Genomic DNA, 124,051 nt, shown 5'->3' on the forward strand with positions numbered 1-124,051 from the left:
AATGATAGTATTCCTGAATATTTTGCAAGGATCAAGAATCTTTGGGATCAATTTGATGATGTTTGTCCACTACCTATATGTACCTGTACTGGATGCAATTGTAATCTGACTGCTAAGTATCTCAAGATTCAGCAGGATTAGAGGTTATTACAATTCTTAATGAGACTAAAGTCTTCTTATCAACAAGTCAGAAGTAATGTTCTAATGATGGTGCCTCTTCCACCTCTAAATCAAGCTTACAATCTATTGCTTCAAGAAGAAAGGCACAAACAGCTAAGTGAGCTAAACAACAGTAATGAGGTGTTAGCTTTTGCTGCTGAAAGAAAGAGGTTCTATAAGCCACCACATCAGCAAACTTTCAATCACCAGAATTCTTACAGCAATCAAAACAACAATCAAGGAAGCAAGCCTTTACATGGAGATTTCAATAATTCTTCTACTAGACAGAACACTGGTTTCAAAAGGAGAGAACTCTTTTGTGAATACTGCAAGATGACAAATCACACTGTTGATAAATGCTTTAAGCTGCATGGTTTTCCATCAGATAAACCTGGTCAGTCCAAGAGGTTTGCTCATTGTGCTCAGGGAGATGAGGATATTCCTGATGCTGATGCTCCATTTACTAAGGCACAACTCAATGCCATTATGAGTTACATTTCTCAGCAAATTGATCACAAGACTGAGAATGTTGTATCAGAAGTTCCATCCAGCTCTTCTACTGCTGCAATGTTTGCAGGTAAACTCTGTCTCTTAGCTCAGAATCTTAATTTTGGCTGGATCATAGATAGTGGAGCAACTGGCCATATATGTTATGACTTAAGTTTGTTTGAGTCCTATACTTCTCTTCACAGTAAAGATAACACCATCACCATTCCTGATGGAAGGAAAATTCTGGTTACACATATAGGCACTGTGAAAATTAGTGCTCACATAACCCTGAGAGATGTCCTTTATGTTCCAGATTTCCATTTCAACCTTATTTCTGTGCATAAATTGTGTTTGGACAATTCTTGCTCAGTTGTATTTTCTGGTGATATTTGTTCTATACAAGGGTCTTCCCAGACCAAAGAGACTGTTCTTGGTAGGTTGTGCTCAGGTCTGTATTTTGCTGAACATGCTTCCATTCCTTTGAGGAACACTATGACAGATCTCAGTCAAAACAAGCATGTTGCTTCTGTTGTATCTCATGAGACATCTTCTCCTAAAGTTGTCAATGATGCTAAGTTGTGGCATCTTAGATTTGGGCATATACCCTTTAATAAACTTCAAATAATTTTTTCCTGATCTTAAGATCAAATCCTGTGATGATGTAGTTTGTCAGATTTGCCCCAAATCTAGACAACATAGGCTGTCTTTCTCAAGTAGTGTCATAAAGTCTGATGTACCCTTCCAATTACTTCATGTTGATATTTGGGGCCCCTTTGTACATCAAACTAATTCTGGTTGTCATATGTTTGTCACTATTGTTGATGATTATACCAGAATGACTTGGATCAAATTGATTAAGTTCAAGTCTGATGTAGTTCAAATTTTAAAGAACTTTGTTGTTTTTGTCAAGAATCAGTTTGGTTATGCTGTAAAATGCATTAGAATTGACAATGCAAAGGAACTTTGTGAAGGAGCTATTCTTGATCTGTATAATTCTTTTGGGATTGATCATTATAGGAGTTGTAGTGATACTCCACAACAAAATGGTGTTGTGGAAAGGAAACATAAACACTTACTAGAAACTGCTAGAGCTTTATTTTTCCAATCAAATTTGCCTATTAGGTTTTGGGGTGAATGTGTTCTATGTGCTGCTCACTTGATTAATAGATTACCTCTTTATGTCCTCAATAATGTTTCTCCTTATGAAAAGCTTTTCAATTCTCCTCCTGAGTTATCCTATTTGAGAGCTTTTGGATGTCTTTGTTATGCATCCACACTTAAGGTTCATAGGTCCAAGTTTGACCCAAGGGCAGATGCTTATGTTCTAATTGGTTATCCTGCAGGACAGAAAGGGTATAAGGTCTTGCATCTTGAGTCTCTAAAGGTTACTGTTACTAGAGATGTCATATTTCATGAGAAATTCTTTCCCTTTCACTTTCACAATTCTAAAAACACAAGTTCTGCTCCATTTCAGTTTTTTATGCCATCTCATTCTACTGTTTCTCATTTTTTTGAGGATCCTTTCTCATTTTTGCAACACCACATACTACCCCAGCCTCATCTCCACAATCTACTACACCTATTTCATCTCCACACACTCATTCTCATTCCCTAGAGTCCCCTCCTTCTGATGACATACCAGCACAAACACCTGTCCTGTTCCCACCTTTACCACAAACATAAACACAAACACAATCTGAACCTTCTCTCAGAATTTCTTCTAGACCTAAGAAGTTACCCAAACACTTTGATAACTATGTTCTTTGTTCTCACAATACTCACTGGTGTAACTTAGTTTGTTACACTTCAATTCCTCCTGAGCATAGAGCTTTCACTGCTACTTCCACCAGTTTCACTGAACCTAAAACATATAAGCAAGCTTGCAAGGTTCCTGAGTGGGTAGATGCTATGAGAAAAGAGTTACAAGCTTTGGAATCTAACAATACATGGGATATTGTTGATCTTCCTGCTGATAAGAAACCAATTGGGTGCAAATGGGTATTTAGAATCAAGTTAAAGGCAGATGGTTCTATTGAAAGATTCAAGGCTAGATTGGTGGCCAAGGGTTACACACAACAACATGACATAGATTATGATGAGACTTTTTCTCCTGTTGTCAAGATGTCCACTGTTAGAACATTGATTGCTTTGGCAGCTTGTAAAGGTTGGGATTTGTTCCAATTGGATGTCAACAATGCTTTTCTTCATGGTGACTTGCATGAAGAGGTTTACATGGTTCTTCCTGAGGGTTTTTCTTCTACTACTGATGGCTCTAAGGTCTGCAAATTAAAGAAATCTTTATATGGCCTAAAACAAGCATCTAGGCAATGGTTTGCCAAGCTTCACACTGAGTTACTATTACAAGGTTTCACTCAGTGCAAGAGTGATTATTCTTTGTTCATTAAGACTAATGGCTCTCTCATGACTGTGGCTACTATCTATGTTGATGATATCATTCTCACTGGCAATGATGTTGTTACTATTGCTTCTGCGAGGTCTCATCTAGACAGGGTGTTTAGTATCAAGGATTTGGGCAAACTCAATTATTTTCTTGGGTTGGAAATCAACTATGTTCCAGATGGTGTTGTTTTTATCTCAGCACAAGTTTACCAAAGAACTTCTTTCTGATTGTGGTTTTGATACTTCTAAATCTGTGGTCACTCCTTTGCCTCTCAACCTCAAACTTAGTCAAGATGAAGGCACTCTCCTTTCTAATCCTACAACTTACAGAAGCCTTGTTGGTAAGATGAACTATTTGACCCACACCAGGCCTGACCTTGTTCAAAATCTAAGCCAATTTATGCAAGCTCCTAGAAATTCACATTGGCAAGCCTTGGTTCATGCTGTGAGATATGTTAATGGTACTGCTGGTCAAGGTATCTTGCTCAGGGCTACTGATCAGATTACTCTACAGGCCTTCTCTGATTCAGACTGGGGTTCCTGCCCTAATTCAAGAAGGTCAGACACTGGTTATGTTCTACAACTAGGCCACTCTCCTATTAGCTGGAAGTCGAAGAAACAAGCTACTATTTCTACCTCCTCTTCAGAGGCAGAATACAGGGCCATGGCAAAGGCTTCTTCTGAGGTTGTTTGGGTTGTGCAACTGCTGGGTGAATTAGGTGTTACTAATTTACCACCTGTTGTTCTTCATTGTGATAATCAATCTGCCTTACATATTGCCAAGAATCCAGTTTTCCACGAACATACAAAGCATATCGAAATTGACTGCCATTTCACACATGAGAAAGTCATGGAAGGTCTTATTCAACTAAGCTATTTGCCTACTTCTTCTCAGTTAGCTGATGTTCATACCAAGATTCTACCTTCAGAGCAGTAGAACAAGCTTTTATCCAAACTTGGTCTGATCAATTCTCAGCCAAGTTTGAGGGGGGATGTTGAGACTAGTGGATCAGTCCAATAGCCAAGTCAAGCCCAGCCCAATTTCTAAGCTCAAAAGATCGAATAACAACTTGAGGTTGTTATATTTCAGCTGAGTCAGCATAAGTTGTTATAACAATTTTTCTCCAGTCAGCATTTATTTTTTCTATTTTTCCTTTATCTTTCTTCTACAATAAATAGGTAGTTGGATAGCTTTAATTGTTCATTCAATTCATTCTCCAGAAAATACTCTCTCTGTAATAATGGATACTCTCAATTTAGTCTTTCATTTTTCAAGCCAAGAGCTCGAATTCTACGGATAGAGCAATGAAGGCAACAAATCTCTGTGTTCTTTTGCTTTAATCTTCAATTTCTGACAAACTACAGGGGACCTTTATAAGCACCGAATAAAAAGTTCCTTTTTAAAATTAGGCACAAACTAATCTATATTCATCTTGACCATTACAAACAAGAATAATACAGCAAGATGAATAATGTAAAGTGCCATGGAGCATTATGACCTTAAACTAGTCACTAGTGTATATTAAGCCAAATATCTGTACTAATATATTAAAAGTTGTTTCTAAAAACTTCTATGTATGACGTAGACTCCTCATTGCGCCACATCATATACTCAATTCCTCAATACGCCATGTCACCCATGCAACTAATTATAACACTATATGTGGATGAAGAGGTTTGAACACTCAACCTCTAAGAAGAAATGTCATTGTTTAACCATCTAAACAATTGTCACTTATGTTCTAATCTTGCACACAAATTTATGTTATACCACAAAAGTATTGAAAACACTTACAAATTATTAAATATCTTTTAAAAAATTAATAGTTGCATAGCTAAAAAAAAGTAGCAATCCGGAGCAACACCCGAGCTATACACTAGTTAAACAAATTAAAAAGGGGAAAAAAAAAAGGTAATTAAGAACTAACCATTAGGATCTGCAATCAATCCAGCCCAAAATCATATCCAATTTCAGCGTCAATTCCAGAATATTCCAGCAACCAAAAAAAAAAATAAAAAAAACACAACCATTAGCTGTTGATAAACTTGAATTAGATAACTAATCGAATACATTAGAGACGAATTAAGAGTTAATAAGAGAGAGAAAAATAGCATACCATTCATCCAAAATTGGGGTGGCTGAAAGTGAAAAGCAGTTCTATATGGATCATCATTTTCACGATTAATCATCTGATCATCAACAATAAGCATATCATCATAATTATTATGGACCGTCTGATCTTCTGCTATGGTGGACAACCCATGGCTGAGTAGCACCAGAAAAATACTCAGCAAAAACCAATGACTTCCATTGTTAGGATTAGGAATAACCATTTTAGTGAGAAAGTTTGATTTAGAATTTTTGATTAAGATTTGATGAATAATTAGTAGCTAAGTGCTGGGGTTCGATTTATGTATTGGATGTATATTATCAAACTATTGTTTGTTATTAGTATAATCATTTACTTAACATATGATATACAATTATACGAAGTATATAATAATTTTGACTTAAAGAAGCAGTCTTTGTTATATTATAATTGGATTATAAAATAAGATTTTGCAATTGTCTTTTTCATATCATCTGCAATTCTTAGTTGTACATTCTAATAAACATCCATCGTGCTCCGCAAGATGGGATCTTTGTAAAGTTTCATTATCTTACCTGTTTAATTTTTTTTAAGATTGGTTTTTCTAAGACAACTTGGGTCTATTGTGTTTAATATACATATACATACATACATTGGGTTGTATACTTGTATTAGTAAAACAGGATTCATTTTGGCCATTTTGAAATATTTTGATTAATTGTATTGAAATTTGCATAACCAAGATAACATCCCTTCAATATTGTTTTATTTCTTCTAGAGAACCTCATCTGTTGCCAATCCATCATGACAATTGGCATGATTTGTGGATTTTTGAATGATAGAGGATATACAAGTACAATACTTGTTAACCATTAATCCTTTATTATGCATATACTTCCCCCAAGTCATCATGTAACCCGTACTTTTCTTCTTGCTTGACATTTTTTAGGTTGGAGTACAATTGTGACACTTCAAGTTTGTGTAGTCTTCTTGATGGATTATATATTACATGTATTATATTATAAAAAAAAGGGTTTTTCTAAGCTATACCCCTAAGGTAGTTGAGTTTCTAAGGTGTACCCATACTTTTTCAAGTTTCTGAGTCGTGCCCTTCAACTTCTTATCAATACTAAAATGTACCCTTATTAGTTATTTAAAAGTCAAATGAGAGTGTGATTTCGTGGCTTTAGTTTTTGTTATTAGGGTTGTTGTGGTTAAGATTTCTTTCTCGTATCATTTCCTTACCTTTTATCATCTTTTTATTAAATTTATAATTATCTTTAGGTGACGTGGAAGTCCCAAAGAAGGTACCATTCATTAATGGTAATGAGTTGAGGGACATAACTTGGAAATTTTAAAAAGTATGGGTACATCTTAAAAACTCGACTTACTTAGGGGTATAGCTTAGAAAAACCAAAAAAAAAAAAATTAAGCATGTCCAATCCAAATTTCAAGGGACTACGGGGGTGAGGGTGGAGGGGGAGTCAGGTGGGAATATGGTGGGAGTGGGGCTGGGAAAAAAGAAATGGAAAAGGGTGGATAGGAGTGGTGGAGTTGGGGTTGACTTAATGGACACTTCTGAGGTGAGTAGTATGGAATTTAGGGGGAAGAAGAGAAATGTGGATGAGGTTGTAGTGGGCATGGAGCTTACTGAAGGACACAAAGGTGAAAAAAGGGGGAAAATAACAGGCATTGGTAGTACTACACCAATTTTTGATCAAGTAGAGGGACTTGGGGATTTCCAAGCCTCGAAAAGCAATGAAAATATTAAGTTGGAACTGCCACGGGCTTGGCAACCCGAGGCGAGTTCGAGCCCTTCAGGATCGTTGCTGGAGGAAAAGGCCAAATTTAGTTTTTGTTATGGAGTTGATGATGGATGCTAGTTTATTAGAAAAAATAAAAAATAGGTGTGGTTTTTCGGATGGTTTATGCATTAGTAGTGTAGGGTGATCGGGTGGTTTAGGTTTTTGGTGGAAGGATTGTAAGGTGGAGGTGGTTTAGTACTCAATTCATCATGTTGAAGCAAATGTCCTTGATGAGTCGAATGCTCCTATCCGGCGTGCAATCGGGGTGTATGGTTGGGCGGACCAAACTCAAAAGCATCATACATGGGATCTCATGAATACACTCAAGGCTAAGAGCCCTCTTCCGTGTGTCATGTTCGGTGATTTTAATGAAATTACGAGTTTATCCGAAAAGGAAGGTGGAGCTCCAAGAAGTGAGAGGTTAATGGATGTTTTCCGTAGTGCTATCGACACTTGTAGATTCCGTGATTTGGGATTAAAAGGAAGTGTGTTTACATGGGAAAGGGGCTACTCGATGTCAACTTATGTCCGCGAACGTCTTGATCGCTTCTTGGCTGATGACGTGTGGGTTGCTTTATTCCCAGAGTTGAAGTGAGAAACTTTCCTATTTTTAGCTCGGATCATGCCCCTATTATGTTGTCGCTGTGCAAAAAAAATGAGAGTGGGCAACATAAGTAGCCTTTTCGTTTTGAGCCCCTGTGGCTCTCGAATGAACAGTGTGGTCAGGTTGTTGGAGATAGCTGGGCTGCTGGTACGGGTCTCAATATTCACCAAAAAATCGCACAATGTGGGGAATACCTTGGGACTTGGGCTAGTAAAACTTTTGGTGTTATCAAGAAGAAAATCAAGAAAGCTGAAGTAAGGTTACGTGAGCTAAAGGAAAGTCCAATGGATGGACCGAAATTGGAGCTGTGCAAAAAAAAATATCAGAAGATTTGGAGTCGTTGCACCTTCAAGAAGAGTCGTTTTGGTTCATTCGTGCCCGTGCAAATGAGCTTAGGGATGGAGATAAAAATACAAAGTATTTCCATCACAAAGCTAGTCAAAGAAAGGCCAATAATCATATCCGGGGACTAACCGATTCGAATGGGAATTGGATGGAGCAACATGTTGATCTTGAACGTCTCATTTCAGCATACTTTGAGGATTTGTTTGCTATGAGCTCTCCAACGGGTTTTCGGGATGCACTTGAGGGGATCGAAAGGGTTGTTACGGAGGATGCGAATGCGATTCTTGATAGGGAACCGACGGGTGAGGAGATCAAAGAAGCCTTGTTTCAAATGCACCCGAATAAAGCACCGGGTCCGGACGGTATGCATGCTTTATTTTTTCAGAAATTTTGGCATATTGTTGGCCCCGATATTATTGCTTTTGTGAAGGATTGGTGGAGGGGGGAGAAAGATTTGAAGGATGTTAATAATACTTGCATTGTTCTCATCCCGAAAGTTCAGGACCCGAAGTTTATTTCTGAGTTTAGGCCTATTAGTTGTTGCAATGTTATTTATAAAATCCTGTCGAAAACTATGGCCAATAAATTGAAGGGTTTTTTGGGTGATATGGTGTCACAAAATCAGAGTGCTTTTGTTCCTAAGCGTTTAATTACTGATAACGCTATTGTTGCTTTTGAGATATTTCATGCGATGAAGAGGGGTGGTGAAGGGAAAGTGGGTAGTAATGCAATGAAGCTTGATATGAGTAAGGCATATGACAGAGTTAAATGGGTTTTCCTCATGAAGGTGATGGAGAAAATGGGGTTTTCGTCGGATTGGATTAACCGAATTATGAATTGCTTAGAAAGTGTCAATTTTGCTTTCAAGATCAATGGGCAAATTTCGGGTTCGGTGACTCCTACGAGGGGCTTGAGACAAGGTGACCCTATCTCTCCGTATCTTTTTCTGTTATGTGCGGATGCTTTTAAATAAGGCGGCGGAAAATAATCTCATTCATGGGGCTAGGATTTGTAGGGGAGCCCCGAGGGTGTCTCACTTATTTTTTGCCGATGACAATATTCTTTTTGCTAGAGAAAATGTGCAAGAGTGCTCCGTTATAGCTGACATTATCAGCAAATATGAGAGGGCATCGGGTTAGACAGTCAATCTTAGCAAGACAGAAGTTACTTTTAGCAAAAAGGTTAATATTGTTCGGAAGGAAGAAATTATTGGAATTTTGGGTGTTAGAGAAGTGGAGAGACATGAAAAATATCTAGGCCTTCCGAGCATAATTGGGAGATCTAAGAAGGTGATTTTTGCAGAATTGAAGGAGAGGCTCTGGAAGAAACTTCAAGGTTGGAAGGAGAAGTTGCTCTCGAGACCGGGGAAGGAGGTTTTGATTAAAGCTGTAGCTCAAGCCATCCCGACCTATATGATGAGTGTTTTCAAGATCTCGGATACTTTCATTGATGAGATTCATGCTCTATTGGCACGCTTTTGGTGGGGGTTGACGGATACGACTAGGAAAATGCATTGGCAACGGTGGGATTTATTATGCCAACCAAAGAGTAGGGGTGGTTTGGGTTTTCGAGACCAAAAATGTTTTAATCAAGCTCTTCTTGCCAAGCAGGTATGGCGCCTTCATCATAACACAAATTCCTTGTTGCATTCCGTACTTAAGCCTAAATATTACAAAAATTTCGATGTATTGAAAGCTAGTGTGGGGTTTGATCCTAGTTTTGTGTGGAGGAGTATGTGGGGAGCTCGGTCTCTGGTCCTTGAGGGGCTTAAGTGGAGGGTGGAAAATGGCAGTGCGATTGGGGTTTGGGATGAAGCGTGGCTGCCAGGTGATACCTCAAGCCTCGTGCCTACTCCATCAGTAGATAGTGATCTGAATTTAAGGGTGAGTGACTTGATTGACCACAACAACAATTCCTGGGATATTGATATGATTAATACTACATTTGTTGAGGATGAAAGGCCGTTAGTTCTCGCTATACCGCTGTCGTACCGTTGCCCAAATGATGTTATGTTTTGGTGGCCAAATAAGAATGGTGAGTATAGCGTGAAATCCGGGTATTGGAGGAGTAAGAGAAGAATTGAATCGAGTCATGACACTACGTGGGATGAGGCGTGGAAGGTTGTTTGGAGGATGAAAGCCCCTCCCAAGCTTTGCCATTTCCTTTGGAGAGCGTGTAAGGGATTTTTGGCGGTTCGAGAAAGACTATTTTACCGGCATTTGCTCCCTGATAAGACTTGTTCAATTTGTGGGTGTGGGGATGAGTTGATTGTATATGCTACTTTCGAGTGCGCTGATGCTAAGGTGATATGGGTTGCTAGTAGCTTTGCGGGGATTATTGACCAAGCTCCATCCACAACCTTTGCTGCGAGAATGCTCTGGCTGCATGATAAGGTGCAGGGGAAGGACTTTTTTGCTATTGCTTCTCTGATGTGGGCTTCATGGTGCTGCAGAAATAAGAAGATTTTCGATGGTGAGCCTTATGACCCCATTGCCGTAGCTGCTGGTATGTCTAGGTGGGTGGAAGATCACAATGAGTACACGACCAAAGTGCTTCCCTCTGCTGCTCATAAGCCGTGCCTTGGTGCTAGTTCGTGGCAGTGCCCTCCTATTGGTGTGATTAAAGTAAATTGTGATGCCCAAGTTGGGGTGGAAACGAGTTTGGGTACTGTCCTTAGGGATTATAAGGGGGTTGTGGTGGCTGCTGCAGTGAGAAGAGGAATGAATGGGTGGTCTGTTGATGTGGCTGAAGCGGCATCAGTCTGCTTTGGGCTAAGGGTGGCAGCAAGATTGGGATACTCGAAGGTTCAAGTTGAAAGTGACTCGGCTAGTGTCATTTTGGGTTTTAAGCAAAGATCAAATGGATGCTCTCCCTTATATCTAATGCTAGATGATATTTGTTTGCTCTCTAAGTCTTTTTCTTTATGTTCTTTCTCTCATGTGAAAAGGGTGGGGAATACCTTAGCCCACTTGGTGGCAAGGTGGGATACTAGAGGTTGTGTTGAATTTGTTTGTTGTGGACCTTTTCCGCAAAGTCTAATGACTTTGGCGGACCTCGATTTAATATAATGAATTCCCCGTCGTTTTTCAAAAAAAAAAATCACATTAACACAAGACAGATTTTATAAGAAACTTTTAAAAAATTAAAATAACCAAACAACTGCTCCTCCACTATAGGAATAAGAATCATAAAATAAAATGAACGTATCATCTATCATAAAATTCATAATTCATCTTTATGCTCCTCATTGTGATATTCCATGTTCTTAGAGAGATTAATTTGGGCCTTCTTCATACTCCAAGCATTTAATTTAGTAATATTAACATCCACTGTTCCATAATTGAAGGCATACAACTTTGTTTTGTGATTAATTGCCAATGTGGGATAAACTCTTGTTGTGATGCAACTTTTTCCATTGGCCCCAAAGCTCTCAACAATAGAATGATCAATCTGCCAAATATTAGGGGAAAAATTTCACTACAAAATAATTAAAAGTGTAAATATAAAAATTAATTTCTGAAAGAAAATTTCAATTTCTGAAGGCTAGTTCAAGCTCACCAAAGTCCTTAAAGAAAGATCATCATAAATAGGATCCACATCCACAAAAGTCCCGAAACTTAGTTTATCGGTTGTTGGGTTCAAAGTAGACCTGTAAAATCATTAATATATGTGACTATTTTATTTTTATGGCATGGAAAGAGTAGTATATATTTACCTAGTGCTTCAAAGGACCTAAAATACTAACCTACTTGGATCGCTGCACATTAAGACAACATATTTATTTGGGCCTTTGAAAATTCTGAAGAAGATCGCAGTGTATTCTTCTAAGCCCGTAGAAGCAAGTGTTAGCAGCCCTAATGGCCCAAGTCTTCCTTCAATGGATGTACCCTTTTGGCTGCACAATATTTGTGGGTTGGTCCATGTTTGGTCCAATTCCTCAACGTAACTTAAATCTGGTACTTTGAATGAAATTTCTACATCCGCCTTCAACAATATAATAAAATAATAAAGAAAATTGATTAGCTTCTTCTAATTAGTGCACTCAATTGGCATGAAAAAGAGCTTGGGACAGAGGTTAGGTATGTATATAGTGGATTAGGTGGTAATTATGTGCTTTATATATACAAGGTCTTTGTTGTAACGTTTTTAGCATTATTATTGGAATGAATGTTAGTGGTTCGTGGAGGCGGATGTACCATACACATGGTGTATCCGTTCCAAGAAAAAAGCAGAAAGAACATTGTATAGAGATATAAAAAACATTTAACTAAAATGAAAAGAACATTTAGTTAAAGTGAAAATAACATGTTATAGAATTATAAAAATTAAAGAACATTTATCTAAAGTGAAAAGAACCTATTGTTAAAATGCAATAAAAGTGATAATTTCTAAGTGTCTATTTTAAAGAACATGAAAAATATAATAAAAGAACATATGAGATATAAAAAAAGAACATAGAGCTATTAATAACAATGAACATAACACTATCTTATAAAGAACATATCTTCAATCTTTGTCACATTATTCTCAAATTCAACATCCAAATTCATCAAATTTCGAAAAGGAAAATAAACAACGAATTTTATGATTACAAAATATTCTAGTTCAAATCTAAAATAACAAAAATAATGAAAAATAAATACAAAATTTCATTCAAAATTACCTTTGATATTTGATTAACAAATCCACATATTCACCTTCATTAACAATCACTCCATTAACAAAACAATGATCAAAAGCACCACAAACCCGATCTAAATGAGCATCCATAGTCTATTATTAGTAGAATTTCTATTTCTCTATAAGGCCCTGTTTGATTCACCTTAATTTTGTTGAACTGAAATTATTTTTATTGAACTGAACTTATTTTTACTGAACTGAACTTATTTTACTGAACTGAAATTATTTTTACTGAAATTAAATTATTTTTACTGAACTGAAATTATTTTTGCTGATTTTCTATTATAATTCTTCTTTAAGAAAATTGAATTTTACTGAACTGAACTTATTTTTACTAAACTGAAATTATTTTTACTGAACTGAAATTATTTTTACTTAATATTATTTTTTTAAGGTGAAAAGAACAGGGCCTAAATTTTCTATTTCTCTCGATCTCTAAGATTTTTATTCCTCTCTAAAGAATTCAAACAAGTGAAATCAATATATGAAGAAATATACAAATTTCTAAATTGAGATTAGGAAATAATTACCAAAACTCAATGGAGCAAATAATTCATTTAAAGATTGAAAAGCTATATGTTCTTTAAAACATACCTCTTTTTTTTTTTTTTTTTTTTTTGAATAAAAATAATATTTATTACATTATATTATCATGTTCTTTATTAATATTACGGAGGTTCTTTAAATATATATAAAGAACATAAAGTTGGATGTGTTTTTTATAAAACAACCATATGTTCTTTATAAAACAACTATATGTTCATTATAAAACAACCAAATGTGATGTTCTTTATAAAATAGCTATATGTTCAAAACAACTATATGTGTTTTTACTGAACAACTATATGTTGATTATGCGTTTTTTTTTTTTTTTAGAAAATCGGATGCACAGAGCATGGTGCATCCGCCTCCACATAAAAAATTTCATGAATATACTATTTTTATACTAAGTTAATTACTTCAGTTAGTTGTATATACAAATTCATTTTCATTTTCATTTTCTTAAAAAAAAATAAAAAAAATTCATTTTTCATCACCATTTTCTTAAACTAGTTTTGTACTTTTCTATACAACACACTGTAAAAATAAGGCGTGAATTAACCTGAGAACTTGTGATGCCAGATATTTCAATAAGTGATCCTCCTTTGATTACTTGAGATAACCATTCCACATGATTACTTTCTCGTAGCGTTTCAACCTCTTTCACTGGCCATTGCACCAATTGCTTCCCAGATTGATCCAGCACAATTGTTCTTGGAATTGCCTTATACATATAAGAACAAGATTTCACTAATCGAATTCATGCACATATATAAGAACAAGATTTCACTAATAAAAAATGGTTGTATTGTGCAATTAAATTACCTGAATTCCGAACCATCCCTTTTTCATAAATTCAGTTTGCGTTAAAGATTCATTAACCCATCCGAATACTATCCTACGATCAGTCATACTATCAAAAAAAGACTTTGACGCATAAAATTTACCATAATCATATCTCAAACCCAAATCACTTTCAATTGATCCCTCATTAGGCACGTAAATATCCTTATCAGTGTCATACGTTCCAATAGTATAGTACTCATATTGAGTATCAAATAAACTTACTTTGAAGACATGTTTGACATCCTTACCAATAGCAGATATATCAGCACCTAATGACTTGCCAACATAAACAGGGAAAAAATCAGGGCATTCCCACATTCCATTATCTTCAGCTGAATGAAAAAAACGTTCAACATAGTTCCAAGTTGCAAAGTCCTTGCTAGTGTAAAGAACCGCGATTCCACGCTTTCCTTGATGAGTACCAATGATCAATCTCCATTTACCATCCGGTAACCGCCAGGCCGTGGTTGGATCTCTAATAGATGAAGCATTGAAGCTGTTGTTGTTATCAGGTGTGACAACCATTAGTGGATTTGGGGGTACCTTAACCCATTTTTCAAGGTAAGGGTCAGATAGATTTTTAGGTAAGGCTAGATTTTGAACTTCATATTTTTGGTTGCTAAATCCTGTGTATAAGATTGCTGGTGTATCTCCAGGAAGTATAGTTGTAGACCCTGACCAACAACCATTGATATCGTAAGGTTCCGAAGGCGTAAGGGCAATTGGTTGTGGTGTCCAGTTGATTAAATCAGTCGATGTAGAGTGTGCCCATACTATATCAGGTTGCCAAAATGCACCATTGGGATTATACTGATAAAATAAGTGATATATTCCCTTGTAAACCAGGGGTCCTATGATAAAATATGAATACTTGTCTAGTTTAGTGTATTATGATAATAATATACACGAAATTTGAGTTTTAACCAGTTTAAAATAGACCAAAAATAGGGAAAAGAGCTAGTTAAGAAACTAACCATTGGGATCTGCACAAAATCAAACCAAATCCATATCCATATCCAATTTTTAGCACCATTTCCCCATATTTCAGCAGCAAATACATTAAAAAAAGTTGACATAAAAAAGTAAATTAAATAGTAACTTGAAAGAAAAATGATGAATAGTTAAGATAGTAGCTATATCAAAAAAAAAAATTAACATACATACCATTCATCCAATTTTGAGGTGGTTGAAAGTGATAAGCAGTCCTATGTGGATCATTAGTATCATAATTAACCTATTGATCATCAATAATAATACACTTAATTATATTACAGTACAATCAAATCAGATAAAAATACTAAAATATAATAATGAAATTCGGACCTCTTGATGTTGAGCTATGATGATCATTCCATGGCTTGATAGCATAAGAGCAATACTCAACACTAACCAACCCCCATTGATGGGTATGACCATTGCTGATGAGAGAGATTCAATAATGCTGATTTGGATTAGATTGAACTTCAAAGGGTAGGTAGGACGTAGGTGTTGCGTTTACTTTTTTTGTATTGAACAGATAATGATTTTGGATACTCCGTATAATAATATGACTTGATTATATTGCATTTTTATAAATTACCCATTTAAAAAAAAATTAAAAAAAAATAAATAAAAAAATATTAACTAATCATTATACTTAGATTAAATTTTATACTTGTTGATTAATTGTCAATCATCTTGTTTAGATCGGAGAGAGCTTTTGGTAGGTTGCAGACTTGCAGTTGATGGTCGTACAATAATGTTTAATACGTAGTATTAAACTCCTAAGTTTGTCAAAAAAAAATCTAAAAAAGAAAAGTTTAATGTGTGAGAGTTGGTATCCAAAATATCACTCTATAAATTGGATCACACTTTGTCTACATCATTTGTCCATTGCAAATCCCTACAAAAATTTCCTGTCCGGTGGAACTTCGAATTTAAAATAAGGTCCCGTTCTCTTCACCTTATTTTTGCCAAACTAAAATTTTCTTTACTGAAACAAAAATATATTTGCTGAACTTAAATTATTTTTACTGAACTTAAATTAATTTTACAGAACTGAAATTATTTTTGCTGAATTTAAATTATTTTTTTATTGATTTTCTATTATAATTCTTCTTTATGAAAACTGAATTTTACTGAACTGAACATATTTTTACTGAACTGAAACTATTTGTACTGAACTAAAATTAATTTTACTGAATTGAAATTATTTTTACTTAATATTATTTTGAGAACAGGGCCTTAGCTAGAATATCTCAATCTATTTTTGCCTTAGAAGTTAAAGTGCTCCGTAATATTCTTTAATTTTCTTTTGCATCATTTTTACCTTAATTGCTTTATGGATATTGTTGAAAATTATTTATTTTCTAATTGTTAACACGGACTTCATTAGCCACATGATCTGATAAAATGCACATCAAAATTATATACCGGGTGATCATGAAACAAATTTAACCGGCCCTTTTGTAAATTGAAGAATATAGTAATAAGTAATTTTAGGGATTTGTAAGTCAAATTTAATGAGAAGGCAAGAAACTATATTCAACCATATATTCGATCACTTAAAACGTAAATTACGTACTTCATAGAGAATTTGATGAGAAACCAAAAACTTCTCAATTAGTGTACTATCTCTTAAACCTGTATACAATTCCAACATACAAAGACAATACTACATAGAGAATTTATTAATGAGCTAAAATAACCCAATATTATTATATTTAAATTAATAGATTGAAAATAAATTTAGTTACATGTAAAACCCTCACTTTAAAGTAAAGTAAAACCAACTCCCTTACAAAATACAATAAAAGGATAAATAGATAGCATGGTATCGGCCACTATCTTGTAGGAAAATAGAATTCACATATTCTTCCAAATTATCAGACAAATTGAATATAAACTAAAAGAAATTATGAGTAATCATTAATTAGTTTTCCTTGTTATTACCAATTGGAAGATTAACTTCAGCCCTCCTCATACTCCAAGCACTCAATTTAGTAATATAAACATCTTCGGTTCCATAGTTGAACAAATATAACTTTGCTTTGTCATTAATTGCTAGTGTGGGATAAACTCTTGCAGTTATGCAACTCTTCCCTTTAGCACCAAAGCTCTCCACTATGGAGTGATCAATCTGTCCCATAAAATAAATTAATAAATATAATTAATAATGTCAAACTTTTACAAATTCTTGTAATTGTGTTAATACGTATTCAATCTTCAATTTGAGGCGAGTGCACCTAGAATTATGTGCATAAAAAATAATTGATTGCTCACTTGATAATTATTGCTCATTTTAAAATAATTTTAAAAAAAAATTCATCAAATGAGTAAAAAGTCAAACTTTATTGCACATATTATTTATAAAAACTTTATTTGAACTTACCAAAGTCCTTAAGGATAGCTCATCTTTGGTAGGATCCACATCCATAAACGTTCCATAACTAGGTTTTTCAGTATTTGGATTTAAAGAAGACCTGCAACCAGAAAAACAAAGGTATAATCAGTATAAAACATATAGTACATCCGTCTCTGAAAGAACGATCCATTTGACCTAATTTTAGCATCAAAAAGAATAACTCATTTGTTTTTTCCAACATCTATAAAATCACAAAATTACCAGTATATCCTCAAATATTTTTGTCATATAGGTCCTTCTCCCTATTTTACTCTTGTATTTTTTCAGATCTTGCCATCTCCTCTCTAAATTTTTAAACTTTTTTTCTCTCTCCTGCCACCATTAATTTTTATAGTGTTTTCCCCATACATTTATACTTGCAAATTATTGATGACTTGTATTTCCCATACATTTGTACTTGCAAATTAAGTTTCTTAATACCCGCGAAATCAATCCAAATGGGTCGTTCTTTCGGGGACGGATAGAAATTAATGATTAATGCTGATTTGCAAACACAAGCTTAGAATTGATTAAGTTTACTAATGTTTCTAACTTTCAATTAACCATTTATTATTATTATTATTATTATTATTATTATTATTATTATTATTATAATTATTTATTAGTGAGGAAACTACACTTTTACAAAGTACAAACAAAATGTCGATTAAAATAGAACACTTAAAAAAAAAAAAAAAAAAAAAAAAAAACTTGGTGGGTAACCTGCTTTTGTCATTGCACATTAAGACCACATATTTGTTTGGGGTATTTGCGTCCTTGAAAACTCTGAAGAAAACTGCAGTGTATTCTTCTAAGCCATTAGAAGCAAGTGTTAGCAGCCCAAATGGCCCAATTCGTCCTTCAACAGATACTCCCTTTTCGTGACACAATGTCTCTGGGTTGGTCCATGTTGGGTCCATTTCTTCAGCATCCTTTAATTCTGGTATTTTGAATGAAACTTCCACATCCGCCTTTAACAATAATAACCATTCGCATATTAAAATGATCAAAAGACACCCGAAATAAATAAATAATCCGTAAATTATATCAAACAAAAGACTAAAAATACTTGCGATAAATCAAACCATAATTGTAGGACAATGCATATATATATATTAACCTGAGAGCTAGTGATTCCTGTTATTTCAATGATGACTCCTCCTCTAATTACTTGACAAGGTAAGTCTACTTGACCATGTCGTAGTGTTTCAACTTCCGTGACTGGCCATTGCACCAATTGTTTGCCAGATTCATCCAGCACAATTGTTCTTGGGATTCCCTTGAGTACAAAAACAAGATATACAAAGTATAATATTTGTGTGCTAGACATTGAAGGACAAACAAAAGGTTAGTAGGGTGATTATATTAATTATATACCTGCAGTCCAGCCCATTCCCTCTTAATGTTATCTTCTGTGGTTGAATATTCATTAACCCACCCGAATAGTATTCTTCGATTATTCTTACTATCAAAGAATGTCTTTGCCGCAAAAAATCTACCATAATCACACATCAAACCCGAAACACTTTCAATCGACCCCTCATCCGGTATATAGAAGTCGTTAACAATGTCGTACCTTCCAATAGTGTAGAGTTCTTTTTGACCGTCAACCAAACTTACCTTAAGAATATGTTTAACGTCGTCACCAATAACAGATGTATCAGCACCTATTGACTTTCCAACATAGACCGGGAAAAAATCAGGACATTCCCACATTCCTGAATCTACAACTGAACGTAAAGGATGATCGACGATGCTCCAATTTACGAAGTCCTCACTTGTGTAAAGAGCTGCTGATCCGTTCCTCCCTTGTTGCGTACCGATAATGGTTCGCCACTTACCGTCAGGTAATAGCCAAGCAGTGGTTGGATCTCTAAGATTAAAGGGATCAACGTTGGGTGTGCCAACTATTATTGGATTTTGAGGCACCTTAACCCACTCCTTAAGGTAAGGGTCAGACAAATCTTTGGGTAAGGCTAGGTTTTGAACTTGGTAATTTTGACTGTCGATACCGGTGTATAGGATGGCCGGTTTTTCTCCGGGGAGTATGGTTACGGAACCCGACCAACATCCACGAATATCGTATGGCTCAGATGGAATAAGGGCATTTGGTTGTGTTGTCCAGTTGATTAGATCAGTAGATGTAGAGTGTCCCCAAACTAATTCTGGTTTCCAAAATGTACCTTCAGGATTATATTGGTAAAAGAAGTGATATATTCCTTTGTAAATCATGGGTCCTATAACATGTAAACAAAAGAGTAAGCTAAAACATGCATATTATAACGATTTACTGTATAATAATTGAAAAAAATTACTGTTGTGTAAAATCGTCTCAAAACTACAATGATTTAATCCGTAAATGATTCAAACCTAACCTATGGACCTAACCAACTTGTTTGACATATATATATATATATATATATATATATATATATATATATATATATATATATATATAGTTCGGATCATTAGTTCGGATCATGTAATTGCATGAAGAAACTAATATAAAACAAAAAGAGATGAAGCTAGAGAGATAAAGTAAAAACTAACCATTTGGATCTGCACAAAGTCAAACCAAAGACCAATCCAACATTCAGCACCAATTTCAATTCAGCAACGAACAACCCAATCACATCCATTAAGGGCATTAACAAGCAATTAATTAACACAAATTAGTTAACTCATTAAATAGAATAATTATGCTAATAATAAGAGAAATAATAATACATACCGTTCATCCAATATCGTGTTGGTTGAAAGTGAAAAGCAGTCCTAAATGGATCATCGTGATTAAACTGAGCATCAACATTATGATCCGCTTGATTATCTTCTGCTAAGTTGGTCAACTGTTTGTTGTCATTGTTGTTAATCGGAATAGCCATTAATGAGAAATTAATTAAGAGAAATTGACTTAGATTAGATGGAAATTAAATCTCAAAAAAAGATTAGATGGAAATTAAGGTGTTGCGTTCTTGGGTTGCTTTATGTATACTCCAATTTGTACTATTCTAAAAGGATAAAATAAAATGTATTTATGCACGACTTTCATGCTGGGTCAACTTAATAATTAGAGGGAAGTGGAGAGGATGTAAGGAGAGAAAAGAGAGGAATAAAAAATTAAACTGTGCCAGTTTTGGTAGAATGTAATTATTTTTTAAAAGGTACGAAAAAATAAATATTATGAAGCCTTACTCACGAGGGTGTATTTGGTAGAATGTAATTATTTAGGGTCCTTTGATATTAATGTAGGTACCCCGTACCCATCTAAGTAACAATATACTACAGAGTACACATTGCTTTACTTGCGTAGCTGTGTAAGTTGGAAACATATGCCGCAACTAATCAATCACAAACAACGGGAGACGTGTATGTAATCCTCTTAATTGATAGTTTAAAGCTAAGGCATAGTGAATAGTTAGCTAAGGCATAGTGAATAGTTAGCTAAGGCAAAATGAATAGTTTTAACTATCCAAAAGGTCTTCCAAAGTCTCTTAAGGTCCATGGATTTTAAATTAGCTTTTCTTTTCCGACTCAAAAAAGTATGAAAATATCCAAAAGTAAAGGTTATAATCCATGCCTTCAAACCAATTTTGAAAAATCTATCTAAAATTCAAGTTAGTTTATTTTTAGATTAAATTAGTTTAAAGCTAAGGCATAGTGAATAGTTAGCTAAGGCATAGTGAATAGTTAGCTAAGGCAAAATGAATAGTTTTAACTATCCAAAAGGTCTTCCAAAGTCTCTTAAGGTCCATGGATTTTAAATTAGCTTTTCTTTTCCGACTCAAAAAAGTATGAAAATATCCAAAAGTAAAGGTTATAATCCATGCCTTCAAACCAATTTTGAAAAATCTATCTAAAATTCAAGTTAGTTTATTTTTAGATTAAATTGATTCCTTCAATGTTCAGATTAAACGTTGTCACTCGAAAAACACCATTGTATCTTGTTGCTAAATAGGATGCTAAATTGCCAATAGTGACTCGGTAACTCCAAATTAATTTGCATGATTTTGTTCTTCCGAAGTAGTGAACCGTTTATTATGATGATGATGATATGGTGATCGATGATTTGTGGACACTGGGTTTATTTGTTTGTAAGATAAAAATCCATTTGTTAATCATATAAGATAACAAATGCGGATTTTTGATATCCTAGCTAAATTGGCTGGATGATATCCTCTACTGGCTGGATGGTATCCTTTATTGGCTATATGATATTTCCACTGGTTGGATGATATCCTCTATTGGCTATATGATGTCATGACTGGATGATATCCACTATTGGCTATATGATATCATTTATGTGTCTATAATACCCTTTATTGGCTATATGATATCATGGCTGGATGATATCCTCTATTGGATATATGATATAATTTGGCTATAATATCATATAGCCAATAGAGGATACCATCCAAGCTAATATAGAATATCATCTAGCTAATAGAGGGTATCATTCAGCCAATATATGATATAGATATCATCTAGCTAATAGAGGATATCGTTCAGCCAATATAGGATATTAAAAATCAGCTGGACTGATGAAACATTCCGTCAGTGCAGACTGATGCAATACTTTCTCAATCTAAAATTATTACTTTCCTTTTTTTTTCCATTTGGAATTTTAATTAGACAAATCTTATATATACATACAAAAATTTTCAACACATAAGATATACTCTTATTCGTGTGAGGTCTTGCATGCTTTGTCTTGATGAATTTTCTAAGATATAAATGATAGATGTAATGTATGTTAGTGAATATGCTAAAACAAATTAGAAAGATCAGTGTTTGTTTGGCATCGTTTTTTGTTTTCAGTTTTAAGTTTTTTTGAAAACAAAAACCAAAAACAGGAAACAAGAAAAATGTGTTTCAACTTTTCTGTTGTCAGTTTTCAAAATTATCATGATCTTAATAAGTTTGACTAATTTTTGATTCATTATATAACATATATCATATGATTTAAAAGACAAAAAACTACAGTGATGCCAAACGAATCCTTAACTTTTAAAAACGGAGGGATTACATTGATTTTTACTCAACTACACCTATTATTATGTTCCTTAGCTATATCCCTATTTTTTTTGCTCAATTTAGCTTTTTATAGGCTCCAATATGTGTTTTAAAACGTTTATATCTTTATTTTCATACACGTAAAAATTATAAAAACGTGATATTAATAAAATATAAAATGAGACGAATCTCATGATTACATTATCTCTTATAGATTAACGATAATTTATGATCAAAGTTGACCAAAAAAAATGGCAATGAGACAAAAATATAGGGATGGAGGGAGTATATGATTAAGAGCTTGTTCACATTTACTTAATTTCAGTTTAGCTCCAATCAATTCAATTCAGTCCAGTTCAGCTCCAATCAGTTCAGTTCAGTTCAGCTCCTAATTTCCCTCTCTCATAAAATATTCATTTCAGCTCAGTTCAGTTCAACTCCAATCAGTTCAATTCACTTCAGTTTAACTCCAATCAGTTTAGTACAGTTCAACTCAGTTTAGTAAATGTGAACAAACTCTAAAATTAACAAATAAAAGAATTGTTTATTGACCAAATACAAATATATGAACACTTATATATCGTACCATACCATTAATATACCAATCAGTACCAACGATAAGGGATTAGGTCAAAAATAAGAATTGAGAATCAATTTCATACGTTAAAAGTTAAACAGGTAACACCATAACATTATTATTAATGTAAACTAGTGTGTGGCCCGGGCGTTGCACCGGGTTACCACTTTGATTAAATTGTTTATTTATGAAATATATTATCATCCATTATGTATGTTATGCATAAATGTTAAACATTAACTAATTAACAAAGAGTAAAGAAAAAACAATTTTTAATACTTATTGTTTGAGAAATGTTGATTTTATTCCTCTTAATTTTTTTCTTCAAACTGCTTATCCCGTTCTCTTTTTAATTGGTGCGTGTCATTTATAGTTATATTTATTTGTATTGATGACATGAATTGTATCCTCAAGGTATAGTGTTCGAAACCCATCAAATGCTTTTTAATATTAATAAATCAATAATAGTTGGAATGATTTGTTAATTGGTAATGACATGTCATTAAGTGATGATGTGGCACAATACTATGAGAGGGGAATGACGTGGCACATAAACGATTTTAGGAACGCTTTTTAATATATAAGTATAAATGGTATATGAGTAAATTCAAAATAGATAACTAATTAAGTACACAACTCTTAACACTAGATCTATATAACTTATATTAAAGCAAACACATAAATTATTAACATCATTGATCAAGCAATTTGAGCCTTGTTCATGCTCCAAGCACTCAATCTAGAGAGTTGAATGCTATTAGTCCCGTTGTTGAAGACATATAAATGGGCATTCTCGTCAATTGCTATCGTGGGATATACCCTTGTTGTGATTACCGCCTTTCCCTTTCCTCCATAGCTTTCAACCACAGAGTGATCAATCTGTCACAAAGAAAAATGTCAACAACACCTTATTTTATTATGGGTTGACAGAAAATGGCAACAAAGAAAATTAGTTACCAAAACCCTTAAGGCCAGCCCTTCACTAGTTGGATCTACATCCATAAAAGCTCCATACAATGTTTTCTCAGGATTCGTATTTAGAGAAGATCTGCATAACAACAAAACATCGGTGAAGATCACCGATCCTCAAGACATTACTAGTGCAACATTTATGATTACAATATGTTAGGAAATAAGGGTGTAATTGTGTTTGATTAATGCGGAACAAATCAATGATAAGAATTGAGAAAAGCAATAAACAAGATAAACAAACAACAGAAGGATTTACGTGGTTTTGTCAAAATAGACCTACATCACGGGTGGGGGATTCGAGAGCTTCTTCACTATAATGGAGAAAGAACGAGAGAATAATACAAGGAAACCCTAATAAAACCCTAAGATTGTTCCCCAAGTATACTCAAATAGCCGTCATAGAAAAGATATAATTTTAGGAAATATTCCATCAATTATCCTAGAATAACCTAACTACAAAGCTATAGCTCGGCAACTAGCTCATGCCTGCCGCAAGTCCTCATAGGGCCGAGCTGTAGCTCACTCGCATAAAGCTATAGCTCGGAGCCTCGTTGCAAATTTCCAGCTTCGTCAGGTTTTCGTAAAACGGTCATAACTTTCTCGTTTTTTATCGGAATTGGGCATATGACTTATCGTTGGAAAGCTCTTGAACCAAGCTATCACCTCCAACTTGAATCACCTCAAACTCGCTTGTAGTTTGAGAGATATAAGCGTTCAAAGGTAGCCTTCTAGATTTCGAGTCACAATTTAACACAATAATATTTACTACATTTACAGATTTACTACTACGAGTATATATATACTACTTTCATACTGTATTTCAATGCTTATATCAGGAAAAGTAGAACATTTTACCTTGTTTGGTTACTGCACATAAGAACCACATGCTTGCTTATTATCATAATAAGCAATATGTGAAGTATAAGTTAAATTCAAATGTTTTTAAAATGATTACATAAGCTACCAACTTTTCTTTTTTTTTTTTTCAAACTATACATTCTACCAAAGTATATTTGTTACAAAGTTTCAATACAACTCATATTCTATGATAATGAGTATATTACTATATTAATATATAAACAATTGTTTTTTAAGGTAAACGTACACAATAAGAGTTAGATAGTAATTTATATTGAGGATCGAGAAGAGCGCAGTGGTTTGATTTGCAAGTTGTTCTAGTTAAGCAATATTAGCTTTTCTCATAGACCAAGCAGTCAACCAAGTGATATCAACGCTGCCATTGCCATAGTTGAAGGCATACAAATGCGCCTTATCATATATTGCCAATGTGGGATACACCCTTGCCGTTATCACATTTTTCCCTTTGCTCGCAAAGCTCTCCACAATAGAGTGATCAATCTGCCACACAAACACGAAATCTTGTTAAGCTCGTAATGACTAATTGGTAATGTTATTATGCAAATTTGTAAAGCTTTCTTACCAAAGTCCTTAAATATAACCCATCAAAAGTGGGATCGACATTCACAAAAGTTCCATATGTTGTTTTATCTGGTGTTGGATTTAAAGAAGATCTGCAAATTTATAATAAGATATACGAGTATATGTTAACTACAAAAAAAAAAAAAAAAAAAAAAAAAAAAAAAAAACTATTTATCCATGAGTTTACTCCTACATAATCAACGTTGGATAACAAAATTTTGTTAAAAAAATTATAATTAAATCCACAAATCACCTGCTTTGGTCACTGCACATTAGAACAACAAATTTACTACTGTCATAATCTTTGAAAATCCTGAAGAAAACAGCAGTATACTCTTCGAGGCCCTTGGAAGCCAAAGTGAGTAGCCCAAATGGGCCAAGCCCACCACTTACTGAGGCACCCTTTTGGCTACAAAGTAATTGTGGGTTGGTCCAACTTGCATCAAACCTCTCAACGATTGACACGCCTCTAATTTGAAACAATAGCTCTACATCTGCCTGTAAATGTCCATAAACATTAGTCCAATTACACATTTACCACAATAATATGTAGTAAATTACTTAATTATTATACAACTAATAAGTTAAAATCAATAATAATAATAGATTGTAAAGCCTGTTTGATTATTAAAATAAGTTGTCATTTGAAAAATTAATTTTAATCGATAAAAATAATTTCATTTCCTGTACTAGACCATGTTAAGAAAAGATGCTTCAAAATGTTAATAGTTATTTATTAAATTAGTCAATTGTTAATGGCTAGTTATTATCCTAAATAATAGTAGCAGTTTGGTAGTATTGTAGTTAGAACTAGTAAGTTTGTAAAGTGTAGTGGAAGCAAATCGTGGTACATGATTGCCCACTAACTTATTCATGTTTCTAATATTTTTGGCACTAGTTAGGAAGTTGTTAGCTTAATATTAGGCTTATTAGTATTAGTTTTCTGCCTATATAAAGGCTATTATTATCTGTTTTATTTGAATGAGAAAGTAGTTTTATTTTTCCTACGTTTTTATCCTTGGGTTTTGCTTTCTTATTTCCAACAGATCACAGGTGAAGAGAATAAATAAAGTTGCACGAATATTTATGGATGCGCAAATGTAACATATTTACTTGTGCAGCAGTGATCCCAGGAATTTCTATGGTTGATCCTCCTTTAAGCACTTGGGTGGGTAATATGACAGGGTTAATTCTCAAGAGTTCAATTTCTGAAATTGGCCATTGAATCAATTGCTTTCTTGATGTGTCAAGCCAAACTCTTCTAGGAGTAGCCTGCATTATAATTGAATTTTTTATAAAAACATAACACCATTTTTATAATATCATATTTTATCTAGAAAGCACAATAATCTTACATGAATTCCAGACCATCCCTTTTTAATGTCATCTTCCAAGCTCGATGACTCGTTAACCCAACTGAGCAGTATCCTCTGCATCTTAGAACTATCATAAAATGTTTTGGCAGCGTAATATTTACCATAATCATACCTTAAACTCGAATCGTTTTCAAAACCCACGTCAGGAACATATGCATCCTTCATAGTATCATACGTACCAATTGTGTATATATCATGCTTAGTATCATCTAAACTAATCTTAAGCACATGTTTAACAACAGGACCAATAGCCGAAGTATCAACACCAATTGGTAACCCACTTCTATAAACAGGAAAAAAATCAGGACATTCCCACATACCAGTTTGATCATATGAATATAAAGGGTGGTCGACTTGTACCCAATTAATAAAATCCCTACTTTTAAATAATAAAGCTAAACCAAGACGGTCTATTTTACTCCCAATAACCACTCTCCAATTTCCATCTGGCAACATCCAAGCAGTTGTCGGGTCCCTAAATGAACTGGCATTTATATTATTTTCTAGGGTAGGATACATTAATGGATTTTCAGGCACCAAAACCCATTCTTTAAGAAATGGGTCGGATAAATCTTTGGGTAAGGCTAAATCTTGGACTTGTTCATTTTTAGGCGTGATTCCGGTAAAGAGAATGGCTGGTTTATATCCTTGAAGTATAGTGATCGACCCAGTGTAACTCCCATTCATATTCGATACCATTTGTGGTTGCAAGGTTAGGGGTTGTGGAGTCCAATTGACCATATCCAATGATGTTGAGTGGCCCCATACACGAGGACCATCGGGTGATCCATCACCAATTGGATTGTATTGGTAAAATAGGTGATAAATTCCTCTGTATATCATCGGTCCTGCAAGAAATTTTTTGTTTTTATTATGCACTAACTAATTTCTTATCAAGTACTCGTAGTTTGCATGTGAATAATTATGTGATATAAGTTGTTATTATCAACTGCTTGCTAGTGATGAAGTTAGGACAATTTAACAATAATTATATACTCTTGAAGGGTAAAGAAAACTAACCACACGGATCTACATCATTTCCAAATTGCATGGATTAGCACATTTAATTTCATCATCACGTAACCAAAGAGAAGAACAAATTAACAAAAGTTCTAGTCAGTTTTTTCACAAAATTAGCTTCATAATATACCAAAGTACGTATAATATATGCAAAGCATAATATAGTTTTAGTAAAACGTACCATTCATCCAATTCTTAAGGGGTTGAAAATGGTAGGCAGTTCGGTATGGTTGATCGTCAGATAAAAGAGATTGATTATAAGTTGCAACATTTTGTACATGGCGGGAGGCTTGGAGCTCGATTACACCATAGCCAAGAAGGAGAGAAGCAAGCAGAAGGGAACACACTAGCTTTGTTGAGTAAAACAAAGCCATATGTGTAGGAAATTAAGGAGATGAATAATTATGGTTTAGGGTTGCAAAATTGAATTAATTTGCTAGGGTATATATAGAGGAAAAGAGATGATGACTCATATTTCATTAATTAATTAATTGTTGGGATTTTTCATTTTTGAAATCCCATACTTGTATAAATACTACTTCCAATAATATAAGTTCAAAGTCAAAATACATTATTGCATGCGTGTGCATGTATGGTATCGCCCTTCTTTTAATTTGGAGGGGTACATGAAATATGGAATTGAATGGAAAATCAACTGGCTTGATTTGATTGTACAATTTAACAAGCTAGTGCATGTAGTCCATTCTTGTGATCAACTAGTTTTAAAATAATACACAAGAGTTGTAATTAATTATATGGTTGGAATTTGATGACAAGCTAGAACATGTATATTGGGCTTCTTTGTAATTGGCAAGCTAGTGTATATGATCGCAATACGACATATAATAAATATTATAACAAGTTAGTAGATCCATTAATTAGTTAAATCTACCACCACCAATTGTTCAAAGATTATTTTTGGATTAGGCAATATGGGCTAGTATATCTATCTAATTCGCTGTCACAACATGTACAAATTAAATGTAATTCAAATAATAATCTACTTCATAACAAATTCGATAATAATAAGCTTAAACAAATAAAATTCATTTATCAATGCTCCAATCATTGTATATCTATCTTTTGACCATTTTTCACATCAACTTTCATGTATATAGTTGATTTTATACCCTATTTTAACAAATAGTTCTATCGATTAATTGTAGTCATCGTAAAAATAATTATTGTATAACAATTCATATGATCATAACTCATAAGAGATAAAGGTTTGGCAAAATAGCCACATTATACAAGTTATTGTGGACCTTAGAGAGTTAAGGAAGATAGAAGGGAGGGAGTGGCGGCTCGATCTATAGTTAGTGCATGATCAATTATACACGGTACATGCAAATTCAATAAAAATAACAATGAAAACTCCATTCCTTTACGTTTGCCAATAGTTGTTACTTGTTACATTATTATTTTATTTTAATAAATAGTTCCTTTTGTGGAACATTTTTGTCAATGGAAAAGTGACGACCAAAATGATAATCAATTAAAAATTTAAAATTTGATAAAATATGGGAGAATTATTAATGGATAAGTTTTTGTGATTCGTGGACTATAACTCAATAACACGTTAAACACCAATTATCTTTATAATATTTTATTCTTTAGCCAATTGCGTAAGGTTTAAATACAGATTATATGTCATATGACAGAATATAATCGCTTGTATAGTACTTGTTTTACATATTTCTTTTGTATATACTACGCATATGAATTTTTGTACATTAGGAAGTTGGAATATTTTCCTTAGTTAGCTAACATTATGTGAGTAAATATTCAGTCAACTATTCTATCTCCTAGACACGGAGTATATATTATTCTCCTAGATAATATGTTAGGCTAACTACATATATGATGCTTTGTGATGGCTTTGTACATTGTATAGATTACTATACTAATCTCAGAAGGAATGAAGGGGAATTGAGGGAAGGTTCAACTAGAATATTTTACCTTTCATACGAATGTCCTTACAAGTTAGGGAGAATACTAGAGAAGAATTCAAAGATATTCTTATTGAATTGCATTTAGAACGGTTTTGACTTATTATCTATATTTTATAATAAATAGAAACAATTAAATATATATTGTGAAAATACACTATGAAACAAATCAAATAAATTCTCAATATTTGGAGTGTAATAATTAAAATATAAGATAAATCGTTTATACATTGTGCTCCAACGGTTATCAAGAGTATTTCAACTTCAACTTCTCCATTTGCAAGTCACTCACACAGTCACACATGTAGCTTAGCTTGAATGATCAAACGAACATTCAAGTATTTGGGTAATTGAAAACGCTAAGCAATTTTAGCTTTCTTCATAGACCAAGCAGTCAACGAAGTAATTCTAACACTCTCCGATCCATAGTTGAAGGCATACAAATAGGCAGAATGATGTATAGCCAAAGTTGGATACACCCTCGATGTAATAACATTCTTTCCGTTTCCTCCAAAGCTTTCCACTACAGAGTGATCAATCTATCACCAACAACAAAAAAAAATTACCTTAAAGGCACGAATATAACAAGTAGCCCATTATAGATAAAAGCAGAATACGCTAGCTTTACCAAAATTCTCAAGGACAATCCTTCGTGGATAGGATCTATATCCATAAAAGTTCCATAAGTCGTTTTATCTGGAGTTGGATTCAAAGAAGACCTACAAAATTGCAATTAATAAACAAACAATAATTAATCTTTAGCCAATTATAGTGATTAAACCCTAAATATAACATCAATGCATATAAAAGTTAATCAATGAATTAAATTAGTGGATAGTAACCTGCTTTGATCACTACACATAAGGACTACAAATTTATTGTCATGGGCTTTGAAAATTCTGAAAAAGACAGCAGTATACTCTTCCAGGCCCTTTGAAGCCAAAGTCAGTAACCCAAATGGGCCAAGCTCACCACTAACCGAGGCCCCTTTTTTACTACAAAGCAATTGTGGGTCGGTCCAACTTGCATCAAATTTCTCTATATTCTTCAACTCCTGAATTCCAAATGATATTTCTACGTCTGCCTACATATATGAACACACAAAAATCAACCAAATATGTTATAAATGGCCTGGTCACTAAGAAATTAGCAATCTATTTTCTTTTTTTTTTACTATTAATTGAATGCGAATAATAAATATGAAGTACGGAGTATATAATTACTTGAGCAGCAGCAACACCAGAAATTTCTAAGAGTGCTCCTCCTTTAATCACTTGGGCAGGTTTACGGGTTGGTTTTCCTCTCAAGGCTTCAATTTCGGAAATTGGCCATTGGATCAACTGCTTCCCGTGTTTATCTAGCCAAATTCTTCTAGGAATTGTCTGCATTAATACTTAAATTGAATTATTTTACATAATCATAATATATAGAGAACAAAAAGAAAAACGAATATAAACTTACATGACTACCGGACCATCCTTTTTTCATGTCATCTGCCACGCTCGAGGACTCATTTGCCCAACCAAGTAAAATCCTCCTCTCAGTTGTGTCATCGAAAAATGTCTTGGAAGCGTAATATTTACCATAATCATACCTTAAACTAATCGTTCATAAAACCAACATCGGGAACATAAGCATCCTTGTTATGCTCAAGTTCCAATTGTATAAATGTCATGTTTGGTATCATCTAAACTATTTTTAAGTACGTGCTTGACATGATGACCAATTACAGAAGTATCGACACCTGTTTTTTTATCATTTATATAAACTGGGAAAAAATCAGGACATTCCCACATGCCACTAAGTTTATAAGAATATAGTGGGCTTTTAGTTTGAACCCAATGAACAAAATCCCTACTTTTAAATAGTAAGGAGGTTCCAGTTGTCCCAGTCTTGCTTCCAACAAGCACTCTCCATATTCCATCCGATAGTATCCAAGCCGTTGTTGGGTCCCGAAATGAGCTAGCATTAATATTATTTTCAGGTGAAGGGAACATTACGGGGTTTTGGGCTACCAAAGCCCATTCTTTGAGATATGGGTCTGATAAATCTTTAGGGAAGGCCAAATCTTGAACTTGTTCATATTTAGAGTTAAGCCCAGTGAAAAGCATTGCAGGTCTATTTCCTGGGAGTATTGTGGCTGACCCTGACCAACTTCCATTGATGTTGGCTTCCATTTGGGGTTCAATGGCTACAGGTTGTGGGGTCCAGTTCACTAGATCGGTCGATGTTGAGTGCGCCCATACTGGTGGAGCCCATACCACACCATTAGGGTTGTATTGGTAAAATAGATGATAAATTCCTTTGTATATCATTGGTCCTGTAAAATAAAGGTTTAAGTTATATGGGAAAAAATATACTAGTAAATGATTTTAAACTATATTCTTTAGTCCCATACAAATCTAGTCTTTACTTTATAATTGGTTTTACTTTTTTCTACGAGTAGATATATAATTTTAAGGTTTTTGGATCTGGTATGATCCAAGTTTCTTTAAAGTTAGTATATTGGATTAAACTATATTTGCATGAATATTTTTAAATGATTAATTTTCTCATCAATATGTTGGAAAAATTATCATGGTTTTGATCCTTGCATAAATGGTAGGTCCAATCATTTAGGTCAAAATTTTGTATTTTTGATTTTTTGGTCTTTGGTTTGGCCTAGTTCGGTCCAGTCCATTTTGGTTTTGGACAATGAACAACCCTAGAGCTATCTGATAAGAAATGAAAAATTAAGGGCTTGTTTGGCATCATTTTTGGTTTTCAGTTTGATGTTTTTTTAAAAATAAAAAACAGAAAAACAAGATAAAGGTGTTTTTACTTTTTTGTTGTCAGTTTTAAAAATTATCATGATTTTAATGAGTTTAATTAATTTTTGCTCCATTATGAGAAATATATCATATACTTTTAAAAACCAAAAAATAGGATACCACAGCAATGCCAAACGAACCCTAAGGAACAAGATTTTTTTAAAAATTTATTTATTATTATTATTATTTGTTTTTTTTGTAAAAAAAAAAATTACTCATTAATAGACTAATAGTTGTGCTAAATGTATTCATCCAACATCTTTTCCATAAGTAAGGTTGTAAGGGCATATAAGAAAATTAAAACTTGAGCTTTATTATAGTACTAGTACAAATCCCGTGCAATGCACGGTTTTTACAAAAATTTATTACGAATTACAACGTTTAGTTATTACTGTAGAAAATATTAATTCATTATATACAATACATTATAACAATAAAATCAAGGTCAATAATCATGCGACTTTTAGTCCCACACATTGATAGACACATGAGTAATTTAATTAATTACTTATTTCATTTTTAGTGAATGGTGGAGAATTTAATTTTTGTTCTATTATATTGCTATGATTATATTCAATGGGTAATTGTATCTAATATTCTTACAACTTTATTTATTTTATTTTTCATAGAAAATTATTGATGGTTTTATTCTTGAAAATAAAATACAAAGTACAACATATGCATATAATTAGACCAATAAATAAATAAAATAAAATAATAATAATTCAAAGTCTTATAGAAAATTGTGTCAAAAAAAAAAAGTCTTACAGAAAATTACTACTTTAATACCCAATAAAAATGGTAAGAGAGATGTGAAAATATATATTAGTAGAACATATATGGAAGAAGTTTGATGTCAAATACATACTTGGAAGTTATTATTTGGCAATAAATAAATAAATAAATCACATTTAGGCGGAAAAATTTTAAATTAGAAGATGACACATGTCATCTCAAAGTTCGCCGTTAATATGACAAATTAAGCTATTTTTGAAACTATGACAAATTTTCAAGACTTCGAGCCTGTTCTCATAGACTGAACTCAGCTGAACTGAGCTGAACTGAAATGAACTGAAATGAATATTTTATAAGAGAAGGAAATTAGGAACTGAACTGAACTGAAAATAAATGTATGAGAACAGGCCTTTCGTATATAACTTCGTAGTATTAATAAAAAAGGAAAATGTTATACATAGCCCTTAGGGCTAAATTTACACTTGAAAATCGTAAAAAGTTAAGAAATCATCAAAATATAAACATTGATAACACTGATTTACGCGTGTTTTTGTCATGAATTCCTAATTTTATACAATTTCCAAGTATATATTTAATGCTTATATATAACCCTTAGAGATACATATAACATTACCCTAATAAAAAATTAAAGATGGATGAATCGATCGAACACAATAGAGCTGAGTATTTATTTGTTGCATCAACCCGAATTATACTTTAATGTTCATTTAAATTATACACGTCTCATCATTCTTTCAATCATTATATGGATGCAATACCAATAATATACTAATTGACGTACTATATACTTCAAATTAATTAATTAAAAATAGTAATACTTGTATAAGTAAATTGGGCATATATTAGAGTTGACTTTAGCTTGGGAATATATTTGAGAAAGAAACACTAACCATTGGGATCTTGAATATACAATTAGCGCCATCCACCATCACATAACCAAGGGTGAAAAGTTGCATTAGATCAAGATACATCACAAATTCACTGTGATAAACGATTGACGACTTGACGTCCATGCGACCATGCACATTCATACGATGCAAAGAAGCAAGGGTAGCTTACCCAACAACATGGGGATGAGACTCGAAATAGAGTCTAAATAACTAGGAATGTGTTAAATTCAACACAGTATTAGGAGTAAATGACGGGAGATTAAATTTATTTAAGATGATGAGTTAATAAACTACATGCAAGATAGGTGATTGAGTTAATCTAGCCCAAGCTAGTATACATATAGCTGGTCACATGTTAAAGTCAACACAATAATAATTAGGAATAAACGGCATAATAACCTTGTATCATATCAACAAAGCATTTGTCTCATTAACTTAATCAACTTAATTAACAATTAGCATCACACACTTATTAAAAAGGCATATAATGATCTAATACGAACTATATATATTAACATTTCAGATTAAAAATAAATTATATCGATGAATTAAAACGTACCATTAATCCAATTCTTAAGAGGTTGGAAATGGTAAGCGGTTCTATAAGGATCATCGGAATGAAGGGAGGCATGGAGTTCATAAACATCACCATAACCAAAGAAGAAAGAAATAAGCAACAAAATCGATTTCATGCTTATCACGGTGATCGATTTTGAGCAATGTACATGTTTGAATAATATAGCTTAGGGTTACTTATAGTGTATATTAGAGGAAAGAGATGAGAAGAACTGGTCAATTAATTGTTTAAATTATGGATTAGGGACCCATACACCTAACCAGAAAATCAAAATTGAAGTTGAACGTGTCCTTTAACAACTAAATAAAATAAGATGTAGAAGATGAACAGCTCTTAGCTTCCTACAAATTGCAAATTTTGGATTAATGATATTTGGTGAAAGGGAGAGGAGATTTGTTGATTAGAATAATGTAGCGAGTCATGCATGCATGATTTTAAATTTGCCTTTGTCGGATGATTACTTCTTTAGATGATAAGCCAAACCCATGTACAACACACGACTAACTATATATTAACACATTCGTCAACGCAATTGATATTCAATCTCTCCATCTCTTAAAATATGAAATTAAATTTAGAAAAACTGTTAGAGATGGAGGAAGTATTGTTATTGATAAACGGGTCTGGGGCACACCCGTAACAATTGTCAACTTTACACGGTCAAGGAAGTTCCACCTCAAAATCATGTGGCAATGAGAGGAGTAGTCCCTTAGTCTTATAAAGTGGAAACAACTTTCTTATTTCTTCAATGTGAGATACACATCCTAATACAAATTTTCACTTATAAACTCAACCAATATGAGACAACACACCACTCACATGTGGGTTTTTCTCATGGACTCAACAGTTATAAAGATGTAGATCAGATGAGCCGTAAAGTATTAAAGTGAGTGACTACTTTGCTCTCTATGAGCATGACTCCACATAAAAAGGAATCAAATCTATTTTATAATTTAAGAGTCATTTAACTAAAACACTCCATAACTCCAACTCTCTATTATCATGCACTCTTTTTTTTTTCCTTTTTTTTTAGCCTTCAAATAACTTCATCAATACCTCTCTAAAAATTAACTTTCAAATAACTTCCACTATTATTTATCCTAATAACACACATGCTAATCCAAAAAACTACTTGCAAAAGAACAAAGCTACCCCTATAACACTGAGAAATATTTTTAAAAATCATTCAAATTCAATAATCATCAACAACAAAAAAAAATTTAAGGCACGTTTTCTGTGCGACAAGCCACCAATGTAACTGCTTGCATAAGAATAAAGTAACCCCTATTACACTCACAGGGTAGCCCCCTATAACTCTGACTGGGTAACCCTTATAACATTGACGGTGTAACCTCTATAACATTGAATGAATAACCCCTACAACACTAACAAAATAACTTCCATGTTTACCACACGATGTGGTAATATATTAAAATATAAAGGGATTTTCTATTTGGTATGATTGTAGTTTTGGTTTCTCCATTTGGCACCCAATTTTTAGTTTTAATCCACATAGTACCATTGTAATTTTATCTTATTCCTTAGGGCCTATTCACATTTACTTAATTTCAGTTCATTGCAGTTCAGTTCAGCTTCAATCAGTTCAGTTTAGTTCAGCTCCTAATTTTCCTCTCTCATAAAATATTCATTTCAGCTCAGTTTAGTTCAGTTCAGCTTCAATCAATTCAGTTCAGTTCTGTTCAGCTCCAATCAGTTCTGTTCAGTAAATGTGAACAGGCCCTTACTATAGCATTTCGTTAAATGTAACATTAGTTTGGGGCAATTGTGGTCTTTTAATTCTAATTGTGATTGCAAATTCTTATCCTTTAAGGTCAAAATGACTTCCAAAATTTTGACCGAACATTTTGCATGAAACAAATCGAAATATACAAATTGGGATATTTTTCTTGCACATATGCGAGACATTTCTGAGCGTTTTTTTTTATTATTATTATTATTTTTTTGCTAATTTTGACCTTAAACTTGAACCTTAAGCCACTAAAGGCTAAAACATCCTCTTGAAACTTTAACCGGTCAATTTTAATGACACCCAAATTGAAAAATACCTAATATATTTGATGGAATGCTATAGTAGAGAATAAATTATTAAAAGTATAATGGTACTATTTGGAATAAAATTAAAAATTGGATATCATTTGTAAAAGTCAAAACTACAATAGTACCAAATGGACAATCCAAAAAATTAAGGTTAATACTCTTAGCTTATATATTTACGAATGAAATATACTAACTGTAGACACCCATTTGTGTCTCCCCAAAACCAAACCCAGTGATGAATACCTGTCACGTCAAACCATAAACGAATGAGGTGAAAGTGTGAAAAGTCAAGTGTTGCGGTTAGTTTTTATTAAAATCCTTCTTTCTGTTTTCGAAAACCCACTCTATTTTATTAAAACGTCCAATTCAGTTTATTTTGGTCCATGATAAGGGTCCAATAATAGTGTAGTTGGATGGGGCTTTAAAAGACCTTTCCAACGATATATTATAAGCCCAATTCTGATGAATAATAAGGAAGTTATGGCCAAAATACTAAACTGGGCCCAAACTGGATTTTACCTACGACCCAATGATCATGAGGAGGGTCCAAAGGTTTAATCCTATTCCTAAACTAATTAGGATTGATTAGAATCTTCTATAAGTTTCTAAAATATCTTAATTATCCTTTTTTGAAAAGATAAGATCATGGAATTTGATTTGAATATAAAACTTTCCTTTTTTAAAACTTTCCTAATTCTATTCGGATTTAAAGATGTTCAAAGATAGTCAGATATTATTTTCGTGCCTCATATTTTTTATCCAAATTTTATATGGTTGGATAGATCTTGAAATTATCTTTCCAATGATATATTATAATATTAAATCCAAGCTATAACGAAAAAGATATTAAAGATATACGAAACTCTATCCAAAACTGACACCGTCCTACTATTTCGGCCATATCTTTTTATCTACAAAAGATTTTAATCTGATTCTAATTGCATTAGAAAGTAGACTTCAAGAGCTTTCCAACGACATATTATATGACTTATTTGGACTTCTAGATCAAAAGATATGATAAAAACAAAATCCACAAAAACTGTCTCTGTCGCCAAACGACAGGCTTGTCGCCTCGCGACAGACTCTGTCGCCTGGCGACAGGATAAATTTCTGGCGACAAGGTCGGTTTGTTAGCGACAGCGTGTAGTTTTATTCCTTATCAAATTCTATGATTTTCCGGACTATTTTCTTATAAATAGGGTCCGAATTCCTGTTTTCAGATTCATCAACTTTCATCATCTTTCATCATCATCTCTCATCAATTCTCACTATTAATTCTCTCTATTCTCCCTCTAAGCAATATATCTTATTCTTCCTCTCTATTTCTAAACCAACCTTTTATTAAATACAATATTCCGCATTCACAAGACTTAGAGTCTCTTAGCCAAGTTCGAAGCTGCCTTCGCCCTAGACGTGCAAGGTTTGATAATTTCTGAGGGTTTGGTCCAAATCTAGTCAAAACTTTATTTAATTTGATTTCAATTTAATTCTTTAATTATTTTTTATTATTTTCATTGAAGTTACTAACTTGTGTATTTTGTTATTAGAAAGAGGTACGAGGCTTCAAAGTATGTAATCTTATTACTCTCTTTCAATGTAGAAAGCATGCCTATTATTGTTTTATGATTCCTAGTATCATGTTAGGATGCTTTTAATGCTTTCTAGTATCATGTTAGGATGTTATTTAATGCTTTCTAGTATCATGTTTAGGTTGCCTCTTATTATTTCTAATATTATGTTATCATGTTAGTGCCATGTTAGGTTTAAAGCTTTGATCTTTATTGTTTAGTGACATGCTAGGATTTGTTATTAACCTTCTAGTATCATGCCTAGGATCTTGCTATTATTATTGAGCTTTATTATGCCTTATCATGCTATTATCATTATTGTTATTGATTTATTTATTATGTTGCTTGATATATTTTATTGTTATTGCTTGATCACACCTTTTATGCTTGTTTAAAGGGAATTGGTACTTGAAATCACGCTTAATAAGATAATTATTAATTTGGTTTAGGCTAATGTGATTTTAATTCAAGTGATCGCCAATAATAGTTTTATTTGTGCATTAATATTCAACCAACGTAGATAAGCAGGGTAGGTTCAATATAATGTTTGTATGTTATTCGAAAAGCGCACATGAATACGAGCAGAACAAAGTAGAGGCCTATTTTATAGGGCGGGTCCTTTCTTTTGTAGATTGGATTCGTACCTTCATCCCCGGACCCTATTTGGTTCAAGACCTTATGGAGTAGTTGATGGTCCTTTTGGATTGTCTTTTGGGTTTACAAGTTCCTAAAACTTGTTGGCGACTCTTTTTGCTCTTTTTCTTTCCCTTTGGAACGCCACCGTACTTTAGTGTATGATCACAGTGGGGTTCAAGTTTGGGGTTATCATAATGCTTGAAATATTCCCTACACTAACAAAATAGAATGGAATCAATTGGGGTATCCTTAATTCCTTATAGTTTCTAAAATTCATTAGGTATTCTGGGGATTATTTGAATAGATCGATTATTCATATACTCTCGAATTGAATACTATGTTTGATACAAGGCTAAGGCCACGCCACAAGTGTTCACTTTATAAATTCAAGGAGTTTAGGTAGGTTCCATCTCAGTCCATATAAAGCAATAGGAGAAGTAGCCTTTTAATCTTATAAAGTGTTTAATTCTCTCATCTTTTAATCAATAATACGGGACACTTACATACGTTGTTTGAAAATGTTTGTTGTGCCTTAACAGTTGGCTTTCACAAGCCAAAGCACTACAACCTTCATTCTAGGTGTACGGCTGTAGGGAATATTTCAAGCATTATGATCCCAAACTTGAACCCCACTGTGATCATACACTAAAGTATGGTGGCGTTCCAAAGGGAAAGAAAAGAGAGCAAAAGAGTCGCCAACAAGTTTTAGGAACTTGTAAACCCAAAAGACAATCCAAAAGGACCATCAACTCCATAAGGTCTTGAACCAAACAGGGTTCGGGGATGAGGGTACGAATCCAATCTACAAAAGAAAGGACCCGCCCTATAAAATAGGCCTCTACTTTGTTCTGCTCGTATTCATGTGCGCTTTTCGAATAACATACAAACATTATATTAAACCTACCCTGTTTATCTATGTTGGTTGAATATTAATGCACAAATAATTCTATTATTGGCGATCACTTGAATTAAAATCACATTAGCCTAAACCAAATTAATAATTATCTTATTAAGCGTGATTTCAAGTACAATTTCCCTTTAAACATGCATAAAAGGTGTGATCAAACAATAACAATAAAATAAAACAAGCAACATAATAAATCAATAAAACAATAATAATGACAATAATAACATGGTATAATAAAGCTTAAATATAATAGCAAGATCCTAGGCATGATACTAACAAGATTAATAACAACTCCTAGCATGTCACTAAACAATAAAGATCAAAGCTTTAAACCTAACATGGTACTAACATACTAACATGATATTAGAAATAAGTAAAGACACCCTAAACATGATTCTAGAAAGCATAAAATAACATCCTAACATGATACTAGGAATCATAAAACAATAATAAGCATGCTTTCTACATTGTTAATAAAATAGGGAGTAAGCTAATCTACTTACTTTGAAGCCTCGTACCTCTTTCTAATAACAAAATACACAAGTTAGTAAACTTCAATGAAAATAATAAAGAACAATTAAATAATTAAATTGAAATCAAATTAAATAAAGTTTTGACTAGATTTGGACCAAACCCTCAGAAATTAACAACCTTTCACGTCTAGTGTAATACCCCTAATTTTTAAACCAATTTAATTATTATTAATTATAATTATTAAGCATAAGTATGTCTTATTTCAGATCTTATAATCCCGTTTATAAAAATGGACGAATAATTTTCCTATACGCTTATAAAATATTTTCTTAAGATGTTCAGATTATTAAATTATTAATTTTTCCTATAAACATATTACAACTTTCAAGTGGATTTTTAATAAGAAATTGTACATAATTTCCTAAACTCTAATTATAAAATTATTATTTTAAATATGAGCCTTATTTCATGAACATAGTTTGGGCAAGTAAGCCATTTATTCTAACCCATATGACTACTTACAAGCCCAATTGATATTTACAACCCAACTCACAATTCTAGCCAAAAAAAAGGGAAAAAGAAAATAAAATTTCATCCCCAATCACCACCAACTACGTTCATCTTCTCCATTCCTCCATGAAAGCTTCATCAAGGTAGCTTTTTCCAACTAACACCTCTCCCAACTATAATTTCTGACTACATTCACCCTCACCCTCCACATGTAACTCATCTACTCCATCACCATCATCAAACTTGCTCCCAACCATTAGATTTCACCTCCAAATTAACCAATTGCAATTCAAAGTTTCACCTCCAAAAACAACCAATTGCAAATTAAAGTTACAACCTTTAATCTTATTTTAATCCCTAATTTTCCCTACAAATAGAGCAAGAATCTTGAACAAATTCATTAGCAAAGTATACTCACAAAATTTCAGCAAATTAAAATACCCAAAACCCATTTTTCCCCCTTTCTCTCTCCTCCGCGCCACCACCAAACGCACCACCACCCCTGGCCGCGCGCCACCAGATGCACCCCCTCCACCTCGCCGGCGCACCGCTGCCACCTGCTGCCCAGCCAGCCGCACCACCCAACCCAACACCTCCTCAAAACTAACCTTCGTACTTCCTGTAAACACAAAAGAAAAAAAAGTGTTAAGCTTTTGTTTTCTAATTTACTTGATATAAAACCCACCAAAAATAAATCTTAAAAGTAAGTGGGCTCCTAAACACTTCTATTTTGGGCTAATTGATTGAAAACAACTATTATTTTCTTTACTTATTATTATTACTTATATGCTACTATGCACTACTACTACTACTTCTTACTTATTATTACTACTACTACTACTACTACTACTACTACTACTACTACTACTACTATTATTATTATTACTATTATTATTATTATTATTGATTATTACTAAAGATTTATTTATAAAAGTATTAATTTTATAAAAAGGACGTAATTAATATTTAAGTTGTTCATGCACAACTAGATTAGAGTTTGTGTTCTATGTCTTTGGGTTTATTGTTGAAGAGTTATTGAATAAGAGTTATTGGTTATTGTAGGGGGAATTTCAAGTTCGTAATTAGGAGTTTCGTACTTGTGTGAAAAGATCAAGGTACGTATTCGTGGCTAGATCTTTAACTATGTGATTTTATTCATAAATGTGTTTTATGTTTTGAATGATGAACTATGTTTGAATGTTTACCAATGATTTATGAATGTTTATAAAATAAATCGTGTAAGCTTGTTTAATAAAAACGATTGTTTGATATTTAAAGGCTTTATAAGCTTGGTTGTAAACTTACTTGGTTTACTAAATTGTTTAAAAAGGAAATGTTATCATTTTAATCATCCCATATATGGGAATTGGAAGATTGATTTATCAAAGATGTTTATTGGATTTTCTTGACTCCCACTATGCGGAGATAAATGATAAGACTATGAGCTTTGTATGATCTAGTCTTTCCTCGAGTATAGACTATGTAAATGAGTTACTAGCTTGAGGGGTGTGCACACTTAGGTTGGGAAAATTGTTTATGAAATGGTTGATTATCCAACCTTTATTGGAAAATACTTTAGAGAATTATAAATTTTGGATGTTTTCCAAAATATGAAATCTTGTCTATGGAAAGTTTGAATAACCATGTTTTCATGAGAATTATATATTTCGAAAGAAAATGTTAATCAACTAAATTAATTTACGTATTTAGCACTTATATGTACTTAGCATTTTGCTAACGCGTATTTCTCTTTTGTTTTGGCTTGGCCCTAATTATCATTTATGATGAGTAAATAGGTAATGACGACGAGTCAACGTGAGCTAAATGTTGCATCGGGGACGAAGGGCAAAATCACTTAGTCTAGATTCACTGTTATGAATTAGTATGAGTATCATGAAGATTTATGTTTCAAAAACTATTTCTATTTTCAATTAATTAATGAAAGCTAAGATGTATTTCTTCCGTTGCAAGTCTCTGTTTTTAAAAGCCTTACGTTATCACGTGGCGGTAATGCTCCTAAACTACTCTCTTAATTATATTAGTATCATTATTATTGGAGAGTAATTTGGGGGTGTTACATCTAGGGCGAAGGCAACTTCGAACTTGGCTAAGAGACTCTAAGTCTTGTGAATGCGGAATTGTGTTTAATAAAAGTTGGTTTAGAAAGAGAGAGAAAGAATAAGCTATATTGCTTAGAGGGAGAATAGAGAGAATTAATGATGAGAGTTGATGAAAGTTGATGAATGAAAACGGGGATCCGAGGACCCTATTTATAAGAAAATAGTCCGGAAAAATACAGAATTTGATAAGGAATAAAACTACACGCTGTCGCCAGGAATCGACTCTGTCGCGACGCGACAATGTCTGTCGCGAGGCGACAACCTGTATTAGCGCGTTTTCTTCACACAAAATCCGATCTTTAATCAACTTGATCTACGGAATCCGTACAGAAGATAAAATACGTATTTTTTAAGATAATAAAATAATGTTTTACTCCAAATAAAAGTCTATTTAAAACAAATAATTATTAAATCTAATAATATTAGAATTAAAAAGAACTTTCTAGAAACTTCCAGAAAATTATAATTAATCCTAATGATTTTAGGAATAATAATCAACATTGGGCCCTCCTCTAGATCATTGGGCCGTATGTAAATAATTAACCGGGCCCAGTTTAGTATTTTGGCCATAACTTCCTCAATATTCATCGGAATTGGGCTTATAATATATCGTTGGAAAGGTCTTTTTGAGCCCCATCCAACTACACTATTATTGGACCTTAATCATGGACCAAACTAAACTGGTTTGGCTATTTTCAAACAAATAGAGTTATTTTCAAAAACAGAGAGAAGAGAATTTTAATAAAACTAAACCGCAACACTTGACTTTCAACCACTTTCACCTCATTCGATTATGGTTCGACGTGAAAGGTATTCATCACTGGGCTTGGTTTTGGGGAGACACAAATGGGTGTCTACAGAAGCCCCCACTTTGACTGAGTTTGGAGAAACGAATGTTTCGAAAACAAAAGTCAAAGTAGCGATAGGGACGGAGAATGATTCAAAACGTTCTGCAATTCCAAATCATTCTTATAACGTCGATACCTGCAAACTAATCATTATTTAAACAGATAAAAGAGTTAAGAAACGCGTATCTTGCACCGTCGAGCACACGTCTCTGAACGTAACCGTTTGTTGTTGCTTCATTTGTTGTTTGTGACAACCTCCACAGTACCTCATGAACGCCATCGTTGAAGATAACCGTATGTCGTCGTCTTCAATATTCTTGGTGACAATCCTCCACAGTATTTCGGGAACATCGTCGAAAATAACTGTACGTCGTCATCTTCAGGGTTGTGGCAGTACGTCGCCACGGCAGTGCGTCACCGCTATAGACAATCTCTTCTTTATCTTGAGGGATCGTCGAAGGTGACCATATCTCGCCATCTTCAGAATTTGTGACAACTCTCCACATCCTAGGGAACACTGTCTATCATTGCTGCTATATCTCGAGCTTTTCCTTGAATCATGGTGACAACCTTCCCAATCATAGCGAATGTCGTTGAAGACTGCCTCATCACGAACCGCTCTTCTCAAATATAGGTGACAACTTCCACAATCTTAGCGGGCATTGTCGAAGACCGCCTCATCACGAACCGCTCTTCTCAAATCTAGGTGACAACCTCCACAATCTTAGCGAATGTTGTCGAAGACCACCTCATCACGAACCGCTCTTCTCAAATATAAGTGACAACTTCCACAATCTTAGCGGACATTGTCGAAGATCGCCCATCTCGTGCTATCTTTTTAAATCTTGGTGACAACTTCCACAATCTTAGCGGGCGTTGTCGAAGATTGCTCATCTCGTGCTATCTTCTCAAATCAAGTGATAACCTTCACAATCTTAGAGAAAGCTATCAAAGATCTCTTCATCTTGAATCGTTCTTCTCAAATAATAAGCTCCCCAATCATAGTGAAAGCTATTGAAGGTCGCTTCATCTCAAACCGTCCTTCTTAAATCCAAGTAATAGACTCTTTTTAATCTTAAAGCCCCCTGTTGAAGGCTTCGTCATCTCGAATCTTCAAATCTTCTTCCATCCTAGGAAATCGTTGTGAACCGTTACTTTGGTGCTTGCGATGAGCCAATACTTAGGCGCTTTAAGCTAAGTGAGACGATCTTTTGTCAGGTCGATCACTTATTGTTGTTGTAATCGAGCCGACTACTTAATCCTGTCAAATTGCTTATAGGGGCTAATTGGCGTACCAAGGAACCCAAAATTGCTGAGCCAGGTCTATATGACCACATCATGAAGCCACGTGACCTGTCGCCGCACCAGCGCAAGCCAAAACCTTCTGTCGCCGCGATATCGTTCTGTCGCCAGGCGACAAACCTTGTCGTTTGGAGACAGATTTCTTTTTCATTTCTACCGCTGCTGCTGCTGTTCATTGCTCGGTTTCGTTCCGAACTTTCAATTTGGTCGTTTCCTTACGACCAAATCTGCTCAAATCTTTTGGAAATTTTGCTCAAACTTCTCTTATCTTGGAAAAATCTCATATATCTATATTTGCGGTTTTTTTCGAAAAAATCCAGGAATATTCTTGCTCGCTGGAATGTACCTGCATCTATATTTTGGACTATAGGACTTTGCTAATCTTTTATTATCTTAGGGTTGACCTAAGGCTTAGTGTTTCTTGACTCATTGATTCGACGTGACTCGACTCAAAGCGTTTGACGCATGTGCTAGACTCCACTCGATGTGATATGACACAACATGACTCAATGTACATGACTTGTGTGTGATGTGCAAAAAAAGCAAAAATTTTCCGTCATTTTTGTGGAGGGTACCGACTTTCTCCCGAAAAAGAAAGACGCGAAAAAGAATTGAAGTGTTTAATGGTGCATGTTGAATGAGCTTAATCAAGTATATGCATTCGATACTATCTCTCAAGGTACAAGGAGTAACCTAACCTAAACTATCTTAGTTGACTTGATTATGAAAGTATTTAGGTAATTTAGGCACGGAGGCTAAGCACTTCATACTTTGATACAATGATGATTATAAGTGATGAGTGATGTTGATATGACAAAGCATGCTTCAACATTATGTTAAGACTTCATGACAAAGGGTTCCTAATTGGAAGTCTATTTAGTCATGTATCTGTGCAATGTGTGAAAGTGACACTAAAGTTAGGCTACAAAGGCTAAGTGTATGGAAAAGTATTATTTGATAAGAGTCAAATAATGATGACTCTTAGGCTAGGTAGGCTAATGATGTAAGGATCAAGCCCCCAAGTCTAGCTCTAAGTAAATAGGGATGAGCATTGGAAATCCCTTGATATGATCATGGTGTAAGTGTGTGAATGTGAAAATGAATGCATTTTTATTATGGCCGCACCTCAATATGAGGTTGCCTACGTATCCGTTAGGAATCAGGCCAAACGTAGCTCTAGCCGAACCTCGCACAAGTATGTATACCTCAAAAAGGTCTTTTTAAGGGTTGTAACGTGGATAGGCTAAAGGTTAGAGAAGAAGGGGATAAAGGCTCAAGACCCTAAATAAGCCCCCAAGGTGTGCAACCTTGCTTTTGAATCTTTGTATTTTTATGCTTGAGGTTTCTCATTTTTGAGCTCTCTCTTTTTTTTGTTTGCTCTTCTTTTTTTGCTTTTGCATTTTTTTCATATTCGCATTTTTTTTATAAGTGTGGGCAATCCCGATCATGCGGTCTATCACTCACTTGGCATTCATGTTTCTCAGGCACGGTACCGAGCACTCGATAAGAAACGCAATCTGAGACATGTTCTTATCAAAGATATTTTTATATCAAAGACATTGGAACACTTGCCCTTTTGTACACTTTTATTATTTTTATATATTTTTTTTATTTTATTCTTTTGAGATCACTCAAGCTTTCATATTTGTAAATTGCATAAGTTACACACCATCCGATCCCAAGGTTAAGTAGATGCGGGTTGAAGAAAAAAAAGGGTCTATCGTTAGACGAGGCTCAAAGTGGTTTATCAAGAAAGGGATTATATATTTGAAAGGTAAGAGATATGATATGGCTACAAGAGGTGCCTCTAATGATGGGTATACCTTGTGCTTAATTCGACATGGATTTTTTTTTTTTTTTTAATAATGCAATGATCATATGCAAGAAATTAAAATGCTCATTTTTTTATTAAAAGGAAAAAAGTACATGAAAGTCCTACAAAGTAAAAACTAGGGGAAAATGAAAGGTGCCTATGCTAGACTTTATTGGGGAAATGAATAAAAAAGAAATAGAAAAAAAGAGGTCACGAAATCTTGTCGTTGAAGCTCACCTCTTGTCTTGTGCTTTATCATCACCCGGTCTTCTTGCCGACTGGAGGTATAGGAAGCTTGTTATTGTCGATCAAATATTGGATGGCCTCCTTTAGCTTCCAACAGCTCTCAGTAGTATGACCCCTACCTTGATGGTACTTACAATGTGCATCTGGATTCCAACTAGGTAATCTCTTTTCAGGTGCGGGATCTTGAATAGGTCCAATGGGAGTAATGAGCCCCTTAGTATGGAGTCGATCGAAGGCAACATCATAGCTCATCCCAATAGGAGTGAATTCTTTCCTTAATTCTTTCTTAGATTCTTGGTTATTCATGGCTAAGACTTCATTGAGGTCAAAGGTACTAACATTGTTACTAGAGTGGGTGTTTTCAGAAGAAGGAGGATTGTCGTTCTTCTTTCCTTTCCAGCCACTGTGGTTACTATTGTTAGTAGATTTTTGTTTTGCAAGGTCATCTTCAATCTCTATGCCTATGTCGTAGACTGCCTTGAAAGTGTTCAAGTTGTGTTGATGTCTCAAATGCTTTGAATACAACCTCACAGACTCCTTCTCAGTAGGGACTTCAATCATATTAGCGGAAGTTTCCCTCCACTTGTTGAAAAAGGAAGTGAAACTTTCATTTTCTTTTTGTCTTAGCATCTCAAGTTGTCTATGGTCAGTTTCAACTTGAATGTTACATTTATATCTATTGATGAAGGCATTTTTTATTTCTTCCCAATTGGAGGTCTTCTCTTTGTCAAGAGAAAAGTACCATTGTTGACATATAGCTTCTAAAGACAAAGAAAATACAGAATGAAAGGCTTTCTTGTCTATCCCCTTAATATTCATTATAGTTTCAAATGCTCTTAAATGAAAGTAAGGGTTATCCATAGGCTTAAATTTAGGGATGTCATTGGGACTGAACTTCTGCGGGAGAAGGTCCTTATCCACCGAGACCCCTTGTGAGCTAATCCCTTGGAATCTAAAGTCGTTGGACAGCTTGCCCAAGCTTTCCTGGATTAGGTCCATTTGTTTTTGTCTCGCAGGGTCACTTATTTGCAGAGATAAGTTTTGCAATGTCTCAGCCTAGTTGGCTACCTGTCCCTTGACTTCATTAAGCTCTTCTTGACTAGCCATTATCTTCTTAGCTTTCCTTTTCCTACCGATGGGTTTGTCAAAAAGTGCTACTTGAATGAAAGTGTTGTCCTTTATTAATCGTCCTTCTCTCCTTGACCAAGTACTGTAGAAAGGGAAATTAGGGATAAGTTTTATACCAATTATTTTGACTCAAGCTTTATTCAACATGCAATAGATGGGAAAAGATTATGAAAGAATGAAGGGAATGATATGTGTGGAGAAAGAATGTGGTGGGAAGATGATGTAGATGGAGAAATATGGAAGGAAGGTATGTGGAGAGTAGGAAGAAGATGTAGATGAAGACATATGGAAGAAATAGGAATAGAATGGACCCTAACTTAAATGACGGAAAAATCGACTCATGCATGAACCTAAGACATGGTCATGATGACATATACAAAGTGTGTGCTAAGACTAATGAGTGTAGGTGACATGTTAAGACTTGTGTCATGACCATGTGGCTAGACTATGTGACTAGACTCAAGCAAAGACTAAAGTTAAGACTTCGCGTATATGCATTAAACTGGACAGGCTGTAGTATTTTAGTCATAACTTTTGATCTGTGACTCTGATTGGGACGAAACCAACGCCAAATTAAAGATAAAACTCGGGGCTACAGATCCATAGGTTGTACGACTCGTGGTCCTTCCTAGAACTCCAGCTATGACCAAAACAAGTTGACGCATGTGCAGTATACGGGAATAAAAATCCGGGTTGACTTAAAGGAACTATGACTCGATTTTAGGCTTATTTATTAGCTCAAATTAATTAATTAATTAAACAAATTCCTTTAGTCATTGGTTAGTTTATTTAGTCTTAACCACAAGTCAAACAAACGGTTAACACAGATATAGTATGCACAAACAAGGATGCACAAGTAGTTCACATAGTCACAATATGATGCAATGAGTTTGCAACCTAACCATGGCTCTAGTTCTCTAAAGTTCAAGGATAAGGGTTAAGTCAAAAAGGTCCATGGTTATGAATCCGTATGCATTGCACACAAGCCTACCGCGAGGGTTGGAACGAATGGACGGGACCCCGCGAGTTCGTGATGAAATCGAACTCGACTCCATGGTTTGGTGGATTCACAAACTTTGCACGTACCCAAATTTGAACTTTGCACATGATAGTGGATTATTCCATTGGGCAGGTGAAGCAGGAACCCCCAGAGGGTTATATCCATATGTAGAACACATATGGGTTCAGAAAAGTGAGAAAAGGACTCAATCAATAAGTAAAATCAAGCCAACAATGCTAGAAATGGTCAAAGCAAGAAGGCAGACCCCTGGCTCGGTATTGGAAGAACTTGGCGCCAGACTACAGGGACTGTCGCCGCAAAAAAGCCTCTGTCGCCAAGCGACAAAACTTTCGCCAGCCGAAAGAAACTTTTTACGGGCGACAAGCCCTGTTTTCTAGACGCTAGTTCCTACATGCCTTGGCAAGTTTCTGTGTTCTTAGAATTTTCCAGACTTCGCATCATCTTTTCGATTCTAGTCATGATAGATATTTCTCAAATTTCCTACGTGTAAATTCCTAGGTATTGACTCATGGGGCTCTCCCATGAGAACCTTTTAATGCATATGACAATAATGTTAATCAAATCGCGCACATGAAATATTTAGAATTTTTCGAGTCTCATCCACTCATTTTAAATAATTGCCAAAATAAATTTCAGGAATATAAATAGAAATCCTCCCCAGTGGAGTCGCCAAAAAACTGTAGGGAATATTTCAAGCATTATGATCCCAAACTTGAACCCCACTGTGATCATACACTAAAGTATGGTGGCGTTCCAAAGGGAAAGAAAAGAGAGCAAAAGAGTCGCCAACAAGTTTTAGGAACTTGTAAACCCAAAAGACAATCCAAAAGGACCATCAACTCCATAAGGTCTTGAACCAAACAGGGTTCGGGGATGAGGGTACGAATCCAATCTACAAAAGAAAGGACCCGCCCTATAAAATAGGCCTCTACTTTGTTCTGCTCGTATTCATGTGCGCTTTTCGAATAACGTACAAACATTATATTAAACCTACCCTGTTTATCTATGTTGGTTGAATATTAATGCACAAATAATTCTATTATTGGCGATAACTTGAATTAAAATCACATTAGCCTAAACCAAATTAATAATTATCTTATTAAGCGTGATTTCAAGTACAAATTCCCTTTAAACATGCATAAAAGGTGTGATCAAGCAATAACAATAAAATAAAACAAGCAACATAATAAATCAATAAAACAATAATAATGACAATAATAACATGATATAATAAAGCTTAAATATAATAGCAAGATCCTAGGCATGATACTAACAAGATTAATAACAACTCCTAGCATGTCACTAAACAATAAAGATCAAAGCTTTAAACCTAACATGGTACTAACATACTAACATGATATTAGAAATAAGTAAAGGCACCCTAAACATGATTCTAGAAAGCATAAAATAACACCCTAACATGATACTAGGAATCATAAAATAATAATAAGCATGCTTTCTACATTGTTAATAAAATAGGGAGCAAGCTAATCTACTTACTTTGAAGCTTCGTACCTCTTTCTAATAACAAAATACACAAGTTAGTAAACTTCAATGAAATAATAAAGAACAATTAAATAATTAAATTGAAATCAAATTAAATAAAGTTTTGACTAGATTTGGACCAAACCCTCAGAAATTAACAACCTTTCACGTCTAGGGCGAAGGCAACTTCGAACTTGGCTAAGAGACTCTAAGTCTTGTGAATGCGGAATTGTATTTAATAAAAGTTGGTTTAGAAAGATAGAGAAAGAATAAGCTATATTGCTTAGAGGGAGAATAGAGAGAATTAATGATGAGAGTTGATGAAAGTTGATGAATGAAAACGGGGATCCGAGGACCCTATTTATAAGAAAATAGTCCGGAAAAATACAGAATTTGATAAGGAATAAAACTACACGCTGTCGCCAGGAATCGACTCTGTCGCGACGCGACAATGTCTGTCGCGAGGCGACAGGGTCTGTCGCGTGGCGACAGACTTGTCGTTTGGCGACAACCTGTATTAACGCGTTTTCTTCACACAGAATCCGATCTTTAATCAACTTGATCTACGGAATCCGTACAGAAGATAAAATACGTATTTTTTAAGATAATAAAATAATGTTTTACTCCAAATAAAAGTCTATTTAAAACAAATAATTATTAAATCTAATAATATTAGAATTAAAAAGAACTTTCTAGAAACTTCCAGAAAATTATAATTAATCCTAATGATTTTAGGAATAATAATTAACATTGGGCCCTCCTCTAGATCATTGGGCCGTATGTAAATAATTAACTGGGCCCAGTTTAGTATTTTGGCCATAACTTCCTCAATATTCATCGGAATTGGGCTTATAATATATCGTTGGAAAGGTCTTTTCGAGCCCCATCCAACTAAACTATTATTGGACCTTAATAATGGACCAAACTAAACTGGTTTGGCTATTTTCAAACAAATAGAGTTATTTTCAAAAACAGAGAGAAGAGAATTTTAATAAAACTAAACCGCAACACTTGACTTTCAACCACTTTCACCTCATTCGATTATGGTTCGACGTGAAAGTTATTCATCACTGGGCTTGGTTTTGGGGAGACACAAATGGGTGTCTACAACGGCGTACATGGACAACAATGGCATTTGGTACTATTTAATCCGAAACCTCCAAAATTTCTCAAAAAACGTGGATACTAGCCTTCAATTTGGAATTTTTTGACTTTTTCTCACCCTAAAATAAAAATTGCCGAAATGTTTACCATGCATGCTCCCTAATACCTTCCGCGAGTCCAATAGGCTGGGTGGAACCATCCAAATTTAATTTAAACGACCAATTTACCAGTTTACAACTTGCACCGATTTCATTAATTCAAGCCTACCACGAATATTTATGACAACATATAATGATCGTATATGGTTCAAAACGGCATTATATGAACCCACGATGTATCCCTTAAAATTTCAACACTTTTCGACATCGGGCCTCGAAATAGTCGATATTTCACAAAAAGCGTGGATATTAGCCTTCAATTTTGGAATTTTTTGACATTTTTTCGCCCGGATATAAAAATTGCCGAAATGTTTACCATGGTCCCTAATACAATCCGGGAGTCCAATTGGGTGGGTAAAACCATCCAATTTGCCTTTAAACGACCAATTTACCGGCTTACAACTTGCACCGATTTCATTAATTCAAGCCTATCACAAACATTTATGACAACAAATAATGATCATATATGGTTCCAAACGACATTATATAACCCCGAAATGTATTCCCTATAATTTTAAAACTTTTAGAAACCGCGCCCCTAATACTTCAAAAATTTTCAAAAAGCATGGATATAGCCTTCAATTTTTGAATTTTTTTCGCCAATAAATAAAATTGCCAATATATTTACCATGGTCTCCAATACCCTCCGAGAGTCCAATTAGATGGGTGGAACCATCCAATTTTCCTTTAAACGACCAGTTTACCGGTTTACAACTTGCGCCAATTTCATTAAATCAAGCCTACCACAAACATTTATGACAACATATAATGATCATATATGGTTCCAAACGTCATTATATTAAACCGAGATTTATCCCCTAAAATCTAAAAGCTTTTCGACACCGGGCTCCGAAACCTCCAAAAATCTCAGAAAGCGTAGATGTTAGCCTTTAATTTGGAATTTTATTTACTTTTTTTCGCCCGGAAATAAAAATTTCCGAAATGTTTACCATGGTCCCTAATACCCTCCGAAAGTCCAATTGGGTGGGTGGAACCATCCTAGTTGCCTTTAAACGGCCAATTTACCGGTTTACAACTTGCACCGATTTAACTAACTCAAGCCTACTACGAACATTTATGACAACATATAGTGATCATATATGGTTCCAAACGACATTCTATGACCCCGAGATGTATCTCCTAAAATCTCAAGCTTTTTCGACACCAGGCCCCAGAACCTCCAAAATTTCTAAAAAAGTGTGGATATTAGCCTTCAATTTTGGAATTTTTTGACTTTTTTTCACCCGCAAATAAAAATTGCCAAAATGTTTACCATGATCCCTAATACCTTCCGGGAGTCCAATTGGGTGGGTGGAACCATCCAATTTGCCTTTAAACAACCAATTTACCGGTTTACAACTTGCACCAATTTTATTAACTCAAGCCTACCACGAACATTTATGACAACACATAATGATCATTTATGGTTCCAAACGGCATTATATGACCCTAAGATATATCCCCGAAAATCTCATTTCTTTTCGCCACCGAGCCCCGAAACCTTCGAAATTTCTCAAAAAACACGGATATTAGCCTTCAATTTTGGAATTTATTTACTTTTTTCCATCCGTAAAAAAAATTGAAGAAATGTTTATCTTGGTCCCTAGTACCCTCCGAAAATCCAATTAGGTGGGTGGAACCATCCAACTTGCCTTTAAACGACCAATTTACCGGTTTAAAACTTGCACCGATTTCATTAAATCAACCCCACCACGAACTTTTTTGACCACAAATAATGATCATATACGGTTCCAAACGACATTATATGACCCCCGAGATGTATTCCATAGAATTTTAAGACTTTTAGACACCGGGAGTCGAAGATTAAAAATTTTCTAAAAAAGCGTGAATACTAGCCTTTAATTTTTTTTAATTTTTTTTTACTTTTTTTTGCCTGCAAATAAAAATTGCTAAAATGTTTAGCATGATCCCTAATGCCCTCCGGGAGTCCAATTGGGTAGGTGGAACCATCCAATTTGCCATTGAACGACCATTATATTGATTTGCAACTCTCACCGATTTCATTAATTCAAGCCTACTACGAACATTTATGATAACATATAATGATCACATATGGTTCCAAACGGCATTATATGACCCTGAGATGTATCCCCCAAACTCTCTAGGCTTTTCGACAACGGGTCCCGAAATCTACAAAATGTCTCAAAAAGCGTGGATATTAGCCTTCAATTTTGGAACTTTTTACTTTTTTCGCCAGGAAATAAAAGGCGCCGAAATGATTATCATGGTCTCTAATATCCTCCGAGAGTCCCATTGGGTGGGTGGAACTCTCCAATTTGCCTTTAATTTAAACGGCAAATTTACCAAATAACAACTTGCACCGATTTCATTAACTCAAGCCTACAACGAAAATTTATGACAACATATAATGATTATATATGGTTCCAAACGGCATTATATGACCCCGAGATGAATCCCCTAAAACCTCAAGACTTTTCGACACCGTGCCCCGAAACCTCCAAAATTTCTCAAAAAGCGTGGATATATTAGCCTTCGTTTTTGGAATTTTTTTACTTTTATTCGCCCGTAAATAAAAATTGCCGAAATGTGTACCATATTCTCTAATACCCTTCGTGAGTCCAATTGGGTGGGTGGAACCATCCAATTGTCCTTTAAACAACCAATTTACCGATTTCATTAATTCAAGTTTACCATGAACATTTATGACAACATATAAAGATTATATATGGTTTCAAACGACATTATATGACCCCGATATATATCCCCTAAAATCTCAAGGCCTTTCGACACCGGGCCTATGAACCTCCAAATTTTCTCAAAAACCGTGGATATTATCCTTAATTTTTGAATTTTTTTTACTTTTTTGAATTTTTTGACTTTTTTGAATTTTTGAATTTTTTTCGCCCGTAAATAAAAATTGCCGAATTGTTTATCATGGTCCCTAATACTTTTCTGGATTCCAATTGGGTGGGTGGAACCATCCAATTCGTCTTTAAACGACTAATTTACCGGTTTACAACTTGCACCGATTTCATTAAATCAAGCCTACCACAAACATGACAACATATAATGATCATATATGGTTCCAAACGACATTATATGACCCCGAGATGTATCTCCGAAAATTTCAAGACTTTTAGACACCAAGCCTTGAAACCTCCAAAGTATTTCAAAAAGCGTGGATAATAGCTTTTAATTTTGGAAATCTTTGACTTTTTTCGCCCGGAAATAAAAATTGCCTAAATGTTTACCATGGTCCCTAATACCCTCCGGGCGTTCAAGTGAGTGGGTGTAACCATCCGATTTGCCTTAAACAACCAATTTACCAGTTTACAACTTGCACCTATTTCATAAAATCAAGCATACCATGAACATTTATGACAACATATAATAATCATATATGGTTCCAAACCTCATTATATGACCTCCAGATGTATCCACTAAAATTTCAAGGCTTTTCGACACTGGGCCTCGAAACCTCCAAAATTTATGAAAAAGCGTGGATATTAGTCTTCAATTTTGGAATTTTTTGACTTATTTTCTCCCAGAAATAAAAATTGTCAAAATGTTTACCATGGTCCGTAGTACCCTCCAAAATTCCAATTGGGCGGGTGTAACCATCCAATTTGCCTTTAAACGTCCAATTTACCGGTTAATACTTGCACCGATTTCATTAAATCAAGCCTTCCACGAACATTTTTGACGACATATAATGTTCATATGTGGTTCCAAACGGAATAATATGACCCCGACATGTATCCCCTAAATCTAAAGATTTTTCGACATTGAGCCCTGAAACCTACAAAATTTCTAAAAAAGCATGGATTTTTGCATTTAATTTTTGAATTTTTTTTACTTTTTTGCGCCCGAAAAAAAAAATTGCCGAAATGTTTACCATGGTCCCTAATACATGTAGGGAATATTTCAAGCATTATCCTAATCTTGAACCCCACTTTGATCATACACTTAAGTATAGTTGCGTCCAATGGGAAGAAAGCTAGAGTAAAAGAGTCTCCAACAATTGTTAACAACTTGTAAACCGTTTACGAGGTGAAGGTTACACCCCTTAATGATCCATGAGATCGTCAACTCCAATAGGTCTAGAACCAAGACTCGGTGTTCAGGGCTGAGGGTACGAATCCAATCTAAAAGAGAAAGAATCCGCCCTATAATAGGCCTCTATTTTATTCTACTCGTATTCATGTGCGCTTTCTAACTAACATGCAATCATTAGGTTAACCCTAAACTTATTTAATCTATGTTGGTTGAATATTAATGCACAAATAAATCTATTATTGCCGATTACTTGAATTAAAATCATATTAGTCTAAACCAAATTATTAATTACCTTATTAAGCGTGATTTCAAGTACAAAGTCCCTTTAAAATAAAAGGCGTGATCAACCAATAACAATAATATATAATCAAGCAACATAATAATAATAATAATAATAATAATAATAATAATAATAATAATAAGGAAAATTTGACTTTTGCTACCTCACAAACACATCAATTTCACTTTTGCTACCTATCAAAACTTTTATTTTATTTTGCTACCTAACACTTGCCCTTTTTTTAAGTTTTGCTACCACTTAACGGAATCCGTTAAGGAATCCGTTAAGTGGGTCCATAATGACACGTGTCGTGTTATTATTGGCCCAAAAAAATAAAAAAAAATAAAAAAAGGAGAAACCTAAACTACCCAGCCACCACCCCTGCGCCACCACCAGTACAAGTTTAATTATCATGTAAGAGAACTATTGTTTAGATACCATGTTGTATGTCATTATCATGTGTGACTTTCATCAAATCACATCTTAAATCTTATCATTCTAACTTAGGCTATGTTGTTGTGATTTCATATGAACTGCCCAGCCTTGTGAAAAATTTTCAGTATTTCACAAAGCTCATTTGCTGAACCTTGCAGAGTTGGTTATTGGCTTGCCCTTTTGTATTTCTGATCTGTTTGTTAAATTCCCAATTTTATTGATAAGCTCCGTTGAATTTCAACACTTTTAGACACTGGGCCCCGAAGACTCCAAAATATCTCAAAAAGGTGGATATTAGCCTCCAAATTTTGAATTGTTTGACTTATTTTCGCCTGGAATAAAATTTTCCGAAATGTTTATCATGGTCCCTAATACCCTCCGGGAGTCCAATTGGGTGGGTGGAACTATCCAATTCGTCTTTAAACGACCAATTTACCGGTTTACAACTTGAACCGATTTCAGTAAATCAAGACTACCACGAACATTTATGACAACATATAATTATCATATATGGTTCCAAACGGCATTATATGACCTTGAAATGTATCTCCTAAAATTTCAAGGGCTAGACACCAGGCCTTTAAATCTCCAAAATTTCTCAAAAAGCGTGGATATTAGCCTTTAATTTTAGAATTATTTAACTTTTTTTCGCCCGAAAATAAAAATTGCTTAAATGTTTACCATGGTCACTAATACCCTCCGGGAGTCCAATTGGGTGGGTGTAACCATCCAATTTGCCTTTAAACGGCCAATTTACCGGTTTACAACTTGCACCGATTTCATTAAATCAAGTCTACCATGAACATTTATTACAACATATAATGATCATATATGGTTTCAAATGGCATTATATGACCTCAAGATGTGTCCCCTAAAAGTTCAAGCCTTTTCGACACCGGCCTCGAAACCTCCCAAATTTATGAAAAAACGTGGATTTTAGCCTTCAATTTTGAAATTTTTTGAGTTTTTTCCGCCTGGAAATATAAATTGCCGAAATTTTACCATGGTCCCTAATAATCTTCGGGAGTCCAATTGGGTGGGTGTAACTTTTCGATTTGCCTTTAAACGACCAATTTACAGGTTAATACTTGCACCGATTTCATTAAATCGGGCCTACCATGAACATTTTTGAAAACATATAATGATCATATATGGTTCCAAACGGAATTATATGACCTCGAGATGTACCCCCTAAAATCTCAAGTCTTTTCGACACCGGGCCCTGAAACCTACAAAATTTCTCAAAAAGCGTAGATATTAGCATTCAATTTTGGAATTTTTTAACTTTTTCTGCCCGGAAAAAAAAATTTGCCAAAATGTTTACCATGGTCCCTAATACTCTCCGGGAGTCCAATTGGGTGGGTGGAACCATCCAATTTGCCTTTAAACGACCAATTTACCGGTTTACAACTTGCACTGATTTCATTAACTCAAGCCTATCACGAACATCTATGACAACATATAATGATCATATATGGTTCCGAATGGCATTTTATGACCCCCAGATGTATTCCCTAAAATATCAAGATTTTGCGACACCGGGCCCCGAAACCTCCAAATATTCTCAAAAGCGTGGACATTAGCCTTTAATTTTGAAATTTTTTGACTTTTATTTCGCCCAGAATAAAAATTCCCGAAATGTTTATCATGGTCCCTAATACCCTCCGGGAGTCCAATTGGGTAGGTGGAACCATCCAATTTTTCTTTTAAACAGCCAATTTACCGGTTCACAACTTGCACCGATTTACCAGTTTACAACGGCCAATTTAATTAACCTGCACCGAACCCGATTTGAACCGAAATTGACCCAAACCCGTTTTAACCCTTTATAACCCGAATTTAACCCGACTTGTTACTGACCTGACCTGAATTCATCTCGACCCGTTCCTAACCGACCCGAATTTAACCCAACCTGTTATAAACCCGACCCGTAATCAACCCGACTTGTTATTGACTTGACCCAAATTAAACATGACTTGTTATTGACCCGACCCAAATTTTACCAGACCTTTTACTTACTCGATTCAAAAATTCAACCCGATCTGTTACTAACCCGACTCGAAATTAACACGACTTGTTATTGACCTGACCGAAATTCAAACCAAATTATTCCTGACCTGATTTAAAATCACCTTAAATGCAATTTAGACCACCTTATTATTGTTGATCAAAGCATTTTGTCTACGGAGACCAAGTCGGTCCAGGCCAGCAAAAGAAAGGAGCATCATCCTCAAATTTAAGAGTTAAATATAGTATATATTTGTTGTATGGTCAAAGGAGATAATTATCTTCCTAAATTACAATTGGTGGTTTGTACACCCGGGTGTACCATGCACATGGTACACCCGAATTAAAGCAGAAAGAATATAGTACATAATTATAAAGAACATCTTGAATATATAAAGGAACATATTATTGAAAAATAAAGAACACAATAATTTCTTAGCATAGTTTTCAAAATAAGGTAAAAGATAACTATTAATTGATTTTTACCAAAAATTTTAATTCAAATCATTTCAAATATAAAAAATTCTTCTATTTACAACTATTTTCGCTCAAATATAATTCAAAATTTCATTTTTAAATTTCAAAAATTCAAAATTCAAAATTTAAAAATATACTACTTTTTAAGTAAAAAGAGCATAATTTGTATTATTGATACCCAAAGAACACAATTAATTTATATACCTTAATAAACATTGTTTGTAACGTAAAGAACATATAGTATAGACTTAAAGAACATGTTGATTAAACTCCAGAAACATATTTCATTCCAATTACATATTTATCATAATATAAAGAACATCATCTTCAACCTTAGAAAATATAACACTAGAATAGAGAAGTAGATAAAAAGAAGATAAAGAAATTGTAAATTACCTTTTCCCTCAACAAGGAATTCATCAATTACATCTTTCAATTAAAAGATTCATCAATGTGATATAATTAACTCCGGAATTTCATTAAATCTCTTCAAAATTCAAATTTTATTATGATTTCTCTCTATATAAACTCAATTTCTCACTCTTAACAAAAAATGAAATTTTGTTTATTAGAAGTGATATAAAAGTAAATAATAAATCAATTTCATAAATCAAGGAATTAAAATAATAAATCAATCCCTTAAATCAAGGAGAGAATCATTTTGAATTTTTTTTTCACGTGTACTTTGTAGTTGTAAACAATGTTCTTTCCACATTTTTATAATTCTTGTATTTTGACTAGGTGTACAATGAGTATGGTACACGTGGGTGCATGATGAAATTTTCACTAAATTATAGACTATAGTTCCCTAGCATTTGCCATAAATATTATAGTCAAAGAAAATAGTTATCTTGATAAAAATGATAATTATCCATTTATAGTTAGTTGAACTCGAATATGACCTGACGTGAAAATGACCCGACCTGATTGTAACCTGTAAATTATTGACTTGAACATAACCCGACTTGGTCAGTATATAATATGCCGCAAGATGTTACTTATTAATATGCCGCAAGATGTTACTTATTAATTATAATTGTCAGTACTCCAAAGAAAAAGATAATCATACAGATGTATATTGACATTTGCCTTTTACCGTGTGCATGTTTTTACTCTTCAATCAACAGTATAATTATGTAAACGAATACAAGAACAAGAAAAAAAAAAAAAAAATCAACATATGATCTTTCTAAAAAATCCGGTAAATTGATTTGTAAGTGAGCTAAATTTGATTTAATTCGACTTAAGCAATAGAAGCTTTCTTCATACTCCAAGCAGTTAGTCCAGTGATTTCAACATCTGATGTTCCTTTGTTGAACACATATAAATGAGCCTTTTCATTGATTGCCAACGTGGGATATACCCTTGATGTTATCACATTCTTTCCTTTTGCTCCGAAGCTCTCCACTACTGAGTGATCAATCTGTCACGCATAAAATCAACATATCAATTAAAACCTTGATATATATATATAATTAAAACCAAGTACATTTTAGGTTTCCTTAGAACAACTCCTAAGATTGTTCTGACATTTTCTGAAAGCACATACTCTAAAATGCACATAACAATTTATCGATATAAAAAATAAATGTTGTCACTTTGTACATAATATATTTATCATATGCAAAGTACCATTAAGCAATTTGAAAAATTATAGAGCACATAAAAACTATTACTTACCAAAACTCTCAAAGACAAGCCTTCAAGAACTGGATTCACATCCACAAAAGTTCCATAAGTTGTTTTGTCGTTAGTTGGATTTAGAGAAGACCTACAAACATTATACAAAACAGTTAATACACATCTAATCACACATACATCCCTTAACTTTAGATTATTATTAAATTTGATTGGTCAAACTACAGATTAGAAAGAAATAAACCTGCTTTGGTCACTGCACATAAGGACAACAAATTTATTGTCGTAGGCTTTGAAAATTCTGAAGAAAACAGCCGTGTACTCTTTTAAGCCCTTGGATGCCAAAGTCATAAGCCCAAATGGTCCAAGCCCACCTTTGACTGTAGCCCCCTTTTTGCTACAAACCAACTGTGGATCAGTCCAACTTGCATCAAACTTCTCCACGTTCTTCAAGTCCTTGATTTTGAATAATACCTCTACATCCGCCTGTTTATACCAAGTAAATATTGAGTGTCATGAAATAGTACATGTAACTATTAATTTTGAAATTACAACGACAGTACGTGACTATATTAGTATTTATGTTAATTGACGATGAAGGTGTAGTCCTATTTATACCTGTGCTGCGGTGATGCCAGTGACTTCATTTAGTGATCCTCCTTTGATCAATTTGCCGTATAATTTGACGGGATTTTGTCTCAATTTTTCAATATTTGAAATTGGCCATTGAATCAACTGCCTCCCTGATTTGTCAAGCCAAATCCTTCTTGGAATTGTCTGCATTTTCAGATTGAAAATTGTATTCAGTACCCAAATATATTGCGGAGTATTCTTTATACTACGTACATAATGTTAACACATCAAAAATAAAATGAATAGAAAAATCTTACGTGGATCCCGGACCATCCCTTTTTAGTGTCATCTTCAACACTAGAAGACTCATTAGCCCAACCAAGCAAAATCCTCTCCTTCTTAGCATAGTCGAAAAATGTCTTAGACGCGTAATATTTCCCATAATCATACCTTAAACTTGACTCGTTCATGTAACCCACATCAGGGGTGTACGCATCCTTGGTAGTATTATAACCTCCAATTGTATAAACATCATGCTTACTAATATCCAAGCTAACTTTAAGCACGTGCTTAACGTTACGACCAATTACAGAAGTATCAACACCCATGGTGTTACCGTTAGCATAAACGGGAAAAAAATCAGGACATTCCCACATACCACTAAGTTTATAAGAATATAAAGGGTGTTTAGCTTGAACCCAATGAACAAAATCTTTGCTTCTAAATAACAAGGATAATCCACGCTGTCCTCGTTTGCTTCCGACGAGCACTCTCCATCTGCCATCCGGCAACGTCCAAGCAGTCGTGGGGTCCCTAAATGAGGTGGCATTAATTTGATTTTGTGGGGTAGGGAACATGACTGGATTTTGGGGTGTCAAAAACCATTCTTTAAGATAAGGGTCTTTTATGTCTTTAGGGTAGGCTAAAACTTGGACTTGTTCATATTTTGGGTCAAGTCCAGTGAAGAGGATTGCTGGTTTATTTCCTGGGAGTATTGTGGCTGACCCTGACCAACTTCCATTAATATTGGAAGCCATTTCTGGCTCCATTGTTAATGGTTGTGGTGTCCAGTTTACTTGATCCGTCGATGTTGAGTGACCCCAAACAGGTGGGCCCCATACTACACCGTTCGGGTTGTATTGATAAAATAGGTGATATATGCCTTTGTATAACATCGGCCCTACAAAAAAAAAAAACACAAATATAATTAAAATACTATATATTAGAATTCTTTTTCCGAACATCTTAAAAAATATATACATGGAGTAAATAAACGATAAAATTAGTTTTCCTATAATGTGCACCCTAATTATATTAGTGTTGCAAATTGCAAATGATATCCTATTAATTAGTCCAAGCTGACTGTTAATTTAATTGTTGAATAAAACCTTATACTCTCGATAGTATAATTAACAGCTAAAGTAAACTATATTGACCCGATAGGCATCCTTTCATCTCATTGTAACAATTAGTACATTCTTATTAGCTAGCATGTATATGGTATGCGTACACATTGATAATTTTATAGCTTTTAGCAATATATGTGTCAGTGTGGTAATGTTCGAAAATATCCAGGAAAAAAAAAAGTTAGTGAAATTGACAGTTTTAATGTAATTTAGTAGTCTTCAATGTCAAACAAAGATTATAACAGAAGCTACATGTAATGAAATTAAGAAGAAAATTTTGCCAACATATGTGGAAAAGTCAATGATACATAAATAAGTAAACATCTTTAATCAACTACTATAAATAAAATTTATTTAGCCAACATATTAAACAAGTTTATCTTCTACACGAAATTCCCTATCAAATAAGATATGGTTTTATAAATTAGAAGAAGAAGATTAAAAATGAAATTTGAAGTTTATTAGTAAAAGAAAGATTAGAAATTGATAATTTATGTACGTAGTAATTGAAACACTAGGAAAACAGACAGAAAGTTGCTTTATAAAATGATACGATTGAATAATGAATGGCCAAAACTAAGTCACAAGATCCAAAAAGGTCGCCACTTTGTGACAGCTTGTCAATGTAAAGGCTATACTCATGCGGTGGCTTTGTGAGTTTTCACATTTATATATTCAAGAACTTTATTTAAGCAATATTGGTAGGTAGGTTTTGTTAATTCCTACACTTTGGCATAATTGTAAACTTCACAATTCATAAAAAGGAACTCCATTTTTTTCAACTATGTATAAAAATATTATGTGAGTTACCATAATAATAGGTTTTAATTAATCTTTTTGTGAGTTACCATGCTTTCAGTGATTCGTAAATGTCGTTACGAATATAACTAAAGTGTTATGGTCGATGGACTAGTAATTTATTTACTTTTAGTGTATTGTATGAATAATGTGCACTTAAGATATTGCTTTAATAGGTATGTTTCTGGTTAGAATTTTAGACAAAGTTTTGATTCACAAATGATGTTGAGAATAACTAAAGTGTGTTATGGCGGACAGAGTAGTTAATTCTTTTACTTTTTAATGTATTATTTGAAGTAATATGCACTCAAGATATTGCTTTAATATTTATGTTTCTGGTTAAATATTAGACAAAGTTTTGAGATTCGATCTTGTTAATTAAAAAAAAAAAAAAAAAAAAAAAAAAAAAAAAAAAAAAAAAACCTATCACACAATTTTTTAATATTTAAATAAGGGATTTATACACTAGTAGAGAAGAATCTAAAGTAAACTAAAACTTTGTACTTGATCAAGTTTATATGTAAGATGTTGACTTTATATTATGTACAAACAAAATAGAAGCACAAGGTTAGAAAAACTAACCATTCGGATCTGCAAATATACACAATAATCCATCCAGTTACGCATTCCACCAGCACATATCAAACATGGAAAAAATAAAAAAAAGATGTTAAGCTTGATCATGAAAAAACAATCAGCATTCATCACCTGGATATATACATATTTAAGTAATTTAACTAACTTGATTAATTAATGTTAATACAAAAAAAAAAAAAAAAAAAGTGTTTTTGAAACGTACCATTGATCCAATTCTTACGAGGTTGAAAATGGTAGGCGGTTCGATAAGGATCACCCGAAGGTGGAGATTCCGCGGCTTGAAGCTCAACAGCACTACCATAGCCAAGGAAGAGGAGAGAAACAAGTAACAAAGTCACTTGTTTTGGTAGCTTATAGAAAGCCATGAGTAATGCTTGATATGAATATGAATTGAAGAATATTAAGATTTCGGAAAAAATTAATATGGTTTTGAGTTATATTATATGGTTTGGACCATATGTTATTATGCTTGCATGCATATACGTTTGGGTATATATATATATAGGGGAGTTCGTTGTGGATTGGTTTTTTAGGATGAAATAATTAAAAGGTCAAACCTAAAGATGGTGGGACCCTCACGAAGGTTTTATGGGGTTAATATTGTATTGGAGTTGAAACATCAAGGCAAGTGGATAGAGATGTAGCTAATTAAGGATTTGTATGTTAATTAATACAATCATAGTTATTAATTCATAGGTTAATTGAATTGTAAATTATGTCTATGCAAGTAATTTTTAAATTTCAAGTGGGAAATAAACAATTAGTCAATGGTCAAAGTTTATATATCGGTTTCTCATGACCTCATGGTTGATGGTTGTTGGCTATGCTAATTTAATTAGAATATCAAAGAAATAAGATATGATACTAGTATTGGTGTATGCTTACGGCTTTGAAAAGTAGTAGTCCAAATTGTAGTAAACGACTCATGCAAGTATTAGCATTAGCTAATATGAGAGATAAGTGAGGCCTTGGGTTTTCAAAATTCAAACAAAAATTATTAGATGTTAATTATAGTTTTCAAATTGTAGTAAACGAACTCATGCAAGTATTACCTTTCCTTAGGCGTTGAAAAGTTTATCCCTCACACCCCCTCCCCCCTCACCTTGAATTTAGTGTAATGAATAATGATAAGATTTTTTTTTTTTTTTTTTGAAGCAAGATTAGATATAAACCATATAATTTATTTGTTATATCAAATAAATAAAAGATTAAAAACTTAAAAAGTTAATAATTTGATGAAATATTAAGTTATATTATAATTTTATCATGTTAAAACAAGTTATATATTATTTCTTATAAGTGGTTAGCAACACCATGTGGCCAGTCATCATAGGGTTACTATTCGTTAGTATTATAGGGGTTACTCATTCAGTGTTATAATTTAAGGGTTACTTCATAACTGTTATAGAATTTAATTTGTTCTTTTACAAGTGGTCACATGGTGTGACTTATCAATATCCTAATTCTTCACTCCAATAATATTATATTATTTAAATTTTGTGCACTTTATTTCCTGTTTTTTTTTTCTAATAAAATTTCCCATTATTTTTCACATAGCTTTTGCTCTATAATCCTTTAAAATAAATTTTTTTAAAAAAATACTACGTAAAAAATCTTCTAACATTACATTGTTATCCTCCAAAGCCATTAAATTTATATCATCATTTTTTTTATACTCGTAAACAATTCTTATATTATATAGTATTATTCGTGTAATATGTATCCCATGCAAATGTACACTCTAGTAGTTCCAATAATTTAACAATGCAAGTTGATTATTTCTTGTATTAACGAATTGTCCAACGGCTACAACGCGCTCCAGACGGCAGACGCCATGTTACTTCCCTTCGATACCCTTACACTAAATTGCAGTTCTTACAATTTAGATCTTGGATCAAATAATATACTTAGATGTTTGAATTGGTTTTCCCACAACTTTACTTAAAGATTATTTTTAGGAGTACTAATTACTCGTATTATATTTAATTAGACGATGAATTCTAAGTCAGCAATTAAATATACCTCCATGCCCTTAGGCCTTAGGCTTACCACCTTCCAAGTACAGATCGATGGTACTGATATTTGTTTACGACTTTACAAAACATTTTACAACTAGTCCCTTTAACTCCACATCATATTTTGGTCAAAATAATTTTGTAAAACAGGATCTCAAACTTTAAGACAGCGTTAAATAAGTAGCTCACCACCATTGACTTTTGCCCATGCCACTAATTATGGAGTAATAAGCAAAGAAATCTAATTAAGTTAAATAAGCATGCATACGCATCTAACATTGATCGATCTGATCATCTGCCCCTTTCGACAAAGGATAAGTACGGTGCCGGTCTTGTCTTGTATCTAGCTAGTGTCCGTTTATCACGTGTAGCAATAAACCATTAACCAAATAATTTACTCCCTCCATCCCCTTTTGATAGTCCCTTAAGGGCAAATTTACTCCCAAAATATTCACCCCATTTGCTTTTTCCAACAACTATTAATATTAATTTTTTACCAAAATTTCCTCCAATTTGTAATAATATTTGTGCAAATTTAGCTTTTCCATGTAAATTTTGTTTTCCCATGTACTTTTATTACTTTTTCTCTCTACTTTTTTGCATACCCAATGTCAATTTACTTTTTCAATGTACTTTTACTATTTATTTTTGTGTTTATTAATTCCCGTGAAAAATGTACATAAGTGACTATCAAAAGGGGACGGAGGGAGTATGACTTTTGGCTATATATTACTCCGATATATAAGCATCTTAGGCAAAACAAAAGATATTTGAATAAGAGAGAACCAAACTATACGTAGTATATTTTAAGGGTTTTGAATCGTGTTTGTACATTAATTTATTATAATATTCTACGTATTTATGATTTAATACAATACACTTATACACATAACACATTCCATAAATTTGATATATATATATATGTGTGTGTGTATGTATGAAGGAGTTTAATCAGTCAACTAAACTTAATTTTATATTGGATTGTTATTACAAACCAAAAAAAAAAAAAAAAAAAGGAGATGGAATAATTTTCATTTGGTATACCCTCGTACAGTCGTATTGGACTTATCTAGCCTTTTCAGAATTTCAGGAATATGATGTGCTGAAGTTTTTTTTTTGTTTTGAGGAAATATGATGTGATGAAGTTGATGTACAATTAATATGTACTTGTATGATAGATTATATATAGGGTGACTGATTTGAATTCGTTGTTAAATACGCAATTCAATTAACCTTATAAAAAATAATTCTATTTTAAAATATAAACTTAGTTGAAAGGTGATGAATTTCACCGACATAAATTGCAAATTTTATTCCACGGGGAAGAGGTTTTGACCGACACAAGGGATTCTGCCCATTGCTCATTACGAAGTGCTCCCTCCGTTTTTAAATACTTATTTCATTTCTTCATGTGCGGAGTTTTAGGAGAAATTGAAGAAAATAATAAAATATGAAGGTAATAGAGTTGGTGGAAAAATAAAAAAATTGTAAAAAGCAAAAGTAGTAAAATTTATAAAATATGATATTTGTTGGGTCCACTGGTGAGAGAAATGAATTAGATATTTAAAAACGGCCGAAAAAAAAAGTGGAGCAAGTATTCAAAAACGGTGGAGTATAATTTTGTATGAAAGATTTTTTTTTTTTTTTGAAGCAAGTTGTTGTTGTTCTATTGGTGGATGACATGTACTCCGTAATTATCTTTTTCCAATGTAATAAAATAAAATATCAATCCTGTAAATCTGTAACTTTAATAAATAAATAATAAATATATATACTTTATGTTGTATGTATATACATAGCTAGTATAATACTGGTAGTAGCTTTTTATTTATTTATTTTTTTATTATTTTTTTATTAAATAATACTGGTAGTAGTTAAATAATAATAATAATAATTGGCACAATGGCTGTAGGCTACTAGGCATTGAAATCTTGTGATTTTGTATAATTCCACGATTCCTAGTTTTCAACGTGTGAACTGAAATACGGTCATGTATTTATATAATATATATACGAGTATTTCGTATATCCTTACTATTTTGGTACGTTTTAAGGCCTGTTCACATTTACCTAATTTCAGTTCAGTTCACTTCAGCTCTAATCAGTTCAATTCAGCTCCAATTAGTTCAATCCAGTTCAGTTTTCAATTTCCCTCTCTCATAAAATATTCATTTCAGCTCATTTCAGTTCAATTAAGCTCCAATAAGTTCATTTTATTATTTATAATGGTTCCTAATAAATGATTTAAGATGTTGAATGTTAGAGATCGAAATACGATGGTAAAGTATTATGAGATACAGAGTACAAAATAGACGAAGTTGTTTAATTTGTTGTATGCTTTAATTTATAAGTCATGAAGTGATTATTGAAGTCAAAATATAGCTGCTCTCTTAGCTTTATTTTGTGCTTTATGATATTTGATTTTAGTTTTGTGAATATTTTACACGAAGCATGATTCCCATTGGACAAAATGGGTATGAAATCGGCTAACCGCCCTACTATAATCCCACGTAAATAAGAGGTGGAATTATTGATTTTATCCCTTCTTTTATTTAGTCAAATTAGCGGTATAAGTGTGTCAACAAAAATTAGCGGTATAAGACTTATCTTTTACTTTAAAAACGTCTTCATTTGGACCGAACTATAAATAATACTGTGTATTTTTTCCATTAACTATTATTTGTAATAAAGGGGGTGTTTGCGGACTCCTAGGCAAAATTTGTTTGTGAGTGTAAAATCGAGAGAGAAAAAGTTGGGTGCATGTGATGAGGAGAGAGATAAAGAGAAATGATAACCTAAAAAGGAAAGAAAACATATGTTACACATAATAATTAACATTCATTTATAGTATATGTTGCAAATAATAGTTAACGGAGGAAGTATTATATTAAATTATATGTTATATTGTATGAACACTGTCTCACTTTTATTTCTTACTTTAAATACATGGATAATTTATATATTGCTTTTTCTTCATTGAGTTTTAGAATTCAATCCATTAAAACCAACAATTCATAAATAAAAATGACCTTGTATTTACTCTTTATTTAATACTATGCACTTCATACATAAAGAGTAGTTCAAATTACTAGCAAACATAAGACAAATAGCTATTCCCTTCACCTCTTAAATATAGTCCTACTTTTCTTGTTAGGTTGTTTAATTACCTCAATTCTAGATTTTTTATTTATTTATTTATTTTTTCAATATTGTGGGAGATCATAAATACAATGTACTTGAAACTAGACCTGGTTATTGGGCGGGTCGGGTCAGGGTCGGTGCAGGTCGGTTGCGGGTCAGGGTCAAAGAGGGTCACATTTTATAGGGTCGGACCAATGCGGGTCGCAGGTCGATAATGGGCGGGCCTACAAAATATCAATTAAAATAAATATTGGACAAAGACATTATTAAATACATATGAATACAAATTAATCTATATAATTATTTTTACATTATGTATTTTCTTTATCAACTAAATTGGAAAAACATGTTGGCCCTATATTGACCCTACCCAATAAGGACCCTGTCCATTAATAGCCCTGTCCATTAAAAGCCCTATAAGCTTGGCCCTGACCCTGTTATCATTGGGCTACCCTATCCAATAACCACCTCTACTTGAAACATCGAAGTAAAATTTAAGTACGAGACTTAATTATGAAAGCAAGACATTTTTATATTCCCCACTGGTGATCCGCCTGCCACTATGCTATTCGGGTTCGGGTAAGGATTGCCTGGGCATACCGACTGGGGCATAACCAGGGCAACAAATGTCGAGCATACGACGATGCCGCCCGTTTTCATTTCGTGGAAGTCCCCGGCAGAGGAAAGGGCTGTAGGCATGCGAAGAACGTCCGAGACGAGACGCCTTATATTATAGAAAGGCGCTTTGAGCCTATCTACCGTTGGTGTTAAAGGGAGCCGGCAGCTATTATTCAACTTTCATCTTTCTTTCCTTTGAATGAGGGGAATGTTTTTGCTAAAATGCTTCATGGCAGGTCAGGTTGTTTCTGGTTAGGAACTCACTGCTTTCTCATATGCCTTGTCTTTCTTTGCTTTTTTTTGCTTCAGATAACGAGGGAAATGCCTCCGCTGCACCATCGACCGACCGGACCCCGGGGCACCTGCCGCAAGGAGAGGAGGCTCCTGGCTTAGGCTCTTCCGTCCTCTTACCTTCAGTAACCGAAACTTTTTGCCCGCCAGCTTTGGAGAAAAATGAAAAGACAAACTGGCCTTCCTTATCGAAGGAGGCAGGAAAGGAACGCCCTCATCCCATTTCCTACCAGAAAAGCTAAGGAAGCAAGGCAAGCATCAGCTTAAACCCAAGGGTCAGATCTCTCCAACTCGGGCACATTCCGAACCTGGGCAAATCCATCGCCTTCCCGGATCCGGCAGGTCAAATCCATTTTTGGATCACTTTTTTCGGGGTTAATCTTACCTTCTTCCCCATGCATTTTTTATCCCGAGCAGATAAGCCTTGCCTCGCGTCCTGCTAATGAAGTCAAAAGAGTGTCACTAAGAAAACGAGTCTTTATCCTAATAATAACTCTTCTTTTTACTATTATTGGTAATTTAAACACGTCACTGAAGCTAGAAAGATTGTTATTGGTACATCATTATCCAATACCTGTTATTGGACACCACAACCTGAAAAGAGTACTGACAACAATAAACAATGTAAATTAAGTCAAATGCAATTAGCCCCAACTTTCCTTAATTAACAATATCTAATCTAGAGATTATGCTATTTTGAGAGCCTAATTACTTCAAAGCACATGCAATAATTAGATTTTTATAATGCATCAAAAAGATGATCTGATTAGCATTTTGCATCGATTAGATTTGCTTGTTTTCAAGATTAAACACATGCTCATCCGTAGATCATGCCTACTAACTTGATAACACATGCACAACTTTGTCTTATATTAAGAAATACTTGGATTACGTCGTACTATACGGAAAATAATTCGTATGAAACGAAGGTATGTAGTATAATACTTTATATTAATATATACAAGTATTTTGTGGTGTCTTTAACTAAATAATATCTAGTAAAGAGGTATTCGGTGTAAAATAGAAATTTAATCAGTTTTATGTTAAATATATATTATAGAATTTTCTTATAATAATATAAAATAATTAAATTCCTAAGACAACCCACATCAAAATAAATCAAGGTCTTCTAAGAATCTTAAACAATATAAGCTATTATCATACGTAAACCATTATTTTTTTTTACAAGAACTTACAAATATGGAGTACAAGAAAAGCCAAGTCATAAATTGTATTAGGGGTCATGATCGAGGTTGTAAAACAACACATTTCCTTCTTAATCACACAATTTCACACGATTCTTTTTTATTTTTAATAGAAAAAATAAATTCAAAGGAAGCTTTTGTTTTGGGCAATCTAATTAATTTTTATGGGATTAAGGGCATTAATTCAGTTCAGTTCAGCTCTATTCATCAGTTCAGTTTAGTTTAGCTCCAATCAGTTCAGGACAGCTCAGCTCCAATCAGAGTAGTTCAGTTCAGTGCGAACAGACCCTAAATATTGAGTATTGCTTTTTTTTTTTTTTTTTTTTTTTTTTGTGTGCGCGTTTTTTCTTTTCAAATATGTATATTTTAAAAAAAAATAATAATAAGCAGAATTTATGCTTTTATAACTATCATTTTTTTTTCATGAAATTTTAATGCTATTTTATTCTTTGAGACAATGTAACGATCAATTTAAGATAAAAATTTTGATTAGTTACTACACATAGGTTTGTAATTTAGCTAATTACAATTTGAGGTTTGTGACTATGAAAGGTCAATGCTAGTTACTTTAAATGTAGACATCTAAAGTCAAGTGACATTTTTGATGAATAAAGTATAATGTTTCAAGTATACGGATTAGTGGATTACTATATTATCCGAAATAGATAAGGGAAACAAAATTATGAGAGAAAAAATATAAAATCCACAAGTGGGAAAAGGAACAAGAACTAATATATTTACAAATGACACCACACAATTAAAAACTTTTTCAAAGTGAGAGATCTTGAATCTCAAAAGTAGAACTTAAGCTAATTTCAGAAAATTCTGAAAAGGACTAGCAAAGAAAATACAATGTTACACATTACTCGTGTACCAAAATTATGCATATCATTATATGTGGCAATTATGATGCAAGATAATTTAAATGAAAAAAGTGAAGTCGCAAAAAACTAATATCATGTGAAAACAAGAAAAAAGTAGGTGAATTTTGTATGGTTAAATAACAACCAGCAAATTCTGGATAAATCATACTAGGATTTGGATAAGTTCTACTTACTACCAATTTTGTAAGGTTACCCAAAATAAAAGAAGGTGGTTGTGTTGTGTGTTACCCGTGTATATGTTCATTCCAAGAGATATTCAAATTTTTGTGCAATTGCAGATTGCACCAAAAAGGGTTGCAAATTGACCAAGTGGATTCCACCCAATAATAATGCTTCTAATGTCTTTTACGTAGTAAGTTTTGATCTTACCACCTCCATCTACTACATTGTTCTACTTTCCAAAAGGTTGACCGAAAAGAGTAAACAAACCGAGACTTAATAAGGACGTATTAATAAACAACTCAAAATATAAATGTCCCAAATATGAAATCTTAAAGAAAGGTTGTGGCCTTTTTTATTTAAATATTTGGTTTCGACATGGATGAAGGTCTAAGCACCACTCCAAGACTTTAACCAACTTATATGATAGGGTTCGAACGTTTGGACATTTGTATCTACTGATATATTGCTGATGTAAAAACATTATGTAATGAGAATTTTGAATAAACTTTTGATATACAATGAAATTTTTAAGCAAGCTAAGCCCAATACTTTCTTTATACGTCAGCATATTTCTAACCCACTAATATTAAAGTGGAACCACATAACTCAATCAGGTTAGTTGCTGAACCATACGGCCCATACGACATATTTCCTGCATAAAAATGGCTTCAAGTCATCAATACTGCTAGAAAATACAATTTCAATACTATGGTAAAGATCTTCAAGAGCAATATCAAACACTTATTTTCTACCATTGAATTGATGTAGCTAGCTCAAAGTATACAAAAAACCATTTACATATCATCAGTAGTTTATAGTGTAAGAAAATAAGTGTACAATTCCACGAGAACACTATCAGTTCTTTGCTACAACTTCATGCAATAGATCCTTTATGTAGATGAAATGGATTAATCAGCTCCACTTAATCTTCTCCGACAGTAAGTTCATGTTCCTCGGACCAACCAACCACTGCTAAGATTATGCAATGGCAACAGGATTTTCCACCACCACAACAGCTGTACAGGAAAAGCTGTAAACAAGTAGTGACACTAGCTGAAGGCTACCCAATGCAATTCCCCAAAGTTTAAAAGATGGATCACAGAGAGAAAGAGAGAGATCTGTTAACATAAGAGGAAAATTGTAAGAATAAAGACCATTACAATTTACAAATATAATGAGCCAAAGTAAAACATTCACATGCTGGATCTAGACAATGAATGATGATCAAGTTGCAGTTACAAAACAATCAAATAAAGGGGAGAGTGAACAGATTTACCCTGGAGAAGAATCTGCCAATTGGTCGAACCCTGAACAAGAATCTGCCAATTGGTCGATAAAGCTCCTACTGCATAAGTAGATACCGGTCAACAATTTGCAAGAGTTGAACAAACTCAAAAGGCACTCCATTGCTCTCACATCCATCCCAAAACACTAGATAGTAAACAAGAGGTAAAGGAATGCAAAAGCACAATTTAGGGAATGAGGAGAAAAGATAATTAATAGAGCAACAGACCTTTAATCACAGGAGAAAATGCTGGCACTATCTAGTCAGCATGACGGCGTATGTGGATCAATTTGTTGATAAATTCCCGTTCACTGTGATATCTGTTGGTACATAAAACCAGTCATAATACATAGTACTTGTATAATTAATACTGAATAGAATTTAACGCTAAACAACTTGCATGGAGGAAGAGAATTCATGTTTCAGCAATATAATAAGCCAGTAAATATTACCCTGCCACTAAATTCAATTCAGGAAAACGCAGTATACACATACAACTACATCATTTAACAAAATCCAAAAGGCAGACTTTGCAGCAGCTGATACCATATCACTCAGGTTGGGAGGGAGCAAAGGACATGAATTCAATGCAAAAACTTGGGAAGCGGAAGAGGATTTCTTGTCTTCTAAAATCACACAACACACTTGTAATGAGGAAAAAGGGGGTCTATCAATTATGGAAATAACTAAGGGAAGTAAATCATTGTGTAAATTAATCATGGAGGAATGGATCAATCTCTAACAGGGTGAATTGGGTCTCCTAACCCCTTCTACTGTAATAAACTAATAATTTACTTCCACATAGATAACTTAAGTTCCTTCACCATGTCCTAAATATCCATCAATACCCCATTATTATAGCCCTCGAATTTAAAACATGTTCTTAGGCGTGTGTGTGTGTGTGTTTGTGTGTGTTTTGAGGTGGGTGTTGAAGGTCAGGACCCTTGGAAAGAAAGAAGATATGAGACTTACATGACAAAAGCTGAAACACAGAAACAAGTTAGCCCGACAGAAAAGTGGGGCAAAATTGTAGTCAAGAAGTTATCCCTGTCCAGAAATATCTTCTCAGATAACAGAGTAACCGCTGAAGATAATAGCAGCACTATCCAACCAGAAGGCAAACAGCTATGAAATGAAAACGACGATGAGCCCTGTGTACAGGACAGAGATTAATAATACAAGAAGACATATCTCCAATATTGGACTTGCCACACATCTACATCACAAAATATTTGGCCAGGATTGGAGTCAAAATACAGGACAAACCTGGAAGTACTGCTTGATAAATACAGCAGAATATGCTATCCGCAGTGCCATATCTTCATCACAGTCAAGGCAACACCAGGGAATATAGAAATGAGGACAATAACAGCCATTACTACCTAGAGAGAAGCTTTTCTACAAAAATCAAGTTGATTGGTCTCAATCCTGATTCCACAGCCACAAGGCATGAAAGTACAATAATAGTACATAAATTTGATTACAGAACCTGAGACGGACTCTTTCATAAATAGCGATGGTTTGATGTGTGTGTGTGGGGGGTGGGGGGAGCAGGAGTGCTATTATTCGTAATGATTTTCTTATTAGTCATGTGCATGCATGTATAAGTCCGTACTAGCATGGCGGTTGAACTGTTTAGGGATATCCTGCATACATGAAGACGTCCTTATAAGACCCTGTCTCAGCGGGATAAATATAGCAGGGTGGTTGTATCAGAGAAAAAAAAAATCCAATTACAAGGAATATGGAAGAAAAAAGTGACCACAGATAAGGATACTTGTGGCATTTGCAAAGATTAAGCCAAGAGCACCAGCTGATCGTACTAGCAAGATATTCAGAATAACATAGATCAGTGAGAACACAACCAATGACTTGTTAGAGCGCTTCAGTTGGTTCTCATCAGCAACAGCATGCAGAAAAGCTTCTGATGTTCCTGATACAAAGAAAACATTTGAGCATTCAAATCACAATCAATAGAACATATATTGCTCATATTCTAACTTTCAGTGGATATAGTCAAAATTACATGGTTAGAATATATTACAAACCATTCATTGCCAGAACTATAATGTACAAGCAGTAGTATCTGAGAGCAGTTGAGGCTTCTCCGTCGCTCCATTTTTGTCCATACAACAATCTCAAGAGAGAATAAGAGTAGCTTGGTCCAAAAGCCATAAAAATAAGACCTGCGATAAGAATTAAAACACAGTTTCAAATGAACCGAGAAGACAATCATAAGACTATAATTTAGTATAATATTTCTGATTCTCAATAGAGAATAGCACCTGCGATAACAAAGAATAATTAAAGAGGACAATAGGTCACTGTCCAAAACTTATAGATATAGATAAAAGTCACAATATTGAGGGAAGAATTGCAATGCACCCAAGACCTCCTCCCGTGACACTCACCTACCACAGGAGACAGAGAGGACAGCAAGGGCTGGGCAACAACACCAACAATGCACCAAGGCAGCAGCAACATGAAACAGAGGGCTAAAGCAGGGGACAAGCACTTGTAATTGTTTGTTTGTATTGCACTAAAGTAGTAAGAAGACAAGAAAGTAGTAATTGTATTAATTAAGGCAATATAGCCAATTCGAGTAGTGTATTGGTAGTATAAGAAGTAGTAGCTTAGTATGGGAGGGCATTCAGAAAATTGTAGAGAAAACTTGGAGAGTCATGGCCTAAAGCCATGTTTAACCTTCGCAAGCTTTTAGCTTAATCAATCAAACAACCCGTCCTTCTACTATTTGTTGAGTATCACACGTATTCCGTTGCAGTTGGTATCAGAGCAACCATGTCGCCGACGCCGTTAACAGTGACGCCGGAGCGAGTGGCGGCGCTGGAGGAAAAAGTGGAGGAGGTGCTTGAGAAGTTAGGAGAGGGGGAGAACTCGTTGCAATGAACCTTGTTGAAACAGCAGGAAGACGCCATGGAGAAGTTGAGGATAAGGGAGGATGGAAAAATGGACAGATTCCGACAAGACATTAACCAGCAGCTGCACATGACGACGAGCCGACAAGACAAGGTCTTGGATGAGATACGCAACACCCTCAAAGCCATGAACGCGCAACCCAACCCACAACCGATACCGATGGATGAGGAGGTAGAGCAGCCACCGTTGGGAGGCGGATTCAATGATCCGACTTTAGAGACGGGGGCCTTTAATGGTATACGAATCGGCAATTGGGAACTCCGGTACGGTGCCGACCCTAACCACAACAACCACCAACTAGAAGCACGAGGTAGTTGGAAGTTCAGGAAGCTTGATATGCCGTTGTTTGATGGCGGAGACCCAAATGGGTGGATTTTGCGAGTGGAGCAATATTTTCAATTCTACCGCCTGACGGAAGGGGAGAAGATTCAGGCGGCTGTGGTGGCCATGGACGGTGACGCGTTGAGGTGGTACCAGTGGGAGCATCGTCGGCGACCGGTGATGAATTGGGAGGATATGAAACTGCGCGTCCTCTCGCAATTCCGACCGATTAACTCCGGCACCCTGCACGAGCAGTGGTTGGCCGTCACGCAGGTCGGCTCGGTGGTGGATTATCGAAAGGCGTTCATTGAGAAGGCATCGCCATTAACGGATATTCCGGAGAGCATAGTGAAAGCTCAGTTTGTTAATGGGTTGAAGGAGGATGTGAAATCGGAGATCCGTATGCTTAACCCATTAACGTTGGAGGATGCGATGGATCTCGCGATTCGGGTAGAAGAGCGAAATCGGGTTAATGGGTTGAAGAAAGGAGGTGGAGTGTATGCTAGACCCGGCCCATATTCGTATTTCAATCGGAGCCCCGCGTCCACACTTCTTGGTGTTGGGCCAGCCCAAACCTTACCCTCAACACACCAGCCCACCAACCATCATAACCCACAAAATTCCAACCCAACCCAATACCGAGCTAACTCCACGACTCATCAAACTTCCCAGGGATCAGCAACCTCGGTGACTTTTCCCCCACCACCATTTCCTAGCCGTAACAACCCAAGCTCCACACAATTTTCCGGCCAGGTACGGCGGCTGACGGAGAGAGAAATTGCGGAGAAGAGGGCTAAAGGCCTCTGTTTTCGGTGTGATGGCCGCTGGACGGGCCCGACTCATGTGTGCGCGGCCAAAGGTTTAAGTGTCTTACTTCTGGAGGATGATGAAGCTGGAAATGAATTGGCAGTGTTAGAGAGTTGCGAAGAGGAGGAAGAAGAAGAGGCTACACTTACCGCCATATCTGTGAATTCCATTGTGGGGTTGGCAAATCCTAAAACCATGAGATTGCGGGGGGAAATAAGAGGAAAAGGAGTGATAGTGATGATCGATCCCGACGCGACTCACAATTTCGTTTCAATTAAAGCGGTAAAGGAGTTGGGGCTGGAGGTAACCGGTGATGCCGCGTTTGGGGTGTCTTTAGGAGTTAAGTTGAAGCTTAGTGATGATGTGGAGATCGAAGAGGAGCTCTTACCTCTCCAACTTGGAAACTCGGATGTGATCTTAGGTTTACAGTGGCTAGAGAAACTGGGCTCTATCTTAACCAATTGGAAATTCCAAGAGATGAGCTTCTCGGTGGGCGGCAAGTTAGTCACGGTGAGGGGGGATCCGAGCCTTGCTAAGTCGGGAATCACCCTCAAAGCTATGGTGAAAACCATCAAGAAGCAGAGAGGTGGCGTGTTGATAGAAGTGAATCGAATGGAGAGGCAGGGGAGTGAGAAAGAAAAGGAGGTGGCACCTTCTTTCTTGGAGGAGGTGATAGAGAATTTTAAAGAAGTGTTTGAGGAGCCAAGTGGCTTACCGCCGAGTAGGGGGCATGAACATGCTATAGTGCTCAAAGAAGGAAGTAATCCCGTTAGTGTCCGGCCATACCGATACCCTCAATTTCAAAAGGATGAAATTGAGAAATTGATACGGGAAATGCTCACCGCCGGCATAATTCGGCCGTCTACAAGCCCTTTCTCGAGTCTGGTCTTGCTAGTGAAGAAAAAGGATGGATCGTGGCATTTTTGTGTCGATTACCGAGCCCTCAACAAGGAGACCGTACCGGATAAATATCCGATACCGGTAATTGATGAGCTCCTAGATGAGTTGAATGGAGCACAAGTGTTTACCAAGTTAGACCTTAAGGCCGGATATCATCAAATACTTGTGAGGGAGGAGGATACACACAAGACCGCGTTTCGTACTCATGAGGGTCACTACGAATTCTTAGTGATGCCTTTTGGGTTAACTAACGCACCGGCAACATTTCAATCATTGATGAACGATGTATTCCGGCCATTCTTACGCAAGTTCGTTCTTGTGTTTTTCGATGACATACTAGTGTATAGTGCAAGTTAGGAAGCTCATATCTGCCATGTAAGAGAAGTGCTCAAACTTCTCAAAGCCCACTCACTTTTTGCAAATATTAAGAAATGTAAATTTGGCAAAAGTGTAGTGGCTTATTTGGGCCATATAATCTCAAAAGATGGTGTTGCTGTGGACCAAGATAAAGTCCAATCTATGTTGCAATGGCCCACTCCCAAATCTCTTAAAGAGTTAAGAGGTTTCCTGGGCCTTACTGGATACTATAGGAAGTTCATCTTCCATTATGTTCAGATTGCTTCACCTCTCACCGATCAACTCAAGAAAGACTCCATTGGGTGGTCCGAGGCGGCGGAGCAAGCCTTTATGAAGCTGAAATTAGCAATGTCTTCAGCCCCAGTATTGATTATGCCCGATTTTACCAAGGCATTTATAGTAGAATCGGATGCGTCGGGTTTCGGGTTAGGCGCGGTTTTAATTCAAGAAGGGAGACCGGTGGCGTACTATAGTAAAGTGTTGGGGCCGAGAAACCGAGAGAAGTCGATCTACAAGAAAGAGCTGATGGCCGTGTGTTTGGCCGTGGAAAAATGGAAACATTATCTTTTGGGAAGAAGGTTCATTGTGAGGAGTGACCAACAAAGTTTGAAGTTTATTACTCAACAGAGGGAGGTGGGGATGGAATATCAAAGGTGGATTCGGAAGCTCATTGGGTTCGACTTTGAAATTCACTACAAACCCGGGGTGGCCAACCGGGTGGCCGACGCTCTCTCGCGGCGGGGTGGTGCTGCAGGGGAGGCGGAATTAGGTGCCTTAATCACGGTGCAAGGGGTTGATTGGGAGGCCTTGATGAGAGAAATTGATAGTGATACGGGGGTGCAAGGTCTGATTAGAGCCGTAGAGCAGGGTGAGGGATATCGGGGGTTCACTTTGGAGGGTGGTCGTTTGAAATACAAGGGGCGGTTGGTAATTCCTCAAAACTCGACCATGAAGGCGGCGATACTCCAAGCATATCACCTCACCGGAAGGGGGTCACGAAGGTGAGCTCAAACAGCAATCTCCGGCGGGTCTTTTACAGCCTTTGCCGATTCCGGAGCGGGTATGGGAAGATATCACGATGGATTTTGTAGAGGGGCTGCCGAAATCCAAGGGTATGGACACGATATTGGTGGTAGTCGATAGATTGTCTAAGTATGACCATTTTTTGGGGTTAAAACACCCATTTACAGCAGTAGCGTGGCGGAATTATTTGCGAGGGAGGTGGTGCGACTCCATGGGATTCCTAATAGTATTATTTCCGATCGGGATCGAGTGTTTGTGAGTGCTTTTTGGAAAGAATTATTTCATTTACAAGGCACAGATCTTAAGCGGAGTACGTCTTATCACCCGCAAACGGACGGGCAATCCGAGGTGGTCAACAAGCGGCTGGAAACTTATCTTAGGTGTTTCGCCGGAGAACAGCCACGGTCATGGGCTAGATGGCTCTCGTGGGCCGAGTATTCTTACAATACATCCGTTCATTCTTCAACTCACATGTCCCCTTTCAAGGTGCTCTATGGGCGTGACCCTCCACGCCTTATGAGGGTGGGGTATGGGCAGTCTGCAGTGGGTATAGCCGAGGAAATATTGCAAGAGCGAGATTTAATTTTGGATGAGTTGAAAATTAACTTAATTAAGGCTCAGCAGGTGATGAAGTCCAATGCGAATGGTAAACGCAGGGAATTGGAGTTCCGGGTTGGGGATCGTGTGTTCCTAAAGCTACAGCCTTACCGGCAACGCTCTTTGGCAAGGCGACCATTCGAGAAGCTAGCCGCACGATATTATGGGCCGTTTGAAGTGGTGCAAAGGATAGGGAAGGTGGCGTATAAGTTGTTGCTTCCACCAGATTGTAAGATTCATCCGGTGTTTCACGTGTCCCAACTGAAACAGGCACTAGGTGCAAGCCCGAACTCTCCCACCATTCCTCCTCAACTCACACCAGAGCTGGAATTAGTGGTGGAGCCGGAACAAGTGTTGGACAGCAGACCTAAGCTAAGGGGGTCCGATGGATTGGAGGTGCTGATAAAATGGCACGGGCTGCCAGAGTTTGAATCGACATGGGAGGATGCGGAGTCCATCAAGGCCAGCTTTCCAAGCTTCCACCTTGAGGACAAGGTGTTGCTTTTGGGGGGGAGTGTTGCAATGCACCCAAGACCTCCTCCCGTGACAATCACCTACCACAGGAGACAGAGAGGACAGCAAGGGCTGGGCAACAACGCACCAAGGCAGCAGCAACATGAAACAGAGGGCTAAAGCAGGGGACAAACACTTGTAATTGTTTGTTTGTATTGCACTAAAGTAGTAAGAAGACAAGAAAGTAGTAATTGTATTAATTAAGGCAATATAGCCAATTCGAGTAGTGTATTGGTAGTATAAGAAGTAGTAGCTTAGTATGGGAGGGCATTCAGAAAATTGTAGAGAAAACTTGGAGAGTCATGGCCTAAAGCCATGTTTAACCTTCCCAAGCTTTTAGCTTAATCAATCAAACAACCCGTCCTTCTACTATTTGTTGAGTATCACACGTATTCCGTTGCAAGAATGCTCGTTGATTTAGATAAAGAAAATACCTCCAACATGCAATTTTTAACAAAAACGAAGAATGCAGTGGGGCAGACTAAATTAGCTCTATTAAAGAAGTATTCCATTAGTTGCACATGTTTACAGAACTCATGATTCCAAGAAGTGGGCCAGAACAGCTAGACATAGCATACCATGATACCAAACATGCAGAAACATGACTAGCACTGAACAGAGTGAACATCACACCGACACATCTCATGTAAACATATACAGAGATATAACAACAGCCAAGTTCAAAAAAAAAAAAAAAAAAAGGACTTCACAGTTCAAGCAGATATCCACTGAAGCTATTACACCACTTATTTTCAAGTACTAGCAAGAATTTCTTCAAGCATCAAATTAAATAAGTTGTTTATACTTAAAAGATTATTCAGATTCAAGAAAATTACAAAAATATTAATTATACAGCTACTTAGGAAGTCATACCAATAAGCATTACAAGCTTTAGGGCTTCCGTGAGGCGGCGTCCTAGATCCTTCCTTCTATCTCTAGAATCTTCTGCAGATTGATATGCAGCAATTAAATAAAAGCTTTGAGCTGGATTTTAGCCACAATGCAATGTAGCCTTCACATACTGTCGTGAATGAGAAGAAAGGTTCAAAAGGCAAACAAAAACATCAAATCACTTAGGTAAGCGTATTCCCTTATAGCTCAGCCCCAACTCCTCTTGATCCCAATAGCAACAAGTATGGAGAGACAGATAGAGGAAAGCCAAGGAGACAACAACAAATCTAACCTAGAATGACCACAACAGCTTGTAACAAGAAGCAATCTCAATATGCATCAAATGTATTAGTCTTTGCTCCAATCTTTTTTACTTTAAATTCACATTTGCTCAAAAAAAAAAAGGGGGGGAAAAACCCCCAGACAAGTTTCCAAACGTTGAATGACTACTCCACTAAGTCACTAACCTTTCAATTCTTGCCTGTTACTGCGAATTTAATTTCTTCGAGATTTTCCATCTGTAGTGCCTAATTTTACCCCTAAATGTCCTTTGTTTTTCAAAAAGAAAAAAAAAGGGGAGAAAGTAGAGAGAAAGAGGACAAAGGCTTTTACAAAGAGCATAAGATGGAGCAGAAGAGTTTGGTGCTATAATCTATAGAGAAATTTCCAATAAGTTGGGAGTGAGGCTAATTAACAAATTATGAATGAGTTCATAAGGAAAAGACACATCTTATCAGATGTTACCAAACTGTAATTCAAAAAAAGGCAAAAGTATCTATTGAACTTGATAAATGCTAAAACTACTTTTAAAGCATAACATAGTCTCAGAGTTCACTAGGTTCACATTTTAGACTTTGGACTCCTAGAGTAGCAATCTAAATATTTTCCCAAAGAAAGGGCCCTGGAGGTAACACCCTCAAAATTTTCTAGGGGAAAGATAATTGCAGATATGAGCAATCACTTCTAGCCAGTGTTTGAAAAAGCATGTCTGAGGTGCTGAGACGCAAGGCGATATGGGTCTTACACTTCTTTTGGTCTAGACAAAGCAAATTGAAGTGCACCTAGGTGCAATAAGGCACACCCTGAGGCACAGCATTTTTTTCACAAAATTTTAAACATTTATTAACTGCACCTCACTTCATGAGGCACACCTATGGTGTAGGGAAATCCAATTTCCTTGGTGCACCTTGAACCTTTTTATATATTGCTTCAAATAACACTATTATGCTAGCATGCTCATTATTAAATTTCCACTGTGAACGAAATTGTAGAGCTTTACAGCAAAAGAGAATGAATAAACAAGATGATGATTAAAAGAACTTGACCTGAAGCAGACCTTGCAAAAATGGCATATGAGCTTTCTTCAAAAGGAAGAAATACCATTCTCACCACCAAACTACCTGACATGTGGAATTAGTAGACAGAGTAAGATACTAAACCCAACCGTAAATTTTGTCAGTACATCACAAGAATGTGTCTAGCTAGTTAATAGTTTAAAGCCAAATAAAAGATTGCTATACGAGGAACAAGAGGTTAAAAATTAATCACCTAATTTATCAATTAGTCCATATACAGCTTGATTATATGGAGTGTCAAACCACACAAGTACCATCTTTTCTCCTTCTTGAAGAATCAGTTTTTGAACTGACTGAAGAGTAAACACTGTACACATCTTCAAAAGTGGCTTGTCATAGCTCATCATTGCACCTATTCTGAGAAAAGAGGAATAAAGAATGTTAATGAGTAATAAGCAAATGTGAGACGGTAAAACCAGTTTTCATCCTGACACACGAAGGCAAAGAGTTTCTCAATGGACTTACAGTATTTTATAAAATCAGAAAGAAAAAAGGATCTCGTAGACAGAGCTTTTGTCGTGTAGACACCCACAAAAATGGAATTTGCTTAAGTTACAGGTAAGCATATACACAATGATTCAGCATTATGATTCTCCAGTAGTCCCAGAAAATCATTGATCTAGTTGAATGCTAGTGTAGTTAAATTGTGGTGTGAACATAAAATGTCCCATGATACTAACCAAATTGCATGCAAGCTAAACCTTAGGTCAAGATGAGTAGCCATACATTTGCTTACTATGGACAAATCTCTAGTGCAGGTCTTCAAACTCAGTAATGAAGCTCTTAGATGTATAAGATCACATCTTGCATATATAGAATAGTATGTTTACCTGAAAGGGAAAAGCTTTGAACCTTGCAATTTATGATAAAAGACAAAGTAGCCCCAATAACCTAGAAACACGCAACCCCCATATGAAACTTGTGATAAAGCAAACACAATTGCCTTTTCCTGCAAGGTACAACTGAGTTAATTACGATACCAACAGAATTAAAAAATATTTTTATCATGGAATATTTAACGATTAAAATTATTCTAAAATAAATAAAACAAGATCACCCATTACAAAAACGGGATTCAACATTAAATATGCTGGGAAATCTTCACTTAGTTGTGACACTTAATTATGGCAAGGCTTCGCAGGTATATTTGTCAAAAACGAAAAGTGGGCTCTAGTATGTAACAGTATCTCAAGCTTAGTCCTGTTCAACGGCTTACCATGCCACTGCTTCCAACTATAAGGGCATATGTTGTTACACACCGAGAAAGTGTTGCAGCACTTTCAACCAACATCCGCAATTTGAGACAAAACATATACTGAGCAAGAATGTAAAATGGTTCTGCTAAAAGCTCCAATACGCACGCAAAGCCTGCAATGCAAAAAACAGCTAGCGGTTAAGGGAATATAAAGTTCCATGGAAGAAGCAAAAAGTTAAGTGGTTGGGTTTATAACTTCCACGATTAAAAATTTATCTCATAACAACCATCTTTATCGGCCATTAAAATAGTAATTGATTGTTGAGGAAAATACTTTACATGTATGTCAATGGAAATCAGATAAAACTACATTTAAATGCATTTCACAGAACTCAAAATTCTAATGTAATTCAACTTTAAAGAAATTACTACATTGTGAAGTTGGGCTAGTTGAAACAAACATGGTCAACACAATCTGATAAGTGCATTTTTAGTATCAATTCTACACTCCCTCTCCTGCACTCTCCATCTCCCCAAATAAAGAAAAAAGAAAAAAAACAAAACAAAAAGGAAACACAACTTAACAAAAGAAAAGAAATATAGACATCAAACAAGCGTCAAGTGAGATGTCACCAGAACATCTGAAAGCAGCTGGTGAAATATTTCCTGTCCCTAGTAGTTTAACCAAAAGAAATTTCCCAAGTTCCAACTACTAGGAAATCCTAATAATGACTGAATTATAGGAAAGATTGGTATCATGTAGTTGTGTGGGGTAATTTTAAACCCAAACAGTGGCAATAAGGTTAAAGGGGATTAGGGAAAGGGTGTGGATAGAAGGAAAGTTGATTGGCAGTAAGAGAATCACATACATAACTAGAGAGAGAGAGAGAGAGATGCAACAAGCCACATTAAAGATCATCAATCTCTTCTAGGCATATATATACAACTAAAGGAGCCTTTAGAGCTAGGTGCTAAGGAAACAAACTCTAAAAACATTTTTAGGTAGGAAGATCAGTAGATTACCATTCAATAATATAGCCTGCCCATAAGGGCTGGAATAGCTCAAATTTTGCCACCAGAAGACAAATGCACATGCTATCACTGTAATTATTACTCCAAGTGGAAGAGACAGCCAGGCTACTTTCAATATCTTTGATGCATATTCACCCGCTGTAGCATCATCACTGCATCAAACATGTTAAACTTTCATTGGATTTTACATCCCTAAACTAATTAGATGTATAAAGGCAAGTGACAACTAGAAAATGTGCTATCTCCTCCATAAATCCTATATTTTACTAGTTCCAAGTACAAGAAATAGATTTTTTGGTGATTCTTTGGATTGTCAAAACATCCTTCACTTCCATTATTAGTTTTGGAAACTAATCTACAAGAAATATATAGAGCAAGCACTCAAAATTCCAATGCAAGGACACATACCTTTTCATATAGGGAGCACAAAATCAACAATATCATAAAGAAAATTGATCCACAATTTACAAAATTCATAATAGAATCACTAAGGGTGCATTCAATTCACCTAATTGTATTATTTAACTAAACTTATTTAAAATTATCAAAACTTATTTTAGTTACAAATGGAACTTAGATAGCCCTTATTACATCTTATCTAGACTTAGTTTTCCTGAATGTATGTTCTTTAAGCTTATTAACTTATACATGAACTTGAACTTATTTTTCTTGAAATAATTGAAAATTAGATGAACACAAAAGGGCCTTAATAGAGTTGTACAAATGGAAGAGAAACACCTCTTAATTTCTGCCCGCATGCATGCTCGCCTGAATCCTTCTCGACTGACAAACAGTATGCAAGTAACAAACAGATGAAATTGCACTGCATAAAGCTGCATTTTTTACATGAAAAGAAGAATATATAATCTGAAGAGTATTTCCAGTAAAAAGAAAGTCCTAGTACAAGGACAGGAAGAAGATCATAAAGAGTATAAAGACATAAACTTCAGGGACCATAATAATCACATATGCGCAATACTTTGCCAATCCGAAAATATTTCTCTAAATTTATTTAGTAACCACATTGGTAGCAACCTCTCAAAATTAAGATTATAACATGGTTTCACTAAATTCTCTTAAAAAATAGCCTTCTTTATGTTATGTTGAATTAATGTAACACGACTCAATTAGGTAACGAGAATTCTTCCCATAGATTCTAACCTAGTATGATTAAGGGACACTAAAAACAGATTCGAAATCAAAATTACAAATTAGCATCAATCGTGGGTGCCAAGTCTGCCAACTGGCGAAGTTGATTAAAGTCTTAGAGGTTGGTACCCCAGACCTCAGATTAAAAAAAAAAAAAAAAAAAAAAAAAACCATTTAATTTGGATCAATCAATTGAAAAATTAAGAAATGCAGCTAAAATAATTGCTCTCGAAAACAAAATAAAATAGTATTAAAAAGAGAATAAAATTATTCTTACAGCATAATCGGTTGCAGTAAGATGCCTAATTATCCAGGTATTGAAGATAAAAGGTATGCCCCTTGATAAAAATTGCGTCGCTGAAGAGAGAAAGCAAAAGGGTGCATTAAAAGCTGAGATCAAAGTATTAATTGAGATGAATTTCGAGAGGTTAACTAACCCATCAGATACTTGAATGTGCGGGAAAAATTGGCTGCGTCGCCATTGTTGCTCTCGGGTTGTACCATTGTGAATTGTGATCTCAAAAGACCCCGAGTGTTGGGAGAACAACTGAGTCAAAACTCAAAAGCCCAAAGGCCAACGGGCCAGGGGGAACGAGATGCTTGAAGCGTACTCTGAGTTTTAATACGCATAACACTTAAAAAAAACACGGCTAGAGTGGTATCATGTAGTCACCGAAGTGCAATTGAGTTCGTGTGAGGGCATAGTAGGGAAGTCTATACTCTATAGGCTCTAGCCATATTGGCTTGTCTATATTAAACGCAAGTAAGACGTGTAAATTGTATTATATGATGATTTAGTATTAGATGCCTAGATGATTATTGATAAAGGAGTGAGTAAGCTAAACCTGTTGTGCGAAGTCGTCTAGCTAGGTCCAGTGCTCTACAGTCCACAGCTGGGACCAAATTCGAAAAAGTGAAAAATACAGCAATTGACAATAATGAATAACTGCGTACAGAAAGAAGCATTAGAAAGGGAGCCAAATAAACCCAGATTTTTTCATTTTCTGTTGAAATCGTAAAATGGCAGCATTATTTCTGGGCACATTCCGTCCAGTACCCTATAGTTTAACCAATTTTGCAAATCAAAGATTCAAACTTTCTCTCTCAGGATTCCCAGTTTCAGTTCCCAGAAATGGGTTTTCTTTCCTTAAACCAACTTTTCAAGCTTCTATACATTCTGGTATGTCTTAATTTGCCTCCCCTCTTTTTTAATTTTCGTTTTCTTTTTTCTTTTACTTGTTTTATTTAGCAATAATGTACTTAGTTTATGTCCATGTTTATGAGTAATATTACTATATACTTATAGTGTTAGGAATTTTGCTGTATCAATTAGATAGGCGAATCGAGCAGCAGATTAGATAGCAAATGTTGGGCCAATTGGTTACCATGTAAAATTATTGATTATTTGATTGATATAGTGGCTTAAAAGTTTAAAGTATGTCCTTTACTTGTATGTGATGTGTGATTATTGACTGATGTGATTGTCTTGTTTAGATAGGGTTTGAAAAGAAAATTAATGCCAGTGTACTAAATTTGTGCTAATGAGGATGATGATCCTGAAAATTGATCTATGTTAATTGAAAACATAATCATGAGTACTACTAAAAGGGGGTGGGGTGAGGTTTTTGGATTAGTGTCAAGTAAAAATTATTTACAGTTTCATAGATATTGGACCTGGTTTGGTGTTAGACTCTTGACATAGTGTTCAAGATTTTAAGGTTTTCATGATGAGTAATAGGGAGTTTGATGAGCGGGTAGTTGCCTATATGATGAGTAATAGCTAGTTGCAACTGAACCTTTTTTGTTGGGTATGGATAGTCGATTAATGTTGAGAGTAGTAAGGTATGTTTGGGTTAGTCACATCAAATGACAGATTAGAAGCGAAGCAAAAGAGTTACCAATGGATTATAATATCAGGAAGTTCTCTGTAAAGAAGGTTTTGATATTCATGCCACTAAAAAAAGTCTTTCACATGTATATGTGATGTTGGTACAATTTTTATAATGACTTAACGAGTGCTCTACTGCTCTTACTTCCATCTTTCGTTTTTCTTAAATTTTATACTTAACAGGCTGCTTTATTTTATGTATGCTTGTTTGGATGAATCAATCAATTGTTTTTCAACTTTTAATTATTAGAAGTGAACATAAGTTAGATGTTGCTTGCTAATAGACATAAAAGAATCTGTTGAAGGTTGTTTGGTAAATGCTAATATGAGTTATATCTTCAGTTCCTGTAGAATCTACAAGCAACAGTCTCGTAACCCCCCCAGGAGAACAGTCTGAGATAATATTTGTGGGAACAGGAACAAGTGAGGGCATCCCACGTGTTAGCTGCTTGACTGATCCTTTCAAAAACTGTCCGGTATGAACATCTCTCTAGAATGCCATGATGCAAAATATTCCATCATTATGCTATTGATCTAAGAAGAATAAAATTTATGTCCTCCATTTTACTTTTCTAGGTATGCAAGAAAGCAGCAGATCCAAATAGTAAAAATAGGAGACTCAATACAAGCATCCTGATCCGTTACAATGGAGCTTCTGGGATGCGCAATATTCTTATTGATGCTGGAAAGTAAGCTTGCTTCTTCCTAATTTTTAATTTCCAGATTTTTATTGAAATGTCAATCATAGAAGAAATCTTAGCAGTATTTTAAAGCCCCGAGAGGATAGGACGGGATGGTTATAAGGATGTTAAGAACATTGTATGACACACATAGTGGGGTGCTGGGGAGTGAAGGAGACTAATTTGCATGTATGTTTTGAATTTCGTATACAGTAGGATCAGGTACCTCAATTTAGTTGTTTCTTAGCACTTCAATAGAACATGGAACACAAAATGTAGGCCAAAAAGTGGAGGCAGCTAGTACCTGGGTGATTTCTTTGCTTCCTTGTTTTCTGTTAAATGTGTTAGTGAACCAACTTCGGTCTACAACATGCTGCGTCTGTAGTCTGAGGTTTGCATCTTACAGGTCATAATGCTGCTTTTTATTGACCTAGAAAACTCTTATGTGTTGCCATTAGTGTTTAATTTTTTGTTGTAGATTATTGATTACTGTGTAGCTGCTTCTCTTAAATGCCATCCACAATTTATTTTCTGTGTTAGGCCCTATTATGTTCACCTTGTTTTCACTTATTTCAGGTCTCATAAGCTCATATAAGTTCAAATAAGTTAAGTTCAAGAAATATAAGTTCTGATAAGAGTTGATAAGGGTTACCCGAGTTCAAATTACAACTTAAATAAGTTTTAATAAGTTCATATAAGTGAAAATCAGGCGAATATAATACACCGTTATTCTTGCTACATAGTTACACAAGTATTTGCACATAGCCACATTGGTGACACTTGATCATGTTGCTTGATGTGCCTATGAGTTTGTCATTTGAGGCACTTCATCAGTGACGGACAAAACATATTTGTATTGCTCTTTTTGTGGTTCAAATGTTTCATTCATGTTTCTGTGGGATATATTGATAATCCATAAATATTTTAATTATTTTAATATGGTGAGTTGGCAACTCACTATTGGACAACATAATTATTTTTGTCCATTTGTATAGTCTCAAGATGGGTTTTAGAATCCAAAACTCATCTCAAGACTATATGTAGTCTTGGTAGAGATTATTGCTAGAATCTTGCTCAAGACTTGTCTAAAGACTCATCTTAAGACTAGGGATAAACTTACCCTTATGTTTGCTACTGAGTAGTGGCAGTCTTCATTTTAAGTCTTTTGGATATTCTGGTCATATTGATTATATTTACTAGATAAGAGTAAGTATATCATTCGCCAATTTTTACATGTAATTTTACTATATTCATTGAAGAGCTTCTTGAATTTTATGCAGGTTTTTCTACCATAGTGCTCTCCGCTGGTTCCCTACCTATGGGTAAGCAATGCCATAGTGGCTTTACTACATATTGATCAATGCTGCTTACCATCTTTAAGCAACCTCGTTTTAATATATTTCTGAAGGTTCTGTTCATAAATGTATGTCATTTTTACTTTTTCTGGAGGTGAAGGCTTCTTAGAGAAAAGGTTGACATTGTAAGGGTCACTTTGATATTGAAAATTTTGATGCTTCACTTTTTAGGAAGTTGATGCATCAAATTGTCTTAAGACTCTAAGGATCTTTGTAGTTGTGTTTTGTCTAAACCTGCAAATCAGTTTCAATTATGATATTTCTGATAAGGAATATGGGAGATGTAGTTCAGAATTCAGATACATCTTTAAAAGAGATAGAATTCCTGTTTATTGTAGTCACTTTAATCTACATTGCACTTTATTACTTTAATCTATCAAAGAATAAAATATGAGGGCTATTGTGTGTGTTGAATACTTCAATATATCAACATGGATGTGGACAGTTGATACTTCATTATGGTCCAATATCATGCCAAATTTTCATAAAATTGATGACTGACACCTGGAGACTTTTTGTAACTAGGCAAAATAGGGAAAGGAGGCTTGGAAAATTTATAACTTATACATGAGGTATAATTAGAGAAGGGCAGGAATTTTCTTTATTCCCTTTCCTTTTACTAGGTATGCTAATACATTATATCTGATATGAAGTTATCTTTATTAAGATGTATACTGTCCCTTTATCATTGGACTTTGTACACAAAGACACAACTTACAATGTACTCCTCTATCTGTATACATTGTCACATTATCCCAATCCCTAATAGGGGCATCGTATGGCTTCACTTAAAGATCCTTTATGACGGCTGTATCATTACCTTACTCTCCTTAGCAGTTATCACTTATTTTAATTAGGATGATTCTGAGAAATCCAGTAATAAACCCATACTATGTTGATTTTTAAAAAAAGAAAAGAAAGAAGATATGCACTCTCTTCAAAATGCAACAAGTATTATGATGCATCTTCTTTTTTTAAAAAAAAAATTTTGAGGGAAATATGATGCACTTGCATGCATTACTACAATGGGATTATTAATTTAAACTTTGTCTTCTTTTTGATGGGTGGAAGGAAATTGTAAAATTACCATGTTTGTGCTCATGAGATTTTCCATAGAGTTCTTTTTTTTTTTTTTTTTTTTTTTTTTTTTTTTTTTTTTTTTTTACGAGTCCATAGAGTTGTTGTTTCCACAGAAGTTATGTTGTTTTATCTACCTTCACTAGAGATAGTGATTGTATATAAGTAAATCATGAATATTTGGTAATGGGTTTTCTTAGTCATGTATCTGCCAGTGTCTATTTTTCCTTTTCATGACTAGTTGCATTTCTGCCAGGATAAGAACACTTGATGCGGTTATTATTACTCATTCTCATGCTGATGCTATTGGAGGTCTCTGACATGAACACTTCTACTATTTGATTTTCACTTGACTCTCCTGATAGTTATTACCTTTCAGCTCACCCGCCCAAGCCTTCTTTTTTTCTTTTGGTTTAGGTCTTGATGATCTTCGAGACTGGACAAATAATGTTCAGCCCTTCATTCCAATATATGTCGCAAGGCGTGATTTTGAGGTCTATACCCACAGTTTTCTTACATTAGTGTTTGTGCTTTATAAATATAGATGATCTTGTATGAAAATATGTGTACTTAAGCTAAACTTGAACAGATATAAGTTAAACTTTAGGTTTTTAGTTCTTTTTGTGAAATGGGATGATTATCTAAATTTAATGTTCTTTGAACTATTGTGTAACACTACTTACGCATATGATGCGTTATTTTATCTATCCGATGATAGATTACTTTACTCATGTGTGATAATCTGCTCAATTTTCGGTACTTTCCAACTTCAGCTTTATTGAACATCCTTCAGGGAAAAGGGGGATGAAAAAAGGACAAAGACATTTGGTTTCAATGTTTCAAAAAAAAAAAAAAAAAAAAAAATCCTCTGTGCTAAAGTAATGCTGTTATTCAAATTCAGAACTTTACTGACAAAAGACACCACTTTGTGGCTGGCTTAAATTTATAGGCTTCTCTCACAAAAATGCTGAGGAATCCATTTAGCGAATTCACCTAGCAAGTTAAAAGCTTGGCTGTCTGGTTTCATAGGTCTTGATGCATCTTATCTCCTCATCATTCGTTTTCACCCTTTGTCTATGTTATGTTCATTGATTGACAAGATCAAGTGGCATGCTTAGAGGAGGTGCCTTTTACCTATTCAGACTGTGAATTTGTGACCCTTGATAATATTATATTTGGCTGCTTCTTGCACTGAAATGTGCCATCATATATGTATTGTGATGACTACAGCAATTAAAATAATTCAGGTGATGAAGAAAACCCATTACTACCTGGTCGATACTAGTGTGGTTTTAGAAGGTGCTGCTGTCTCTGAGTTGCAGTTCCATATCATTCAGGAGGAGCCTTTTATTGTGAATGAGCTGAAGGTCTGGAATAACAACTGCATGCCTTTCTCCTCTTTCATGTTCTTCATGTCATGGCTAAGTATTTTTTTAATGGTTTCAGATTACTCCGTTGCCTGTTTGGCATGGTGAAGGCTATCGTTCTCTCGGTTTTCGTTTTGGCAACATCTGCTACATAAGGTATTTCGATCGAATGATTCTGTTTAAGATCCTGGCGGTCACCTTACAACATTATGTAGTATTCTGTAGATTCTCACCTATACTCCAATGGACTTTTGTAATTGTTTGCAGTGACGTCAGTGATATTCCAGATGAAACTTATCCACTCTTGGAGGATTGTGATCTCCTAATTATGGTACTACCTCCCCCCTCCCTCGTTCTCCTCATTTCTTTCTTTTTTGTTTGGTTGCTTCTTACTTGCATGGTTCCTTTCTATCTACAATTTTCTCTAATTTTGTTGGCTCTTCATATGCTTTGCTAATCCGACTTAGGATGCTTTGAAACCTGAACGATCTACTCCAACCCATTTTGGACTGCCAAGGGTAAGCTCTAGTTCTACTGTTCATTCTATTTTTGATTTGTTCCAGATTATTTGAAATTCATTCTCCATATTCTTCTTGCAGGCGTTGGATGAAGTTCGAAAAATCCAACCCAAGAGAACACTTTTCACTGGTATGTTTTGAGCTATTATGTACACATTGCTCAATTTTCAATGAAGACTTGTCTTCAAGCCGATTGTACTACCCCATAGTCCCCATTACTTTGTTTTAATGTTTTCTTCATCTTCATTCATCGTTTCATCTATCCAATCCTATATGAGTGATTGGAAACTGCACTGTCATGAACAAAAACGCTGATTTCTCCCTCTTTTTTCTTTTGCTACTGAAGGCATGATGCACTTGATGGATCACGAAGAAATTAACGCACAGCTGTTGGGTTTGAAGGATACAGAAGGACTTGATGTGCAATTGAGTTATGATGGACTTCGCGTGCCTATAGATCTCTAGTCTCCCTTTCCCTGGCAAGTTTCCAGCCCTCCAGATTATACTGCAGTGTTCACAATTATCTATCCAGCAAGATTGATACCTTAGGTTCAAATCAATGCAAATTGCATATGGGCTTTAGGAAAAGTGTGGTTGGTCAATTCAGCTGCACAATGTGTCATAGGTTGTAACAGATTATATTGTACGATTTGTACCCTTTACCAGAAAATAATAAAAGACTGAGAACATTGTTCTCATTGCACTTCCCGGCTGTTTTTTGTTGTAAATTTCACTGCTGACTGCCCTGTGGTGGCACAGGGGAAGCGGCATATGCAGAGTACACTTTGTGCTCTCTTTGGCCACATTCAATAGTAACATGTTACAGAGTATTTAGGTTATATGGAAAGTTCAACTAAGGTACGCTACTGAGATGACGCGACAATTATTTCTGGATAGAGTACGTCCTGATAAATCATGTCAAAGATGATGGATCATAGTATAAGGAATGAAATCATCATTCAGATTATTATCATTTCATACTACAAATGAATGTGGGCAATTTTTGCAGGAATTAAATCAGAAGAGTTGTTTTTCATCCCATTTTTTTGGTCGTGTACATTGCAAAAGCATGAAAGGTCATGATCAGTGAAGAATATGGAATAATGGAATTGTCAATAAGTCTAATGTTGAGCTTTAAATAGAAAAAAATGGTAGTAGGTAGATCTTGAGGCTTCAGATGATGTTTGTCTTGTTTGGTGAAACTTGGTTGTAACATAGCATCACATTCCTTCCAAATGATATTGATGGGTATTTCCAAACTTAGCCAAATTAATTGACGCTAAGACCGTAATCTACATAATTTGTTTGTATTATCTTACTCCGTTTCGTATTAGATGTTTTGTTTCTTCTTATTACAATACGTACCTAATATCTCTATACCAAAATCTTTAAATACATTTTAGTTAAAAAAAAAAAAACACTTTGTATTTCATCATATTTATATTTTGAAACTATGCAATGAGATTAAGTGATTAACTCAACAACTATCAAAATATAAAGCGAATCATCTATTGAGATGTAATGTGAGAGCGAGAGATTATTCAATAAAATGAGACTTTGCAATTTCTGACACCTCTTTTAGGGCCCGATTGGTACTCGTATAGTAGGCCAACCAACCGCTACTGTCGTGCTGATAGTCCACACTCCCCCATTAGCTAGCCAGAAGACCCACTCTTCAAATAAATTAGTGGTTTTTTTCCTCCCTTTTTTGAGATAAAATAAAGAATTAAATAACCCTTCTGTTTTTTATAATAATAATATAATAAAATAAGAAAAAAAATATGTGTTACTAAAGGTCACTAGAACAACCTAATTTAACCCACACTCTCCTCGAGTCCTACCCCCTGCACCCCAAAACGAGTTTGAACTTAAAATTTTGAGTGGACGCGGGGGGTTTAAAAAGGAAAGTGCCTCAAATTAACAACTCCATAGGCCTAGAATTTGTAATATCAAAGTCCATACACAAAATGTATTACTATGTACTTCTTAGTATGCAATTCCACAAAATGCCTGAATAACCAATTACGAGTATGTAATTAATCGATAGAAAGGTGAAATTATAATGATAACTAATTAATACAATGGGTCATCCAAGGAGTGATCTTTGTGGGTCACTAGCTAGTACCTCAATGATTTAAGAAGGTAAGAGTATAAGTAGGACACACAAACAAAAACAAAAACAAAAAACACTAGTGAGTACCCCAAATTATACGGAACGTAGATGGCACACTCGTGAACTTATCTCATCTATCTATCTATCAGTGCTCTCTCATTCATGGGTTATTCTCATAGCCTTCTGTGTCACTGCCTATTTGCCCCATTTTTTGATTCTAAATGCTCTTAAATTGACATCTCTTGCATTGTCCCTTTCTAGCTTGTATTTCTGTCCTACGTTACACTTTTTTTTTCCCCCCGTTGTCTGCTACATTAATTACTAAGCATAAGACAATCTCCAATAGCGCAGTAGTGAGACTTGAGTAAGTTTTTTTACGAGAGAGAGTATTTTTTGTAGAATACCAATGAGTTGGTATTTAAACTTAGCAACTCTAAAAGAAAGTACTCAACTAGTCTCATTTGACAAAAAGTGTGGTCCCTTTGGGCCTGTTTACATTTACTGAACTAAACTAATTGGAGCTGAACTGAACTGATTGGAGCTGAATTGAACTGAACTAAACTGATTGGAGCTGAACTGAATATTTTATGATAAAAGGAAATTAGGAGCTAAACTAATTGAACTAAACTGAACTGATTGGAGCTGGGCTAAACTGAACTAAACTGATTGGAGCTGAGCTGAACTGAACTGAAATGAAATTAATTTAAAGTGAACAGGCCCTTTATCAATATTATAATATATTTTGTAACTTTTTTAATTTTTAATTTTTTTTTTTAAATTTTTTTTTAATAATTTTTTAATTTTTTAATTTTAATTTTTTTTTTTTTTTTGAAAAACTTACAATATGGATTTGGTGGGCCATAAATTGAAAGTGGCATTGGTATACTTTGGAGAGTCTCGTCATTAGGAAATTAGAGTTCACATGAGTTGCTAAATTGAGAAGTAGGTTGGGTACTTGGATATCACCATTTGAAGTAAAAAACAACTCATTTTGTATTCAATACTCAAGTTGAGTCTCACCAATGAAGATGGTCTAATTAATCAAACTATTATGTGTCTTAATTACTAAGCAAGGGTTAGTGGTCATAAAAGTTTCACCTGGTCTCATAACTTAAAGGTTATGAGATCAAAACCTGCATATATTAGATGTACATACATCATATAAGTTCTCCCAAAATTAGTGGTGAATACATGGGTAAACAAACAAAGCCTCATCCCCTATAAACCATAGGGAGTGCTAAACAAAATATAAATTTGTCAAATATATATATATATATATATATATATATATATATATATATATATATATATATATATATATATATATATATATATATATATATATTTTGGCAATTGCATACATGTAAATTTGAATTTGGGTAAAGAATTTCTAAATTGTACCAGATAAATAAATTATAATTAAAGTGGGGGAGGGAATAATACATGAATAATGAATCTCCTAGGTTTTGACCTTTCAACCAATGAGCAGTAACACAAATGATAGAGCAAATGGGCTAAAATGATCAAATGATTCGTTCTGTAAAGGAGGTGCATAATACCAAAGTGTTTACTTTTTATTATATGATCTAATATTTACATACACATCACCTGATTTTGAGGGACAATAAAGCATATTTGCATGAATTTTGAATCTCTTTCTCAGCAACTTTTTTGATTTTTTTATTTTTATTTTATTTTTCATAACAAAAGGTGGTCTAGCACTTTTTCTTTGCTACTTGCTTTGGGATAATTTCAAATCGAATGAGCTTAAATAATTGTGTATTATTTACCAAGTTACATAATTTAACAAGGTCTTTTATTCCATATACTATGCATGGGAATTGTTTAATTATTGAACTTATTTTAACCAATTTATTCTTGCTAATTGCGGTCCAATTATCTACTTGACCTGTTCAAGCATGGTTTTTTTACGTAACAAAGGTGTTATGGTATCATTATTCAAATCTTTTGAAGGGACAAAAATTCAATTTAATCAATGAACATTGATCAATGAGCGAGACATCTAAATTGTTGGCATCAAGCAATCACTCCAACCTAGTCACGTTGATAATCCTTAGATAGGATCCTACCAAGACTAGAGCCCACCGCATACCAAAATACATAGTAATATTTAGAGAATATACAAGTACTAGCCTCCTTGCTCCTTCATCTATTAAGAAGAAGAGTACGAGAGATGGGTGAGCTTGATTGGCCTTCTCAAGTTTAATAATTATAATCCATTTGCTCCAAATTTGTACGACATTTTGACAAATATACATGTCAATACGATATATAACTAGTTAAACCACAAATATATTCATGTATTTCTTAGATTATTATGACATGAACTAATTAATTCAACAATATATATACACCGTATTACATAATAACATCTGATCTTTGTACGTATAACAATATACAATGAAGTCAGAGAGAGTTATTAATACATTCAAATTAAACTGATACGATTTAGAAACACATGGAGTAACAAGTAATACTAATTAGTTTATTTTTATTAGGAGCAGAAATAAACAAATATTGGACAAAATTAAAGGAAAATCCATAACAATGTGCTTACTCGATACAATATCATGTGTTATAATTAATTATAATATGCATAACATAGAGTCAAAGAATATTGTAACGACAAAGAAACCAACCAGAGGTACAAAAGTATATAGTTGGTTGCTCCAGAAACCAAAGCTTAAGTCAAGGTTTTACAATTCTGCAGTTGGACTTGTATGAAATTATTACTCCGTATTATTCTTAAGTTGACTTATATTCTTGCCTAAGCCGACTTTTATAATTTCATACTCCATAGTACATATCAAAGTTTGATGAATATATATATAGGGCCAAACTTCTAAGTCCTAATTAATTAGGTTGTTTTTAGTAGCTTGGTTTTGAGTTGTTTGAGGCAAAGACAGAATTACCTTTCTCAATGTTACACGTTCACTTCTAACGTATACTTATTGATTTGATAAACCTTTTTAGTTCTTTAATAATACTGTTTATTAAATTAAGGAGTTGAAACTTAATTCATTCGTGCTCAGATCTTTGAAACTTAATTCATTCGTGCTCAGATCTTCAAATTAAAGAAAAAAGCCAAACACTATAAACAATAGTAACCAGACAAAACTCTTACAAATGAAAATATAATGTGCAGCAAACATCACCTTATTTACGAGGGCAAGTAAAAGTTTATGAGTATGTCTCAGTCTTTAGACAATAATATATACTTGTAGATCACACGTCTCCATTTTAGGTCATACTAGATAATACATATGTTAAATTCAACTAATTCATAAAAATTCAATAGTGAAGTACCCAGTTTAAATGTTAGATTTGACCAAATTCGTAATAGTTGACTCTCACTCAAACATGTGGCTTCATATGTCTAATTAATCAAGAACAAAGGGAGGTTCTCAAAAGTGGTACATGACTAAAGGCTATAATATATTAGAAATTTGGCAAAGTCTGGCTATAATATATTTTTTGTAAGGTGAACCGGTGAAGTACATGATGGTAGGTTGGTTATAACTCTTCTCTCAAGACCGTGTTATCGCCTGTTGGCTTTCGGTCATCAACATCTTATGATAGTCCTTGTCATTTAAAAAAAAATACTCGTACTCTTATCTTTAAATCGTTGGCAAAAAAATTGGCTAAACCTTTGTGCTTGTGTATGCTACCAAAGAGGTGTGCTTGCTTGAGATGTGATTTAGTAGAGAAGAATATAAATTATTATCAATTTTCAATTTGAAAACTATAATATTGATTAGAATAATATATAGTATATGACATCATGATTGTCTGATCTTGAAACATAGAATAATTTTCATAGAACATTAATGCACTATTAATAATTTAATACTAGACATAATTAAATTAGCATGGTTAAAATTAGGTTATCATGCACATACATGGTCAATGAGATACAAGTGTCTAAATAGACAAAGTTTATGATATATGTAATATATTGATGCTAAGTTTCCCCTAAACTAAAGGTAAAAATAAAATTAGTACAAAAAATCAATGCTACTTGTTTTGACATGTATAAACCAATCTCAAATTTTGGTATCAAATTATTCCAATTTGAAAGTCCAATGTTTGTGAAGGACCATTACTTTATTTTAGAAAAGGCAATACTTTTAGATAATTTTCTTCTCTAAAGTAATACTCAATGTAATTAATAGTTTGCTTGACACTAATTTGATCAATAAAACTGTACACGTGTAAAAAAGTCAATAAAGGAAAAGCTTATTAATCCAAAACAAATAGTAATACTGTCATTGTTTTACAATGATTATCCTACTTTCATAAGTTCTCTTGACATAAAGTAAAATCATAGTTCTAATAAACAAGTTTTTGGAAAAACAACTTTGTACTGTTAATGTTACGTTGTTGCATATATAGTTCTTTTTCAATGTTTAACTTTATTTCCTGATAGTTGAGCTAAGTTAGGAGTTGAAAATTTGAGACAAGACTTTTAAAATAATAAATTTATCTTTAGTACTTGTAGTATCATGCTTTTGTCTACCTTACCTTTAAATAGTTTAATATAAATGAGATACTAGCTAAGGCCTAATAATGTACGTGTTTCAGCTAATTTATTTTTACTTATTTGAATTTATCTGAACTAATACAATGAATGTACATTACTAAAATTTATTTCATCTAATCTTATCCTTTTTTTAAAAAAAAAATGTAATAAGTCAAATCAATCAAGAACTATATACTAAAAGACATGCCAACAATGACATGTGTCATCTCCTGGTGTGTCCATGTATTTTTTTTTTTTTTTTTTTTTTACAAAATAAAAAAAGATTGACCTTGATGATACTCTATTTCTTTGTAAAGAAACTAAAATATTTCCTACAATGTTTTACTTAATTTAAAACTTCTTTCTATTATATTATATTACTCCATATAGGAAATAATCACAAACTTTGATGTTCCTTACTTGATATATAATAAATTTGGTTAAAATAGTAATCAAATATTTCATCATAATATATACGCACAAGGTATTAGTCAGATTGTGAATATATATTTCAAAGAATCCTTGCATATATTTTGCTAAGAAGATATTGAAATACTTTGTATACATCATCAACAAAAAATATAATAAATTATGCAAACAAGTTACTATATGATAATTTTCAACCATGAACATTTAGATATTTTTACTTACTATAAAATAACATGTATGTATTTCATGCCCAAAAAATGACATTTTGTAATAGTAATTTTTCTTTAAAAAATCTATTAATTAAGGAAACAAATTATATACAAATATAATATTATTTTTTATATACATATTTCATATTAATGCGTAGTAATTATTATACTTAAAATAAAAAGATTTCAGAAATCTTTCTAAAAAACTTCGAAAACTATAAATCCAAAAAAATCGTATATTTTAAATAAGTTTTGACCCTGCTTCACAACAAGAAAAAAATATCACTCAGATTTTTTTGTCTATTTTTGTTTCAGTTGTGTATTAGAAGTTACAACTAAAAAATGCAAATATCAAACCTACATATCACATACTTATATTATTTCTCGACTAATTTATGTTTATATTATTTATCAATCAATAATCTATAACTTAAAAAAAAAAAAAAAAAAAAATCTATAACTACATATCACCGTGCATGACACGTGATCTAACCTAGTAACCCTAAGTTTGAGAGTTCGTACATGGTCTAAGTCTCTAAGATGCAACCTACAATTGTTTTCTCTTTGAAAGCAAAATTTAAGTTATGTGATAACTCAAGATGATTAATGTCATTACAAGTTACAACCCTATGCTATAAACTTTATGTCTAGAGCGCACAAGCAGCAGATGCTCCAATTGATTTACTTCTTGATGGTAGATGTGTTTGATAGAAATTTATTTTAGAGTATAATCTTCTAATAATAATGCTTATTAGCTTGTATGATCATGACAAATTGAACAAAATTTTAAAGCATCTCCCCTCCTTAATGATTATGTCACCTTCCTAAAAAACAAATTTCTTTTCTTATACTAATTATTGCTTGATACATTTGAATATCTAGCTAAGTACACCCGAGTATATATAACACAATAAGATATATATATTACGAAGTATATAGAGATTGACGTGGTTGTAGTCAAAAGGCCAGGTGGGGATTGTTTTGAGGGGGGGAGGGGGGGGGGGGGGGGTGGGGGTTGGGTTGTGGATTGTGGGGTTGTGCTACGCCAAGAGGGATAGTGCATATGGGACTTGTACGTAATAAGCTAGGCTGGAAATGTTTTCTTTCGGTCACCCAAATAACATAAGATTAGATTTTGATAAAATTTAGCCTCTCTTTCAAGCAACATGCCAGAAGGCATTCTTGTCTCTTCTGCACTTTTCCCCTTCTACCTATTTTCTTTTGATCTTGTAGCCTTTAATTTCCTCTAAGATTAATTAGGAAGGTTACGTTATGAATCAATCAGCTCTTAAGTGGTTTAGAGTTCACCTAAAATAAACGCGTAATATATCCTACTATTATTTAATTTTTTATAACATGCATTTTTAACCAAATTGTCGTACATAATGTGCGTATAGCTCTAGTACTACGCACTACACGTATTTATTAGTTGAAGATTCCCACATAATACGGAATAACAAGTGCGATATACAGTGTATTTTTTTAGCTTAAAACATTCTTATTAATTCAAAGTATAACATGAATGAAAAAAAGAATAAATTAAGATATTCAAAATATAACATAGTATGATTGTCTTCTTCCTAACTATAATTATGCTGTGCATGGCTGCAAATATTCGGTAGCTAGCTGTACGTAGCACTCCCCACCAACAAACCTTAGGCCTAAAACATTTAAGCAATCTATCAACTATAAAAATGATGATAAATTTGATTCAATAAAATTCTTGAAAGCTTTGCAGTTTATTTCCTCATCTTGTATTATTCATATTGAATCATAGAGCATGTTCATTATGGAATATGTATACAGGAAAGGTAAGGAATACTTTAATTTTTGTGGGGTACCCTTCACATGTAAGCAACACTTACAAAGCTAAGCGATTTTTAGACACAATCCTAAGGGCATCCACAATAGAACAAACTTGTTCACTTGACACGTCATCATTACACAAACCTCTTCCCTAACAAACCTTTCATCAACAATAGATAAACCTATTTACAGGTTTATGTAGGGGGCCCACTATCGATACAACTCATTAAATTTATCCCTAGAACTTTTTTTCCTTTAAAAAAAAAAAGAGAAAAGCTTCAAGTTTCCACAAACCTCTTATAGGATTCAATTCATTGCATCCTCGTATATATTCAAATGGATTGAATTCCTACAGTTTTATTTATTCGGTTATTATATTAAAAAAGGCGATTTCAAAACGGCTAAAAGAGAAAATTATATCAATTATTTCAGAACTGGTAGAATTTAATACTTTTTATATTATGCAATTATAATTTGAATGACCTCGTCTATCTAATCAAATTGAGGCTTTGATCAAGATAATTGTAGATTTGTAGGAGGTACGACACAAGGTAAGTTACTTATAATTTGAACAAAATTGTTTAAAATTTTGGTAGCTACTTTCTAGTACCTAATGAATTGCATTTTGACGCAACACAACTAGAGTACTGGACACTATTATAGACACTATTGCATTAGTACATTATGTATGATTTTACAAATAATTAGTACTTGGAATAGATTGGATAATTAGCTTGTACTATAAACTAGTAGAGGTACGGTGCAAGGCATGCCATGTGGCATTATATGGTATCCGATAACAAAAGGTTTATAAATATTTTCAATCACAATAATTAATGGGTTGTGATTAGCAATCATTGAATAATTGATTTTTAATCTCTAATAAATTAGATTTAAGATTTAATGAACTGGGGTAGCACATTTGGCTAATGTGGGAGGTGGGAAGAAAGAAGAGGGAACCAGCAAAATTCCTATTTTAGGAAGAAAAAAATTGATGACCAAGACAAAATAAATAGAATATTTAATAGTAATAATACATCGATCTAACCTATGTTATTATTTAATTTATGCGATTGCTTTTCAAATATTTAGTGCACATAATATAATACAGTACAAGTATGTAAGTAACCTTTTACAGTGTGAAAGAACACTAATTCACTGAAATATAAGTGACCGTATCATTAATTGACATGTAGAATAGCTGAATAGTACATGTACATCTAATTAATTATTTAAATCCACATCATAAATCATTATATTCAACATTGTATAAATTATTAAAGAGTACGGAATATCTTTTTTTTTTTTTATAAATCCAAATAACGAAAATCTAGATATGAATTGAAGTAAGCTACTCATCTTACTGTATACATCTAGCTAGATTAATTTTTATAATATATGGTTTGATAATCTGCAAAATACTGAAGAATATGTATATTCCCTAGCTATGTGTTTCGTCACTTAGTTGCAGTCTCATTGGAAATTAATATAAACTTTAAAATATGATAATTAGAGAAGAGTAGTGACAAATAAAGGGGATATATCTATATTTTGAAAAACACAATCTAAATTTTACTTGTTTAATTAATTGGTATATCTTTAAATAACTTTTTATACGTAATACTTTGCTAGGTTTTATAAACATAAAATTCAAGCATGATTTGATATGAATTCATTTTAGACAAGTACATAATGAACTATCTAAAGTTCTTGGCCAATCTTAGTTTAGTGTGTCGTGGTATAATCTTACCAATAATACACATACCATGAGATTAAGGACTCCGAGATTAAGATTCAAAATGATATCCCATCCTTTAGTGTTAGGATTATAAAATGAACTTTTTGCGAAAAATTACCTTATACATGATAGAATTTGTGAAAACTACCTTATTAAAAAAAAAAAAAAAAAAAATTGTAAGAAACTACCTTATAAAACACTAGATGTTGTAAGAAACTACATTACATAACATTAAATGTTGTAAGAAACTACCTTATAAAACATTAGATGTTGTAAGAAATTATCTTATATAACATTAAATGTTGTAAGAAGCTACCTTTTGTTGGATTATTGCATTGAGTATGTAAGGGACATTTCCCACCCAATAATTTCTCCATAGCCCCCTTAAAACCCTTAATTCCCCTTATCTTTCATTGTTAAATCAAAAGCACATGATAACAACTTACAACGTTTAGTTTTTATAAGGTAGTTTTTTACAATATTTTTTGTATAAGGTAGTTTTTCAAAAATTTGAAGTATATAATATAGTTTTTCACAAAATGTCTTTATAAAATAATTTAGTCTAGTTTGTATATAGTATTTTGCTAGAAATTAAAAGGGATAAATACTTGCCTATATCATGCATGGTTTTAAACTGTAATAATAATTTGGCTCATTTTTAGAGAAGCCTATACTTCAATTATATTCACGTAGTACTCGTTAATTTCTTAATCTATCACCTACTCTAGACGATCTTCTTATTGCTTGGTTTAAATGCAAAATTAAAATGGTTTTTGATCTTTTTCCTTTATTCAGCCTTTATCACCAACGTGCGTGCAAGGAGACTATTCTCAACTTCATTCCAATTTCAAAATTGAGAAAGGTCCTTGATGATGTTAACTATTTGGATACACATATAGAATTCAATGTCGACTTTGAACTTGAAAATCGAGCTTAAGAAATTTCAATTACAACGTAGCATTAATAAATTGGATGTTATTTTCTTTTATTGCATACTAAACAATTGTTTAGACTACATATGTCACATGCAATACTTTACAACCATGTGTTTAAAAAATTTACACACGTTATTTTATATAGTACATAGGTCTTGCGAATCACTAGAATGTTGCGTAATAGTCATGTTCTTATACATAAATTTTGTTTTGTGGTCTTCCTGTTAAAAGTTGATAATAATTGTATCATAATTGAGGGATTACCTTCTCCTCAGTCCTCATCATCAGATCACTCAATCCAAGTAATCAAAGATTAGGGTAAAAACTAGCGATTCTAATTAATTAAAAAGCTTCAAGTAGTTGACCTGTTCGAATTAATAGATTATAAATGGTTAGACTGTGATAATAATACAATTGTGGCAAACTATTACTGAACCAATAGTAATGCCAAAAATATATTATTCGTACGTACCATACTTAAGCTAACGTAATACTCTAGGATAATGTTCTTTTCCTATACTTAGTATAGTTATTATTAAGTTGCCAAGAAATAATGCACGTTTTCTTGTTCTTCTTTTGTTATATTCAGGAAATAAATGCTAAATCTAAAATCATACTAAACATGAAAAAGATTCAAAATTTTAGAAAGCAATACCATATAAGAACAAAAAGTGATGAAATACTCTAAACAACCCTAAAAACAATTATACTGTAATAATATTAATTTATTTAGGTGTATAGCTGTGTATGAAACAGAAAACAATAATAGCCATTGAATGAGAGAACAAAACTAATGAGAAAAATGCCAGAAACATAAAACAGAAAAAACCAATATCTTAGGTCCCACTGAAAATAGGAGTTGTAACAGAAAGTACATTAATTGGCTTCCTGGTCTTACTCAAGGATGTTACTTGAAATGCCATATATGTTTCTTGGTATTTAACGTCCTCGATCTAGGTCTAGGGCCAGATAATATTTTCAGCATAAGGGTTCGTTTATAAGCACGGAAAGAAAGGATTTCTCTAGGAAAATTACTAATCCATCGACCATCTCTAAGAGTTGATTCTAGGATTCATTCTCATTTCTCAATATCTTACTTTGATTTTTAATACAAGTAATAATATATTTTTGTCCCTGCCTTGATTGCGTCATGACATGTCGATCAAATAGGTCCGCAAAATTTAAGGATACATATATGCTTGTGAGTGTATGTCGACTAAACTCTACTCTCAAAGATTGGGTGGCATGGCATCAACCCGTAGAACTGTACACTTAAGAAATAAATACTAAGCTAGTATAACTATCTTGATTTATCTTCTAAAGAAAAGTAGGGATATATATGAAAACGAAACGAAAGCGTATTTCAATTTGACAACTCCAAATAGAGCCATAATTGTTATTTTTTAGAACATTGCTAATCTATCATGAAAAGGACATGAGGTTTTCCAAGGACCCTAAAGGTCGGTATAAACTTGATCAATTGAACTACTCATATAAACTGGGCACTACTCATATTCTTACTTGCATATAGTACCCCGGCCTTATCAACAAATTAAAAAAAAAAAAAAATTCGCCATAAATGTAGTGACTAGAGCCATTCTAAAAAGGGTTCGTTTTTAATTCTCACAATTAAAATTTTACATTATTTCCGTGTACATACTCTGTGATCGCCTTTTATGATTAATAGGAGAAAGCAATTATACGACACAAGTTGAACTTTTTTTTTGGTTGCCAATAAAGATTATTCTTATCTTAAATTTTAAAAGAAAACAACACTCTAAGATACCTTTCCTCTCACAAAAAAAAAAAAAAAAAAAAAAAAAAAAAAAAAAGTCACTTAGCTAAAGGTATAAAAGCAAGAAATATGTAAAAACCTCCTCGATCACTGTACCTAACTAATTGCTTTTAATATATAGTACATGTCATGCATATAAATTGAAAAAATCACAAATTTTAACTCTTGCGGAAGTCAATTGCATTCACATAGTTAGTGATCGAGCACCTTTTAATTTCTTTTGATGTTCGATCTTTGTAGTTTTTGTAAAAGTATAAAAAGAAGTTTTTGGAATGAAACAAGTAACTGTCAAAAAGAAACTTTTTATTTTAGTAAAATTAAATTTAAACTATGTGACAATATGATACAAAAACTTGACCGGCCAATTTCTTTCATGTGTCCTTTTCAAGCAAGGTTAACCATGCAAACTGTTCTATTATAATGACCATAATAATTAATGATCTAATAATAATAATCTTAATAAGATGACACTTTATTTGAAAATTCTTCTCTAGGCTATGTTTACGCCGTAGTATTTACATGTGCCTAAAACAAATTGAAAGATCATACATACTGACATTATCGTACTTCTATGATAATGATAAATAATGAATTATCTCATGTGTTATTTGTTATACTAATAAGCAATAAAACAGAATTAACTTATCTCTTGATGCGTGAACCAAACCGACAATAGCCGCGTCGTGGAGAACCACTGACCTAAAAGACGATTCTGCGCTACCTCCCGGTGCAGTAGACAATTGCGGTCGCCCTCCAGGATAAGCACGGCGCCGGAGTTTATGTGCACTCACAAACCCGACTGGAACTCAGAATACTTGCCCAGAAAACAGAACGAAAAGAACATGTGTTTAGATAATTTTTAGAGAAGAGAGAAGACTGATTGTGTTGTGTATTTAGACTGAGAAAACCACCGAGCATTTATAGGCCGAAGAGGAAAAAAGGGAAGCATAAAAGGTGGGAAGAATCTGGCCAAGAAAATGACCAGATTAATTTGGTCAGTCAACAACCGAGGCAAGAAACAAGGGAGTGAATTAATCAGCTAAAATCAAGGGATTAATGGCTGATTAATTCCCACAACAGTCAGAAAATCCCAACAGTCAAAAACGGATACTTGGGAATATTCTGTTAACAAGAAAAAGGAAATAAAATTTCTCCAAAAAGATAACAAGAACCCACGCCCGCGCATCGCATTCCCCAAGACCCCAAGTCCCGAGCCCGACCCGGCCCGACGCGCGCGCGTGTGTGTGGAGTAACACACACCTCCAACTCACTCAACTAAGAAGTGCTAAAGCACTACAATATAAAAACAAGGAAAAACCTTCCTCCCCAATCAATGTGGGACTTTTCCCCATTTCATTTGTTTTTCACTCTCTCTTATTTTTCCCAACACTCTAGTTTTATATCAAGAACTTCCAACATTATTATCATATCATATTGAATGAAATGAAGTATTTGTTGGAAAAATACCTGTTGATTCCATGAATAATAATAGACAAATCAAGAACTTCCCTTAGAACAAATTCGATCGCCATACTGGAAACATAGACCTGTCCTCCTTCTGTTGTGCCGTGGTTTGGAACCCACTGACTTAGAAGCGAAATACGCCACCACCGGTACAGGTTTTCCGATGACGCACGCCCCCCAAGTTTTACACAACGACCTTTGCAATTCGTGTACCCGAATCAAAGGTTGGAATTGCTCAAGAACTGTTCAGATCTCAAAGGGTGGGTTTGTGTTTCTGTGTTTAGGTTATTTTCAATAATGAAATTAACGTATATTGATTTTGGGGTATGAGGGTATTTATATGAATATAATGGAGTAAAGAACAAGCCAAGAAATTATGTCTTTTAGCCCACGCAAGCCCACCGCCCAAAAGCAAACTGATCGACCGAGCTCTCGCTCGCAGTCGAGCGAGCTATCGCTCGGCCTAGCAGAGAGCAACTACGGCAGCGAGCTAGCGTGCGAGCTATCGCTCGAGCTCTCGCTCGCCCCTGTCGCAAGCACATGGCCAGCGAGCTATAGCTCTCTCGTATCCGAGCTATAGCTCGGCCTTGCAGCGACCACGAGCAGCAGCGAGCTATAGCTCTCTATTACCCGAGCTATAGCTCGGCCTTGCCAAAGCTATCTATCCTTGCTAGAGCTATAGCTCCTTCGCTAGATCTTTAGCTTGCACATATCACTCCCTCGTTAACTCCTCGTACACTCACTTGGTAAATCTCCGATTTGCATTACTAGAATCGCAATTACTCCAACAATCCCCCACTAATGCAAAACGGACATGAGATCATGAAATCTGAACAGTAAATGAAAGTCTTAGTACTTAAATGCTAGTATCCGAAGATTTGAACTAACACATTAGTGCACAAGGTTTTCAACACTTCCCTAGTGAATATCCTAAGATTTGAATTCCTAGGAGCGAGGAAGGGACCTTGTAAACACATACCTTGACTTTAGAGCTTAAGCAATTCCGCAAATCTTGGCTACACTTGGGATCTCATGAGTACTTCAAAAGGATCACGCCCAATCCTCCCTTGAAGTGCGCCACTCTTCGTACTCACGTAGGTGTTCTCAGCATTCCCAGCAAATCCAAGGACTATTCATGCAGACATGTGAACCTTCACATGCACCTTGCAAATCCAAGGACTATTTATGCAATGGAACTAAACATTAAGAACATTTAAGTTCAACCTCCATCAGTCAATAGTGCACCATCTAGCCGCAGCTCAACGAGCTTTCAGGCAAGATGCACTCAACAGTGCACCATCTAGCCGCAGCTCAACGAGCTTTCGGGCAAGATGCACTCAACACTTCGGTGTCTCTATCGGTCCCTGCTCAAGTAGTATCTGGGCTAATAGTTCCTGATCACTTAAGATCACTATAACTCCCTACTCTTGAGCGACTGGGCTAGAGCCATTAAGAGCTACGCTCAACCTATCTCTTCGGTACCTTTCATTGCACATTCCCTACTCAAGCAGTTTTAGAGCTGACAGTCCAGGTCACTTAAGACCACCATCACTCCTCACTCTTGATTACCGGGATAAAGGTATTAAGAGTATGCTCAACCTCTACGTCGGCATCATTATCAGTCCTATTCAAAGAATATCTGGACAAATGACATTAAGAGCCACACTCAGCCTGTCTCTGAATCACCTGGTCAAAAAACCACTCAAAAGAGTTAGATTCAACATACACCAACAGTGTAAAACAACAATGAGTCAACCAAACTAGGCTCCAGACTCAATTAGAACAAAAGTTCAAGTTAAAAGCACATCGGTGCATCCATGTAAACTGTCTTATCTGACCACCCAACCTGGGTCATGGACACTAAAACTCAACCTGTTAATATCAAGCAATAGGTCTAGCAAGGCATCTCATAACCATAAAAATTAGAGGGTTACCGAACCAGATACCTCAATTGCGTAGACTCATTATCTGACACTTCGTCACTGGAATGAAAAACCACATGGGAGTTTTAAAACACCATTTCCTTAGACGACCAAGCACTTACTTGTGCTCCATCCTTTTTTTTAAGGAACTGCTTGACTCTTCCTGCTTTTACATACTCTCACCAGAATACCATTTCCACAAGCTCTGTCTTACTAGGTAACTACCTTCGTAGTTCCTATCAACACACACAAAGACACTTGAGAAAATAATGTAGAGAACTTGAGGATCAACTTGCCCCCACAACGGACAAACTTCCATAGTTCACTTTGCAATAACTTATATTCTTGACACTTATCATCCCTAAATAGCAATGATCTTTGCTTCCTACCGGATAGTGCGTCACACTTGCTTTGCAATTAACTCAAACAAAGTACAACCCATCAACCTGTAAAACATACACTGGCAGGGTAATCATAAGCTTTGTTATTTACTTAACCTTTGTCCACTGCATCACTCCAACTCCAACAACGATTGGACAATGCTATCTAGACAAACTAAGTGAACGAACAAATTCCTTTCTGCAAAGCTACATCATGTCAAGAATAAAATCTTAAACCAAAATATTTGCAAATCATTAGCATATTGAATCAAACATCAAAGCTAATTCACACCCAATAAATCTGGTTTTTAACATGATCAACATATTCATCATATTAAATTCTCTACACAGTGAGAATGAGTTCGATACATACCTTGGTCGATTCAATGATCTTACCATCCAGAATCTCACCACTCATCTCATCATTTCGTACTTTCATCTTGGCATAGATTAAATTAAGACACTTGACCCCCACATGACTTGTCTAGTCCACTCACCACATTAACCACAAAAGTTAATTTAATATATGAAGGTTATTCCTCATACCTTGAGTTGTCTCATATGATTGTATCAACAACAAACCCTATGATCATTAGTCAATCATGCTAGGAAGCTTACACAACCTTACTGCAAAACAGACAAACTCATAACACAGGTGAGTAACAAAATTGGGTCAATACCAAACTTACATGTATATTGTTAAAATACAATATCTTACCTTCAACCTCCTTTCAATGTAAACAAACACCCTTCAATTTCTTTGAAAGAAACTTACTACTGAAAGACATATCATGGCAAGGCAAGACATAAACCTCAAGCACATAAAACTCAACAAGAGCTTACTTTCAAACTAACATGCTTCTTCTCTTCAAAACTAGTTCAGGTAGCATTTAACATGGTCTATTTACATGGTTCCGGATTCCTATCCACCATTACTAGAATACCAAGAATTCAATCCATCTAAACCTTTCAAGAAGAAAGTAAACATAAGACGGAACTCAACTAGTTCAAGTCTTAACCATTATGCTTACCTTAGTTGATCCACTCTTCAACTACTTGGCCAGACTAAAGCTTAGAGACAAAAGCATCGACATGATCAACCAAGGTTAATAAGTGAATACATGATATACATTGTACTTGAGAAACTTCACATACATCAACCGTCAAATTAAAGTCATAGAGACTTACATACATAGCTCATAGTTCAACTTATACGTCACCCACACATATACATACTGGTCACACATGCCATATGAAATGTACTTTACTGAATAAACTTCATAGCTAGAAAACCCTCACATCATACACCTTGTGAAAATAAAACTTGACCCTGTCAACGTTTCAGGGAAGACAACTACAACTTGGGTGAACAACACAACTATAAGGCTAACCCCACATAGCAAAATCACAGAATATATAAGCTATAATTAAGACAAAGAAACTTACTTTCTATTCTTACCTCATGTGGAGTTCATAACATTTAGACTAGTATAACTTTACTAGTCCTTGTCAAATCATACCTTTCACTTCTGCTATCAAGCATGGAGAAAACCCGGTCACTTCTAGACCTTCAACAAGAAAAGTCAAATGCTAGTTCTCTAGGAGTTATAGACATTTCAAGATCAAAAGATAAGCTAAACTATAACCACAAGAATTAACAAGGATAATTCTAAATCCCAACAAGGAACCTCACAAGCTTATCACAACATACTCCATGCTCAATAAATAATTTTTTTTTTTCAAGATTAGGGAAACAATTCAACATGATACTATCAAGAGATTGAACAAATAACATCCTTGATCAACTAGGAAAATAACAATGCCCATAACCATACATGATTAAAACAAGGCATAAAACAAACAGTTGAGGAAAGGTACTTGCAACTCATAAAACTAACAAATAGCCATTGATAAAAGAATCACTCATGGAAATCTTCCTCCTAAAAAATACTCACACACATGAGTATAACCAACTTACTAGTTAGTCACAAAATCTAACTCAAATCACCCCCACATTGCTACACAATACATCATAATAATTAAATTATGCATACTTGGGGCACATATAATAAACATATTATATAAAGTTAGAAACTTAACATGAGGTAATCAAATAAGTTGAGAAGGAACTTAGCTTGTTCAACCCTTACGGCCTACGACATCTATGTGACATTGATCACTCTTGACTGGTGTCCGCTACTCGCATGGCCACACATCTTAAACTTCTTGTTACACACTCTACCAAACTTGGCACAAGCTACCCGCAGACTTCCTCAAGATTACCCATTGCATCTGTTGATTAGCACATGAACTCACAAATTTCTTCAATCATAACATGTCTGACACTAGTCCATTTTATTCCTTGCTATAATTAAATAGCGAAGCCATATGTAATGCCATTTGATTTGATACTCCAACCGTACTTTAGGTAATACCAAATAAATAATAAGCTCCTTGAATTGCACCGCTTCCACCGACCCTTCAATGGAAATTTCCGGTTTTTCCCTTTTAATTCATGCTGACATAAAGTCCACTAGATTGGTAGTCTCAGATGATAAAGAATTAAACTTCCTTAAATTTACGTCGAACAAACACAAGATCAAATCTTTGAGAAACGCATGACCCGTCTTGATCTTAATCGCAAGAGTCTCTAATTAAAACTAATTTTATACAAATAGAATCGGACTTCCATTATAAATTCCATCACGATACCGGAGATACACAAATAATATTCCGTTGACCAAATTTTATAGTCTTCATGAATTAGGGTTCTTGAATATCGTCAAATATAGACAATCTTCAAATTCAAGAAATCAACAGTATAATTAAATACTATTTCGCTTCTAAATTGTTGGAAAAATACCTGTTGATTCCATGAATAATAATAGACAAATCAAGAACTTCCCTTAGAACAAATTCGATCGCCATACTGGAAACATAGACCTGTCCTCCTTCTGTTGTGCCGTGGTTTGGAACCCACTGACTTAGAAGCGAAATACGCCACCACCGGTACAGGTTTTCCGATGACGCACGCCCCCCAAGTTTTACACAACGACCTTTGCAATTCGTGTACCCGAATCAAAGGTTGGAATTGCTCAAGAACTGTTCAGATCTCAAAGGGTGGGTTTGTGTTTCTGTGTTTAGGTTATTTTCAATAATGAAATTAACGTATATTGATTTTGGGGTATGAGGGTATTTATATGAATATAATGGAGTAAAGAACAAGCCAAGAAATTATGTCTTTTAGCCCACGCAAGCCCACCGCCCAAAAGCAAACTGATCGACCGAGCTCTCGCTCGCAGTCGAGCGAGCTATCGCTCGGCCTAGCAGAGAGCAACTACGGCAGCGAGCTAGCGTGCGAGCTATCGCTCGAGCTCTCGCTCGCCCCTGTCGCAAGCACATGGCCAGCGAGCTATAGCTCTCTCGTATCCGAGCTATAGCTCGGCCTTGCAGCGACCACGAGCAGCAGCGAGCTATAGCTCTCTATTACCCGAGCTATAGCTCGGCCTTGCCAAAGCTATCTATCCTTGCTAGAGCTATAGCTCCTTCGCTAGATCTTTAGCTTGCACATATCACTCCCTCGTTAACTCCTCGTACACTCACTTGGTAAATCTCCGATTTGCATTACTAGAATCGCAATTACTCCAACAGTATTGTAACTCCGTAAAAAAACATAAAAGAGAAAACAATATCAATTATGTTAACAAACTAAGTATGAGGTGATTTATGTCTAGAACACAATGATCGTGTTTTGAATATCTTTTGGCGATTCCTTGGAATTATCAACTCATCTCTAATAGTTTCCTCACTATGCATACTATTGAAAGTTCACGTATGTATAGTACACTCAACATATTATTTCCACAAACTCAATTTTCCTTGTCATTCGTCATGGTTTCACTCCTACTTAGCTTGCATGGCTTGAAAATTAAACGGTCCTTAATTGTTATTCCCTACTACTTGACCACCCCAACATGCACAGTCAAAACTCTACAAAAAAGAGTAATTATGAATAATTGAGAAATATAAGTAATCAACAAAAGCAGATAAAAGACATAATAATAATTACTTATTCAATATATACATGGGTTTATAACTTCTTACACCCTGTCAAAAAAAAAAAAAAAACTTCTTACACAAACTTTTTACATATTTTAAAAATTGATCGATCAAGAATTCAAGATATAGCTACCATGTGACAGTAACTACGCACAAAATATTTAAAAAAAACTAGATAAATAAAAAAAAAAAAAAAATTAAAAAAATTAAAAAAAAAAGCTGAAAATGAATATACAGAGAAAAAAGTAGGAAGAAAGTTAAATGAGGAAAACAGAAATAAGTACAGAAGAAAGGTTTACTAAGAGGATTTTACTACTTTCTTACAAGTCTAATTGAAAAATGAATGATGGGTAGAATGAATATACAAATAGACAGTTTTTTCTGCTGTCTCTCTTCATTTACAAATCATTGTCCCTTTTTACATCCTTGCTTTTTCATCTCACTTTTTAGCACAGATTGGAAAGATGGTTAGATTAAAGAAAAGTTTTTAGCACTTGGGAGATTTTTTTTATTTTTACTTTAACAAAAGCTTTGTTTTTATAAAGATTTTTTGGATCAAAAAGAAATAAATTTTATTTTTATGGGGGTAGGGGAAAGATATACTATAGGTCCCAACTAAGGAAAAGACAAAATGGGCAACATCAGATTTGATGGTGGTTTTTTATATTAATTCTTTCAATAATTCTATGGTTATTTAATTATTCACCGATCAATTGGATAGTTTTGTACTTCCTCCGTTTCTTTTTACTTGCAACACAGCCTTATGACACGTGTTTTGAGGTCGGGTTTATGTAATGTAAATAGATAAATTATTCATTATAATTTTTACAAGTGATACTTAAACCTATTCTAATTTTCGTGTAAAAATTATATTGATAAAATCGTTCGTTTACCCTCACTAATCATCTCCTAAAACTACGTGCCTAAAAGGTGTGTTGCAAGTAAAAGAAAACGGAGGAAGTATATAACGGGTGTATTGTATATACCATTCAACAATGGTAGGATATGTTTTTTCACCCATACTTATTATATTTGATCAATCTCAAATTTCATTTCATTATTTACATCTGATACACCTTGATTAGGGTTGATCAAACCTAAGTAACCCTAAACTGGTTTTTTTTTTTTTAATATTTTCTTTTTCTTTTTTAAGTGAGGAGAACGCATACTTAGTCATCGGATCACCCATTACAAAGTTGACTTCGCTTATATGTTAGTTGAAATGACTTAGACTGTTGTACGTAAACTCCCTTCATCCCTAAATATAGTTCTCGTTTGATTTTTTTCACCGTCTCCAAAACGTGTCTTAAAACGTCTATATATCTATTTTATATGCGTAAAAACTATAAAAATTTAATATTAATAATATATACTATGTGATGAATCCAACAAGAAGCAAAATCCCACATGAATATATAACCTCTTATAATTAACGGGAATTTATGATCAAAGTTTTCAAAGCTTAACCCAAATAAGTCAAATGAGAACTATATTTAGGAACGGATAGAGTACAAATATTTCTGCCTCTTTGTACATACACTAAATGGCATTACTACTATTGTTTTATGGTCTAATTATCTGGAAAATAACACCTTTAACGATATTAAGAGTTTATCTCATGAGGAGGACCTTGTAATATTTTTTTTTAACCATGTTTTTTTAAAAAATAAGTAAATAAATAAAAATAAAAATAAAAAGAATGTTTGCCATTTTCCTTTGGAATTTGGGCAATGGTTTTTAGTGAGAGCACAAGGGCTTTAATTTTTCTCTCTCTCTCTTCCAGTACTCTCTAGCTTTCTCCCTCTAGAATAATATGGGTCGGGTTAAATTTCTTGGGTAGGATATATTTCTTGATTTTAGTAAACCATTTTCATTTTATCAGAACACAAATTGTGTTATATACTCACGTACACTACCACCTACATAATTCATATTTCATATTCAGCACCCTCTATCTTTCTCTCTCTAAACACAGACACAAAAACTTTCTCTCTCTTAAAAAAATGAAAGTTGTCTGTTTGGTTGCAGCCAAATTCAAAGGAAGAAGAAGCCATCTACTACACCTCCTAAGCTTCTTCTGTTAGTGCTTCATATCATTTATTTTTTTCTTAAACTTTTTCATTTATATATTTCATCTTTACTTTGTCTTTCTTTCTTTCTTTCATAATTTTCCAGATTTGGGTTTTCTTTTGTCTTTTTAGATCATTACACATATTTTTAGATCCTTCAAATTAAATTTTATTTATTTTGTAAACATGACAAAACAAAGATCCAAACTTGCTAATTATTATTTATAGTTTTCCAAAAATCCACCAAAAAAAAGAATGATAAAACATCAGCTACAACAACAAGAACAAGAACTAGTTTTTTTAGAGGAAAACATGTCAAATTTGACTTCTGCTGCTTCTGGTGATGCTAGTGTTTCTTCTGGTAATAATAATAATAATAATAATAATAATAGAGGTGAACCTAGCAACTCCTTTTACTTTCCACATCATCACTCTGATGACCAACAGCCTTCTCAACAACCTCCGGCTAAGCGGAAGCGAAACCTACCCGGTAACCCAGGTAGGTCAAATTAATTAATTAAATTCTTAGTTGTTCTCGTGTACACCTGCTCATTTGTTTATGTGTGTTTTTTCAGACCCAGATGCAGAAGTGATAGCTTTATCACCAAAATCACTACTAGCAACAAACAGATTTGTGTGTGAGATCTGCAACAAAGGGTTTCAAAGAGATCAGAATTTGCAACTTCATAGAAGAGGGCATAATTTACCATGGAAGTTGAAGCAGAGGACAAACAAAGAAGTTAGGAAGAAAGTTTATGTGTGTCCTGAAACAAGCTGTGTGCACCATGATCCTTCAAGGGCTTTGGGTGATTTAACTGGGATTAAGAAACATTTTTGCAGAAAACATGGTGAAAAAAAATGGAAATGTGACAAATGTTCTAAAAGATATGCTGTTCAATCTGATTGGAAAGCTCATTCTAAGGTTTGTGGTACTAGGGAATACAGATGTGATTGTGGCACTCTTTTTTCCAGGTACTTCACTAATTACTTTATTAATTAATTAAAATCATCTTAATTTTAGTTTTATCAAACTAACTTATAGTTTATAATTAATTAAACTGGCCTGGCCGCGCTAATCTTAATTTGTTTCTTTAGTTTGATTGTATTTGTTGAGGCAATAATAATTATTATCGTTTAAACAGAAAGAATTTTTAGAGACGGTGGGATTGTGTACATGTATGGAATAATTATTAGACGGTAAAGAAATAGGGGAAGAGACAGAAAACAAGAGAGGGGGAAGCAAAAAGTTGATCAGAAACATAATTAAAATAAAAAAAGATGCATGATTTTTTTTGTTTTGATGTGAGTATGTAAGAGTGTATGCAATGCATGTGTTAAGAGCTAGTATAGTACTGCTTTTTTTCTTTTTTCTTTTTTCTTTTAATGTGGGGGTGTTATGTTATGCTCATATTGTGGAAGTCATGTGATAAGATGGGGTTGTACTGTTATTATGTTTGTGCAGGAGAGATAGTTTCATAACACACAGAGCATTTTGTGATGCATTAGCAGAGGAAACAGCTAGATCAATCACTACAAACTCTATTCTACAACACCCTATTGCTGCTGCTGCTGCTGTCGCCGCGGCCGGGCCTTCCAACTCACACTTCATGACCCCTCAGCATCAACAGCAAGTTCAGTTTCAGCAGCAACAACAGCAGCAGCAGCAGGATCAGCTACATGCATTCCCACTGAAAAGAGAGCAACAACAACACATGATGAATCTCCCACCGTGGCTCGCTTGTCCATCAATAGATCCATCATCGTCGTCATCATCAATCTTCCAGCATCACCATGATCATCATCATCCAGTGATGCCACATCAGCAACAAAATCCAAACCCTAGTAACAACAACCCTAGCATGGGACCCACATTCTCATCATCAGGAGGAGGAGCAGGAGGTACAGGAAGTCTTGGTGGACCTTACCACACACAAGTATCAGTATCTGCCCACATGTCAGCTACTGCATTGCTGCAAAAGGCAGCTCAGATGGGCGCTACCATGAGCAACACTGCAACCACTCAACCCCACCACCACCACCACCACTCGCAAAGTCACGTGACTGACACTAATCCCAATACAACTACTACAGCTGGTTTATTTGGTTTGAATTTGTCCTCACGTGATCAAGATATCATCCCAACTAGTACTGCTAGTGGCCTTGTTGTAAACCATGCTTTTGGGAATAAACCTGCAACAACCCCAACACCACCACCACCACCACCAACAAGTACAACAACTACTAATGTTGGTATTGGTGGGTCTGATCACCACCTTACTAGTCCGAGTTCGAGTCTGAGTCCAAACACCAACCCACCACCAACATCCTCCTCTAGCTTCTTCCATGACATGATGGTTAATTCAATTTCATCTTCCTATGATCACCATGACGATGCATTTGGTATCGCGGGTATGTTAGGCACTTCCAAGAAAGGTGGCGATGACACTACTTCTTCCTTAGCTGCATTCCATCACTCACTTAGTGGCACCCGAGGCGGCAACAACAACAACAACAATGGAGGCAATAATAATGATGGATTAACAAGGGATTTCTTGGGATTAAGACCACTTTCTCATAATGATATTCTCACAATTGCTGGACTTGGTAATTGCATCACTACAAATCATCATCATCAACAACAACAAGATAGCCATAAAGCATGGCAAGGTTAGCAACAACATTTTGCTTCTCTCTTTCTTTTGTTGTTGCTTAGCTAGCTTCTCTAATAGGGAAAGGGCTTTTGATTCATTATATTGTTAAACAAAAAAATACATGAATATATATGCCCTTTTTTTGGCCCTCTTTTTTTAGTATAAAGTTTATATATTTGTATAACCCTTGTTACTACATTTTCTACATCATATCATATGAATATTCTACATAAAAATATAATATAAAGTATCTCTTTTCATCATGATAAATATACTCCTATAAAATAAAAATGAAAGTGAGCCCTAACTTTTTTTTTTTTTTTTGGTATCAAAGCAAAAGCCTAAGAATATTACCATCTTTAGGAAATAATCATTCAAATGCAATGCAAATTTAAATTTTGGCTTTTTTTGGTGGATTTCTTTTACAGTACGTTTTATAAAAATAAAAATAGTTTTTTTTTTATTTTTTTTATTTTAAGATAATATATTTGTGTTAGTGCATGTGATGTGGTGTCTATTTAGAGGAGTGATTCTTTTTTTCTTTCTGTCAATTCTTTTCTCTTAAGGACCACTTTAACCCTGGCCATGCACCGCACGTGGTCCATCCTTTTGAGCACCCTCTCTAGTCTTATTCACATGAAAACCTTAGCTTATAATTTTAGTCCTTGATTATGAGTTAATTACTTTAATAATACAGTTAGTTAGCAATTCGATGATTTTGTTATTAATTCATGTTATATCCATTAATGATGTCTAAGAACAAAAGTATGTTTGTTTGTTAATCATGATTGTGACATTCCCTATATATATTCTTATTACCAATGTAATGCATATGGTATTTGATGAATTATTAATAGTTGAATTTTGTCCCTACTTAATTTCATATACAAGTTTAATTAGTGATAATTAACAAGTTAATGATATGACTCTAATGCTGACCTCAACTTGAATAATTAGGGTTGTATTGACCCGTTTTAAGGTTGATTACTTTAAACTATGCATACGAATCGGATGATATGAGACATTGTCTATCTTAAATGTTGAACGAGATTTGCTAAGCCATTTTTTAAGAGGTGTATTAAAAAAATGTTGCCTACGTTTGATAAAATAAACTAAAGTTTACTTTAGAGTATTCGTATTCCTCAACTCTCTATTGATTTTTATTGATTGAAACCGATTTTAGTATGATAAATCGATTTTATTTCACTCCTTGATAATTGAATTTTGATTATTTTTAATTTCTTTAATTTGTAGAATTGATTTAGAAATCGAAACCCATTACATTATTATTAACAGTAAAATTTTACAAGTTGAAGAGTACATACAAAATGTTACCTAAAAGACAATGATGATCCTGCATTCCTACATCTATCACAAGTAGTTTTTTCATGGCTTTTAATTTCCTCATCTGCAAATGGAGAAAATAAATTAATGAGGAAACCATTTTCTGTAGATTGTACTGTACATTGTTTATATTATGTGATGAAAAGGAAACTTTTTACATTGTTATGGAATATAAAATCAAACTATTTAATTCGATAAACTGGTAATTTGAAGCAAGTCAAGATTATTAAGCACATAGATCCCTATGACTAGATAAATCACATATGCATGATGCATGCCAAGTATTTCATGCTTATATTATTTCACTTTGTACAGAAGCCACGGGCTTATATAGGCCTTTTATTTTTAAAAAATTAAGGGTTATGTAATGTCATCAGACAGTGATTTTCAAAATAATAAGTACATATTATTTTATTTCTTTCTTTAAAAAAAATATTATTATTGTCTATATTAGAAGTTGATCAATAATCACAAAACTTAATCTAATATTATTGCTACATGACTTTCTTCTTTTAATTACTATTGCCTTTAAGAAAACTTTAATGAAAAATTCTACTTTAAATTTGGATGTTCATTTTTGGATGAAGTGAATCCTTTTTAAGAATTAAATTGAGGTTCACAACACACAAATGCTTGCCCTAATAACAGTACATCGCATTTCCATAATTAAAAAATAATTATGATACTTCCAAATGAAAGATGAGAAATAAGCAATGAAATTCCTTTAATGAAACAATAATTAATTAAAACCACATATATCTCCCTCTTTTCTCACTAGGTTTATAATTAAATTAGGTCATGAGTCTCATGACCTAAATAGTTTAGTATAGGTCAAAAACAACTCATCAATTTCTTCGAATATCTAGCTATTTTATGTATTAAGTATTATCATTGTTCTTTTGCTTAATTCAATCAACTGTATGTGGCCTTTTTTAATATATAGTACGAAGTATAAGTCTGCTAACTATATAAATGAGTATATTTAGAGTTTATCTGTGTTAATCTCTTTTATGGATCGGAGTTATGTGTAGTTGAGATATACTTTAATTTAGTCTAAGCTAGCTTATACAAATTGATTCGTTGATGGAGATCTATACAAGTATACAATATAACAACAATTACAGTCAGATTAACCTTATTGAATCTATGTACTTCACAAATAGATAATCTAAAGTTTGTTGTTTATGATGCGAAATCACTTTATTTGATGTATAGATCGAAAGACGCGAAGGGTAAATGATGTACTCTTGATTAAAATGATGTGAATGTATGAATCTGAGAATAATCTCGATCTAAGTATACTTACCATTTTACCAATCATATTATGTTTCAACGGGAGATTCTTCAAGACATGACTTAGCTAGGCATCATCTTAAACTCTTTATAAATTATAATTCACACTTGTTTGCAAATTGCATGCACACAAAATAGTTAATTAGATTGACATTTTTTTCTAATATAATACAAGGAAAAAAAAATACATTAAGATAGTGATAGAGTATAAAACATATTCTTGGGCTTCAACGTACTATTAGCATAAGCTTTTGGCTGAGATGGTCCTCTAACATGGGTTTGGATTGATCAAAATTCTCAGATATAAAACTTTTGGCCATATGCTACGTACCATACGTTTATATATATATCATGAGAAATGATAGGAAAACATACTATAAAAGTCGAAGAATGAACCTTCCATAAAAATTAATTATCACGGAAATGGTACTTGACCTAACATAAAGTTGCTAACTTTGCATCACTTATAATCATAACGAATTCAACATAATTGTACCAATTTGCACGACTATTTGTCTCGTGATGTTTTCAACTAGTACTACTTGCTTGACGAGTAATCGTCAACTACATGTTCATTTAAATTTAAAAAAATAATAATAAATACTCTCTTCGTCCCCGATTGATAGTCACTTTTGTCATTTTTGGTGACTCAAAATGTTAATCACATTTGCTTTTTTCAAGTATTATTAATATTATTTTTTTTACCAAAATTCTCTAACGTTTGCAAAAATATTTGTGCAAATTTAACTTTTCCATGTAAATTTTATTTTTCCATGTACTTTAATTAGTTTCTCTCTCTATTTTTTTGCATACCCAATGTAAATTTACTTTTTCAATGTACTTTTTTTATTTCTCCTTAATTCCCGTGATTTTTTAGCAAAAGTGACTATTAATCGGGGACGGAGGGAGTAAATAAAAAAAAACCCCTTCCATTATTAAAGTATATTATATTAAATGTTTTTTAATTATTTTTTATGACCCTTAATTTTATAAGTAATTGATGTTAACATCTAAGGCCCTACATTACTTGACTGTGGTCAGCCGTCCAATTTTCAAAAATGTCTTCCAATTCACAAAAAGTTGGACCTTTAATAAGTGAAGTAGTAATTTTTTTTTTTTAATAATATTATTAAAATTATTAGTAAAAGGCAAAAAGAAACAAAAATCAACCCACCAATAAATTTGGACGAATTTAAGTGTTTACAATTGTAGTAGAGAATAACTCAATAATCTAGGATTTAAAGTAGCATCTCTATCACAAACACACTCACGTTTTCATTGACAAAGACATGTTATGTGATGAGATTCAAATGGAGGTGCCTTTTTCTCTTTTTTCTTGTAAATTAATTTTACATTTGATGACGAAATGTAGCACCAACAAATATATATAATTGCTTA

At 34.2% G+C, this 124,051-nt stretch overlaps 7 protein-coding genes and 3 pseudogenes across 11 annotated transcripts in view; 2 read left to right on the forward strand and 8 right to left on the reverse strand.

The window, feature by feature from the left end:
* LOC145616366 (fructan 6-exohydrolase-like) overlaps nucleotides 1-5,418 on the reverse strand; it is a 9,417-nt gene extending 3,999 nt beyond the window's left edge. The window contains exons 1-2 of the mRNA XM_081671077.1: nucleotides 5,166-5,418; nucleotides 4,977-4,985 (exon numbers count right to left, since the gene is read on the reverse strand). Coding sequence (XP_081527203.1) covers nucleotides 4,977-4,985; nucleotides 5,166-5,382 — 226 coding nt within the window. The 5' untranslated portion in view covers nucleotides 5,383-5,418. The remainder of the gene's footprint in view (nucleotides 1-4,976; nucleotides 4,986-5,165) is intronic.
* A 5,600-nt stretch (nucleotides 5,419-11,018) lies between these two features.
* On the reverse strand, nucleotides 11,019-15,456 carry LOC145616376 (fructan 6-exohydrolase-like; annotated as a pseudogene). The gene is made up of 8 exons (XR_014107633.1): nucleotides 15,282-15,456; nucleotides 15,123-15,216; nucleotides 14,933-14,941; nucleotides 13,938-14,809; nucleotides 13,675-13,836; nucleotides 11,638-11,876; nucleotides 11,451-11,541; nucleotides 11,019-11,342 (listed from the first exon to the last, which is right to left on the reverse strand). The product of XR_014107633.1 is annotated as a fructan 6-exohydrolase-like (transcript).
* Nucleotides 15,457-16,660: 1,204 nt separating this feature from the next.
* Nucleotides 16,661-20,093, reverse strand: LOC145617593 (fructan 6-exohydrolase-like). Its single transcript, XM_081672305.1, has 7 exons — nucleotides 20,072-20,093; nucleotides 19,891-19,899; nucleotides 18,718-19,577; nucleotides 18,461-18,619; nucleotides 18,064-18,311; nucleotides 17,329-17,419; nucleotides 16,661-17,076 (listed from the first exon to the last, which is right to left on the reverse strand). The coding sequence occupies exons 1-7, from the start codon at nucleotides 20,076-20,078 to the stop codon at nucleotides 16,870-16,872; spliced, it is 1,581 nt and encodes a 526-aa protein (XP_081528431.1). The 5' UTR covers nucleotides 20,079-20,093; the 3' UTR covers nucleotides 16,661-16,869.
* A 3,533-nt stretch (nucleotides 20,094-23,626) lies between these two features.
* LOC145616101 (fructan 6-exohydrolase pseudogene) lies at nucleotides 23,627-24,801 on the reverse strand (annotated as a pseudogene).
* Nucleotides 24,802-24,877: 76 nt separating this feature from the next.
* Nucleotides 24,878-28,133, reverse strand: LOC145616156 (beta-fructofuranosidase, cell wall isozyme-like). Its single transcript, XM_081670853.1, has 7 exons — nucleotides 27,917-28,133; nucleotides 27,736-27,744; nucleotides 26,695-27,563; nucleotides 26,453-26,611; nucleotides 25,593-25,837; nucleotides 25,341-25,431; nucleotides 24,878-25,258 (listed from the first exon to the last, which is right to left on the reverse strand). The coding sequence occupies exons 1-7, from the start codon at nucleotides 28,107-28,109 to the stop codon at nucleotides 25,079-25,081; spliced, it is 1,746 nt and encodes a 581-aa protein (XP_081526979.1). The 5' UTR covers nucleotides 28,110-28,133; the 3' UTR covers nucleotides 24,878-25,078.
* A 1,901-nt stretch (nucleotides 28,134-30,034) lies between these two features.
* Nucleotides 30,035-34,150, reverse strand: LOC145616260 (fructan 6-exohydrolase-like; annotated as a pseudogene).
* Nucleotides 34,151-60,384: 26,234 nt separating this feature from the next.
* LOC145618629 (fructan 6-exohydrolase-like) lies at nucleotides 60,385-64,792 on the reverse strand. Its single transcript, XM_081673402.1, has 7 exons — nucleotides 64,547-64,792; nucleotides 64,330-64,338; nucleotides 61,861-62,723; nucleotides 61,589-61,747; nucleotides 61,215-61,456; nucleotides 61,013-61,103; nucleotides 60,385-60,755 (listed from the first exon to the last, which is right to left on the reverse strand). Exons 1-7 carry the CDS (start codon nucleotides 64,707-64,709, stop codon nucleotides 60,576-60,578), a joined length of 1,707 nt encoding a protein of 568 aa, XP_081529528.1. The 5' UTR covers nucleotides 64,710-64,792; the 3' UTR covers nucleotides 60,385-60,575.
* Nucleotides 64,793-73,343: 8,551 nt separating this feature from the next.
* LOC145616503 (uncharacterized) lies at nucleotides 73,344-87,619 on the reverse strand. 4 transcript variants are annotated; one of them, XM_081671236.1, is made up of 16 exons: nucleotides 87,459-87,618; nucleotides 87,299-87,378; nucleotides 86,611-86,705; nucleotides 85,864-86,024; nucleotides 84,862-85,013; nucleotides 84,476-84,594; nucleotides 83,839-84,002; nucleotides 83,616-83,690; nucleotides 82,273-82,344; nucleotides 75,993-76,130; nucleotides 75,722-75,877; nucleotides 75,211-75,263; nucleotides 74,917-75,095; nucleotides 74,173-74,264; nucleotides 73,936-74,090; nucleotides 73,344-73,777 (listed from the first exon to the last, which is right to left on the reverse strand). In XM_081671236.1, the coding sequence occupies exons 1-14, from the start codon at nucleotides 87,523-87,525 to the stop codon at nucleotides 74,204-74,206; spliced, it is 1,572 nt and encodes a 523-aa protein (XP_081527362.1). In that variant the 5' UTR covers nucleotides 87,526-87,618; the 3' UTR covers nucleotides 73,344-73,777; nucleotides 73,936-74,090; nucleotides 74,173-74,203. The 4 variants fall into 4 exon arrangements, with proteins under 4 accessions (XP_081527362.1, XP_081527363.1, XP_081527364.1 ...); XM_081671237.1 differs by having other exon boundaries at nucleotides 73,345-73,777; nucleotides 73,936-74,004; nucleotides 82,273-82,341; nucleotides 87,459-87,619; XM_081671238.1 differs by having other exon boundaries at nucleotides 73,347-73,777; nucleotides 73,936-74,004; nucleotides 86,611-86,655; nucleotides 87,459-87,485.
* A 340-nt stretch (nucleotides 87,620-87,959) lies between these two features.
* LOC145617339 (putative hydrolase C777.06c) lies at nucleotides 87,960-94,604 on the forward strand. Its single transcript, XM_081672027.1, has 12 exons — nucleotides 87,960-88,201; nucleotides 89,252-89,385; nucleotides 89,486-89,598; nucleotides 90,870-90,911; nucleotides 92,278-92,333; nucleotides 92,439-92,515; nucleotides 93,269-93,388; nucleotides 93,468-93,544; nucleotides 93,656-93,719; nucleotides 93,856-93,906; nucleotides 93,988-94,036; nucleotides 94,253-94,604. The coding sequence occupies exons 1-12, from the start codon at nucleotides 88,042-88,044 to the stop codon at nucleotides 94,369-94,371; spliced, it is 1,062 nt and encodes a 353-aa protein (XP_081528153.1). The 5' UTR covers nucleotides 87,960-88,041; the 3' UTR covers nucleotides 94,372-94,604.
* Nucleotides 94,605-117,106: 22,502 nt separating this feature from the next.
* On the forward strand, nucleotides 117,107-120,283 carry LOC145616522 (protein indeterminate-domain 7-like). Its single transcript, XM_081671260.1, has 3 exons — nucleotides 117,107-117,864; nucleotides 117,941-118,337; nucleotides 118,828-120,283. The coding sequence occupies exons 1-3, from the start codon at nucleotides 117,621-117,623 to the stop codon at nucleotides 120,035-120,037; spliced, it is 1,851 nt and encodes a 616-aa protein (XP_081527386.1). The 5' UTR covers nucleotides 117,107-117,620; the 3' UTR covers nucleotides 120,038-120,283.
* Nucleotides 120,284-124,051: the final 3,768 nt, after the last annotated feature.

Source organism: Chenopodium album, chromosome 26, assembly GCF_948465745.1.
Source record: "Chenopodium album chromosome 26, dcCheAlbu1.1, whole genome shotgun sequence".
In the NCBI taxonomy this organism is placed as follows: Eukaryota; Viridiplantae; Streptophyta; class Magnoliopsida; order Caryophyllales; family Amaranthaceae; genus Chenopodium; species Chenopodium album.

What these genes read in the sequence shown, in the direction of transcription:
- LOC145616503 (XM_081671236.1), bottom strand. Translation starts at nt 87,525, where the DNA reads ATGGTACAACCCGAGAGCAACAATGGCGACGCAGCCAATTTTTCCCGC. An exon ending in TTTTGCAAGGTCTGCTTCAG is followed by an intron (nt 82,345 to 83,615) that starts GTCAAGTTCTTT and finishes ATCAATCTGCAG; the next exon opens with AAGATTCTAGAGATAGAAGG. An exon ending in TGTGTTTCAGCTTTTGTCAT is followed by an intron (nt 74,265 to 74,916) that starts GTAAGTCTCATA and finishes ATGTACCAACAG; the next exon opens with ATATCACAGTGAACGGGAAT.
- LOC145618629 (XM_081673402.1), bottom strand. Translation starts at nt 64,709, where the DNA reads ATGGCTTTCTATAAGCTACCAAAACAAGTGACTTTGTTACTTGTTTCT. An exon ending in ATGTGCAGTGACCAAAGCAG is followed by an intron (nt 61,104 to 61,214) that starts GTTTATTTCTTT and finishes TAATGTTTGTAG; the next exon opens with GTCTTCTCTAAATCCAACTA. An exon ending in GCTTGTCTTTGAGAGTTTTG is followed by an intron (nt 60,756 to 61,012) that starts GTAAGTAATAGT and finishes TATGCGTGACAG; the next exon opens with ATTGATCACTCAGTAGTGGA.
- LOC145617339 (XM_081672027.1), top strand. Translation starts at nt 88,042, where the DNA reads ATGGCAGCATTATTTCTGGGCACATTCCGTCCAGTACCCTATAGTTTA. An exon ending in CGCTGGTTCCCTACCTATGG is followed by an intron (nt 90,912 to 92,277) that starts GTAAGCAATGCC and finishes CATTTCTGCCAG; the next exon opens with GATAAGAACACTTGATGCGG. An exon ending in TCGCAAGGCGTGATTTTGAG is followed by an intron (nt 92,516 to 93,268) that starts GTCTATACCCAC and finishes AAAATAATTCAG; the next exon opens with GTGATGAAGAAAACCCATTA.
- LOC145616156 (XM_081670853.1), bottom strand. Translation starts at nt 28,109, where the DNA reads ATGGCTTTGTTTTACTCAACAAAGCTAGTGTGTTCCCTTCTGCTTGCT. An exon ending in AGGGATGGTCTGGAATTCAT is followed by an intron (nt 26,612 to 26,694) that starts GTAAGATTATTG and finishes ATTATAATGCAG; the next exon opens with GCTACTCCTAGAAGAGTTTG. An exon ending in CTGGGATCACTGCTGCACAA is followed by an intron (nt 25,838 to 26,452) that starts GTAAATATGTTA and finishes GGACATTTACAG; the next exon opens with GCAGATGTAGAGCTATTGTT.
- LOC145617593 (XM_081672305.1), bottom strand. An exon ending in CAGGAATCACTAGCTCTCAG is followed by an intron (nt 18,312 to 18,460) that starts GTTAATATATAT and finishes TTATTGTTAAAG; the next exon opens with GCGGATGTGGAAGTTTCATT. An exon ending in AGCTATCCTTAAGGACTTTG is followed by an intron (nt 17,077 to 17,328) that starts GTAAGTTCAAAT and finishes TTTATGGGACAG; the next exon opens with ATTGATCACTCCATAGTGGA.
- LOC145616522 (XM_081671260.1), top strand. Translation starts at nt 117,621, where the DNA reads ATGATAAAACATCAGCTACAACAACAAGAACAAGAACTAGTTTTTTTA. An exon ending in AAACCTACCCGGTAACCCAG is followed by an intron (nt 117,865 to 117,940) that starts GTAGGTCAAATT and finishes GTGTTTTTTCAG; the next exon opens with ACCCAGATGCAGAAGTGATA. An exon ending in TGTGGCACTCTTTTTTCCAG is followed by an intron (nt 118,338 to 118,827) that starts GTACTTCACTAA and finishes ATGTTTGTGCAG; the next exon opens with GAGAGATAGTTTCATAACAC.